The sequence below is a fragment of the Xyrauchen texanus genome, chromosome 50, assembly GCF_025860055.1.
Source record: "Xyrauchen texanus isolate HMW12.3.18 chromosome 50, RBS_HiC_50CHRs, whole genome shotgun sequence".
NCBI classification, from domain to species: domain Eukaryota; kingdom Metazoa; phylum Chordata; class Actinopteri; order Cypriniformes; family Catostomidae; genus Xyrauchen; species Xyrauchen texanus.
In genome coordinates, this window is record NC_068325.1 from 19,406,971 (window position 1) to 19,551,149 (window position 144,179).

At 38.9% G+C, this 144,179-nt stretch overlaps 8 protein-coding genes and 1 pseudogene across 8 annotated transcripts; 8 read left to right on the forward strand and 1 right to left on the reverse strand.

Annotated features, from left to right (window-relative positions):
• The first annotated feature begins 8,894 nt into the window (after positions 1–8,894).
• On the forward strand, positions 8,895–17,822 carry LOC127641091 (ubiquitin carboxyl-terminal hydrolase BAP1-like). The gene is made up of 17 exons (XM_052123860.1): positions 8,895–9,109; positions 9,359–9,388; positions 9,525–9,579; positions 9,944–10,076; positions 10,803–10,922; positions 11,012–11,073; positions 11,204–11,346; positions 11,494–11,572; positions 11,670–11,808; positions 11,922–12,063; positions 12,219–12,406; positions 12,570–12,700; positions 14,095–14,597; positions 14,850–15,070; positions 15,203–15,295; positions 16,422–16,494; positions 16,814–17,822. Exons 1-17 carry the CDS (start codon positions 9,073–9,075, stop codon positions 16,945–16,947), a joined length of 2,283 nt encoding a protein of 760 aa, XP_051979820.1. The 5' UTR covers positions 8,895–9,072; the 3' UTR covers positions 16,948–17,822.
• A 2,102-nt stretch (positions 17,823–19,924) lies between these two features.
• LOC127641102 (protein shisa-5-like) lies at positions 19,925–26,693 on the forward strand. Its single transcript, XM_052123872.1, has 4 exons — positions 19,925–20,124; positions 22,789–22,919; positions 23,027–23,251; positions 25,869–26,693. The coding sequence occupies exons 2-4, from the start codon at positions 22,805–22,807 to the stop codon at positions 26,036–26,038; spliced, it is 510 nt and encodes a 169-aa protein (XP_051979832.1). The 5' UTR covers positions 19,925–20,124; positions 22,789–22,804; the 3' UTR covers positions 26,039–26,693.
• A 5,928-nt stretch (positions 26,694–32,621) lies between these two features.
• On the forward strand, positions 32,622–43,261 carry LOC127641100 (protein shisa-5-like). The gene is made up of 5 exons (XM_052123870.1): positions 32,622–32,942; positions 35,284–35,446; positions 35,928–36,067; positions 38,855–39,064; positions 41,413–43,261. The coding sequence occupies exons 1-5, from the start codon at positions 32,882–32,884 to the stop codon at positions 41,550–41,552; spliced, it is 714 nt and encodes a 237-aa protein (XP_051979830.1). The 5' UTR covers positions 32,622–32,881; the 3' UTR covers positions 41,553–43,261.
• A 159-nt stretch (positions 43,262–43,420) lies between these two features.
• LOC127641009 (ATR-interacting protein-like) lies at positions 43,421–46,099 on the reverse strand (annotated as a pseudogene).
• A 7,689-nt stretch (positions 46,100–53,788) lies between these two features.
• LOC127641103 (protein BTG1-like) lies at positions 53,789–55,185 on the forward strand. Its single transcript, XM_052123873.1, has 3 exons — positions 53,789–53,947; positions 54,116–54,252; positions 54,631–55,185. The coding sequence occupies exons 2-3, from the start codon at positions 54,135–54,137 to the stop codon at positions 54,969–54,971; spliced, it is 459 nt and encodes a 152-aa protein (XP_051979833.1). The 5' UTR covers positions 53,789–53,947; positions 54,116–54,134; the 3' UTR covers positions 54,972–55,185.
• A 1,413-nt stretch (positions 55,186–56,598) lies between these two features.
• Positions 56,599–75,799, forward strand: LOC127641108 (inositol-pentakisphosphate 2-kinase). The gene is made up of 13 exons (XM_052123878.1): positions 56,599–56,754; positions 61,688–61,747; positions 62,392–62,487; positions 62,593–62,659; positions 63,638–63,756; positions 66,409–66,498; positions 68,082–68,140; positions 68,678–68,750; positions 68,966–69,245; positions 69,546–69,681; positions 69,938–70,040; positions 71,684–71,763; positions 71,871–75,799. Exons 1-13 carry the CDS (start codon positions 56,674–56,676, stop codon positions 72,085–72,087), a joined length of 1,461 nt encoding a protein of 486 aa, XP_051979838.1. The 5' UTR covers positions 56,599–56,673; the 3' UTR covers positions 72,088–75,799.
• Positions 75,800–84,229: 8,430 nt separating this feature from the next.
• Positions 84,230–99,131, forward strand: LOC127641092 (extracellular matrix protein 2-like). The gene is made up of 11 exons (XM_052123861.1): positions 84,230–84,429; positions 87,740–87,992; positions 89,552–89,740; positions 89,962–90,362; positions 91,612–91,924; positions 92,346–92,461; positions 95,052–95,187; positions 95,342–95,499; positions 95,814–95,953; positions 97,858–98,184; positions 98,385–99,131. Exons 2-11 carry the CDS (start codon positions 87,749–87,751, stop codon positions 98,551–98,553), a joined length of 2,193 nt encoding a protein of 730 aa, XP_051979821.1. The 5' UTR covers positions 84,230–84,429; positions 87,740–87,748; the 3' UTR covers positions 98,554–99,131.
• A 4,563-nt stretch (positions 99,132–103,694) lies between these two features.
• Positions 103,695–112,981, forward strand: aspn (asporin (LRR class 1)). The gene is made up of 8 exons (XM_052123864.1): positions 103,695–104,108; positions 106,785–107,052; positions 108,422–108,534; positions 109,026–109,239; positions 109,788–109,898; positions 110,058–110,151; positions 111,419–111,557; positions 111,656–112,981. Exons 2-8 carry the CDS (start codon positions 106,827–106,829, stop codon positions 111,851–111,853), a joined length of 1,095 nt encoding a protein of 364 aa, XP_051979824.1. The 5' UTR covers positions 103,695–104,108; positions 106,785–106,826; the 3' UTR covers positions 111,854–112,981.
• Positions 112,982–127,179: 14,198 nt separating this feature from the next.
• Positions 127,180–135,458, forward strand: LOC127641098 (mimecan-like). The gene is made up of 7 exons (XM_052123868.1): positions 127,180–127,259; positions 127,352–127,586; positions 130,629–130,719; positions 130,811–130,975; positions 134,002–134,204; positions 134,978–135,070; positions 135,223–135,458. Exons 1-7 carry the CDS (start codon positions 127,192–127,194, stop codon positions 135,391–135,393), a joined length of 1,026 nt encoding a protein of 341 aa, XP_051979828.1. The 5' UTR covers positions 127,180–127,191; the 3' UTR covers positions 135,394–135,458.
• The last annotated feature ends 8,721 nt before the right edge of the window (positions 135,459–144,179 follow it).

Here is a 144,179-nt window from a genome sequence, read left to right on the forward strand (position 1 = left end):
GTTTCCCACTGTGGATAGTACCTGGTACCTGATACTTTTTTTAGTACCACCTTGGTCGAGGTTCCAAGCGAGCCGAACCGATACTAAATGTGACGTCAAAACCCTGCAGATCACTGATTGGTCGGGGAGAATCGTCACTACTAGCACCACTGGATTTCCAACACACGACATCAACCCGCTAGTTTTAAATTTAGCAACAGCGATAACAGTATAATTTGTTCACGTGACTTTAGAATTGTGAAAAAAGAAATGGCTGTGTGCAAAACCACGCCGTGGTCAATAAACGAGGTGCAGACGGTCCACTCGTTAGCGATGAGCGAAACGATAAAGTCTCACAGGAAGTGTCTCAGCTGTTGGTCCCACAGCTGACCACCGGACCTACCAACAGTGTAGGGAAAAGTTTAAAATCTTAAGTGACTACAGAACCATCAAGGAAAAGTGGAAGTGGTTCAACCAAATGGACGCTATCTAAATCACGAGCAATGGGAGGGAGAGTGCGCTAGACTGGCGTTGATCCACGATGGAGGATGGTACGTTTTGTTACTCTGCTTGAAAGCTTCCTTTTATTTAGTTGACCAGCTACTGGAAAGCTTCTAAAACAACCAGACCAATTTAACTGTTACACTTGTGTAAAATCACCATGCAACAACTGCTTTATGCAGCACAATGAGCTAGCAGCTAACGGTCATGTTACTGTTTTGGTCAGTTTGTGTCGTGTTTATGATGATGTCACGGCAACAGAGGCGGCGCAACTATGACAATCAGTCTATAATCCAACCCACGTTGAGGCGGCACTAAACTGCAGTGGAAATGCAAGCTCAGAAAAGTAAAGCGAGTAGAGTCGAACCGTAACGTGCAGTGGAAATGTGCCATTACACCTGTCTCTCATTATAGTGATGGTGGAGGAAGACCTGAAAAGGCATGCCAGAGCATCAGAGAGAAGAAAGAGACTGACCAGCAAGCAACTACTGCGAACTGAGAGAGTACTTTTCATTTAGTTATACACTAGTTATTTGTTTTGAGGTCGATTGAGTGACGCTGACAATTAAAAACCCTGACCTTGAACCTGCTTCGTAGTCTCCTGACTACTGAGATCATTTACAGCCATAATGCCACATATGAAGTTTCATGTCACTATGCCAAAGCGTTCACAGCCTCAGATCTCTGTTCACATCGTAACAAGGAGCAACCTGGAGTTAAGTGCCTTGCTCAAGGACACAATGGTGGTGGCTGTGGGGATCGAACCAGCAACCTTCTGATTACCAGTTATGTGCTTTAGCCCACTACGCCACCACCACTCCACAACACTCGTCTCAAGATGCTTCTTAAAGTTTTTATTAATTAGAAACAGCATCTAAAAAAACAGCGCTTCTGTACGAGACGCTGAATAAACAAAAACAAAGCGAAACAAAGATGTTCGTCTAGCGCGGGTTTACATAGAAAGCAAATGGATGGTTGCAAATTGTGTTTGATGTGAACAGCCCGTTCAGGTTGGTGGAGGTACATGACCCTTGCGTCTTGCTCTCTTATAAGCGTTTCTCAGATTTAGAAATTAGTTTTTTAAACACTTTGTCAGGAAAGGAGTTAAAGTTGGAAATGTGTGTCTTGAGTGCGTTGGGCTCCGTTCAGTTTGAACAGCCCCTGACCTGTGCTCATAGTCTGAGCTGCTTCACCACCGAGTTCAGCCGAATACCACTGGTATCTGTGAACATTGCTACATTATATATAACTGTACTGAATAAAAAACAATGTGGAATTTCACTGCTAATAGGAAGCTTGTATCTGGGGTAGTTTACAGTGGCATCAGTGCCAGTGAAACACCACGTGGACTGCCTACTGAAGCATTTCCTCCCTCATTTTTCCTCTGACTTAACATTTGAGAATATGGACCAACTAAAACTTTTGATTAATTTATTTAATGCACATCAGTTTCTCTTTATTTAAAAGCCAGGAATGTTCTTAGCAATAATCCAATGGTGATGTATGGTTTATGTATTTAATGCACCCTCCTGTGGACTAACATCAACATCAATTTAAAAATCATCTGATTTTAAAATATGAATATTTTTCGAATTTTGAAAATATTTAAGGTAAAATTTTAAATTTGGTTTTTCTGCCCTAGAGCCTAGATTAAACCTAAAAACAACAGGCCTGATCGCTTAGAAAAGTAATTATCATTATAATAGCTGAATTCACGATGAAGCGATTTATTTTAAAACGGCTTGATTTTCAAGTGTGTAAGATAGCGACTCACTGTGCAGGCAGAAAGAAAGAGAAAGAAAGAGCAAGAGAGTCAGGACTACTTACATAAGCGAGTTATATAAGGGCAGGCAGTGTTTGAGTGAATGTAGGCCACTGACACACTGACACATTCACATGGTACAGCACAGTCTGTTCCACAACATGAACCGTGAGTCACAGACTCATCTGCTCCGCCCTGCACCGTCACACAACACCTGCCTAGAATGCACAAGGATCGCTAATGCACAAACATCCCCGTTTGTTTCTACGTTTTAACAGAAATTGCTAGTGTAATGGACGAAATATCAGTATTTGCGGAAAATTTAAGGAATAGTACACCCCAAAATAAAAATGCTGTCATCATTTACACACCCTAACGTCGTTTCAAACCTCTATACACGTGGAACGCAATATAATAAGCTTAGCAGAATGGTCAAGCTGCTCTTTTCCATATAAAGGAGGCATATAGTGACCAAAAACAAAAAAAGCACAGTTGAAATATGGTAAGCGGGGTGTCATATAGCTTGCGCACCATATTCCATATCTTCTGAAGCCATTCGATAGCTATGTTTAAATACGCACAAGTGTAAATTTGATTTTAGCGCATACAATACCTCTATATACTATTGCACTTCTATTCAAATCTACTCAGGATGTTATGAATCAGCCTTATGGGTTTTTATTTGTTTCCTTACATTTAAGTTTAAACCATCTGATCACTTCAAGACCCGAACACACTGACCCCTGCTCAACATGAGAGTTTGCTTTGCTTAAAAAAACAACCACATGCAAAAACTCACCAATACATCCTAAACAGAGCAGAAAACTCGTAATTCAAGGTTGCGAATGAATGAAATGAATCTGCACAGGTAGATATTCTGCACCTGTGCGTACCACAAACCTGCTCGTTTTAATATTAAACCCAGTTCAACGTCATATTCCATAACACTTACGGATATAGCCATGTATATGTGTGTTATTTATCATTTAAAAGTGTTTTACAGGATTAACTTGTACTTACGTGAATGAGGCACGTTTATATAACTGTACTGTGTGACCAGAAACACCGCTAATACACATAAATATAACCCGCCTTCAAACTCTATTTAGTTTCATAATACGAAGCCGAAATCACATTGAAACATCAGATGCGTGTTTTATAATGCATTAAATGTGTTCTGCATGAAAAGAAACACAATATCTAGATTATTTTCAGCATGAGGGTGATTATATAATTAGGGGTACATTTCAAGTCCTTGGGTTGTATTTATCATTTTCCCTGAATATTCACTTCAAGCAATGATCACTTTTATATTTGGGCACATTTCTCTTTATTTCATGCAGAAAAGTAAACCAGTTCCATAAGTTAATTAGGAGAAAATGCATATGTTGTACTGGAAATTGCCATTTTTGTGCTGTCCAATTTGCTAAAAGTCAAGTTTTGCCTTTCAAATTAACACTGCAATATATATTTTTATATATTATTTTCATCATTATTTGTTAAAAATAATCATTAAAACAAGGCAAATGTATATTAAAAACTAATTCACTCATTTATATCTATTAAATTATTAACTTTGTGTGTGTCCAAGAAATCTTTGTCAACTGTGTTACCCATTGACAAACCCCCTATAAATCAGCAGTGGTTTGTTCCAAAGTCACATGTCCAACATCATGTGATGTCACATCCTTCAGTGGCGGGAATTTTAAATACAGTGTGCTAAGTTTCTACTCCTCCTCTTCAATTTGTAATCATTATTATAGTCTACACATAGAGTAGATGAATTGCTCATCAACCGTGTTATCAACATGGTCTTGTGTACTTACTTTAGATATTATATTTACAAAAATGTAGAGAAAATGTATAAAAACACGAGTTGATCAAGGTAATGTGGGGACATGTTCAAGGTCTACAGTTAGCACAAGATCCTAAAATGGAAGAAATGTCAGTTGTGTTACTTGTCAACTGTGTTACCCATCAAGTGTAACACAGTTGACAGGGATTAACACGGTTGACAATGTTAGCTGGGTTTCTTGTCATAGTTTATGCCTATATTGAGTATTGTTGATAAAAACTATTGTTATTACACAGCTGAGAAGCAGCGCCAGTACAGGGCTCAGCGTGATGCTGATCCTGAGAGAAGGGCTGCGTATTTACAGAAACACAGAAGGACGTGCGTGGCATGGGGACAAAAAGCTAGGAAAGGTGAAGACAGTGAAAGATTTAAGTGAGAGGGAGAAGAGAAGGAAACAAGCATATTGGAGAAAAGCCCAACACCAGTCCAGAGAGAGAAAGCAAGTGATAGATAACCAGGTTACTCTGAGTCCTGAAGTTGATCCACAGCCTCTGATGTCAAGGTAGAGATTTTGTGAACAACATGCAGAAAATAGTTTTAACAATAGATTTGATTATGAAATTATGGTGAAAAGACTAGAGTAATTGCTGGTCATCCTAATTCTGTCCAGTGAGCATAAATGAAAACACATGATCAATGAAGTAATGCTTTGTGTATCATATCAGACAGAGAATTGCTGGAAGGAAGAAAGTCCAGAGAAGGAGTCAAAATTGTACAGGGAGATTCATACTTATAGTCTGTTTTGTGATTGAGACTAATTAAGTATTAACAGAATTTTTAAAGTTGTTTTCTCCATTGTTTCAAGAGAGTTAATTAGATTCCTCTGATAGGAGGGAATTTATTGTAATTGACAGTTTTATTATTATTATTATTATTCTCCTTGAGCCTCAATAGCTCAAAAAGTCACTGGTCAAAAATCTTCTAAATTGGTACATTGATACTACATGCCAACAGGAACCCACAAACCAAGAATGGCCCACATTCACCCTTAGGGGCGCTACAAACCATGCCCAAAATTCCCATTTTCTGGTCAAAAATGTTCTAATTTGGTACATTGATAATACAGGCCAGCAGAAACCCACAAACCAAGAATGGCCCACATTCAGCCCTTTAGAGGCGCTACAGGCATTGCCCAAAATTCCCATTTTCTGGTTAAAAAATTATCATTTTGTACATTGATACTACTAGCCAACAGGAATCCACAAACCAAGAATTGCCCACATTCAGCCCTTTAGGGGCGCTACAGGCCACTTCCAAAAGTCTCATTTTCTGTTCAAAAATGTTCTAAATTGGTACATTGATACTACAGGCCAACAGGAACCCACAAATCAAGAATGGCCCACATACATCTTTAGGGGGCTACAGACCACGCTCAAATGTCCAATTTTCAAACTGATGGCATTTTCACCCAATTTGTCAAATTCGTCGGAAACTTAATGTACATACCTAATTTCTCATTGGAAACAAAAAGCCTCAAGGATCCATTAGGTCCGGTATGATGGATTTTCCTGTACACTGAAAATGTTTAGCTTAGGATTCAGACAGAAATACATGTTTTTGGATTCCTCCATTGGAAGGGTTTAACCCCAACCCTCTACTGATCAATTTTAAATGATTTGCCATTTTGAGGAGGAATCGCATTGCTGCTTGCAGCTATATTTAATTACTTGTTGCTGACACTTGTCAAAATAAAAGGTTTTATTTTAAAGAAAGGTTTCTCTTTTTCTCCTAATGCATCTTGTCAACCGTGTTACTCCTGTCAACTGTGTTACTTTATCTGTCAATTGTGTTACGTGTGATTTTTGTGTCATAAATCTTTAAATGTAGGCTAAAATTTAATAAAAATGATAAAAGGACATCTCTAGAGTGAACAGTATTACATAAAGCATTTAAAGCATTTAATAACTCTAAATTCAGTGTAATGGAGAATTATGTTGAAACTATATCCATCCTTGATGATAGTATACCAAAGAATATCCGTTATTCAGTTTAAAATTAATCTTTTTTAAATCAGTTAGACAGACAACCTCAAAACCCCTGGTGAGTAGACTCAAGAACTTTCAAACAAATGTTTTATCATATGTGTAGTACTTCATTTATGTCTTCTATGACATCACTTTTGTCTGTAACACAGTTGACAAAACAATGAATCGAATATTTATTTTCATTTAAATATTTAAAAAGTAATTCGAGCTTAAGCTTGCCAACTAATGAATTTAGAACAATATGGGGGTATATTATGGAAACAACTAGATTATTTTGCAGAAAATCACAATGATTTTTTCAGTTTTTTGTTGATCTGAAATGTACCCCTAATTATATAATCACCCATAAAGAGCCGCTAGCTGTTAGCGTGTTAGCACGAGCGTGCTGCTCTTTTGTTGACGTGCTGCATGTGTTAAAATATAACTAATACAACACATTACATGAGTGTGTGGGACTCTATAGCGATGTCTTACCTTTTTTCACCCCTGTTAAGATCGCTCAGTTGTGCTGTTCTTCATTAAACTATTAATATTATTTTTTTAAAACTCAGTGATTCTTTTATTTTATCTAACAATTGTGCGCGAGCAGCGACCTCCGACGCCCCCCGAGGCGCAAACACTGAGTTTGATGGTTCCGCGCATCAAACGGTCCGCTGTCATTCAGCGTTGCATAATCACTGTTACACAAAAGGTGTTTTATAAATGCCAAGAATAATCCAGAAGAATCCAGACTTGCAAAAGGGTATTTTAAGATCACAATGACAGTGCATTATTTTAAATAATGTACTGAAATGTACTTTCATTGTTATTTGGTTGTTATAAAATATCGCAAATATTATTATAAAATGTATAAATTGTCAAATATTGTTTGTATTTTTTAAATTTGTATTATTTTATTATATATATACAGGGTTGGGGTGTAACGGAATACATGTAACAGGATTATGTATTTAAAATACAAAATATAAGTAACTGTATTCCACTTAAATAGTTGTAATCAGAATACAGTTACATTCAAAAAGTATTTTTTTGTTATTTGTTTAATTTAATATTTAATCCTTTCAGATGGAAAACATTTATACATATAAATGATGCAATCCAAAGTGCATTTGAACAGCAGTGAAACACTTTCTTATGATGTGTTACATTCATACGTGTTCATACTGTTGTGAGCGAAAAGGTGGATATGATGTCATTGAGGAAGTTTAATAGAGGAGCTACATCACGTTTCTACAGCTTAACAAGAAAACAGTTCGAAAAGCTTTGACAGATGAAACATAAATACACAATTACACGCCTTGCCGATGTTTTTAATGAGGTTAGGGTACTTTTGCAAGAAATGCAAACCAGTGTAGCCTTTAACATCGTATAGAAAGCCACAATCAATATATCTATGACGAAAATGCACTTTGGAGCATAACTTTTTTCTCTAGTAAGACAAGTGCAAAAATATTATTCTTAATGAGAATTTAAATATTGTTTTTCTGTAAAACATATCAATAAATCCTTAAAGCAAGACAAAATTAAGTTAATTTTCTTATTTATTTACTTGTTTATTGTCAAAACAAGTGAAACATTTGCCAGTACTGAAGAAGTAAAGAAAAAAGTAATGTTACAAATGTACAGAAATGTATTCTGTAATCTGTAGTGAAATACTTTTTAAATGTAACCTTCCCAACCCTGCACACACACACACACACACACACACACACATATATATATTTTGTTGCATTATGTTAAATAAAATGGTGTGACATTTATTATGATATATATGCATTGTATATAAATATTACAAATTATATTGATTATGCATATTGATATGTGAGATAAATTACGATTAATTAATCGGCACATTTTAAAAAATGCATAAGATATATTTTGACATTTATTATATATCACAGCTTGCAGTGACAGCACATTCCTTTTTTAAGACTGTATATCTTATATTATACATTTGTTTCAAATGTTCTAAATATTATATAAAACATTATATTCTTGTTATGTTTGTATTATTTTATTATTTATGACAGTAATAATTTCGTGAATTTGTATTTTATTATAATATGTATATAGGTTTGTGTGTTATAGCATTTGAAATGATGCAACAGTAGAATATCATACAACATCATGTAAGTTAAAAACACATGATATATAATTGAATAATAATCACTTTATAATCACATACCATAAAACTGTAACGTTTTACTAAATAATTTGTTTTGTAAATGTTATTACTATTATATAAAACATTGTATTATTTGTATTATTTATAACAGTAAAAATGTAATAAATGTATATTTTATTGTAATATATATAGCCAATCCATATGGATGGATAAACAGACAGACAGATGATAGATAATTTAATGACCGACAGACAGAAAGACAGATAATATAATGACAGACAGACAGACGGATAGACAGATAGATAGATAATTTAATGACACAGACAGATTGACAGATAGACATATATACACTCAACAATACTCACTTTGTGATGATATACAATAAAAAAGTAATTGTTTACAAAAACTGCTGGTTTATTCATGAAACTGCCCACAATTAACTTTTCCTTCGCCATTCAGTATAATTAATCAACAACTGCAAGTTCACTTGTTATTTACATAACTCTACTGAAATGTTCATACAGAGATAATTAAACCAAGTGATTAATCAGACATAATTAAATTGCTAAAAGAAAGAGATATGGGGGAATCACATACAGTCATACAGAAAGACGAAAACAAAGAACAACAAACTTACGAAACAACAACCACATTTTATCGTGCCATAAATGTGACGTAAAACGAACAGCGACACTCAGCTCATGTCGCAGTCGAGTGACGTCAGGAACAATCGACGGCTCTTTATTGTGTTTACTAGCCGTATGCCTCAATTGTGTACAAACAAATGATTTTAATAGTACTTTATAACGTCATGGACAGGTCGATGATTTAGCGAGAAGATTCGGTGACTCTTATATCAGCCATAATGAACAAGGGTTGGCTGGAGTTAGAAAGTGACCCGGGTGAGTCTTAAAATAAACAGACTACACATATAAATTACACTTAATGTTATTGACTATTAATCTAATAACGTAATATGTAAAAACATCGCCGATAAAAATAGTATCGTATTTTCACGTAACATCGAAATTGTACTTCTGTTATTTTTCATTTGCACTGATGTGAATTGAATTCAAACCATTTATGAATACAACACGCGTATATTAATCACATATCAAGTTATTTTGTCATATTTTCTTTTTCTATTAAAGGGTTGTTCACACTTTTGGTGGAGGACTTTGGTGAGTTGATTGTAGTGTCTCTCTATTTAGAAATGCACAATTGGTTTAGTGCTTTTGTGATGTTAATTACAGTCTAAATATGAATTATGATGTCTGAATGTGGTGAAAAGTTGTAATTTGTTATGTTTGGATGCAGGTGTGAAGGGCGTTCAGGTGGAGGAGATCTATGACCTGCAGAGCAAATGTCATAGGTGAACTTACCACACACTAAAGTGTTTATATATATATATATATATATATATATATATATATAATAATAGTATATAACATATTTTACATTGATAACATATAATACATTATATAATTATATTATCATTTTTAAATATTTAGAATCAACTTTTACAAACTAATTATATTACTAAATATTTTAGTATTATATTAAATATTTTGTAAATATATTTTACATTATTATAATTAAATAATTTACAATATACGTTGATTTTATTATATATTTAATTGCATAATATATTATATACGTTTTATATCACACACACAAAATAAATTGCATATTAATCTCATGATATCTGAAGCTGTCTTGTTTATTTTTCTGATCAGCCCTGTATATGGCTTCATCTTTCTCTTTAAATGGATCGAGGAGCGAAGATCTCGGCGAAAAGTCTCCACACTGGTGGATGAGACCTCTGTTATCGATGACGACATTGTTAATGACATGTTTTTTGCACACCAAGTGAGTTTTTGTTGTTGCTGTTTTTAGAGGTGGTGGTGGTGGTGGTGGTCTAAAGCACATAACTGGTAATCTGGTAATCAGAAGGTCACTGGTTCGATCCCCATAGTCACCACCATTGTGTCCTTGAGCAAGGCACTTAACTCCAGGTTGCTCCGGGGGGGGGATTGTCCCTGTAATAAGGGCTCTGTAAGTCACTTTGGATAAAAGCATCTGCCAAATGCATAAATATAAATGTAGAGGTCAACCGATAGTGTATTTTACAGATAACTGATTCATCTTAGTTTTTAAAATCGATTTGTAGAATCTCAAAACATTTTCTTAATCTTTCTTTACTATGACGGACAAAGACAACACGTCCAAATTGAATAAAATCCCAAATGCAGTTTTTTGTTGAACCAAAATCCCAATAATAACCAGAGAATGGTGCATAACAAGAGACTTTTAAGTATAAACAAGCCCGAAACATATAAGGGACTTGAAATGACAAAATGATGAAAAATATCGGTACCTATCGACATAGATTTTTTGCCTTTAACAGATAGTTCCAAAAAGCAACAATCGGTACAGATTTATCGGTAAAACCGATATATCGGTCTACATTTAGTTGTTTTTAAGATTTGACTTTCATGAAAGATGTTTATGATAATATTTTGTGCCGTTAGTTTTAAAGCCTTGGTATGAAGTTATGACAGATGTATATATATATGTTGTTTTTTCCCTCTGCAGTTGATACCAAACTCTTGTGCTACTCACGCCCTCTTAAGTGTACTTTTAAACTGCAGTGACGTTGAATTGGGAACAACTCTAAGTCGCATGAAGACTTTCACTAAGGGCTTCAGTCCTGAGGTCAGTTAAACAGTTATTATTTTATCATTTATCATTAAAATAATAATTAGCTACTGTATTAGCATGTCTTTATTTTCCTGAATTCTCAGAGTAAAGGTTACGCCATTGGAAACGCCCCAGAGCTTGCGAAAGCCCACAACAGCCATGCAAGGTACTTTAATATTACACTGTAAAGCCTCTTCGTAGCTAGCACGCTAGTTTAAATATAAAGTACAGAAATTTTCCATGCTGTGGTCTAGTTTTGTTGTTATATATTTATTTGTTGTCTTCTTTCCATGGAGACCGGAGCCACGGCACTTGCCGGAGAAACAGAACGGCATCAGCGCCGTCCGGACGATGGAGGCGTTTCACTTCGTCAGTTACGTGCCAATCAAAGACCGTCTTTTTGAGCTGGACGGGCTAAAGGCGTACCCAATCGACCATGGTAAGAGCGTTAAGTCAACGTAACATTAATGTAATGTTCAGGGAGTTAAGCTCAATCATTTAAGCAGTTGTTTATTTTGCTCTCACTTACAATGGAAGTGAATGGGGCCAGTACATAACCTCACAGTGATCTTTTTTTCTATCTCAGGGCCATGGGGAGAGGATGAGGAGTGGACCGATAAAGCCAGGCGGGTCATAATGGAGCGAATAGGACTGGCGACTGCAGGGTAAGGGCCAGTGTGACTTTGAATGTACATATCTCCACCTATCAATATGAAGAAATGAACAGTACAAATGTAAAGTGTGATTTGTCTCCTCCTATAGAGAACCCTACCATGACATCCGCTTCAATCTCATGGCGGTGGTTCCAGATCGCAGGGTCAAATACGAGTCCAGGCTTGATGTCCTGAAGCGGAACAGGCAGATCATTCTAGAGGGGCTCCAGCAGGTTAAAGACAAAAAGGTGAGTGCAAACTTTTTATTTCCTTGAATACAATACTCTATGTTGAATTAAATCCTCTTTGTGTGGCTCAAATGACATGTGAATGTCTGTGTTCAACCATGTGTACACTACAGGTGATTCGGGTGTCCCAACAAGAATCAGGTCAAGATCGTAAGCAACAAGACTCCTCCTCCGAGGACACATCCCCTGCTGTGAAAAAGGAGGAGCGGCCAGAGACACCGATAGCTTTGTGTACTGAGCAGGCCCCGGCCACAGGTATCCCAGACAACACAGCACAGCAAGTTTTTTTTGGGTGTAAACCTTTCAAGATTCCTGAACGAATGACTCAGAAACTACAGTGTGTAGTTAAAAACACAAATTGTTGGTAATTAATCAAAGAGAGATGTCCTGTGCCTTGTTTTTTCTCTCAGAATCTCAGGAAGGTGCTGCCACTATATCAAGTTCTGCTGGAAAAGTAAAAGCTATGGCTAAACCATCTGCCCTGCCAACAGGAGGCGCTCCACCACCAGCTCCTCTGCCCGTACCCAGCCCCAACCCCATTGTTCAGCGTTTGCCAGCCTTCCTGGATAACCACAACTACGCCAAGTCCCCCATGCTGGTAAGACAGGGCGAATCTGCTGTGAAACAGGGAGAGCAATATTCGTACAAGGTTTGAATGTGGCTTGCTTGGTGATCCGGATAAGTTTTAGGATAACTTCGCATAAATCTACTAGGATAATTACAAAGTGCTTTCATTCAGTTGTATTCTCGCTGATTGACAGGAAGAGGAAGACCTTGCTGCAGGTGTCGGTCGCACACGTGTACCCGGCCCTCCTCAACCCTCTTATTCTGATGAGGAGGATGACTATGATGACGAAGTGGAAGAGTGCAGCACTACAGGTGCTTCCAGCAGGTATGAGACTATATACGGTTGAAGTCAGAAGTTTACATACACTTAGGTTATTATTATAAGTCATTAAAATTAATTTTTCAAAATTTCATATTAGCAAACTATAGTTTTGGAAAGTCGTTTAGGACATCTACTTTGTGCATGACACGAGTCTTTTTCCAACAATTGTTTACAGACAGATTGTTTCACTTTTAATTGACTATATCACAATTGCAGTGGGTCAGAATTTTACATACACTAAGTTAACTGTGCCTTTAAGCAGCTTGGAAAATTCCAGAAACTTAGGTCAAGCCTTTAGACAATTAGCCAGTTAGCTTCTGATAGGAGGTGTACTGAATTGGAGGTGTACCTGTGGAGGTATTTTAAGGCCTACCTTCAAACTCATTTCCTCTTTGCTTGACATCATGGGAGAATCAAAATAAATCAGCCAAGACCTCAGAAAAAAAAATTGTGGACCTCCACAGGTCTGGTTCATCCTTGGGAGCAATTTCTGAATGCCTGAAGGTACCATGTTCATCTGTACAAACAATAGTATGCAAGTATGTACACCATGGGACCACACAGCCATCTTGCCGCTCAGGAAAGAGACACATTCTCACATCCCAGATGTCCCACAGTTGCTGCTGTGTTTGTTTCCTTAACTTTCCATCATAGCCTGCCTTGGCATTGCGCTGCTATAGTGGGTTTTTCCTCTTTCCTCATACTTTGGGACTTCTCTGACGCACTTGAGCTTATACAGACATTCTTCAAAAACTGACTCCAGCCAGATCTCCTAAGCAACCAAATTGGCCCGGTTGCTAGGGAGGGTAGAGTCACATTGGATTGTGGATTGTCACTTATGAGTGAAAAAAGATTGTCACTTATGAGTTTAGATGAACACTTAAACTGTTTTCCCCTGCAGAAACCTAGATGTGTTAAACCGTTTTCTCTTAATCCCTTCAATGGTGTAAGGAAAGCGGTGTTCGTGTTAAAATGACTGTCAGCAAAAACCCTGGAATAAACCGTTTTCTTAAATGCATGTAAACGAGATCACTTAAGGAGGTAAGAAATTGCAGTACTCAAGGAAGCAATAGTTACCTTATAATATCTTTGCAGATGTGTTATTATTTACTTAGCTAGTTATAAACATGCTGACAGTTTTACCAACTTGCTATGCAAAATCCTCCTCAAAATGACTGTAGGAAGACAGAGAACACTAATGTAAGTCTGCTATAGGACCCCTTGTGGCAATGGTGATAATGCAACATGTGCTTGCTTTGCATTATGAAAAGCATTCTGACACCTTTTGGAACACAATGATGAAACCAAGCTTGCTTGGCTAGAAGCGTCTGAATTCCCGTACTTGTGAAGAGTATGTTTCAGACCATAACTTCAAGGTTTGTGGATGTAATTGGCAGGTTCCGCAGGAAGGCGGGTCCACGTCCACGTGCACGTGCTGTCGGCCGCAGTGGAGTGGCAGGGGTTACGGCTATGGAGGGTCAGCTAGCACTTAGTGTTTTAGCTGAGAAACTCAAGAAAGAGGCTAAGAGGAAGGACACCATAGCAACAGCAGGTTCCGCAGCTCTGAACGTACGCACCGAGGGTCGCACGGGTGGAATCAGCATCACTGCAGCCTGCCAGCCATCACCCACACCCAGTAACGAGAGCACAGATACGGCCTCTGAGATTGGGAGCGCGTTCAACTCACCACTACGCTCACCTGCGCGATCGCAGGCAGCTACGCGTCCCTCCAGCCCTGTGGTGTCCCACTTCACGGGTCGTGTGCTCTTCGGGGAGGAGGAAGGGCTGCTCAGGTTAGACGCCCGACACAATCGTGCTGTCCGGGACTTGGGGGCACTTGTGAGCTCAACGATGCTGCTCCTGCACGGGGATGAAGTCATGTATGCTATGCCACCCACAGGTAAACGTACACAATTTTTGTTTTTGTTAATGCGTTTAAATTGGTGAGATTTTCAAGTCAACATGAAATAATTTTTGTTCCTATTCTTATTGTGCACCATTCATCATGGCAAATGATTGCAAAGATTTAAATTTTTTTTTTATTCTTATTGCTCAACTGAACGAACTGTCCTATTTGGCTGAATTAGGCTACTATCAGTGGAAATGCAACCTTTAGACAATTCTCAAACTTACTCAGCTAACTATTTGACAGAAACATCCAATGAGAAAAAAACGGGCAGGGTGCAGAAAAAGGAGAAAGAAAAGGCGACCAGTCCAGGAGTAGGAGAGAAGGAGGTGAAGGAAGGACCCTCAGTGGAGATCAAACAGGAAGACGTCAAAGATGCAGTGGACGTCAAACCAGACAAAGAGAACCTGCCATCCACACAGTCTGACATAAATGCCAAACCTGCTGGAGAGAAATACACTCCCAAAGTGAGACTGGACCCTTTTTCTTACTGCATTATTCTCTTAATGGTGTTTGCTTAAGATAGCATCACTAGAGATTTGAACAACTAACCGTAAGAATTAAACTTTGACACATGGATATCTCTCTCTGTCATATAGGAGTTACTGGCCCTGCTGAAGTTTGTGGAAGCAGACATCGGCAACTATGAGGTGTATCTTAAAGAAGAAGTGGAGAAAAGGAAGAAGTACAAGGTAAGTGATTGACATCCTTCTTGAAAGTTCCATTTCTTGTGAATAAGAACGTGAGCTCAGATGTCTTTTCCTGGATTAAAGGGATAGTTCACCAAAATCTGAAAATTTTGTACAAACCTATATTACTTTAGAAAAAGTTGCAATGAAAATGAAGGGTGAATCATCCCTTTAAATAGGGCAAATATGGACACAAACAGAAGCAAAGCTGTTTTATTTTTATAGTGTTATACAAATGCTTATAACTTTGTACAAATAGGTGGCGCTGTCAACAAACTTATTAAGTATCTTCAGGACATGGTCCAGATGACACATACCAAATTTCGTAATGATATGCCAATGCATTCGTAATATACAGCAATTTAAGGCAAAATTCAAAATCTCTCTGGCAGGACGCTGAGAGGATGACTGCACCGGCTCGGTCTTCTTGCAGTCGAAGACAGAGCAACTTTCTGCTCTTAAGTTTATTCCGTGCACCGTCAAGTGCTTCATCAGATTTGTCGTGTTGCCAGTCTTGGCAGCAATTATCTTGTCGGAAATATTGCATGGCGTGCTGTTGCATCGAGCCTTGTCAAATGTAGCCACACTTTTGATCTTTTCCACATCTTTCATATGTATGGGGTTTGAGACGCATTCACACTACAGCCTCATGTGTGAGCCGCGTCTCTGGGCATAACCGGCGTAAACTAGTGTTTTTCCTTGATGCCTAAACACAGCAAATCACCTGCAACTTTTAGATGCTACATGCTTATCACTGACGTGGACGAGATTAACCCCTTAGGTATCAAAATTTGGTACAGAATGACAAGACATTTTTCGATACTCGATTGTTTAGAGGCAGTTCGGTCGGTGCCTAAAATTTATCGAACTTGATACCCAGACCTAATGCCAAATTGCACAGGAGATGGCTTACTCAATTTTTTCATTCTACATTTAATTGCAGAGCAAGACGAGTTGCTATTCTCATACATGGACGTAATTCATTTAATCTCTCCAACGTCATCTCTGGTAGAAATGGGAGCTAAATTATAGTTACAGACATTTAATTTTTTTTGTGTGCTTCCCGCCTTCGGTGCTTGGCCTGTAAGTATAGAGATTGATAGTGAAATCCTTGTCCATTTCTCATCAGATCGATGACCAGAGGAGGACTCATAACTATGACGAGTTTATCTGCACCTTCATATCAATGCTGGCACAAGAAGGTAAAAAGCGTTGTTTTTCTCATCACATTTTTTATTTCTTTACCATTTGTTTTTTCCTCTTTTTCCACCAGCGCCAATCTGAACTGATATGTTTACTCATGTCATGTTTTTCTTTGTTTTGACTGATGTTTCCGAGCTGCTCTTAAATTCCTCGTCCACGTATATTGAGATGTGGTTCAGGGTGGATGCGAATGACACCAAATTCCTCAAAGACAAGGGTTGTCCTACGACATGGAACGACATGAGAGTTAATGATGACACAATTGTAACGTTTTAAACGATTCCTTTTATCAAATGTCTCTTCTTTGTGGTCTTGCAGGGATGTTAGCAAGTCTGGTTGAGCAGAACATTTCCGTCCGTCGCCGACAGGGCGTGAGCATCGGCCGCCTCCACAAACAACGCAAACCGGACCGGCGGAAACGTTCGCGACCGTACAAAGCCAGGCGCCAATGAAAACTCCAAAACCAAACAGCTTTGAACAGTATCGACAGATTGCCAACTAGTTCTAGACACTGAACAACAGAATAAGGTGATATAGGACTCAACCTTGTCAAGATGTTGTCCAGGGACGAACAAAGTTACCAAACACCTCATAAACAGTGTTTGTGTTAATACAGATTCATACGGTTTCATTTTGAGATACTAACTCTCATGCTTTGAATCATTTTCATTTCAAACTTTGTACTATATTAAACAAAAAAAACAACATTAGTGCTTTGAGTGCTGGGGCTGGACTGATGCATGCTCAAAAATCCAAAGAATCTTTGTAGCCAGACATCCCAAGCATTTCATCTAGGTAATATGTCAAAGTTTTTGCATTCCTGATTCCCTCAACAATGCAAAGAATGATTTTCTTACTGAGCAAGAGATTTACTTGAGCAGCAGAATGGCATAAGATATTAAGTCTTGTTTTCAGAGAAGCTATAATGGCTATCAATTCTCAAAATTTGTTCATAGGAATAAGGAACAAAAGATTGTGGTCTTGAATGTGGTCTTGTACTGTACGTTTTGGATATTTTAAGGCTTGAGTTGGTTCGTGCGTGTGGTTGATTTTATACAAATGAAACTCTTGTGCAAAATATCAATGTCAGAAAAACAGACTGATCTCAGGAGGTTTGTTTTTGTTGACAAGTCGACCTATGGGTTTTGTCTGAAGACATGGTCTGTCATTCTGTACATATGTTTTTGTGTATCATCTGAAGTACATATAGGGCTTTCAGATTTCTAGACATTGAATAAATGTTTCAGATTACACTGGTGGTCTTTGTTTCATTCTCGTTATTGGTGGGGCATTATGGACTGGAGACCGCAGGGTCATAACCTGTTGGATAAATGGGTCTGGGCTTTTTTTGGGCTGATAGGCTTAAGCTTTGGGAAGCTTCTGTGAATCAGTTTGTTTGGACAATTTGTTTCATTAAACCGATTTTCGGAGTAAATTTGCTAATCACAGTATTTTCACGATCAGGTCATATAGATTACGTCATATGTTGTGCAGCGTTCTAACATTATTGTTAACATTGTTGTATATAAATATTAATAGTGTTAACTAAATAGGTAAAATTTGTCAAGACAAACGTTGACGTTGGCTTGACAAAGGATGGTTTAAAAGTTTAATAGTCATTTATAAAATTACGTTTGAAAGTTACAGATATGGCAAATAAGAAAGAGATAAAAAGCAGATTAAAGGCCTTGTTTACATTACATTTTTAAAAGTTGGATTTTGAATATTCTAGACACACACAGACACTCACACACACACTCACATATACACACACAGACACTCACATATACACACACTCACACACATACATATACACACCAACACACACATATACATATACACACTCGCATATACACACAAACACAAAGAAACACACGGACACTAACACATACATAATCACATATAAACACAAAGACACACACACTCACATATACAGACACTCACACACACATATACACACACAAACTCACATATACACACACTCACATACATACATACGCACTCACACACATACACACTCACATATACACACAAACACACATTCACACACTCCCACATATACACACTCACATATACACACAAGCGCATACACACTCACATATACACAGAAACACAAAGACACTCACGGACTCACACACATATATACACACAAACACATACACAGTGTGTAAACAGTTTCAAGGCTTTCAACTAGTTAAATGACTACATACCCAAGTTCATCAAACTTGCATTTGTTTGTTTAGCTCAGCATAAAAATAGTGTTTGGAAGGACAGTATACACCGATCAGCCACAACATTAAAACCAACTGCCTAAAATCCTGTAGGTCCCCCCCCGTGCCACCAAAAACAGCACCAACCTACATCTTAGAAACGCATTCAGAGATGATATTCTTCTCACCACAATTGTACAGAGTGGTTATCTGAGTTACTGCAGACTTTATCAGTTCAAACCAGTCTCTGTTAATCTCTCATCAACAAGGTGTTTCCATCCACAGAACTGTCGCTCACTGGATGTTTTTTGTTTTTGGCACCATTCGGAAGAAATTCAAGAGACTGTTGTGCGTGAAAATCCCAGAAATACTCAAACCAGCCCGTCTGACACCAACAATCCAAAATCAGAGATCACATTTTTTCCCCATTCTGATGGTTGATGTGAACATTATCTGAAGCCCCTGACCCGCATCTGCATGATTTTATGCACTGCACTTCCACTTATAAGAAATGTTGTTATTTGTAAGCAGTGGTGTAGTAGTGTCTGAAGAGCACGTGCACATCATAAAAATGCAATAAACTGTATTTATAGCATTGTAGCTAATATGAGTGCATGTTAACACGTTATCTTGTATTACCATATATAGCCTACATACAAATGAATGGTTAATAGTTTTATGTGTGTACTATTATGTGTTTTTCTGTGTATAGTGAATTTTCATTCCTATTTAGAAATATAAATCGAAATGATTTGCTAAAAACTAGCACGGGTGCAACAACATGCACAATTCACAAAGTTTAACTGCATGAGTTCAATGAAAACGTATACATGTAATCTTGTTAAAACCATTGCTACAAGGCACTGATCGCTCTTGTTTGAACGAGCCTCGTGATGTTGCAAGCTTGTCTGCTTGTGTCTTTCAGCATGCGTGTTAAGATGAGTTCCCACCCTGCACAAGTATTTCCTAATATAGCCTAATTTCCCTTTGAAGCTTATGATTATTGTTCATTGTAACCAATTAATGATATCCCTAGTTTAAAAAAGATATGGATATTTTAGGATTGATGCGTCCATTTCTGTCTATATTGGTTCCTTTTACAGACTTACACCTTAATGTAAAGTTTCACATTACACCGGTGGTCTTACTTTCGTTTTTGCTCTACCAATAACCTGTAACATTTCCATGAATGGGAGGAGTATTAGATTGAGACAACTCACGAAGTTGCAAACTCACTGTGCACCAGTTGAGCTGATTTCTTCTGCCCACCTGCATAATCCATATTCACAAGCCTTCACCGGTACAGTCTATCAACGCTGTAGACACCATAAGGAGGAGTATTGAAGGGGCTGAGGTTCACTAAAGCCTCCACCGTCCCAACTCGTCTGTTCTTGTCTGACATTGTTTCAGCGGGAGTCGGTAAGTGAGGCAGTCTGTTTTCAAATGATTAAACATAACAGTTTAAGCTTTCACTTTTAAAGTACTTTGCTTTAACAAAACATTTTGTTACATATCTCATCCATATTCACTAATGGGTAATGAGAAATGTCTTGTCACATGTTAAACCTAAACATTGTTCCGAATGCAAAGATGGTTACTAATGTTGCATTAGATTACTTCGTAAACATTTAAAAAGTTGGGGGGGGGGGGTAAAATCGGTCTATGTGATTTGTCACACTATTATATGTTTCTATTCAAATATAATATCAAACTAAATTCTACTGATTTTCAGAAGCATTTAAAAAATGTATATCAATCTGAATCCTGATTTCAGCTTGATTTTGAATGATTTTAACTTAAGACTCCCAGTGGCTTGGATGTTGCTAGTTATTCTCATGATTTTTTGAGGTGTTTTGTCGACTTTTGCCCAACCCACCGTTTCCTTCAAAGAAGTTGTGGTTGTTGTTGAAGCTGCAGTTTGCAAAATGCATCCGCTTGACTGGGTACATGTTACACTTTTAACAGTAACATCCTGTGGGGCTCGGTGGTCCATTGATTTTCTTATATAAAGATGGCACATTAGACTGAAGGCTTGCGTTTGAAGACAACTTTAACATTCAAATTTACGGTGCCTTGAAAAAGTCCTCCGCCCCCAGTGCCGTTTACACAGTTATTTTTGTGACAGATTCCAAATTTAGAAAATATAAAATATTACTTTTCCCCCCAGTTCGTACACCGTTTTGTTTATAATGACAAATACAATTCTAAAAATCCACCACTTCGTACCCTTCGTAATAACTAGGTTAACCTCGCTCAAGTGCAAGATATTGTCTTGTAAACATCCAGTTTTCTGCTCTAGTCACCACTAGTTGTTTTGTGTGGATTTTCTCCCAATTTGGAACGCCCAATTCCCAATGTGCTTTTTAAGTCCTTGTGGTGGCGTAGTGACTCGCCTCAATCTGGGTGGCGGAGGACGAATTCCAGCTGCCTTCGCGTCTGAGACCGTCAACCTGCGCATTTTATCACGTGGCTTGTTGAGCGCGTTGTCACGGAGACATAGCGCATGTGGAGGCTTCACTCCACCCACTGCGGCATCCACACTCAACTCACCACACGCCCCACCGAGAACAAATCACATTATAGCAACCATGAGGAGGTTACCCCATGTGACTTTACCCTCCCTAGCAACCGGGCCAATTTGGTTGCTTAGGAGACCTGGCTGGAGTCACTCAGCACGCCCTGGGATTCGGACTAGCTGAACTAGCAAACTCAATGGGTGGTAGCCAGTGGCTTTACCACTGAGCAACCCAGGCCCCCTTGTCTCGACAAGTGTGAAAATTTGTGGATCCGCTGCTTCCTGAGTAAAAATGCATTCCCTCTCTGTAACAGAGCTCAGTGCAGTCCATCACCCTGAAGTGGATGAAATATTGAAGGACAGTCAGTTATCGTAGTGCACGTGTTGAATGCAGGAGAATTGGCCAGGAGTAAATAAAGACCTGAGCGAATTTGACAAGGGCCAAATTGTTTTGGCCTGACGACTGGGTCAAGGTATCTCTGAAACGGCAAGGCGTGTGGGGTGCTCCCGGTCAGCAGTGGTGAGTGCCTACTGACAGTGGTCCGAGGAGGGACAAACCAGGGGGTTGGGTGTCCAAGGGTCATCGATGCATGAGGGCAACGAAGCCTATCCCATCTGGTCTGAACCAACAGAAGGTCTACTGAGACACAAGTCAATGAAACTTTTAGCGATGGTTACGTGAGGAATGTGTCACAACACACAGTGCTTTGCACCTTGCTGCGTATGGGGCTGTTTAGACTGGTCAGAGAGCCCATGATGTCCCCTGTCCACCATTGGAAATGGTATTCCCTGATGGCATTGGCCTCTTTCAGCAGGATAATGTGCCCTGCCACACTGCACACATTGTTTGGGAATGGTTTGGTGAAGAGTTCAAGGTGTTGCTCTGGCCTCCAAATTTCCCAGGTCTCAATCCGACTGAGCATTTGTGGGATGTGCCGGACCAAAACGTCAGATCCACAGCAGCTCCATCTGGCAACTTACAGGACTTGAAGGATCTGCTGCTAATATCTTGGTGCCAGATACAACAGGACACCTTCAGGGGTCTTGCAGAGTCCATGCCTTGGTGGCACGTTGAGGACCAACAGCATATTAGCCAGGTGGTCATAATGATTTGGCTCATCAGTGTATATACATTTAGTAGACTAGATATATGTCAGTAGGCAATATGTCAGTGAGTTGTCCTTTTTAGTCAGTTTTGTTCAATTAATAAGTCTAAATGATTCAGTCACAAATCAAAATGATATATTGAAAATCTGTGTCCAGTATCTCAAATGCATGGAAATTCATTGGTCAAATAGGGTGGAAACCACGAAGATAGAAGGTCACATGGGTTTGGAGTAAATAAAGACAGAACTATATATTTAATATATTTTTATTTTTACAAGTAGCATGCAAAGTTGATGAATTTCTATATAGAAACAATATGGAGTGCTATATGATTGACACCCGTCCCTCGAACTGCATGTCAAATTTTTCCAAAATAACTCAAGATACGTAGAAAATATGTTCATAGATAATATTGAAGCCTGTTTCTAATGATTGTTTCTTAATATTTCTTTCATAATTAGTCCATAAGCAAAAAACATGTCTGTTGAATTAATGGGCTTCCTCGGATCGGCGGCTGTGATCATCACTGTGATCGTTATCTGCTGCATTTGTCCCTGCTGTTGTCTTTATAAAACATGCAGAAGACCCAGACGTAAGTATTTATATTCTTCTTTTTATCCACCAAAACTGGCATAAAAAAAAAGAAAACTGTTTCCTACTCATTCAATCATAATTTTTAAAATGTGATTGTTCACACAGCTGTTGCAGCAGTGACAGGAACACATATAACTACAGTCGTAAATACACAATCCATTCAGCAGCAGCAGCCTGTCATACAGGGAGTTCCCTACATGGTATATCAGCCTGTGCCAACTCAGCCAGGGTATGGAGTCCAGCCAGCCTATGGAGGGCAACCTATGCCAACGGGACCATATCAGGGACAGCCATATGTATCAGGACCCCCACCCCCATATAATTTGGCTGGTAAGAATTGCAGATGTGGTCACACTCCATTCACTTCCATTCAAATGCATCCAAACGTGAGCGACTGGAAACACATTGAGCTCTGACATTGAATTCTGTTGCGGCGTCTGAAAAAATGTTGCATGCTCAACGTCAAGTGTGACCACCGCTTAAAACAACATCTGATCATTTTGTCCGTATATCTACCCAGATAACTAAGTACTAAGGCAAGCATAATTCCTACTTCAGATTTGGGATTTCCAAATCTAGAAACAACATCTTGTTTTGACTTGGGCATGTATAAGCAAACACTTTTGTCCAAGCAACTGCATAAGAAGCCCTGGCAACCACCACCAACACCCTGGCCTTGGAGTGGCAAGTTAACACATAAAACAATCCCATTACACCTTTAACTCTTAGTTTCGTGAGTCTATTTTTTATTTAGTTTTTTCTCCCCAATTTGAAACGCCCAATTCCCAATGCGCTCTGAGTCCTTGTCGTGGTGTAGTGACTCGCTTCAATCCGGGTGGCGGAGGACAAATCTCAGTTGCATTCAAGTCTGAGACTGCCAATATGCGCATCCTATCACATGGCTTTTTGAACGCGTTACCACGGAGACGTAGCGCGCATGTTTGGCTTCCCTCTATTCTCCGCGGCATCCACGCACAACTCACCACACGCCCCACCGAGAGCGAGAACCACATTATAGTGACCACGAGGAGGTTACCCCATGTGACTCTACCCTCCCTAGCAGCCAGGCCAATTTGGTTGCTTAGGACACCTGACTGGAGTCATTCAGCACTCACTGGATTCGAACTCGCGACTCCAGGGGTGATAGTCAGCGTCAGTGCTCGCTGAGTTACCAAGGCCCCGGTGTCTATTTTAAAATTGTTGCACATTTGATAAAAATGTATTTGATTTGATAAAACAGAAAGTGCAGCAATAAAGCAAAAATGTATCAAAGTTGGCCAATCTCTTCCATGTTAATGTTAACCATGTTAACCAGCCATGACAAGCAACAGGACATTTTATAAATCACATGGTTTCAAACTCTTTATTGGTCCAGTATCTGAGAAGTATATAGCTGCAGTCAGAGCTCCGAAAAAGACTGGGAGCTCCAAACCACCAGTAAAGATATTGGGAGCCCCTAATCCTTTCCCCTAACCGTGTGTGTGGTGATGCCCCCTTTTGGAGTTGGCGCAACCTCCTTTTGGAGTGACCCCACCCTCTTATGGAGAGGTCTCCGGCCTGCAGCTATACCTACTTGCAAAATCTCGATCCTCATACGTGTATTTAAACAGCAAATATGTTCTGACTGACCCCAGCCCCTTTAACGATCAAGTCCCTATGTTGTCCTCAAGGGTAAAATTTACACTATTTTATGTTCAATTTAAAAAGCTTGTACTAAAGACTCTGTTTGCTCTATTTCTATCACAGTATACAGTTCTGAAAGGCAGGGGGAGCTCCAACTCCACCCATAGAGGTCCAAATTCAAAATTTCACACATAACACATAAGTACATACACACAGACACCCACAAACACTCATTGACTCAAGATTATATATATATATATTCACTTGTTCAAAAGTTATTTAACGGTTATGAGTCATGAGTCTTTTTTTACTTGTTTCTCAGCTTCACTGTCCACTGTTTTGTCTCAAAGGTCCAGAAAAAAGTATTATAAACAAATCACCATTTGAATATGTTCCTGAATATTGATGATAAAATGTTATACATCAATGCAAACCTGAGGTTTGACACCAAGATCACATTTGTAGTCCATTCAGAGGCCAAGATATTCCACAAAACATGGGGGAAAGGGCGGGGCTTCCCAAAAATGACTGGATGTCTGTGGGCGGAGTCACAAAACACATTGGTGCACTCCTACTTTTCAGATCTGTATGTTGTGATAGAAAGTGATAGAGAAGGTTTTTGTCCCTAATGTTTGCTGCCCTCTTGTGGAATGATCTAAGACTAAAAGTACAGAGATCGAGCAAACAGAGCATTTATTACAAGCTTTATTTTAACAACATTTTTGAAGCTGCGTTGGGGCGTCCCCTGCCTTTCAGAGCTGTATACTGGAATAGAAGGTAATAGGGAAAAGTACTTTTTTCTAGTCTTAGCTGGCACCTAGATGAACAATTTAAGTCCAAACGTAGAGAGATAGAGCAAAACAGAGCCTGTATTATAAGCTTTTGAAATTAAACATAAAAAGGGTCAGTTTGACCCTTAAGGACAACGTAGGGACATTTTTTGCAGCTTTGTGTATAAAGGCATGAAATAATAATAAAAAGACATTTCCAGGTTCAGATCACCTCTGTGGAGGATGTCATAATCTTAAAGTTAATGTAAATAAGTGTTAAACATTTAAAAGGGTCAAATTGACCCATAAGACCAATGAAGGGTTTAGTTGCTCTCTCTCTCTCTCTCTCTCTCACGGTTTATCTGACTTTATCTATCTAGCTAGCTGACTGTTTGTCTGTATATCCATCAAACTTCAATAAGGCTTTGTCAAGCCATCATCAAAGTTTGTCTTGACAAACTCTAGTTCTTTATTGAAACTGAAGGGACTACTTGACCAGTTAATGAATCAATTGATTAGCCAAATAAAGTAATTCAGAGTCTTTATTTTTCTAGCAAGCCCTGGACATCCCAACAATCCGGCTGCATATGATGGTGGCCAGGCTCCGTACCCAATACAGCCACCAGCTCAGCCGGGTTTTGCGCATCTGCCCCCACCAACAAACAACTTTAATCAGCCAGCCTACAACCCTGCCTATGTGGAACCTCCAAAGGCTGCATACTAAACCACAACTGTCTGTCACTGGATTGTGGTGTGCAACACATTTCCGTGCTGTTGTATGATTAAGCCTTAGATATATCCAATAATTGGTGCAGCTTATGCAAGACTACTGGACGTGCTTCAAACATATAATGTCTGTATTTTGTTTCAAATTATGCACTTTAGTGGTCATCATGGTGAACTTTTCTTTTCATGTCACGCATCTGCTGAAAACTTGCATTGTATTTGTTTAATGTCTAGAGAGTGGGAGACTTGCAACCCTAGCTAAAAGACAAACAACTTTGGCTCAATTTGAGGGAGGTGTTACAAAGTTTGAGAAGTTTCCATTGAGTTCATCCCTTGAGGGTCTAAAAAAACAACAGCATTTGAATATCACCGTGCGAGGCAGAATTTCCACAAAGGTGTCATGAGGCCCACTGACTTCCTTTAATGGCTAGTTTAAATAATGTGAAACGCAAATGCTCGATCATATGCAATGAATGCGTCTAGATGCAAAAGAGGGGGACATTTTTAGCTTTCTTTGTAAACCAAGAGTTTACATGAAACAAAACAAGACCCAAAAAGAGTGGCCCGCCCTTTTTTAGCCAATCGACTGGAGTCTGTATTTTTCTGTCTGCAGTATTGTGGAGCCCCCTTCTAGTGAAAATAAATAAATAAATATATATATATAAAAATGTATCTCATTGTGTTTGTAATGTTATTGGTCTGATATCAATGTAGATCTTATATTATAGATATAGTCAGATATCAATAAGTGCCATCAAGTCGTTTGTTTATTTAAGCAGTTTTAGTGATTTTTGTGTTTGTGTGAGTGTCTCTACATGTGCATTGATCATTGCTTCTAGGAAGATCTACTCTCGATGAACTTGGTCATCATGTGGCATTTCCAAGGTCAAGGTTTCTTTATTAGTACAAGAGGGTAAAATTGTTGTGCAGACAGGAAATTCAGTAATCCATAGTTAAGACAACACAACGATACAATCTCATAAGACATCAAAACATACTTTATAACAAGTAAGACTCCTAAGAAGGTCATGACAAAGTGCTTCTATACTTAAAGTGCCATGCATGGTGAAATGCATCATCTCATACTAGTTTTGTTTAATAGTGCAATGGCTGCGGGTACAAAAGTATTCCTGTATCCTTCTGTTCTCCTCCTAGGGGCCACAAACCGACAGCAGGCGCTAAGGAGCTGGAATTCGCCATGTAAAGAATGGGAACAGTCTTTAAAAATAGAGCTCGCCTTACCCTACAGCTGCGTGGAGTAAAGAACTGATAGGTTGAGTTGAGACTCACCTATAAGCTTACTAGCCCACTTGACAATTTGGTTCAGAGAATTTTCGTTTTTCAGAGACAGGTAACCAAACCATGACACAAGGGAAAAGCACAAGATTGATTCAATAGAAGCCTGATAAAAGAGGGTCATCGTGGTTCTATCAGTGTGAAATCAGGACAGTTTTCCATAATCCCTCACAATTCTTCTCGAAGGTCAATTTGGAGTCTATGACTGTCCCATGATACTTATAGCTTTCTACACAGTCCACAGCTTGTCTTTAATGATCGAAGTATCATAGATTGAAGCATGAGTGCTACAATCTATGAGCATATCCTTTGTTTTGGTTATGTTTAGCTCCAAGAAAGATTCGGTCACACCAAGTGACAAACTCATCAATGACTGGGCCGTGGCTGGACTCATTGTCGTGAAGCAGATTCACAATGACTGTATCATCTGCTAATTTTAATATGGTCCTATTCTCATGCTCACTTTGGCAGATGTTTGTGTACAGAATATAAAGTAATGGTGAGAGAACACACTTCTTCTGTCTGGGTGAGCCAGAAGAAGAACATGATGAATCTGATAAAACGCCATTTACTTTCACTCTTTGTGTTCTGTTTGTCTGAGAATTCAATATCCAACCCACATGATTATGACTCAAACTCAAAATGCTCTGTCATGGCTAAAATGTGGGTTTGGATGGTGTTAAAGGCTGAGGAAAAGTCAATAACAATCTAGCATGAGTTTTATTCCCCTCTTGATGTTTAAACAAAAGGTTAAGTAGAGTGATTGTAGCATCCTCAACTCCTCTGTGTGCCCACTCTGTGTCGAGTGCTCTCGGTTTCCCTTGCAAGCTCTGTCTTCACAAGCTTTTCAAAGGTTTTCATTACAAGAGAAGTGAGGGCAAACTGTCCTGAAGTCATTAAAAGCTTTAGGACTACTGCCTTCAGGAACCGGGGTAATGACAGCCTGCTTCCACATGTTAGGTACCAGGGCCGGTGCTGGTCAAATTGATGGGGTGGTCATGTGATATGAGCGTGAAGCCATCGTCTGTGTTCCGCAACCGCTTTCGGGGCATTGAATCACGTATAATGTGCGAGTAAGGGCAGCTGGTGGACTTTCTGGTGCCCTCCTATGGTAAGATTGTGCCCCCCAAGGGAGTTTGTGCCCTACGCAGACTGCGTAGTATGCGAATAGGGAGTGGCGGTACTGTTAGGTACACATTGTAGGTTTAGATGGCTCTGGGCCAGCCCTCCTTAAATATCCAGACAGAATACACATTGTGTACCAAATGGTATTATCCTTTGAACAATGACAATTTGGGGGTGAATGGGTTCTTGACATCCTGGTGTTAAACCTTCAAGGAGGGGGATTGACCTCCAGTATTACTCAGTATTTGGCAAAGACCTTATAACTTTGTTGTCATTAAGTTTTACAAACCTGGGAATAAGAGCACTATACCAGACGTACTGAGACATTTTAAATGATACCAAATATGTGACACTAGTTACAGTATTTGTATACATCAGATATAGACTTTTGTTAAATACAGATCTTAGGTGATTTTGAGGTGATTCTGAGCTGAAGGGGAATGGATGAGGAGGAGAGAGGAGAGAATGGGACAGATGTGGAAGGGCAACAATGAGGTGTGAATTTGCAATCTTCGCCAAGTGGGGTGTGGTGCCTCAGAAAGAGTTGCTGATTGTGAGATAGTTATATGTTGATTTTCTCAAAGATCATACATTTGCTCTTTGCCTTTGAATGCAAACACATTGGCACCCCGCCTTACAGTTTATTTTCAGCATAGGAAGGAATTCTAGACATCTGTTCTTCATGTTTGTTTCAATAGTGCTGTCAAGCTTTTCTTCTTCAAGAGCAATAGTAAACTGCACCCCGAAATTAACAGCATGCACGGGCAGTTGATTGGCTGTCATCCAAATTGACATCATGGAGTTTGGAATCGGAGGAGGAATGGCGCTGGGTGTGATTACTCTTGAGATAATGAATGTAGGGTTAGTCCAGTGTTTTGAACGCATTGCCTGTTTCAAGTTGGAACAACTTGCTGATTCTAGAAACCTTGAGTAAGATGGGCATGAGAAACTCCAGGTAGTTTGTTCACAGGATCACAGTACATCTGGTCACACAGGATTCAGAGCACTTCTGCATCATAGCATCATTTTGTATCTTGCACAGCTGGAAATGTAACTGAAGCTCCTCCCTCTGCCCTAGTACACGCACACAGCAGTCATGAATGGAGAGTCATCTAGTGTCTGAAAGCTGCACTAGCATCAGTGGCATTTCACCGGCATTGATTAATATGTACATTTTGGCATATACTCTGCGCCTCAATGCACTGTGAGAAAACCAGTTGTGCGAGTGTGATTAAAACCTCGAGATTCCAAGGCAGTGTTTCAACGGCTTTGCTGGCACAAAGTTGAATAACATTTTTCCTTCCAACCTGACACTACAGCCATCGGTTCCAATCCCTACACACTTCTTGAAATCAAGACCGATGCTGTTGAGAAACGGAGTCTATTTTATTCAATGAGACACTGAAGTAACGTACTACTACACACAGCTGCTTTGCCGCAGTGACATCTGTGTTCTCGTCGATTACCAGTGAATACTGAGACTCTCCGATAGCTTTTAGCAAGTCTTTGAACATGCAGGGGGCTATGACATTGTTGATAAGTCCTGTAAATTTTGTACAATGGATTTTCAATCCTTTTCAAAGGTCGAACTTACCAGGTCACCCAAGTGATCGACTGAACTAGCTGCTGTGTGGCAAGCAATATAGCTAGTTAGCTGAAACTCAGCCTTTTGAATTGTGGTTGAATGTTTTGACACAATAAAACTGATGTCTTTTAGATGTGCTGAGGAAAATGGCTTGACATTGCTCTTGTGTTTGTCTGTGCTTGCATGTTGCAGGAGGTCTGCATGGTGAGCGTTAATCTACGCTTTACAGTACCTGCACATAGCTTTACTTTGATCACCGACAACTTAAAAGTCTTTAAGGCCCACTTTGTTGGTGGCATTGTTTGTGGAAATGTGCATATGTCTATGTGACAAGGAACCCCTAATTGGGCTAATCAGCTGAGGAGAGGGATAAATGCGGTGGAACGCGGCCGTTTGGGAGAGAGAGAGCCACATGCAGCTGCCATGTGTGTTTTGTGTATACGTTTAGTCTTTTTTAATCAATTTCTCATTAATCATTATTTTGATGGTTCGTCCCGTTCCCGCCGCTTCCTTTCCCATACTTAACCATTATTACATTGGTGCCGAAGCCCGGGAAGGAGGGATGTGCTGTCGTGGGGTCATCGCCACTGCCATCCACCCAAAGGAACAGCCGTCTCTATCCACCCGGGGACGGAGGAGTTGCTGGCGACCACATGGATGCGGAGGAACGGCCGCCATCCGCGAGGGGAGGAAGGGCTCGCTCACGGCCGCCTGGAGAGATGGAGCTGCTGCCAGGGGATGGAGGAGTTGCTGGCGACCGCCTGGACGCGGAGGAATGGCCGCCATCCGCGAGGGGAGGAGGGGCTCGCTCACGGCCGCCTGGAGAGATGGAGCTGCTGCCAGGGGCGGAGGAGTTCCCTACCATCCGGCAAAACGCGGAGAGGCATTCCATCTGCCAGGGGTCAGAGGACTGGCTCCGGTCCGCCCGGGGAAGAGCAGCTGTCATCCACCAGAGGGTGGAGGAGTGATTGAGGACCAGGCGACGGCTGGGAAACCGGTGGGCACGTTTGTTTTGTTTTTTTAACGGTCAAAATAATAGTTTAATGAAAACTTAAACAAAAAGACACAAAACACACACACAAGGCAACTGCATGTGGCTCTCGCTCTCCCGAACTGCCGCATTTATCCCTCTCCTCGCCCTCCTACTCGTCACAGTCTACCAACCATCATCGCTTGGATACAACGTGATTTTTCTCCAATGAGAGGGAGGAGGAGGTGGGATAGGTCCACGTGGGGATGGGAGTGTTAATCACACTACAGTACAGTACAGTACTGTTTTATTGTGAAGCTGTGAGCAGACAGTGTCAATCAATGCATTGGAAAAAACAGCAACCATAAATGTAAAAAGAACCGTGTCAGATTTTCTTAACAAGCAAACATATTTTTTAAAACAAACCTGACCCGTGATTTTTTTTTAAGCGACTTAAAATAAGCCCAAAGTTGCGTATTATACGTGGACTTGGCAACTTTGATTACAAAACATATTAAAGTGAAAAGCAGAGTTTATTGTTCCAGAAGGCTACTATATCAAGTTTCTATCATTTACTAGTGATTTGTAAAATATATAGGCATCAAAATGACATCCCGTAAAGCCTGAAACATCGTCACCGTATATTTTAATGGTACATTTCTAGCAACAACAGCTACCGTTATTTGACAGTAAATTTAACAGAATTTATTCTAGTGTATGGTTCATCACGAAAACTAAATGATGCGATCCAAAGTGCATTTGAACAGCGGTGAAACACTTTCTTATGATGTGTTACATTCATACGAGCAGACAGAGAAGTACGTTTGAAGTAGAAGAAATAGAAATAAACCTTGTGTAAATTGTTAGCTTTACGCTAAGCTAAAATGCTATTTCTAGCCATTTTACATGCACGTTAACAGACACAATCATGTTTATTTATCAAGAAAATTCACGTTAAATCATCATTTTCTTTTTTTTAAATATTGTTTTCCTGTAAAAATATCTAAAAATCCTAAAAACAAGACCAGTTTGATTGATTGATGTGTATTTTGTCTCACTGTACTGGCAGAGTTTGTATAGTCAAAAACAAGTGAAAAAAATCTACCAGTGCTGAAGAAGTAATCCAAAGTATTTAGATTACATTACTGACCTCGAGTAATCTAACAGAATACATTAAAAATTACATTTTACAGCACGTGTTCTGTAATCTGTAGTGGAAAACATTTAAAAAGTAACCCTGGTAATAAGTAATGCAATTACTTTTCAGACAGAGTAATTAGTACAGTAATCTAACTACACAGTAGAAGATGTAATTAATTACTTTTTTTAGAGTAACTTAACCAACACTGCTCAGAAACATTAAAACAAATATTTTAGCCAAGTATTAAGATTTACGCATTTCAATGTATTAACATTCAGTGTTATTTTTTTTTACGAAATTAAATTATTAAAATTTTAAATATTTAGTTATTTTATTTTATTTTGTTAAACGTTTACTTAGAATTATTATTATTTTTAAATGGAAAATTAGCACATTTATTGAAGGATCCTTGGATAATTATATCGGAAGTTTCGTTTTCGTTTCATCCTAAACGACTCCAGAATGGGAGGAACACTGGATGTATAAAGCTCCGATCCACGTCGTCAAAACACCTCTGTTGTTGTTTGGGCACGGAAACTTTACGCGTAACCTGGACTTCACAGGCCTAGTGTCAAGCTCATTTCCTGAGGATTAAACCTGTAACCGGGAGTGGACTTTGTTCTTGAAACCAAGGCAGGATTTCAGCAGACACGCCAGTGTTGTAGGCGTCTTCTCATATTTCACCCTGCACATTTAATGCGCTATTGAAGGGAACAGTTCCGCAATGGCTTCCACCGCCCCGGTTCTTCTGCTCCTGTTTGCCCTTTTGTTTTCGCCGACAGTCGGTAAGTGCGATCGCCTGGCTAAAGAATCTGTAGTCTGAATATATAAATGGTTTCTTAGCATTTAAATGTGTTTTTTGACGGTTTGGTCGCGTAAACACATGGCTGCCAAATACTAACTGGATCTATCCTGAACACAATAAAAAAACAGCAATGTCATAATGGGCGTTTTTTAATTTTATTTATTTATTTATGTTTCTCTAGCCTAGACAAGTATACAGGCTACAATATTTTGTTTTACAGTATTTCTGTTCATACATGTTTCTTTCTACCATGTGTAATTTTTTTCTTCTTCTCCATATTACATACATTACATCGAGTGTTTTCACACGTTATATTTTAGTTTACTTTTTGGTTTATAATTTAAAGACGCCATGAAATCCATAAAAATTAGCTTTTTTTTTTTTTTTTTGTCTTTTGGTGCATGCGCATTAGCTTTCAGTTAGCTACATTATGGCTGGGAATCGATTCCGCGATTCTGAGGCGTTGGGAATTGAGAATTGATTCAAAACATGGGAATCGACTCCAAAGGTGGAGTCGATTCCTTCCGGGGAAAACGGTTGATGTTTTCGAACCGTGTTTATTTACCTCGACCACTGAACTACTGCACATTTTAGAAGCCTAACAGCACTAATACAATTTACACAATTATTATAAAATTACTGCATCTTATCGATCATCAATCTGACTCGGATTCAAATCCGCTCCGTTTGTTCATCAGTATGAAGCAATAACACAACCCCTTCAACACTTCTGCTTTCCACACCTGGATAGTCTGCTGGTATTCTACTTTGGATTAAACTAATAATCAATTAACTAGCCAAATTTGTGATTGTAAATTGATATACAGTAATTACTTCCCCCATGTTACAACACAATTGTGCAATAAGATGGTGGAGTTGAGTTAGCTTCCCAGTTCACATCAATAAAGTATGTTAAAAGAGCAGCTTTTATGGTTTTTAAACATGCATAATTTTGTTTTAAAGCTCTCATACAGTAGATTTACATGCATCAAAGGTCAAAAAACACTTTCATTTGCTAAAAATTTAAATTGCAGCATTACCTTTTGTTTTCCTCAGTGTCTCAAACGAATCGTTCAATGATCTGTTCTAAAGGATTCATTCTAAACTCCGCCTTTCAGAGAGCATACTCTGCTCTGATTGGTCAGATGTTCCAGGATGTTGTGATTGGTCTACCGTTTAGTGTAGTGTTTGAGGGCGGGTCAAAGCTGTTCGCGAGCAGCCAATGAAGACCAGAGGCGGGTTTTATGTTACCAAATGACATAGGTTAGTACAGGAAGTAAGTCTAGAATTACTAACGACTCGTTTCAGGTGTTTAGAATCGGTTCTTTCTTTTGGGAGTAAAAAAAATTAAAATGTTTTATTGTATAAATGTAATAATAACATTTAATAAAACTGAAATGTATTGTATTATTCTGTGTGCAAATGGTAGTGGACAATTACTGTACATTCTAATATAAACCTCTTTCTAAACAAGAACTCACGGGTGGTAACCGACAATTTCAATGGTGCTTTTAAGATTATGTCTGGAATGGACCTCAAATAGTAAATGTCATTCATGCAAATATAAACGGTGCAAAGAACGCTTTGTTCCAAGTTATTATGAGATTTAACTTAGCCTCTAATTTTTTTCCAAAACCAGGAATCCGAATCTGAGTCGATCCCCAAATGTCTGGAATCTAACAGCCCTAGGCTACATGCTAAAAGTATGGAGTTATATATGTGCCACAATTCTGCATGTGCAAAATTTTGGTTTGAGCACACAAAAATGTTTTGTGTGTGCAAGATGAAATTATGAGTGCATAAAAAGTTATTCTGCACACACAAGATGATATTTTAGGCGCACAATTTTTCTGCACGAGCATGATGAAGCTGAGCGCACAAAAATAAAAAGGCTGTGGCTCAGGTGGTAGAGCGGGTCAGCCACTAATCGCAGTATTGACAGTTTGATTTCCGACCCACACGACACCACATTCCGAAGTGTCCTTGGGCAAGACACTGAACCCCAAGTTGCTCCCAATGTTAGGCTAGTGCCTTGCATGCAGCTCTGCCATCATTGATGTGTGTGTGAATGGGTGAATGAAACGCAGTGTAAAGCGCTTTGAACACCGCTAAGGTTAAAAAGGTGCTATATAAGTGCAGACCATTTACTATTTGTATAAATATTACGCCTGTTGGGCACATCAAATGTCCTGAAAAAAGTGGGAACCCTGAACCTCAAACTATGGGTTTTAAAATCTGCTCACAAGTGTTTATGAATGCATTTATCATGTCATAATTTGACCTTCTAATAAAACGTTTTATTTCTGCTGTTCTTTCTTTAGCTGATGATAATGACTGCAAGGGCTACTTTTCCAGTAGTGGTGTGTACAAGAACTCCATCCATTGCGGTTTTCTTCAGTTTTGCTGTGGGACCTGTGATAACAGATACTGCTGTTCCAATCCGATAATTCAATTAAACGAAGATGCTCAGGATGATTGTTTTTTGTAAGCAATTTTATGTTTCACACTAATACATTAGTTAATTTTGCGTACATTTTATGTTGGCAGTTTTGCCTCTTATTTACAACTGTACAGCATTTTCTTTTGAGAACACTCTCCATAAGCGCATACATTCATTACTTTAGAGCGCTTCAGAACAGGAAATACTATGATTTCCCTCTTTGCTATAGACACAAACTGCTTCAGTCCAGACTTGTGTAATACAGTAACATACAACTCTTACTATTTGTGCACTATATGGTATGTATACCATGCACATTATGTAAACCGTATCCATTTTCATTGGGACAAACGAACCTGAAGTAATTACAGCAGCGATTTTATAGGAGACATTTTCACACAATTTAATCAAAGTTTAGAGCTGAACTTTAAATGTCCGATCTCTCCAAACTAAAAGACCATATTTGAACTGGTAAAGTGTGTTTCTAATGTTTGTTTGTTTATTTATTTTACATTATCTGTCCAGCAACAACAACTACATCAACAATGCAAAGCCTATTGTTATAGGCGTGACGATAACGGGGATTGCTATCTTCGTTATTATCTTCATCGTCTGCTGCGTCTGTCCCTGCTGCTGTATCTACAAAATGTGCAGAAATCCCAGACGTAAGTGTCCAAACATGGAAATGTAAAACGTTTTATTTGTATCTGTTCTTGTGTGCGTTTTCAAATTTGGGACTTTTTCGTTGCCTCATATTTTAGTGGTAATGGTGGCTATTGTGAAATAGTTGATGAACGTGATTAATGTAGGTGATTCTCAAGCAAACTTCTACTTTGTTTCGAACCATTCCCGAGATATAGTCATTTAAATGTTGGCTTAGACTTTATACTTTAGTTATATTTCACCCCAAAATCAAATACAGTGCATAAGATGGCCTGTTTTTATGTCCACTTAAGGGGATAGTTCACCCAAAAATGAAAATTGTATAAATCACTTAAGGCCAAAATATACTTTATGCACGCACAGAAAACAAGTTCCCGTGAAGCTAATTTAATCATCACAGTGCTTAAGGCCCTGATATACTTCCAGAGAAGTTCTTCTTCGTTCAGGGGTTCAATGAAGTTATAAACAGCCGAGAAACAGTATACTGTTAACTCAATACTCAATGATGGTTTTAAGTAATATATATGCTGTACATCATGTTTAATCTGTCTTGTTTACATTGTGAATGAATGACGCTAATGAGCTAACACTATACGTGCCCATATTATGTGCTGATTACACTGTTATTGTCATTTATGATGACTACTTTGTCATTTAGTACTACTACTGCAATGTTGGGCGTATAAGTGTTTATGTTCAGAGTAAAGATAGTAGAGGCGTATCTTACTTTGGGCAGATGTGTGAACTGTTTTCGCTGCTGATGGCACATGAATAAATGGGCACTTGAGAGTATTTGAGTAGAATTGATTCCTTTTGTGGACTAATTATGAGTAGTGGTGGTGATGTAGTGGTCTAAACCACATAACTGGTAAACTGGTAATCAGAAGGTCGCTGGTTCGATCCCCACAGCCACCACCATTGTGTCCTTGAGCAAGGCACTTAACTCCAGGTTGCTCCGGGGGGGATTGTCCCTGTAATAAGTGCACTGTAAGTCACTTTGGATAAAAGCATCTGCCAAATGCATAAATGTAAATGTAATTAAACAAGAACATCTCTATGCGAACGATCATATAGTTGTAGGTACATTAGCACCTTTTTGTTCATTGGTTTTCCGATTTCGTACGAAATATATCAGGGCCTTTACTGTGCAACATAATGCTTAACATCTCCTTTTGTGTTCCACTGAAGAAAGAAAGTCAGTCAGTTGAGTTTGGAACAACACAAGGTTGAATTTTCATTTTTGGGTGAACTATCCCTTTAAGGGTTTTAATTTAAACGTCAGTTAAGCACATCACCCGTTTCTGTGAGAGAAATGATTTTAGAACTTTTGTTTTGAGTTTTAGACTTTCTCTGACCTTGTAACCAATGCTATAAACACTGGAATGCTCATTTGGAACAAATGAATGTTGGAGCATTGTGGAAATCCCCACCCAGTGTGACTCACTCTCAGTGTGTCCACAGCCACTGTGAGCTGGGGGAGGGAGCTTGATACATGCCTGTCTTCAAGGAAGTGGTAAAGCAAGGAAATTGCATAGCCTTTGTGAATGACAGTCACAGGACAGTCACAGGACAGCTGATGATTCACCCTACAAACTTACATTTTTTGGTGAAGATTTGGCTTCCCATTGTTGGGAATGTAGGCCTTTACGTAGACCGTTCAGTCAAAATGCTGCTATTATCCACTCACTCTTATGCTGCTCATTTGATCCAAACCTTTTGATTTTTCTTCTCTTTTCTGTTTAACACAAAATTACTTATTTAGCTGAATGCCTGGGCGGCTCCTTTTCCGTACAATGAAAGTGTACAATGACAACCATGGACAAATAAAGAATTCGACACCATATCCTATATCTTCCGAAGCTATGTTTACAACCTGTTTTACCTCTATAATACAAAGTATTTCAGAGTGAAACAGGATATTCTTTAGACTTTATCCGTCAAATTGATTGGGTGGTAGAAAATGGGCATTATACACCAGAATAAAGCCAGGAGGGGAGGGGTTAAGAAGAGGGCTTGATGAAGTCATTTCAGAGGCGGAGCTAGTTATTATATCTTGAATCAATATTACTAAGACAAATGCGTTGTTTTCTCTCTAACATTCACGATGAATCATACAAAATAAGACCAGGAACATATACTAAAAGTAAATATTGTCAGTTTTGAGTGCATGTTGACTTTAAGCCTTTTAATGGTTCAGATACAACAGTGACCAAGTCAAAAAGGTGCTTTTTTTACTGCATATTTGCATCTAAATGTACACAGTCGACTCTGACGGGAAGGAACTTTACCTGTGGTTGCAGAGGTGTGGCCTTTCACTAACCCATTCTGCAATTTAAGCAATCATCACTACCCAAGATTTTGGGCTGGCCATTTTCATTCGGTTTAAACCCAAAATGTCATTCCAGTGCAGTTTTGTTTGGCTTTGAGGCTAAAACGTTATTACCAGGTTTAAATCAGCTTTACATTTACATTTATGCATTTGGCAGACGCTTTTATCCAAAGCGACTTACAGTGCAGGGTACACCTATTACAGGGACAATCCCCCGGAGCAACCTGGAGTTAAGGGCCTTGCTCAAGGGCCCAACAGTGGCATCTTGGTGGTGCTGGGGCTTGAACCCCCGACCTTCTGGTCAGTAAACCTGAGCCTCAACCACTGAGCCACCACTGCCCCAGCTTTAATTTAAGATTATTCATTTGAGGTGAATCCATCAGAGAATGTTTGCAAGTAGAAAAACCACACTGCTGCTCATTGATTAAAGTGTATGATTATGTACCTTTGATTCACACAGCTGTGATGGGAGCAACAACAACTACAGTCGTAACAACACAATACCCTCAGCAGCCGGTCACCCAGGCAGTTCAGTACCCACCATATCAACCTATGCCCCCTCAGTTTGGTTACGGCGCTCAGCCAGCCTATGGAGGGCAACCCATGCCAACTGGACCATATAAGGGACAGCCATATGTAGCAGGACCTCCACCACCATATCAGGAGGCTGGTAAGAACTGCAAACATAACTGGAATCATTTCATGCATATTTTTACATAAGATGACTTGGAAGAAATTTGTAATATTTATTATATATTTGCGATGTTTTTGCTGGCGATATAAAATTAAACAACATGATTTTACTGCACTTTTTACTGGCCATTAAGTTTCCAAAAACTGTCATTTAGTGCATTTACATGCATGATCTTACCCTGGTTATGCATAATAAACAGACAACGTGCAAGGTCAAATGCATTAACCGTTTAAGCAAAAACGACTGACACATGTAGGTTTTTTCGTGTTGCATGTGCACACCTATAACCTGCATTCTTATCGGCTTATCCAATGTGCGCGAGTGTTGTGCACTTAACCGTTTACGTCGTGACGTCAAAAGCAGGAGGTAACCCGATGATTTCAAGTCTCATGTAAATGTTTTTTTTTGCGTTGTCGAATAAAGTCAGAGGCGCTGATAACTGTCAAAATATATAAATAAATAAAATCTCATACTTGTGTGTGTAAAGACAGATGTTGTAATAAACTTCAGTAGTAAAAATGCCATAAGTTGGTCAGTTTGTCTATTTATGTGTGTGTGTGGTGTTTTTATGTAGTAAAATGCACATGTTTATTTAGTGAAAAACTGTGTTAAACTTGCCATTGAAAACATTATTTTGAACTAGATTTTTATTTCTGACATTAAACATGTTAAATTTTGGCAACATTTTTACAAAAATAAAGGTTAAAGGAGCAATATGTAACATTGACATCAAGCGTTTAAAATGGATACTGCAGTCCAAATTCAAAACACTGGAGAGTCTCGCCTGATTGAGGACACGCAACAGGAACGAGCAAACTGACAATGACAAGCCTTATGCCGCAAGTTGATAAGCTAATGTATATACGTTTGCAATATTTGTATTGTTTGCTAATTATAAACCAGCTCATGTGGATTTTTTATAACTCTGTCAATGTTAGCTAGATTTGCACACTAATTTATTCCAAATCTGGCGACCCAGGGAGTGGAAATGCTATTGGGAAATGTGCAGTGGGTGGGAACACAGGCCAAAACACAAACAGAAAAGTAGAATATACTGGCGGTAGCATTGTTTTTCGGAGAAGTCAGTGAACTTGAATCGAGTTACGCGCTGGTCAGATTGCGTAAATACGCTCCGAATACAGTTTTCTTTCAAAACATGCTACACGTAACATATTAGCCTAAACGGTCGAAATGTCATGGATTAATTGGAGAGTAATTCTTATTGTGCGTTCAGACCAGCGTTGTTGGCAGGGCAGCCAGAGCCAGATTATGTTGCTCTCGCCTCCTCTGGTCTGAACGCACGGTTAAATAGCTAATACTTCTGTATATTCATTATATGCTTTCGTTTCAGAAGCTCAGGTTGTTTAATCGTATGTTGATACATTGATACAACATTTTTAAAAAGTAGTTTATAAATTTGTCTAAATATTTGGTTCAAGTTTAGTCTGTTGTAGTTTGACACGTTTGTGTCATTCTGGAGATTATCATCAACTAGGGCTACATCCATATTAATCCGGATACGTTTGAAAACACTCACCGTGCACACTACCAAGCGTTTTCCACAAGTTGCTAGTCCTTGCTAAAACGTACGGAAACACTTAATTCCCCTTACTGCACATGCAAATAAATCGGCGTTCCAGGTACGAGCTGAAATGCAATTCCCAGTAGACTTTGCGTCGCCAATGATGGAATGCAATGTAAAGTTTATACGAAGTAGGATTTATCTTTAACAACGCTATCAAAGTGAATAGCAGACAAAACAATGACGACACCATCATGCAGCGCCATCTTGATTATTTTGGGTTGAATGCATCACATGACTGCGTCACATGACAACAAATACCTCCGTTTTCAGATATCTCCGTCTTCCCCCATCCACACTACAACGTAAAGACAACGTTTTTCAAATGTATCCACTTGGAGGAGCGTTTTCGTATAGCAAAAAAAACCCGCCGTCTCATTCTGGACGAAAGGCCAAAACGTCGAGACAAAGATGCGTTTGCAGATAAATACGTGTTGCTGTAGATGTGCCCTAAGTTTGTTTTTGTTGACCAAAATAATATGCCATTTTAGTCAAGAGTACTATTTACTAAAATGAATGAATATGACAATGAAATATTGATTAACTTTAAAGGACGTTTTCGGCAAAAGACAAAAGTTATGACTAAAATAGAAAAACGGACAAATGTCAAGACCCTACGGAGGGTTACATTTACTTCTTAGTCGAAATTTTCCTGCAGTGTCTAAAATCTTCAACTATAAGCTTCAAATAACATTGGATAAACAATTTGAATTGACTAATTTCATTGGCTTTTTTATCCAAGGTGGCCCAGGATATCCTGCTCCCTACAGTCAGGCTGCATATGATGGTGGCCAGGCAGGGTACCCCATACAACCCCCAGCTCAGCCACCTCAACCAACAGACTACAGCTCGAAACAGCCAGCCTACAACCCCAACTATTAGTCTCATTAGTCACCGTGGATTGTTGATGGCTACGTAATTCCATGACCAGGTTCAGAGAATAGCGCTATTGTGGATTTTACAGCTGCCGTGAACGCATCCAATCATGTTGGAAATAAAATTATTGTTCATATTATTATTATTATTATTGGTGTTTTTAAAGGGATAGTAAAGTCGTTCCAAACTCGTATGACTTTCTTCTTTCATTGAATACAGAAGTTATGCTGAATGTTAGGGGCTGACAGCCTCAGTCACCATTCGCTTTCATTGTATAGAAAATAAACGCAAATGGAATTGAATGGTGACTGAGGATAACGTTTTGCCTTGCTCAAATCAAAAAACAAAAAAAAGAAAGTCATAGTGTCTTTGGTGGGTTTGTAGAGTAACTGATGACTCTTAATTTAAGCACCAAAGTCATTTCTTTTACACGTCATAAATCTATTTTTATCCACTCCAACCATTACTCGTGACTCCAAGCCATCTTTTGAGTTCAGTTCCTTCTCGTTTTTGTTTATCTCCAGTGAACAAAAGGGAAATGCTTTTTCTAATTATATATAGAGAGAGAGAGAGAGAGAAAGCGATATCTAAATATCCTTAAAAATATAAATATATTTACTTGAAGCAATACTGCATATGATTTTAAGGCTTGTTTTCAGAGAATATCCAGCATCTTGAAATTCTTTGTTCTTGTTTTCAGAATTAACCTCTCTAAATTTTGTTAGATTAATGCTAAAAAAAAATGCAAAAAAAACAATATTTGATTTTGAATAATTCAAGATATATTGCCTGATTTTGTTTTAATATACATTAAACAAGTTTGCTCATTATATTTAGATTAATTTACTGGAAAACAACAAAAATACGGATTAAGACTTTTTTCAGTGCAGTACTCTTTTCCATCTTTAAATGTCGTTAATTGCCTTAATTATGAGGCTCATTAGCTTCATTTTTGTCCTGAGAACTTGCACACATGTTTTTGTCGCTTTATGAAGTTATGTGGTTGGTGAACATCATGGTTATCGTAATTCCAGCTTGCTGTTTAGATGTTTGCGTTTCACCATTTTCATTTTATTCAGGTTTATGCATCTGTGAATGTTCCTGCACATCTGAAGTGTATCGATGTCTCCATGTAAAAAGATCCAGAATATGCCTTATTTAAAAGCAGCTTATGCAGCAAATTACATGTTAATGGGACAGTTCAACATTTACTCGCTTTCATTTCCTTCCAAACCCAAAAGGTGTTCATTGTTACAGGTTTGTATTAAGCTCTAATGTCAAGATTTTCCATCGTGTGTTTGTGAGAATTAAAAAAACAAACAGATGTTATTTTGGTTTGGTTACACTGACGCACTGTTTTGCAGCGATCATGGTGAATGTAAAATGTTCTGCGTCACATAATTGCCCAAGATCAGAGCATTTATCTTTCTCAGCCGTGATTATTTGAAAGTTAAAGTGAACACATTCTCGCTTTTACAGATGAAAGTCTTTCAAGGTGAGAAAGAGGGTGAAATATTTCAAATGTCGCTCGACTGACCCGTTTTGGCTTCTTTAAAGACTTATGACACTTTTGGGCTTCCATATTTTGTTTTTATTTGGTGTATTGTCAGATAATGTTTTTTTATAAACTGTAAATGTTAAACTGATGTTCAAAAGTTTATATTACATTCATCTCTATGTTTGCAACAGTAAATAAAAGTGTTAGAACCATTCATTTGTACATACGAACATCATTTCTCACTTTTGTCAGAGATTCTGGATTTGTCCACAACCTTGACTTACACAGAGGTGTACAGGAAGTGAGGTTATAGAGGTGTTACCAAATGTTGAAATCCAATTGTATAATTATGTTACACACTTAAAATATAATCTTTGCTGTTGATGGGAAAGTGCATACTTTTTAGTATGTATCAGGACAAACGACTACATCAAACGGTGTCTTAATACCTGCTAAGTATCAGCTTAATGTTTTTACATTTAAAAACTGCTGTGGCAGCTTCATCCTTGCATTCATTGCCATTTTTTTTAAACTCCATTTTTTTCCCGGCACAATGGGTAATGATTTTGTGGAATCCCAAGAGTGATACAGATTGAATTGTCTTTAATTCAGGATATTAGTGCTCAAGTCTTGGCAAAATCTGCAGACATGAAAAACACAAGACAATGTTCATTGCCAAACCTCTGACTTCATTACATTTGGTCATTCTGACCCGGTTTCAGAGTCCATGTCTTCAACATATTCAGTTTCAGATCGGCAGATCTCTTCTAGAGCCATTTCTGCAAACCAACAACAATGCAAAACAGATTTTCAAGAATTTTAGTGGCTCCACAACATTTCTTAACAATATATATATCCTCGGTTAAATGGATTGGTTAATCTAAAATGTAATTAGCTGTCAATGTTAAGGGGAAAAACACTGGCTATGTTCAGAATAGAATAGGTTAATGAATACCGCACAGTTTGTACCATTTACTGCGTACTATTCTTTTAAAATCTTATGTGAAATAGAATGAATAATGTGACAATACAGTCAAACAAAAGTATGCTATATTGTTGTCACATTACCTCAATACATGCATGTTTAATTCAGAGTAATGTCATCTATTTCAGAAATAAATGACTATTTAACATTTTCATTGGCATTATATATATATATATATACTGCAGAAACGGGATGAGTTGTATACTTTGATTGCATACTGCAGAAACGGTATGAGTTGTATACGTTGAATGCATACTGCAGAAACGGTATGTGTAGTATACGTTGAATGCATACTGCAGAAACAGTATGAGGAGTATACATTTTTCAAACGTCTTAATCTGATTACAGAGGACATATATACTTTACCTCAGCAGCTGGTTCTCTGGTAAATTCTCAGCCAGCTGACACAGAGTCCTCAGACTAGTGCTCACTACCACTTCCAGCACTGGTAACAAATGCTAGATCTGCCAACCGCAGAAGCATGCTCAGTAGAGGCAGCTGGGTGTGGGACCTGTGTGGGCTCTATGCAGTTCAAAGAGATTCTTTGAACACTGTGGCCGGTTCACATCAGATTGCTCTGAAATACCTCACCGGGTGGCATAACACCACCTCCAAAGCTTCACTGCTGTAGCACACTACATGATTAAGAGCTTTCATGGCAGCCAACGCAAACCCTTCTTGACTGCTGAGCGATTCTTCAAGCCTCGAGGCTAAGCTGGAGTCGGAGGAACCCGACAGCGAGCTTTTATGAAGCGACGTCTTTCCAGAACTCCTGACAGATTCCAGCAACTGGCAGTATGTGCTGATGCGGAAGGCCAGTAAAGGGAGGAAGTGGACCACAGCGGGGCAGCTTCATCGGTTAGTCGCCGTTACGCAATGTATGCGTAGGGTGTCGGAGAGCTAGTGCGGTCAGTGCAGACATAGCAAGATCCTGCAGTTGGTGAAATTGAGCTTGAGGGCGATAAAATGCTCGGAGTTCTGTAGAGGATGAGCTGGAAGTCGGCAACGATCCCCTAAAATGAAGAAAACGAATTGGTGAGAAAATGCACCAATATTTAACCTTGTCATGTGGATGTTCCAATACGCAATAAAATGATTGTCTTCGAACATGCTATTAAAACATAGAAATATCGTTGATGTAAAAAACATCTTCAAAGTGTGTAGCTCAACCGGTAGAGCAATGGCAATTGTAACAATTTTGATGGATTTAAAAAGTTACACATTTCTGGAATAAATAGAAAAGTTTTATTCTGAATAGTGTGGTTTATGGACCAAAATGATGTAACGTATGTTACTTCGTGCATCTTAGAAAATGGAGCATTGTTAAACATTTCCAATGTTGACTGTTCAAAATCGGAAAGTAAACATTCCATTGGAAAATACCAATGTTTACAATGTTAACAGTGTCTGTAACTTACAGGCTGACGTAGCCGTGCTGTGATAGGATGTTTGGCAGAGCATCAGGACTGATTGAAAGTAGGTGACAGAGACCCAGAGAACTCGGATCTAATGGTTGCTGCAGGAGGAGGTTTAGTAAAGGAACTGTAAACAAATTAAAACTACAGTTAAAGGACTGTGTAACACAGAATAAGATGTAATGCATAAAGTCTCAGTCAAGTAAATTGTGACTGAGGCTAACATTCTACAAATAATGGAAGTCATATGGGATGGAAAAGGGTGAGAAATGATGCCAACATTTTTATTTTTCGTGAACTACACCTTTAAACGGAAAGGACTGTGTCAGCAACTACCTTCCTGATGGGGGTCTGATCTGAGGTTTCTTTCTGAATATGGCTCTTCTACTGATGAACTTTTGGACTGTGCTGGTTTCTCATCTGCAAGTTTGAAAGTTTGATATTGAAATGACTGTAATAGTGAATTAAATGTGCTATATGTAAGATTGACAACAAGCATTCGAAATGGGTGCTGCAGTCCACATTCAAAACATTGGAGAGTTGTCTGCCCCGCCACAGACTCTAAGCTCATGCGGGTTTACATGATAATTAGCCAACTCCGCATCCGTTTTAAAGGATTTCTGGGCTTTAAGCTGTCACCATTTTCTAAAGGCATCTCCAATATTTATCCTTGTTTTACTACATCTCTGGTCATGGTGGTTTTTAGACGGATGGCGAGGCTTTTTATTTCGGGTGAAATCTGTTATCTCTGATCCAGTTTGTTTGCAGGCTTCCATGGCTGCAGCACGCAGAGTTGTTTGTCTGCAACCTTGTTCAAATCTGGCAACCCAGCTTTGTCGAAATACTATTGGTGAGTGGGCAGTGGGCCGGACCACACAGGCCAAAACATAAACAGAAAATTCCGACCCGCAGGAGCGTGGACGCGGTGTTATATGACAACACACATTTTCTTATTAAAAGCACAAATGTTGTCAGAGCCGTAGCCTAGCTCATGACATGTGGTGCTGATGCATCGCTGGTGACCTGAGTTCGAGTCCTGGCTCGGGAGGTCCTCTCCCGATCCCATTCCCACTCTTCTCCCACTCATTTCCTGTCACCCCTATACTTTCCCTATCCCGGGAATCACAGCCAGTTTTCCACAGATTGCAACAGTCTCAAACATCTACTGATCAGGAACCACATCGATCTCAAACCTTCGCCACTCAAGAACAACCATAACAACAACAGCAGTAAGACATGGCATCTGCTTATATTATGTCTTCCTGCATTGCATGCCACATGTTTACTATAGCTTCTTCCGTCAGCAGTGAGGGATTCACATGTGATAAATGTAAGGAATTAATAAGGCTGACGGAGAAGGTTAATGAGTTAGAGACACGTATCCAAACACTAGTGGAGGTCAGTGAAAAAGAGAAGCCGGTAGATACAGTTTCGGGTACGGGTAGTACAGCGGGCCACACACACACACTTTGGTTCCGGCTCTAGAGCCCCCGCAGCAGGTCGTTTGGGTCTGACATCAGATAAAATTTACATGTGCTGGCTAATGCTAAAAATAGATTTTCTATAATTGCTATTCAAGTAGCCACTAATGATGTCCGGCTTCACCAGTCAGAGATCATTAGAGATAATGTTAAAGAGGTTTGTGAACCTGAAAAAACAAGTCAGTCACTATAATATACTCTGGTCCCCTCCCTCCCCTGTGACGAAGTTTATAGAAGATTAGTGTCACTGAACGGCTGGATGTCTGAGTGGTGTCCAGAGAATAATACATAGTCCCATCCTTCCAGGAAAGGTGCTGCTCTCCTCTCTAGTAATTTGGCTCATAGTCTTAATAGTGATAGTATTTGACTAACTGGTTAAGTAGCAGACAACCTGGTTAATCCAAACGTCTGCTTGCTGTCTTGAGACATCGCAAAGGTCACATAAACAACAACACATAGAGACTGTATCGCCTATATATCATACAGAGATGGTGTCTGTACCCAGAACTACCAAACACAAACCCCTCAAAAAATCATTTAGAAAAAATTTGATTATGGTCAAAACATTTTTTTAAGATAAACATCATATAAATCACAGTACAGAGACTGCACTTATCAGGAGTTACAAATGACTTGCTCTTATCATCTGATCGCAGCTGCATTTCCCTTCTAGTGCTGCAAAGGACATGATAATCACAACATTCTCTGGAATAGGCTGGAGAATTATATTGGCATTTATGGAGTTGCATTAGCATGGTTTAGGTCCTATTTATCAGACCGCTACTACTTTGTACGTGTAAACGAGGAATTGTCAAATCAAACAAAAGTATGGAGTGCCACAGGGCTCAGTTTTAGGGCCTCTGCCTTTCTCCTTATACATGCTTCCCCTGGGAGATATTATCAGGAATCATGGAATAAGTTTAGCTAGCCAGCATGATGCAACCAAAATACAATTAATCAAAAAAGTTGACAAGTTTTCTTGTCATGGCCAGTCAGGCCAAAACCTCCAACTAAACGAAAGAGTTGCGATTTAATAACATTATTGGACTGGTAAAGTGACCAGACAAAAACAGTTTCTATTTGTATAAAAAAAGTTGTTTACATATTTCAGGTGTGCCGGTTAGCTTTCCTCGACATTCTTGATTTTCCCTTTCATTTCATTAATCTCGTCTTTTTTAAAGTGCAACTCTGACTGCAGCGACTGGACCTGAAAGAAATCAACCGTTTTGAGTTACACATAATCTGTCAATACATTTAAATGTGTAATTAATCGAATCTCATCCTACTCTGCAAGATCATCAGGCAGCCCGTGTATGGGCGAGATGAGACGCACCTCCTTGGAGAGCTCCTTCTCTTTCTCTAGAGCGAGCTGGCTCTGTCTCCGCTATTCTTTCTCTTGATTGCCCAGTCTCAGAGAGTCTCGCAATACCCGGATCTCACCGTTCTTCAACAGGATCTCCTCCTCTACCTCCTTCAGCTGAGTGTGAACACAGATGAAGATGATTAATGAGATTTAAAGGGCCTTGTCTTGCTCTTTTGAAATGAATGTACAGTAGTAGAAACAGCTTATTTAATTCTAAGGGTCAGAAAATGGTCACGTGAATCAAAGTTTTGACATTTTTGGTGCAAGAAACCTTGACCTTTACATTATAAGAGGACTTTGGGGGTGGATGAATCATTTGCTGTATTTCATGGAGGACACCACAAACCTTTTGTTCAGTTCTGCTTGTTGTTCCTCTAATTGTTTGTAGTACAGATCTTCTTTGTCTTTACCAGAATGCACATCACCTGTGAGGAACAAATCATTTTGGTACCATATTGGTTTGCTTCAAAACCAGTTTCTAGAACCAATCTAGCGACAATCCCACATGCAAAAGTTCTCAAATGACTGTTCATATTTGACATCAATGCATCTATGAACATCATTTACTAGTGAAATATATTTCTAACCAAACACATCGTTCCTTTGTGGTTCTTTGTCATTATATAAAGTGCTACTACTGCACCCGTCTCCGAGGGTCAATGCTTTTCGACTGGATCTCACAGGACGTTTGCTCTGCTCATCAAGAGTGAACACAGAACCGAATGTTCTCTTCGACCCGCTGTTCTGACCGTCTTTAGTTATGGCCTGCAAACGGGTCGGGTCCAGCTGACAACTGTTGGCCCTTCAGTTGCTTACTCGCAGGGATATCCATGACAATGACTCAACGGGAGCTTTGGGGAAATCAATGAAGCGTTATACATATGATTATGTTGTTACATATGATTATGTTGTTTATTAATTTTTCCTCCAAACATAATGATGGTCATTATGGCCAAACGGTTACATTTTTTTTCATCAGACCAGAGGACCTTTCTCCAACCAGTAAGATCTTTGTCCCCATGTGCACTTGCAAACTGTAGTCGGGCTTTTTTATGGTGGTTTTGGAGCAGTGGCTTCTTCCTGGCAGAGCAGCCTTACAGGTTATGTTGTTATAGGACTCGTTTTACTGTGGATATAGATACTCGTCTACCGGTTTCCTCTAGCATATTCACAAGGTCCTTTGCTGTTGTTCTGGGATTGATTTGCACTTTTTGCACCAAACTACGTTCATCTCTAGGAGACAGAATGCGTCTCCTTCCTGAGCGGTATGATGGCTGTGTGGTCCCATGGCGTTTATACTTGTGTACTATTGTTTGTACAGATGAACGTGAGACCTTCAGGCATTTGGAAATTGCTCCCAAGGATGATCCAGTCTTGTGGAGGTCCACAATTTTTTTCTGAGGTCTTGGCTGATTTATTTTAATTTTCCCATGATGTCAAGCAAAGAGGCACAGATATATACAGGTCCTTCTCAAAAAATTTGCACATTGTGATAGTTAATTCTTTTCCATAATGTAATGATAAAAATTAAACTTTCATATATTTTAGATTCATTGCACACCAACTGAAATATTTCAGGTCTTTTATTGTTTTAATACAGATGATTTTGGCATACAGCTCATGAAAACCCAAAATTCCTATCTCAAAAAATTAGCATATCATGAAAAGGGTCTCTAAACGAGCTATTAACCTAATCATCTGAATCAACTAATTAACTCTAAACACCTGCAAAAGATTCCTGAGGCTTTTAAAAACTCCCAGCCTGTTTCATTACTCAAAACCGCAATCATGGGTAAGACTGCCGACCTGACTGCTGTCCAGAAGGCCATCATTGACACCCTCAAGCAAGAGGGTAAGACACAGAAAGACATTTCTGAACAAATAGGCTGTTCCCAGAGTGCTGTATCAAGGCACCTCAGTGGGAAGTCTATGGGAAGGAAAAAGTGTGGCAAAAAACGCTGCACAACGAGAAGAGGTGACCGGACCCTGAGGAAGATTGTGGAGAAGGACCGATTCCAGACCTTGGGGACCTCGCGGAAGCAGTGGACTGAGTCTGGAGTAGAAACATCCAGAGCCACCGTGCACAGGCACCAGAAACAGCGGCAGAAGCGCCTGACCTGGGCTACAGAGAAGCAGCACTGGACTGTTGCTCAGTGGTCCAAAGTACTTTTTTCGGATGGATGCAAATTTTGCATGTCATTCGGAAATCAAGGTGCCAGAGTCTGGAGGAAGACTGGGGAGAAGGAAATGCCAAAATGCCTGAAGTCCAGTGTCAAGTACCCACAGTCAGTGATGGTCTGGGGTGCCATGTCAGCTGCTGGTGTTGGTCCACTGTGTTTTATCAAGGGCAGGGTCAATGCAGCTAGCTATCAGGAGATTTTGGAGCACTTCATGCTTCCATCTGCTGAAAAGCTTTATGGAGATGAAGATTTCATTTTTCAGCACGACCTGGCACCTGCTCACATTGCCAAAACCACTGGTAAATGGTTTACTGACCATGGTATTACTGTGCTCAATTGGCCTGCCAACTCTCCTGACCTGAACCCCATAGAGAATCTGTGGGATATTGTGAAGAGAAAGTTGAGAGACGTAAGACCCAACACTCTGGATGAGCTTAAGGCCGCTATCGAAGCATCCTGGGCCTCCATAACACCTCAGCAGTGCCACAGGCTGATTGCCTCCATGCCACGCCGCATTGAAGCAGTCATTTCTGCAAAAGGATTCCCGACCAAGTATTGAGTGCATAACTGAACATAATTATTTGAAGGTTGACTTTTTTGTATTAAAAACACTTCTTTTATTGGTCGGATGAAATATGCGAATTTTTTGAGATAGGAATTTTGGGTTTTCATGAGCTGTATGCCAAAATCATCAGTATTAAAACAATAAAAGACCTGAAATATTTCAGTTGGTGTGCAATGAATCTAAAATATATGAAAGTTTAATTTTTATCATTACATTATGGAAAAGAATGAACTTTATCACAATATGCAAATTTTTTGAGAAGGACCAGTGTGTGTGTGTGTGTGTGTATGTATATATATATATATATATATATATATACACACACACAAAGTATCTCACAAAAGTGAGTACACCCTGCACATTTTTGTAAATATTTGATTATATCTTTTCATGTGACAACACTGAAGAAATGACACTTTGCTACAATGTAAAGTAGTGAGTGTACAGCTTGAATAACTCAACACACAACATGTCCATTTTAACCAAAAACAAACTGGATTTAACCACTAGTCTTATGGATTACTTGTATGCTGTCTTTATGTGCTTTGTGGAGCTTCAAAGGTCTGGTCACCATTCACTTGCATTTATGGACCTACAGAGCTGAACATTTTATTCTAAATATCTTCATTTGTGTGCAGCAGCAGCAGAAGAAAGTAAGTTTTTCACATCTGGGATGGCATGAAGGTGAGAATTGAATTTTTTGAGTCCCAGAGAAAATAACAAAACGACATTGAACTCCGTTATTGACAACTTTGACTTTTCACCGAGTTCTTAAGAGAATCCCAAGGCAGTTATTCGCTCGCCAGAGACTACAAATAACACCTACTTACACAATGTCTATCACATATTCGCATATTAATTGCAAAATGTGCATGTTAATTACCTGCAGCTTCAGTGTCCGCTCTCAAACATCCTATTAAACACTACAGTTCATCAAAACAGCATGTTGGACAAACATTTAAACATACAAACCTACATGGTTTTGAGCTATTAATATAAACAATAAATGACTAAATAAATAAATAAATAACCGAAGACTTTTCAATTTAACCGCATTTTGTGAACTTGGGAGGACCATCCGGCCAGACGGAAGCGCACGTGGTAGTACAGCCTCATCTGATTGGCTAATGCGCAGGTTCCGTTGTGTCACAGTGCAATTTGATTGGCCAGTTCACCAGCGCTCGTACTACGGAGATTCTCGTGAGACAAAGGTCAAACACACACGCGTTTTGATTCATTTTGTTTTCGTTTAGACACACCACACACAAAAATGAATTTGACGCATCTGAATGAGGCGTTTTGATTTTTTTTTATTACCTGATTCTGCATATGAAATGCAGAATAAAAGAAGTTTAATTTGATAAAAGTTGTATTTTACTACACATGTCGCTACATATACAGTTGAAGTCAGAAGTTTACATACGCTTAGGTTGAAGTCATTCAAACACATTTTTTAACCACTGCACATATTTAATATAATCAAACAATAGTTTAACAAGTCGTGCAGGACATCTACTTTGTGCATGACACAAGTAATGTTTCCAACAATGGTTCACAGACAGATTGTTTCACTTTTAATTGACTATATCACAATTCCAGTGGGTCAGAAGTTTACATACACTAAGCTATCTGCCGCAGATTGGAAAATTCCAGAAACTTAGGTCAAGCATTTAGACAATTAGCCAGTTAGCTTCTGATAGGAAGTGTACTGAATTGGAGGTGTACCTGTGGCTGTATTTTAAGGCCTACCTTCAAACTCTGTGCCTCTTTGCTTGACATCATGAGAAAATCAAAATAAATCAGCCAAGACCTCAGAAAAAAAATTGTGGACCTCCACAAGTCTGATTCATCCTTGGGAGCAATTTCCAAATACCTGAAGGTGCCACGTTCATCTGTACAAACAATAGTACGCAAATATAAACACCATGTGACCACACAGCCGTCATACCACTCAGGAAGGAGACGCAGTCTGTCTCCAAGAGATGAACGTAGTTTGGTGCAAAAAGTGCAAATCAATCCCAGAACAACAGCAAAGGACCTTGTGAAGATGCTGGAGGAAACAGGTAGACAGGTATCTATATCCACAGGTATCACCATCCCAACTGTGAAGCATGGGGGTGCAGCATCATGTTGTGAGGGTGATTTGCTGCAGGAGGGACTGGTGCACTTCACAAAATAGATGGCATCATGAGGAAGGAAATATATGTGGATATATTGAAGCAACATCTCAAGACATCAGCCAGGAAGTTAAAACTTGGTCGCAAATGGGTCTTCCAAATGGACAATGACCCCAAGCATACCTCCAAAGTTGTGGCAAAATGACTTAAGGACAACAAAGTCAAGACATTGGAGTGGCCATCACTTTGTGGGTAGAACTGAAAAGGTGTGTGCAAGGAGGCCTACAAACCTGACTCAGTTACACCAGTTCTGCCTGGAGGAAATAAAAGCTAAAATAAATCATTCACTCTACTATTATTCTGACATTTCACATTCTTTTATTTTTATTTTGTATAAATAAACAAGGCATTGTTATAAAACATGTGAATGATATATTTATAATAATAATAATAATAATAATAATAATAAGAATGAATTGGCTCAGGAAAGACCCCATTATTATAATTTAGTCTAATCTTTTGATGCGAGTTCCACGGTCTGTTTATGGAAATAACCTATTCATGACGTCACCGCGAACTCGCTCTCTGATTGGCGGAGCCGTGTTCCTGCAGAGTGTTGTTTACCATCTGATCGCAGAACTGCAGCTGCACGTAGAGTTCGATCCACCGCAGCAGGAGGAAGGTTGTGGCCGAAAATAGCTTTTTTTTAATACACCAATTTTCTCGACTACGTGTGTCAAGTCGCTCTTAACTGTTGTAGAAACTCTCTATGCACTTACTCCGATTCATTGGAACAGGTCAGTCATGTTTAAGGGTCTTTTTTCCTGGTGTTTTGAACAAAGGAATCTGCCAAAGCCTAGTTGAGTTCAGCTGTACTTGAACCAATTGATACCAAAAACTCACTTATACTATTATTTCACCGTGTGTCACTGTTTAAACAGTTTTGTTTGGTGCATTTCTTTCAGCTCATGCTAAAATATCAATATGAAAACTGAAGTCTCGACTGCTGCTAACTTTGTCACTCGTCTGTTGAGAGGAACAAGATTGCTTTCAGAAGAACAGCTGCAACAATTCAGATTCTCTTTGGAAGAAGCTTTGGGGGGTAAGATGGGATCAAACACCATTTACAGCGTTCAGAAGTGAATTTAAGTATATGTATTGCATAATGAAAATGTGTCCACATTTGTTATTTTGAACAAAGCCAATGAAGATTACATTCAGGCAGTTTATTGCAGCACCAAAGTCCATTCTCGAAAATGTGATCATATTCCTCCATGAAGGAAAACAAATGAAGGGCACAAACCTTTAGCAAGGAAAGCTACATGCCATGTTTGGCTGTAAAAAATGTCATTTTAATGGGAAAATAAAATGTGTCCATGCATTGACACCAAACCAATGTTTTATTTTTCACAGGTTTTTACCATAAATGAATGCATTTTATTTGCAGTGTTGTCTGATGTTCTTTCTTCGTTCATTGCAGATCATTATCAGCATCACTGGTTCCCAAATGCACCTTGCAAAGGTTCTGGTTACAGGTGCATCCGGATCAACCACAAGATGGACCCTTTGATAGGCAAAGCCGCCTGTACAATTGGAATCACAAAGGAACGGCTCTTCAAACTACTGCCAAGTGAGCTCACCATGTGGGTAGACCCCTACGAAGTGTCCTACCGGATAGGCGAGGACGGATCCATTTGTGTCCTCTATGAGTCCGCACCTCCGGACAAGAATCAGACACCAGCAGACAGCTGCAAAGAGGAACTGCGAATCGGACAGCCGAGTCCGTCCAAACCGTTTGGCATGATGACTTGTTCTAGCTGAAGAATCAGTGATTCATTCGCTGCTTGTGGGCACAGTCAATAAACACATTGCTCACATTTGATTTGCTTTTTTTTTTATCAGTGGTGACGTTTTCATTTGATCAAACTCATGGGGAAAACAGATTTATTTTTTATTAAATGTGTGTTTCTAAGCTCCATGTACAGTCATGTTGAATATGTTTTTAAAATTTCTATTAAAAGGTTTTCTATGAATTTCTAGAAAAATTAAGTATTTTGTGGTTATTCCATTCCATCCAAATATATTAGTTACATGGCTAGTCAAAACATAAGCTATCCAAAGTGCTCTATGTATGGCTTATGTTTTGATAAGCCGTCTCATAGTTTTAATGCTTTATTAGGAAGCAAACATACAAAAGGGGATTAGTTAAATAAACTGCACATAAGAGTTACACAAAGTTAAAGCTTCTAGCTGAATTTCAGGTTTGAAAATTAAAAAATAAATTACTATTTCTAGACTTTGATTTATAAAGTCTAGAATTTGCCACCAATTAATACAAAAATATTCATTGTATTGATGCATATAATTATAGAAGCTAAATAATACCTCTTCCAAGGAAATTTCGACATTTAATAATTACAGTGATTATCTATATCTACATATATCTATGGATGATCTGCATGGTATTTTTTCTCTTTCGTTTAGTAAAATATTTTTGGGGTACATTCCAAGTAATTTTTTTCATAAAAGACTATTAACGAGTATTGCAATAAACAATTAGTTCAGAGTTTTCTAATTCTTTGCTAATACTCAAAATTTGTATTTACAAAATATATATTTTTAGTTTTGTAAATTTTTTAAAAGTTTATATATATATATCTCTTTTTATTTTCTCTAGTGTTTTCTTTTTCTCCGAACAAATCATGCGCAATATATATATACAGGATGTATATATATAATATATATATTTATTTTTTTATTATTTGTGTATATTAATAATGAAAAATAGTTTATATATATACATCTTTGAGCAACACAGCCTTTTATTTTCTCTAATTTCTATTTTTTCTCCAAAGAAATCATGTGCAAACCCTCCAAAATAAAAATAATATTGCAACAAACAATTAGTTCAAGGTCAATACACAATCAAAAACGGCATTCAATGTATATTTATATATCTATATTTTAAAGTGCGTATATTAATGAAAAATATTATATAAATTAAAATCGATATAAAATTGTAATAATGTAATTATATATATATATATATATATATATATATATATATATATATATATATATATATATATATATATTGTGTTTACATTATTTGTATAATTATGCATAAACCCCACTGATACGTCTTTGAGCAACACAGCCTTTTAATTTCTCTAGTTTTTCCTTTTTCTCCAAGCAAACCACTCACAAAAAAGAGAAGAAAAGCAGTAATCGTGCGTTCGTGACATTGTTTTATAGATATTTTCAGCTGAAATCAAGGTGGCGACTATTTGATTGCCACCTTCAACATCCAATCAATAGGCGCATTTTTCAACAACTCACACAGCCAATTAAAACGGATCCCACGCGTCTGGCCAATGAGAGTGCAGAGGAGGCGTGTCTTGGAGAAAGCGGTAGTAGCGCTACACCCGTCGGTGTGTCAGAAGTTTTGCGCCTGACCCCGGGCATCTCGCGACGGAGGACAAAATCTGCGCGGAACCCCGTTAGTTTACGCTTCTTCTGGGTAATGGAACTGGATAAAATGGACGAGAATGACTGGAAATATCACGGGGAAGGCAACAAGAGTTTGGTTGTGTCTCATTCGCAGGTGAGTGGTGAATAGTTACTAGCTCTTAGCTTAGCCAGAATTCATATGAACTCATTCAAATCCGATTAATACGAAATTCAGTCAAACTTTTGGAAAGGAATTGGTGTGGGTCTAAAATTGATATATAGCGTCTAGACTTCGTCCAACCCTCTATTTGCCTTAAAAGTGAGCTGACAGGGGTTTAAAGCTAACAGCCACCTAGCTGGGGCTAAACCATCATTAATAAAGTGAATGTTTTACATGTTTCTTTCCTCTGCCACACCCATTGTATGGACTTTAAACTTCCTTTTCTCCTCAGGATTGCAGTGTCATTAGGTATATATTGTTCAATTTGTGCTGTGCTCATTGTATGAAGCCATATAAGTTGATTATTTGAATGAATGGTCAATAGTGATGTATAAGTCTGTGGGTGGTTCTCATTTGGGTTTCCATAGGAAACCAGAAAACCAGGGCCGGCCCGTCCTGTAAGCGGAACAGGCGGCTGCCTAGGGCCCGACCTGCCGGGGGGTGGGCCCCACCAGGCGCGATCATGTACAAACTTTATAAACAAGTCATACGATTAATTAACTTCAATGACTTTTATTTTGAAATGTTCCACAGTCCAATGGTTTCTGTCCCACAGACATTCAGGAGAGCGTGGAACACGTGTGCACCTAATCATTTAACATACAAATGACAGTGAAAACTAAAATAAGCACTGAATAATCACAAAAAGACAAATAACAGACATTTTCATCAAATAAAATAACAGTATTATATCTAAAATCGGCAAGAAGTAAAGCTAAGCGGTAAACACTAATCTGCATAATTTATTCATTATGCAAATCATCACTTGGAATGGGGGCGTGGCATCTTTTCACAGTATTATTAGACACAGATCGCAAACCTTGCTGAATAATGTGCACGCCTGCTAAAAAACACAGGAAATAAGTTATGAAAAATATAGCTTTGTGAGGCTTATTTTGCGTAAAGGATAGCAGAAATGGCGCTTGTCAAATCATTTGTTTTTTCAAGAATAATCTGCAGGGGAAGGAATTAAAACACTGCCGATATAAAGGCACAAAAGAGTGAAAATATGAGCAATAAATCTGGAAAATAACCAAACTATCCAATCTGCAGAGATCTCCGCTCTCTAAGAGGTATGTGTTTATTCTTTACATTCGTTTACAAATATATAATATATAAATATATTTCGAGGTGTTGTGTTTACAGGCCCTTTTTAAAATATGTAATTGTATTAATACATAACTTCCCATTTCACATTGTTGACCTTTTAACTTCACTTTTAAACACATTCTGGCCAACTTTCTTTTTTATTGATTTTTTTTGCTCTAAATAAACATTTACACAGTTTTGTGGGTAGTTAAAATGGAATTTCAAACATTTTCTTATACAATTAAAACTATTTTAAACAGCATTTTCTTATTTTGTGTTACTTTAATGGATAACACTTACGGTTGTATTTGTTAACATTAGTTAACTTCATTAGTTAACATGACCTAACAATAAACAATACATAATAATCTTGGTTAATGTTCATTTCGACATATACTAGTCCATTTGTAACATTAACAATTGTATAAGTGAACACCATATGAACTAACATGAACAAACAATAAACAATTGTATTTTTATACATTGACATTAGCCAAGATTAATAAATGCTGGGAAATTGTATTATACATTGGTAATGATACCTAATGCAAACCTTGCTGTAAAATGTTACCCAGTACTTCTCTTAATTGCAGTTCCCATGACCTCATGTTAACAGAGACACTGGTTTATTTGTACTTCGAGAAAAAAAGGCGATTAAAAATAAGCCGATAAAATGGTGACTTCTCACAGCACCTAAAATAAACATATTCCCTTATGCATGTACATTTTAACCTAAGATAACAAAAAAAGCTATTGGACAAGATATTTGTCATCTACAGAGCTATACAGAATAGTGCTTATTTTTTTTACTGCTTTCAATCTAAAAAAAATCCACTCATCAGGTTTAAAGTTGTGACAATTTTCACCAGGGGGCCCATTTTCATGATTTAACCTATGACCCCCACAAACCCACTGGCCGGCCCTGTTGGGAACCATGTGATATAAGCTAATATACACTCGAGGTCAGGTTGGAAACCTTTAATGCCGCAGATTATGATTCTTGTATTTAGGCTTGTTTTACACCTTGATGATGATTGGTATGAAAATACAGGGTGCTGGTAACTTGTCTAGTGGTGCGTTCACATACAACGCGAAAAAAATGTAGCCTCTCATTGCTCGCGTGAGTTTGTAAACTGCTGGATAAATGTGTGTTTAAACTCGCGTTCGTGCGAGTATTCCCACTTCTCTTCCGGAAAAGGACAGGAGGAAGGGCTTCTACGACAATGTATCTTTCCGGCATCAACTATGGCCGATATCACAACGATTGCTTCGGTGTATCTGTTGTGGAAGTCCCAGATACGTTGACGTTGTGTCATACAATTCGGGGTGCCCACACACACCGCTACAACCATTTTCTCGTCCATTTTTCCTGATTTCTTCTGCTACTACATCGGTGACATCCAGACAATCTCAATGCTGATTGGCTTTTACGACAACGCGTCATACGAATTTCTGGCTCGAGTTGAAAAAATGTCAACTCACGCGAATGAAGCTATTTCACGTTATCACTTTGCGCCATTCGCTTCATTCGCGCCGCCCTCTGTGAATTTGTCTATTTTTTTTGTCTTTGCATTGACTTTGTATGTAATCGTGCCGCGCAAAACTCTCGATTCGTGTTGTATGTGAACGCACCATAACACGAATCGGTTTAAATAATTTATTAGCGAATACTAAATCGCTAATACTTGTAATGCATAACACTTTAGCGATGTATTATTGAATAATAAATGAGCAGTTTTCCTAGTGAATAATAAATTGCCGATTTATTAACAAAAAATAAATTAGTGGTTTTCTTAGCCACTAATAAATTAGCATTTTTTAAATATGTTATCATAAATAAGTATATTAGCATCTTAATCTAAATTATTTAAATATATATATACCCTGTATATATATATCCAGTAACCACAAACGACTGGAAAGGTCATGCAAATTAATTGGTCAGAATGTATTGGACCCCTGTATATATTAAAGTTATTTTTATATATATGTTATTGTTTTCAGGGATACATTTTTATTTTTTATTTTGCTAACGTAATGGCATTAATCATTATATTTATTTTAAGATATTTAAAAAGACCATTACAAGAAAACTATTAGGCTTGAAATTAAAACCTCAAAAACGTGTTTATGTTGTATCATTTAAGTCTTCAAATAAAATGAATATAATTCAATCATATAACTTTTTGTTATCAGAATAGAAATAAATAAAGAGGAAGAGCGTCACCTCCAGCTCATTTGTGATTGTACCAGCAGCAGGACACAATGTACATAATAATCAGATGGAGAACAAATTCTCATGGTCATAAACGGACTGGATTTGTATCACAGATTACGACACTGTGTTTATCAACCACAAGAAGCTTTCTGAGACATCAACATTGACCAATATGTTGATGTAATCATGTCAAACTGGGTGTGGAAAATAAGTGAAGCTTTCATGCTGTTTTCCAACCAGTTCAGGAGTCTGCAAGGGCTCTGTTTCCAGTGTTAGGTTTCAAATTATACCCCATAATAAACAACAAGAAGAACTAGAAAGAAATGTTATTTAGCAAAAAAATATAAAAATGTTATATATAAAAAATAAAGAAATATAATTATAGGACCAGTAGCTGGTTTACCATCGAAATGTTTAGCATTTATTAAACACATTTCTAAAAATAATATAGTTATGTTGATATATTAGTGTTTTCAATTAATTAAAAATATTATTATTTTAATTAAAATAATTGTTCTTCATTACATAATTTTTTTTAAATTAACTATATATAGTTCAATAAAGTTTTAAAGAAAGTAATGAAGAAATATTAAAGTTGTTAATTTTAAAGTGTTTTTAATTAAAAATATGTTTTTTTAAGAAAAATAAATGTACTTCATTTAATTGTTACTTTATATATTTTTTATACATTTTTAAAGTAATGAAGATAAAATCTTAAATTTTTTCTATTCAAGTATATTTACATTTTTAATGTTTTTAATGTATTAAAATATTATAATTTGTTTTAAAGATTTTCTTTAATTTTAATATTTTACTTAACTTTATATATTAAAGTACATTTTAAAGAAAGTAATGAAGATTATTTTAATATAGTTATTATCTTAGTTTTTAAAGTGTTTTTAATTCATTAGAAATATTCTTTATTTTTTATTATATTATTGTCTGGACAGGATTATTGTAATTATTGTAGGACAATTATTGCCGTTAAAATAAACGCACATTAATTGTCATGAAAATAATGTTGTAATAAAACATTCTAATGGCCCTAAAATGCTTCATTTCCTTCATGCAAATATAATTTCTTATCTTTTGAATTTTGTGGTGAAATATGACCTAGACGTTTGTGTCATCCACCCTTTTAGTCAGTTTGAAGTAGGATTAGCATGCTAAGCGAGTATGTTTTGTGTTGAGCTATTTTGCGTTTAAAAGCCCATTAGTTCTCTGTCAATAAAACAAACCACCAGTAGTAGTTTATCATCATTACAATGAGGTCACTCTCACCTTTGTGAACCTTTTCATGTCAAACCGCGCTCTTGCATAAACCTTCTTTCAGTTTCTTCAGTTCACATTTGAGTGTTTGTTGTCCACACAAAGTGCCCAGTTCAGTCATCAGCAAAACTGTTTGAGGAATCCCCTTTTGGCGAAACAGTAAGTGGGTCACGATTACGGTCAAGATGATCTTGATCACTACTGGTGCACACAAGATCTCTACAAAGGTCCAAATAAACCTGTGTGAAATGAGTTTTAGTTTCTTTACAAACATGTAATCTCCCGTTACAGCATTGCCGAGTTCTGCGTCTGTTGAAGTTTCCTTCTGAAGATTCCGCGCATACACGACAGGTACAACTTCCCAAAATCTACACCACTTCACAGTATTGCTTCCCAAACTCCTCAGATATGCAGTACACAATGATACTGTTGTCTTTTCTTTTAGTGGATAATTAAAACTAATTTGTTTGTAAATTGTTGCGTTCAGTTCAATGCAACATTGAGCCAGAACAAATTTGGTGTAAATGCTACATAAAACAATGCTAACGTAAATAGTTGCATTCAGTTCACTCAACAAAATCATTTTAAGATTTACGCTTTTTGGTAAATAACAAAATTTCCTTATATTAAATTAAATTAAATTGAGGAATCTTACACAAAATAAAATACAAAAATATTTATTATATAAATATACTAATATATGAAATATATTATTAAAGTTTTATTAATGTAAGTATTTTTCCAAAAATACAATTAAAATTTTGTTATGAAATTAAAATGCGTAAATCTTAAATTAGGCTTCACTGGAACAATTTACATACAAATGTATTTATGAATGATTTAGAAAAGTTTGTTTACTTATTTTCAACGAATGAGGCCTAATGTGTAACTTAACGTAACGTTTGCGCAATTTTGTTTTGCACTGTTTGTTATGAATATTTGCATTGTCACATTGTGTAGTATAAGCTAATTTAATCCTACCTCTGTTTTTCCAGACTGCAGAACAAGCTTTTCGGCACATCCTCAACATTGTGGATTATAGCAAATATGTCATGAAGCCTTTGCTTGGGGAGAAATACGTTCACAGTGGAGTAAGAACAAGTTTAACGTCTTTGTTCAAATGTTTGTATACGTTGTTGCATCATAAAGGTGTGACCCAGTGAATATGGTGAAACTAATGGCTCGAATGTTCACAGGAGGTCGTCAAGCTACCATTGGATTTTGTGAGACAGCTGTCACTGAAAGTCCAGCAAGAACGACCTGGTACGAATGGCCAAATGTTGCATGTTTTGTATTATATTAGGCCTTTTAAAACTTGGGTTAATCTCACAAAGCCCGTTAAGAACATGTAATGGTCATATAAATCCCATAAGTACTATTAACAATTTGTGTGTTGTTATATTGAAAATGTTTGCGCATATCCCAATTGGGCTGGGCGATATGATCACATATATTGTTGCAATGAGATTTTGCTATATTGTGTATATCTATGTGTGTGTATCTTCAAGTGGGCGGGGCTTCACGTGAGACCGAGGGAATTTAAGAAACATGGTTTTTCCAGCATTGATTCAAGCAAATTCAATGACACTCATCTCGCCAACAATCATGCCACGTTCCAAATCACTGAGATCACATTTTTCCCCATTCTGATGGTTGATGTGAATATTAACTGAAGCTCCTGACCCGTATCTGCATGATTTTATGCACTGCTGCCACATGATTGGCTGATTAGATAGTCGCATGGATGATTGTTGGTGCCAGATGGGCTGGTTTGAGTATTTCTGGGATTTTCATGCACAACAGTCTCTAGAATTTACTTCGAATGGTGCCAAAAACAAAAAAACATCCAGTGAGCGACAGTTCTGTGGACAGAAATGTCTTGATGATGAGAGAGGCCAATGGGGAATGGCCAGACTGGTATGAACTGAAAGTCTACAGTAACTCAGATAACCGCTTTGTACAATTGTGGTGAGAAGAAGATCATCTCAAAATGCTGTTCTGAGATGCGGGTTTGCGCTGTTTTGGTGGCAAGAGGGGGACCAACACAATATTAGACAGTCGGTTTTAATCTTGTGGCTGATCGATGCGTACATATATGTGTGTTTATTCTCTTTTGATTTTGGAGTGAAATGTGTCTTGGACGTTTTGTGAGATTCACTCTCTTTGAGGTTCAGTATGCGGTCACTTCCTTAGACAGGTTTAGACGTGGCATAACATTGTTGTGATCTTTCTCTCTTGCAGAACTGCGCTGTGACAAGGTCATGGACACATTCAGTGGGTATGGCTTATGTCTTCCCAACCTCACCCAGCTCCACCACCACCTCACTGACCACAGACCGCCTATTTGCGTCGAGATTAAGGTGAACTTTGCTTCTAACCCAAACTACTCCCTGTTCAGTTCCACACAGGTGTTATTCTATCCATCAAAACAACAGTACTGAGTGAGATGTTGACTTTTAGTGTCTCATGTCTGAGCACGTCAGTCATTGAACTTACTGACGTTGTTGATGGTTTATTCTTCATGCAGTTAGGGTGTTGTCTTTTTATGTTGGTTTAACGGCGGTTGTTAAACTGGAACCTTTGAAGTTCCCATATCTTCAATTTTAAGAACTCAACTTGGGCTATTTTAAAACAAATAGTTAAAACGACCACTGTAGGGGAACTAAACCACCATTGCTGGATGACTCATTGCCTCTGTTTCTGGAATTCAATCACATGATGGTGTAAATCCGAGCTGAAAGACTTGTTTGTGTGTGCTAATAAACACAACTAAACTTTTTTCACATATAGCATGCATATTTCAGCTCAATATTTAACTGAAAAGGCAATAAAAAATCAACACTGACCCAATTTACTTTCTTAATACACATTTCTGTTCTTATCGTGTAGGATTCATAGGGTTTGTTTTTGTTAGCTTTTATCGACATGTAAAAACTTGCTCTGCCCCTGAAATGACTTTCCTTTTCGGTTGATGTCTTTGAGGCCTTGTGGGATATTTGATAATGTTCACCAATCGCTAAAAAGCTATTTAAGCATTATTTTAGCAGACCCCCATTCAGATCTGGTTTTAATCTGGGATTGAGTTATTGAACAGAAGCCTATCATTGGCCTACAGTTCACAGCGATACGTTTTGCAATGCCTGAAATGTATTATAAGGGCTTGTCTAACGCCAGGTTCACACATCCTCCGTGAGCAGGGCAGTCGCGTTGGATGTTGGGTCTCTTCTGCGAGAAACAGCAGCGCCTCTGCGCAGAAAATAAAGATATCTATGGGGTCCTACACCAAATGTTTTCTTCAATAAGTTCATAAAAATCTGTGTTTATTGCTGCTTCAATGACAACAGCTGGCAGTCACGTGGACTTCATCTTTATATACTGTCTTTTCAATAATCTCCTGATCATTTTGGTGTTGTACTGCACCCAGAGCCGCTGAGCTCAGTGTGAGTTGCGTGGCCAAAATAGGCTCAACACCGAAACGCATCCGCTTCTGGGACGCGTCTCCTCGCGACTCATGCTTGCGGTGGGAACAATGTAATCTGTTAATATGGACGCCGAAATGAAAACGCGCCGCTCACGGAGGATGAGTGACCCCGGCGTAAGTGTGGTTTGTTCTCTTTCTGAGGTGTGCTTTTTTTTATACAGCGAGTTTCACTTACTGCCCCCTGGAGAAAACAGCTGGTACTCCATGCTTGAATTGCTTATATGGAAGGAATATTCCTTATTAAGGACCGGGGACACGATTAATTGCGTTAAAACACTTTATTTTTTATATGATTAATTGCACTGAATTAACGCATTAAATCGACTGCCCTACTATAAATATTCAGATTATAAATTTACGCCTTCCTATTTTCAAAATAAGAACAAGCCACTGGCTAGTACATGTTCAGATTACACTATCAGTGATTGAGTTGTATAGTGGAGAAGTTATTTGCGCAGAGGTCCTTTCGCTGCGTGTTGAGAGTAAAAATTTGGTTTAAATAGTTCTGTGTCCAAAGAAGAGATCCACGGGCCCATCTATCATTGAATAATGTCTCTTTTAATACCCATTCTGTTCTTGACAGACAGTTGTTGATTAAAAACAACAAAGAAACATTTAATTCTAATCACACATGGACGCGCTAAAGAAGCAAATCTTCTCTCGCTATTTGTGCTTACTGGCTGATGCCGCTAGTCTTAAAGAGACAGTACTGACAGCACTGTTCTACATATCAATGTCAATACTTGTAAATAGTACAAATAAAGCAAGTAAACTATAAAAATATAACAAAAATGTAAATGCAAAATAATCTATGCAATTTCAAGACATTAATTGATGGAATAGACTGAATTTGAAACATTTTGACAAGCTAAAAACTAATGCTAAAATATATTGTAACTGAAATTAACCCATATGAATGGATGTCTAATTGGAATTGAATCGGGAAGTCCGTATCAATACCCAGGCCTTACGATGGCCAATGTTAATTTCTAAATATACTAATGCATTTTAACATTAAAAGTTGTATTTGTTAACATTAGTTAATGCATTATGAGCTAACAATAATATTTATAAATGAACATTGGGTCAATAATAACTAATATACAGTTCTATACTACATCGGGCCACGCCAGAGATATCTGGAAGCTCTGCGATTGGCCAAAATGCTCATTTTGATGACTTTTATTTTTTCCTGTGTAACATGGTTCATTTCAAATCTGAATTTATGAGACTTGTATTGAGAAATTTAGTATTTGGAGTTTTAATTTCCTCTTATTCTGAAAGTTTTGAACCAGTAATTTCATAATTGGAATATTTATTGCTAATCCCACCGCTAAAACATCTGTTTAATAATAGAAATGTATCAAATATGCCACAAAAGTCTCCAGTTTTGTGTCTAGAATTCAAATGAACAAAATGTAGTTTAGTCATTGTTTAAGCTCCATAACATTACGGAAGCAAATTTGGTTGTGAATGCTGTTTCATGTTGATTTAAGCTGCAATTAAATTATTCCTTCTTTTTACTTTCCAGCCAAAATGTGGATTTCTACCCTGTTCAAGACACATTACTAAGGAATGCAAGAGCAAAGTATGCAGATTCTGCTTGTATCAGCATTTCAAGGCAAGTACTAATTGTTCAGAAATCATCTATTTTTCACTTGGTTCAAATTTATTTTGGGTGAAGTAACTGATGATTTGCCAACGATAAGCCACAACTGCATTTCGAAATACAATCTTTTGCTTGTATAATTAGCAAAACATAATTAGAAGAGAAAAGTGGATGATGCGTAGTTGTGTAAACATCCTGAGTTCTGTTTGTACTGTACGCTTAAATGACTATCATTATCTGCCCTTTGGGGGTTTGACCGCAGAAGATGAGCTGGAGTTTGGTGGGTCAGTGCTGGGGTGAGCAGAGCCGACAACATGTTGATAGACCAATTCTTAAAGGAATAGTTCACCTGAAAATGAAAATTTTCCAAAATCTTCTTTTTCTTGTCAAAGACATATTAGGGGAAGTATTTAAATTAGGGATGCACCGATATGAAAATTTTTGACCGATGCCGATTTTAACCCCCAAAAAAACCTATTGCCCGATGCCGATATTTTGCCACTTTCCTTATATGGTCATCAGATCACTATTTTTAAAACATAATTCCTGAGCAAAACAAAGAGGTACAAAAAAAAAATACTGAAAAATAACAAAATAGAAATTGATGTAGAAAAAAGGGTTATTTTGCACTTCTGGTTTTGCAGTTCAAAACAACAGAACACACATTTGAAAGTTTTTTACTGTATATAACATCACAAATTCATATTATGCATATATTGGGCAATTCCACAGGAGTGTCGACCACATCAGGGAAAAATAAACGTTTTAACCAAAGGAACAAAACTGCCTTTTAAGTGCTATTGTGGTATAATGGATAATGCCACACACACCGCTAGAGGGCGCCGCTTGCTTACACAATGCTGACTGAAGAACTGATTGTAGTCTATTTTTAAGCTTTCAAGGTTTCGTAATCGCGCAAGACCATATTGTGATTTTCAATCTTAACTCAATCAATCGTGCAGCCTTAATGGATACCATACCAATGTCTCAGAAGTCAAAGTTTGCTGGTTTCAAAGCATTGGTGGCTTTACCTCATCATGTATAGTTAAGTGCCGCTTTCACAAGTGACTAATAACGACAGGTTTTTCTCATTAAAGTCATAACGAGCGAATACAAATGAAATGTTGCATGTTCTTAGGAGTGCCAACCCTTTGACATATTGTGGCTATCATTGTTTCTGGATTGTGTTTTTGAATTCACAGAGTTTTACAAAGTGTTGTGATAATTATAAACGTTTTTTTCTATCGGCGTTTTCATGCTTAAAACCGATTTGTCTGTGGTTTCAATTTGGTCAATAATTGCCCTATAAATTTCGGCAGCTGATACATCAGTGCATCCCTAATTTAAAGTACTATAAACTCATTTATAAAAAATTATGTTAGTCGAAACGAATTGCTCCGAATTGGCAAAAATCGTCCTTGAATCTAATTAAAACAAAATAGTAGAATTGTGAATTGAAGAGATCACACCACTAAATTCTGGTCGGGACATTTTGTGTCTGTTAACATCAAGGTAAAGGTAAATCTTTGATACCAGGCCAAACAACCCATTGATTTGTAAAGTGTACATCTAACAGCTTAAGTTGTCCTTTGCAGTTAGCTAATGGAAAATGGAAGCGACTCAGCAGATATTGCCCCCTGGATCTCTTTTCAGGGTGAGTCATCAGTTCAGTTTCTGAAAACTGATTTTTATCTTTTGCTGATGTTACGACCTTTAGCCAACATTGTTGGGGCGGCTGTGGCTCAGGTGATAGAGCGGGTCGGCTGCCAATCGCAGGGTTGGTGGTTCGATTCCCGGCCCACATGACTCCACATGCCGAAGTGTCTTTGGGCAAGACACTGAACCCCAAGTTGCTCCCAGTGGCAGGCTAGTCATTGGTGTGTGTGTGTGTGTGAGTGAGTGTGTGTGTGAATGGGTGATTGGGCTTTGTATAGAAACTCTGGCATTAACTTGCAATCTTGAAGTAGCATGCCGGCATTTTTGGAGAAGGCAGCTGAACTCGAGGCGAATGTTCTTTATGATATAGACATATGATGTATACAAGCTGTATAAGCAATATTTTGAGAAACAAATATGTACATTTATTGTTTTGGCCCTAACGTGTTGGAAAAGCGGAATAAACAAATTCCGAGGTATCTTTCATTCATTAAATAACATGGGTTAAAATAATTTGGTATAATTTGTATTCCAGGAGCAAACAGCGAATGTATGTTGCAATGAAGAACTTGTTAGAGGAACCTCAAAACAACTTGAAAATCTTTAAGGTAAACATAAATGTCTTTTTGCATGACTGAATTGATGGTTGATGGATTGTAAAGGGACCGTGAGCTTGTGGAATTTGATCATTAAAAGTAAAGCTTGAAAATGGGTTTCAAATTGGTTTTGAACCAAACCAGTAAAACAGTTGGGTTTGGTTCATTGGCAGTGCAGGATAGACAGGAAAATGTAGCTTGAATTTGTTGTCGCTCGTCTTTTTCAGGGTGGAGAGTTGATATATAGCTGTAAAGACGACGCCAAGCAGCAGCCCGACTTGAACGATCTCATTCAGCACCTTCGGCCTTATTTCCCTCACAGTAACAGCCACTATAACAGCCACCAGCCTGGCAAAGCTGTCCTCAACGAGTTCATCCAGGTCATCTGCTCCGCCCTGCTGAGCGGCGGGGACTCGAATAGATCGGGAGAACCGAGAAAGATGCACCTGTCCGAGAGCAGACCGCACTGCGAGGCCAGTCCATTCCCTCGAGATCTGCTCCGCAACGGTGAGGCTTTTATCAGGGACCGCTAAATATCTTCTCAAGGTAAAGCATTTTGCATTGTTGTCAGGTATGTGCTCTATCCAGGTATTATAGGCGTCTTTGGTATCTGGATACTTTCGGCCATGTTGCATCAATTGCCCTCCTTTGTTGTAACGTAACACTTAATAGCACTTGCGAATGGCTGGAAGTCGCCATGGTGTAGAACAGGACAATAGTGTAGTATTGACTGAATTTCACCTGACATGTTAGGATAGTCATAAATCTGTTGTGTAAGACTGGAGATCTCATATTTGCATTTCACAGGTAACCACGGTCTCCCTAAAGACAGTGTTCTTGCAAAAATCCTCCATGTTCAGATGTTGGATAACCTGGATATTGAAGGAGTCTACCCAATGTACAAACGAGTGGAACAATATCTGGAAGAGTTCCCTAAAGAGAGGTGAAATATTAGTGATTTCTGTGTAACAGTGGCTCTGTGATTGAATCTTGGAGCCTTTGATAATGGAACAAGCACTAGGTGGTGCAAAACACTAATTCAGAGTATGGATGTTACTTCAGTCATGCCATCGGGCATGGCGTCCACAAGGTGTCTCTGTATATTCGGTCATAAGTGGATTTAAGGCAAAGCTGCTCCATCTTCATAAGGATGCTTAAAAGCACTTTAAAGTGTAATTAACACTTATATGTTTCTCCAGGAACAGACTTCAGATAGACGGCCCTTATAATGAGAGTTTCATGGACAAAGTGAAAAACTGTCCCACTGAGGATGACGGCTCTGTAGAATATGCAGCTGGGAAGGTAAGACTGTGATGGAGATTTTTGGGTAAATTATTTCAGCACATTTTACCCCAAAATCAAAACAATCAAATATTTTTTAATGACATTTCAATCCCCTAAATTCTTACTAATGTAATGCAAAAAAATATATATATTTATATATATATATATATATATATATACTGTATTAATATTCCCAGTGTGTGTGTGTGTGTGTGTGTATATGTGTGTTAATTAATAAACTATAAATATTAATAAATTACATTTTAAAGTACAATGTAAAGTATACGTCGTGGTATTATTAGTTACTACTAAATTAATTTATTCTGATATTTATATATATATATATATATATATATATATATATATATATATATATATATATAAATATATATATATAAATATATACACTATACATGTTAATTAATACATTATAAATATTAATTAAACTGTAAAATAATATTACATCATGGTAATGTTAGTTACTAATAAATTCATTTAATTTATTCTGATATTTTAAAAAAAAATGTTGCTACTGTATTATTAAAACAAATGAACTTTTATAATTATAATATATATATATGTTAATTAAATTATAAATGTTAATTAGTTCAATTGTAAATGACTGTACTATGTATATGTTAATTAATAAATTATATACATGAATAAATACAATTGCAAAATACAATTTTAAGTATACATTTTGATGGTATCAGTTACTAAATTAATTAATTCTGATATTTAAAAAAAAAACAATGCTTTTATTACTGCATTATGATAAAACAAATGAACTTTTATAATTTAGAGAGTGTGTGTGTGTGTGTTAATACATTTTAATCATTTCAATAGTAAAGTAATATTAAGTCTTACGTCATGGTAATGTTAGTTACTACTAAATAATTTTTTTTTTAAATGTTGCTATGTATTATGTTAAAACAAATTAACTTTTATAATTTTAATATGTATATGTTAATTAATAAATTATAAATATTAATACATACAATTTTAAAGTACAATGTAAAGTATTATTAGTTACTACAAAATTAATTAAATATATTCTGATATTTTAAACAATGCTTTTTGTAACTGCATTATGTTAAACCAAATAAACTTCTGCTGCTTCACAGTAACGAGTTAATGCATAAAGGTGCACTCAGTTTTTATTTATTAATTATTTTGCTAATGGCTAAACTTGTAAACTTAAAGGAATATTAATAGTTGAATAATATAAAAAAAATATGTACACTCACATAAGATGAAGACTTTAATCGTATCAGTCTTAAAGAAAAAGCTGCTTTATTCTACATATAGTGCTGGAAACACATTCATGAGCGCCACCATGTCACATGATCGGCCGAATATTACTCGCTTCATCACAATAATCCATTGTGATTGGATACGAAATAATTAACCATAGTCGACGGCATATAGTGCCGTTTTTCATCTGAAAATGTCTGGTTTTATGTGATGCTGCGTCTTCACCGCTAGGAGTCGTGAAAATAGTCACAATGCAAGAAAATTATAATGATCTTAAAAGTCTTTATTTTCTTAATGTAAACAATTTTTTATTGACTTTTGGGTAAAAGCTTTCCCTCACATTTATTTGTGAGATTCATTCTTAGAAATACGATTGATTTTCATTCGCTGCTTTTGTCACTTTCTAGGTTCATCAGTATAGAGTCGCAATGACCGCCAAAGACTGCTCCATCATGATCACGTTTGCACCTTGTGGGGAAAACGAGGAGTGAGTTCGCTTTCGCTCTTTAAATTCAAAGATTTTGTCAATTACCGAAATCCGGCATTTTAACGTTTGCCATCGGTTTTTACCGTCCCTTTGCTTTGTGTTTACAGAAACCAGCCGAATCTGGACATCCAACCGGCGAAGCCTCGTTTTACGTATTCGGTCTCCATCTTGGATCTGGACCCCAAGCCATACGAAGGCATTCCTCACCAGTACAAGCTGGACACCAAAATCGTCAACTACTATTTGCGGAGCACACAGGCTCCACCCTCCCCCAGCCTGTATAAAGAGAGGAAGGAGTGCACGCTGCTTTTCCACGCTGTATGATACACCTCCGAGATTGCTGCTTTTCATCCAAGCGTCGGAAATGTGAAAAGTGAAGTTTAGGTTGAAAAAGAGATACTGTTTTGGTTGTATTAGTTGTTTGCCCTCCCTTCGTTTACGGCTCCTGCTTTGTTGTACTGTGACGTTGGCGGCGACAACGGCGTTCATGGCTGTTGCCGGGGTGACCTGATGTTTTTCATTTTGTAGGGGATGTTCCCACTGGGGCTGGTCTCCTAAAGCACAAAACACCTGAAAGAGCCGGTCATTGACTGTAATAGGTAGGACAGCGTGTGTTTGTGCAGTGCTGTTGGTGTTTCTTGCACATACGGCAGCACTACTGTGGTATCCAAGTGACAAAAGTGGCTTACAACAATTTTTCCTTAATTCATTTTTTACAGTGCATCCGCTTGGCCGTGTCGTCAGCCACTGTACAGGGAGTTTGGAAACCGAACAGTTCACCCAGAAATCAATATTCTGTCATCATTTACTCCATCTTCATGTCATTCCAAATCCATTTGGCTTTTTCTTCTTTTGGCGCATTCTTGAATGAATCGTATAAAATGGCCAAAATGATTCGTTCACAAATAAGGTTAATCGGTTTAACTTACTGACTCCATTATCTGGTTGGAACGGTTAATAGCCCACAAGAAATTTCAGTGAGTTCCTTGCCTAAAATTATCGGATGACTCCAACAGATTTGGAATATAAAGGACGAGACATTTGGACCACTTTAATGATACATAATGGTGCTATTTTTGTCATTTTGTAGCTTGATAGCCTCGGTCGCCATTTACTTTCAGTTGCCAAAATTGTACCTTTTGTGCTGTGAGTAAATAATCAATTGATTTACTTATTTTTTTGGGTGAACTATCCATTTAAATTAGGCCACGTCCAAACTAACGTCATCGTTTTCAAACGATGCGTTTATGGCGTGCATTTTTGGTGAAGGAAAACTTCCCGAGTGGTTGACGAGAGGCGCTAACGTAGCGAATTTGATGCGTTTTCAAACTAAAACGAAATAGTTGGAAGTGGTCTTCCACTTCTGCTCTGTTACAAGCCTAAAGCTTTGAAACGACTGTCCTGGGCGAGTTACACTGATAAGCACAGACCTGTTGCATGTTAGTGAACGTGGTTATGCTAACACTCACTACCCATAAGATTAGATTTTATACCTTCGGTTATAAAGCTGTCTAACAATGTTATTAGCTAATGGGGTATTACTGTAACGTGCGCTTGGCTGGCATAGGTGTTTCCGCCAAATACAAATCGAAGTGTCTTATTGAAGCCAGTCCATCATTACAACAGCTGAGTTTTATCCCATGTGATGGTTCACAAAGACATTTTTGATTTGTTACATTTCAGATTTGTTATCCAGCACATTTTCAATAGTGAAAACTGCCTTTTCAGTGCAGCACTATATTGCGATGGCACTGCTGATTTAACTTAACTTTAACTGTTTTGCATGACACAGATTCCATCGCCAGCGTCCAAGTTTGGCACCTTCGACCGAAACGCAACCACAGCGGGACGGTTCACACCTATTTTAATGTGCAACTTTAACACTAAAGATGGCACCTCGCGGTCGCCATTCACCGTCATGGGGAATATTACTGTTACAAAATACTGTGGTGTAAGCTCCATTCAATTGAATCCGAGTCTGCCGATTGGATGGTCTCATGCTTCCGTTGACCTCTTTTAAGGGAATAGTTCATGTAAAAACGATGATTTTCTCATTAGTTACTCATCCTCATGTCAGATGTTTTGAAGAATGATCATTTTAGCTTACAAGTCCTATGAACTGCTTAACTTTTTTAAATCTGCTGAAAATATAACAGCACATTGCTTAGTAGCAACATGAAGGGGGATAATATTGAGGCGATTTTCATTTTTAGTTGAGCTATTCCTTTAAATTGTTGCCGACAGCATTGGCGCGCTCAACTAAGAAACGTCAATGCGGTTACCATCAGGCGAATAGTGTTTTACATGTATGAATATTCAATATTGCCAAACTGTGTTCACACTTCCCATTTGTCTTAATGTGATTTCGAACTGGTGTCAAGGAAAGAACTGTTCGCCTATTCTCGAGCGTAAACGCTTTCGTTGTTTCAACGAATGCGTTTATCTGACCGTCGCTCAGTTTTGAAGTGTTACCCTGCTGTATTATGAAAGCGCACAACAAAATGTAATCATCTTAATCAGTATTTGTGTCTTGTATGCCTGTAGAAATATCAAAACGTTGATAAAACGATGAATTTACTCAAGAAGCAAAATTTCATTCGTTTTCGTCAATTTGCCAATGTGGTTAAAAGAGTTCAATTTAAGATTTATTATCTAACAATTTTGCTTCTTAGATAAATGTATCTTGTTTTAAAGGACGTTCAGATATTTTAACCCCCCCCTCCCCATCAAAATACAGGTTAAGAAGTTAGTTTTGGCCATGTGCATTTTCTCCACACCAACGTTTTCAACTTAAGAAAATAAGCAACTCTGGCTACATATTTTTGACTTGACCTTTGTTTTAAAACGTCTTTCCCTCTTATGTACCGATACGACACCAGATAAGTTATTAATCTGAGGGGGCGACATTGTGTTACTCTGACTAACTAAAGATCTATAATCACGATCTTGTTAGAAACGGACATTAATTCTCTTATTAAACAAGGAAAATCTAATGTTAACTATTTGAAAATGCAAAGTGCATTTTGCTGTCAGACATTTTGTATTTTAAATTATTTATTTTTTTAGCTCTTGTCTAATGATGTATATTTCCACAACGTGTGGGCAAATGATTGACATGTGCAGGTGGCAAAAATATGTAGTTCTTAACAGGTGATTGAACAGGTGTTTATATGAAATAAAATGATTAGATATGAAACTTGTGTGGCGTTGATTTGGGTTTTATGACTTCTTACAGACACACAGTTCTTATCAAGCCTTCGAATGACGCCGATAGCCGTTTTCCCTCACTTTATTTGTGTCCATCTCTCGAGCTGTTCAAATGTAATCAATGTATATATTTGAGTTAAGCGACTGTTTTACTACTATCAGTCTTCCAGAATGTTGTCATTGAGATCCTAATAAACATACAGTCATTTGACTTGATTTACATTTCATTCCTGCTAATAATACTGTCATTATCATTGCCGTTTATTTAACTTTTGCTCTGAGCTGATGCTACCTACCCAGGAAGTTTAGGACTTTTAGGATCATGAGTTCCGACCTACTTCCCTCTGGAAGGCTCGCCTCGTCTGGACACTTCTCCTGCCAAACAAACCCCTCGTATTAAAAGGATTGACGTTCATTACATCTTGACCAGCAACAACATGCTTCCAATACAAGGGATGATCGTGAAACAAACCAGCTGCCGTATGAGCATCATGGGTTTAGATTTCAGGGATGATGTAATTGTTAGTGGAATTACATAACAATGGCAATATTACCTTGAGTCATAGTCTAAGACTTCCTGAAATTATGTATTTGTTTAAAAGAGGGTCTTCCCTGTGCACTGTGTATGCCGGATGAAATGTTGCAGTCTTAATATTCCAGTCTTTAGGGCTTTGAACCGCAGAAGAGAAACGGATTAAACAGATCCATTTAATTATAAGAGGGGTAAAAACTTGACGTCTTTTGTAGAAACCACTAAGTAATACAGTTAGAGTTTTAGTGTTAGACTGCAATAATACTTGATATACAACATCCAATATACAGAGGCAAGAAAAGTTATGTGAGCCTTTTGTAATGACCTGCATTTCTGAATAAATGTGTCTTAAGATCTGGTTGTATCTTCATCTTGGTTACAATAATGAACAATCTGTTTTAACTGATAACATAAATGATTATATTGTTATTGAATGCATCATTCAAGCATTCACAGTGAAGGTTGGAAAAAGTATGTGAACCCCTAGGCCAATGTCGTCCACCAAAGCGGAGTCAGGAGTTGGCAAACCTGGCATCCAATTAATGAAACGAGATTGTAGGTGTGGGTTAGAGATACTTTGACTTATAAAAAGCAGTCATACAATTTGACAAGAAGCATCTGCTGATGTGGACCATGCCTCGCAAACGAGATTTCAGAAGAATTGTTGCTTTGCATGAAGCTGGAAAGGGTTACTTTAAAAACAAAAACTATTCATTTTTCATGATATCCACATACGTGCATTTTGGGACATTATTCCCTCAAAAGTTGAAAAAGCATGTTTGTTAATTTGAACAACATTTTGCTTAATTTTAATATACATTTTGTCATTTTATTTTGTTATCACCGTAGCATACGGTTCTTTTCATCCAAATGAACTGATTAAAATAAATTACTCCCTTGTATTTAGCGTTAGGAGCTATGTAATGCTAATGCTAATGCTAAATAACACATTTATTTGTTTAACAAATTTAATTTAGTGAGTCGGTACACACAAATACTTCACATAAATGTTTCACTTAAACCTCATGCAGCCTTAAAGCAAATTTACCTTGTTTTTAAAGCAAAATATTTAGTAAAATGTGGCTTTTTATCACTATATTTTGTTTCAGTTATCAAAACTAGGGTGTTTTCTAGTTTATTGGTGTATATTAAGCACAAGTTTATGTTCAATTTAATGTTGTCACCCTATATGTTTAAACCTTATGAAAATGCTACAGTAATGCTGTTGGAGACATGTTTACTATGGTTTTACTATAATAATATTGCAGTATTCATGACCGTAGTAACCATGGTTAATTTTGTGGGTACTATGGTTAATTTTCATAAGGGAATGTCACCCTAATTATATATAACTCTCTAGGGATATTATTGAATTTTGCAATCTGATTGTTTTGGGGTTTTCTTTTGTCTAAAAAGAAAATCTATTCTTATATAATATTCATTAGTATTTCAAAGTAGCTTCTTTTTATAAGAGACTATTTGACTTTTAACATACACTTAATGTCTACAAGTGATTTTAGAGTAAAATATGATGTCTTGACAGATTATTATAGCAATTTACAAGACTTTAATTCATTAAACATATTCTTAAACTCCACAGCTCAGACAAGCCGGCAATCCATATTATAAAAATAAACTGGAACAATAACTTGAAACAATTTCTGTCTACTTGTTAACATAAACCGTTCTGCAATTATTTAAAAGGCACCACTGTTTGTGGTAAATGTACACTTTGGTAGTAATAGTTATGAAAGGCTTCGAGGCTTCCTTGATCTAAGCCATTAATTTGGCATCGTTTGCACAACCGACTATTATTTCTACTGTATACCTCTATTGTCTGATCCTGGAACGACCTGTTACACTCCCCATGGATCCCCGTCAACAGTTATTACAACACCAGACAGAACCGCCAGAGTCTCTGGGCTTGTTTGGAGGTCTGAATGTTGGATTCGTGTGCCCCTGAGATGTTTAAAATCTTTACAGTGGAGAAATCTGAGAATCAGCAATTCTGGGATCTCGCCTCATTGTGAGATTCCTTGCGAGTCCGTTTCAGCATGTATGGTTTCAAAAACACTGGACTCAAATTTTCTCTGATAACATCTCTTCCTTACAGCAGATGATTTAGCCAAAGTTTACACTACTAGACAGATGGTTGTTGGCCTGCGCACATTTAAAGACTTGTTGTTTGCCGTGTCACGTTTGTGCATGCGTTACTTAACTAATCAGGTCCGGAGCGTCAATAACAAGAGTTCCCAACTGTAACTATGATCCATGTAAGCGCAACATAGTTCTAGCAGGAAGACTAGCAGCTGTACATCATCGCGCCGTTAGCTAGTGTGCTAACACGGCAACCTCCACCACCCCACCACCACCAGTTGAGTCCCGTCCTGCACGGGGTTAGTCTCCTCACCCCTGCCTCCTATCTCCGGCAGGATATGATGATTCGGTGTACAACTTCTTCGAACCACCAGACGGGGCCAAAACATTACGCCAAAGAGAGACATTATATTTCAGTTTTATATTCATCAAATAAACTTTACTCAAGTCTGCGTAGTCTTCCTGATAGAAATACATTTATTGTTGTACAAACTTGCAGACATTGCAACAAAAGAGTGGATTCTTGACATGTCAACAAACAGCATGGCCGAAAGAGTCGTTTTTTGCACAGAAAGTTAAATAAAGGGTAAAATATATTGATGAACAGTTGAAAACTGATATTTTGTTGTTGTCGTTGTACTTTGCAATGCTTCGTCCTAGTCTGGCGCTATTTCCGCTATTTTTTTTGGGGGGGGCTGTTGCTCGTTCCTGTTTTCGTTAGTCTGGACAGACTATTCAGCCAGATTTAAAATGCGTTTTTGTCGTTAGCGTCTACGACTAGTGCGCAGACTAGAAGAGCGTCAGTGATGGGCAGTGCTTGTTAAGTTACTCCAAAAAGAAAAGATGTTCACAACAAATGACTAATTATGACTCTAAAATAGTAATCAGAATACTGACTTAACAGATTACGATATTAAAAAATACTTGTTACTTTCTAAAAATCGTTTCACAGAAAAGCTTTTGTTTTTCAAAATAAAAAATATTGAATAACAATTAAAAAAAAGTCTATATTTCTCTCGATCATTGACTCGTTAGGGTGCGAACTCCATTTAGCCATCACAGAAACACAAACAAATATACAAATTAATGTGATTTATGCTTTAAATGTATTCTACATATATATATATATATATATATATTGTTATGTGTATGTGTAATAAAAGTAATTAGAAGTATAAACTTAATTGAAAGTAACTGTAATCTGATTACCAGATTTCAACCGTAATGCACTGCACTATGTTTTGTACTACAATTAGTTTGATATCACGAATTAATGACTTTGTAATTAGATTACACCCGACATTGGTGATGGGTACAAGCTGCAAATTGGCTATAATCTGCGGCTTTTTGTTGTCAAACTAAAACATAGCGACGAGCCTCGTGGTCTTGTAGCGTGCACTTTAACTCAATTAGTGCATCTCAGATTCAAAGTTTAAGTAGGCACCTTCAATAACCATCTTGTGTTGCAAGCTTCTCAAAACTGACCTAAGACACTGAACGTCTTTAATTCGTAGCATGTTTTGTTGAAAGTGAATTAGCTGAAGTTGTATTGCTACTTCCAAGTTCTTTGCGAGTGCCTCATAGCTTTTGAGGTACCCTGCTGAAGGGAAAGAAACACAAATCCGCTGACTACACACATGCCACTGTTGAGTACTTGAGCTCTCTCTGGCAACAGAAAATCTTCCATTATGTTAAAAGTTCCATAAGGGAATATGGCGAACCAGATGCTGAAGGAAACCGACATTACCGCAGTGGAAAAAGCCGTCTGAACGCAACGGAGACTAAAAAAATACCGTCGAACCTTCTGACAGACACTATCATGGTGCTAGCCATGCTTGTGAAAGCTATGAAGAGGCTCAAAGTACATTTCAAACAGTCTGTGACATTATTATTACATATTGACCGATGGAATAAGCCTGTGGAAAGAGTGAATTCTTTAAAGACAGCCAATTGAAATTCAACATCCTCTGGTTGTACTTGAAGTAAAGGGAACTGCCAGCCATATTGGTTGATTTGACAATTGACATCCAAACATCCAAAGAAGAGTGTTCAACCCTCATAGCCTAACAAGATGAGAACAGGAAGTGCGGCAATGTTCAAGAACTTCTTAAGTCAACATGAAATGGCGTGACATATTCTGAGTGCAACAGAATAATGAGAAACATTTCAGGCGTGCTTGATTTGATCCTTTTAGGAAATGATTGGGCGATCCATACCAGGATGGAGACTGGTGTTTGGATGGAAGAGGCTTAAAAAATGATAGGGCTTAAGGAATGTCGTTTTTAGAGACAAAGGAAGTTATTTCATTCTGAAGAATATTAAGAAGACTTTCTCTTTGGAATAACGTGAAACGATGAATTGTGCATAATAAGACCAGAAATGCCATTTTTGATTTCATGTCGACTTTAAAGAGTCAAAAAACCTCTTCACAGCAGTTACGGACAGTTGAGTTGCAGCTGTTCATTCCAGTTGGTTGAGTCACAGAGCTCCAGCCATTCCCTGATGGCAAGTCAAAACATCCTATACCGTTTATGTCACACTGCAGATGAAACGTACTCTTTTGATCTATGACTTGTAAAACTCATCCACCTACAGACATTAACAACTGACGAGAAATGTGTCAATCCCTCTGCTTCGACTCAGGGTGTTACTTATCAAATACGTTATTAAATGGACATATAGTTTTTATTTTATGTCCAAATCGATGAATGTTTTTTAGTGTTTTAATATTTTTTAATTGATCCCCTTTTCTCCCTAATTTGGAAAGCCCAATTCCCACTACTTAGTAGGTCCTTGTGTTGGCACGGTTACTCAATCCGGGTTGTGGAGGACGAGTCTCAGTTGCCGCTTCTGAGACCGCCAATCGGCGCATCTTATCACGTGACTTGTTGTGCATGACACCGCGGAGACTCACAGCATGTGGAGGCTCATGCTACTCTCCACGATCCACACACAACTCACCACACGCCCCATTGAGAGCGAGAACCACTAATCACCACCACGAGGAGGTTACCCCATGTGACTTTACCCTCCCTAGCAACCGGGCCAATTTGGTTGCTTAGGAGACCTGACTGGAGTCGCTCAGCACGCCCTGGATTCGACTGGATGGCGACTCCAGGTGTGATGGTTAGCGTCAATATTAGCTGCGCTACCCAGGCTCTCGATTAATGTTTTTTAACTAATCAGTTTTCTGTGATTAATCGCGATTAAACAAGCATTAAAATATTATAATCAAATATATTTTCTTTATACTTTGTCTCAAAGAACTTGGCTAGTCATCATTTATTTTGATTATTTATACATTACAGTATATGCATACATGCTATAAAATCAGTTGACATGCTGTAATTCATATTTTGGGGTTTCCGTTGCACTTTCTGAATAATAGGATCAGATTTGATTTAGATCAAGCTTTTATTTAGCAAGATGCACTTAAGTTTACATTGCCAATGCATTATAAGACAATATACATACAGATATGAAACAAATTTATGCTTATGTTTAAAATATCAAAACTATTATTTTCTGCTCTATCGCATCTCTATTTTGATTCGTTCAGAAGTGGATGACACAATCTTCTGGTCACCTGATTAGCCGATACGATCACGATCTTCTGGTCACCTGATTAGCCGATACGATCACGATCTTCTGGTCACCTGATTAGCCGATACGATCATGATCTTCTTGTCACCTGATTAGCCGATACGATCACGATCTTCTGGTCACCTGATTAGCCGATACGATCATGATCTTCTTGTCACCTGATTAGCCGATACGATCACGATCTTCTTGTCACCTGATTAGCCGATACGATCACGATCTTCTTGTCACCTGATTAGCCGATAGGATCACGATCTTCTGGTCACCTGATTAGCCGATACGATCACGATCTTCTTGTCACCTGATTAGCCGATACGATCAAGATCTTCTTGTCACCTGATTAGCCGATACGATCACGATCTTCTTGTCACCTGATTAGCCGATACGATCACGATCTTCTTGTCACCTGATTAGCCGATACGATCACGATCTTCTTGTCACCTGATTAGCCGATAGGATCACGATCTTCTGGTCACCTGATTAGCCGATACGATCACGATCTTCTTGTCACCTGATTAGCCGATACGATCACGATCTTCTTGTCACCTGATTAGCCGATACGATCACGATTTTCTTGTCACCTGATTAGCCGATACGATCACGATCTTCTTGTCACCTGATTAGCCGATACGATCACGATCTTCTTGTCACCTGATTAGCCGATACGATCATGATCTTCTTGTCACCTGATTAGCCGATACGATCACGATCTTCTTGTCACCTGATTAGCCGATAGGATCACGATCTTCTGGTCACCTGATTAGCCGATACGATCACGATCTTCTTGTCACCTGATTAGCCGATACGATCACGATCTTCTTGTCACCTGATTAGCCGATACGATCACGATCTTCTTGTCACCTGATTAGCCGATACGATCACGATCTTCTTGTCACCTGATTAGCCAATACGATCACGATCTTCTTGTCACCTGATTAGCTGATACGATCACGATCTTCTGGTCACCTGATTAGCCGATACCGATCATTTCACCATTTATCAAGATCGCTGTCATAATTGCCTATATGTAGGCCAAATTACCATTCAATGATCGAGTCATAGGACGTGAATATCGGCGATAGCGATCAGTGGCCAATCGATCAGAGCATCCCTAGCTTCTGTGCTAACAGGTGCAGTCGAGCTGAGCATGTACCTTGTGGAAATTTAGATGCCAATTTTAGCCACAGGATATGCAGAAAAACAGTGACGTTTCAGGAAGTGAAATCTTTATTTACTGCATAAATTTTGTAAAAAGCGTTAAACGGTTAACTGCTAATCAACGTGCTAAATTTTCCAGCCCTACTTCAAATGATTTTGGTATGTAAGAAGAGGGCACAGAATGATACAAGAAACTTTAAACTTGGCCTGGGACACAACGGTCAATTATACATATATATAGCAGCCATTATACAAAAATACAAATGGACCCTTTTCACGAACTGTTGACCTGTTTCTGCCTTCATTTGGGAAGTTGTAGGAACGTAATAGTTTTTTTCTTTTGATGTTGGTGCAAATGGGTAAGCAAAATATGGTCGTCTCCTATTCACTGCTATTGAAGATTACCCCGCAATCGATTCACTGTTTTATTAATTTATTTCGTTTTTTTTTTTTTTTTTTAGAGGACTCAAGTCTGAACACCCTTTCTAGAACAGTATTTCCGACTGGCAGTAAAGCATGGGCAAAACATGGTTTAATTTTGGTTAAAAGGAATCGCACATGTTTTTAGTTTTATGCTTATATAAATTTTTGGTCCAATTCGATTGCCCTAATGTATAAGTAGTTTAAGGGTGAAGACGACTCGATTACGTCATTCACAGTGCATCATGGGAGCGCGAAGCACATTTGCGGATTTTGTTGTCTGAGGTTCTTTGATTGGTGGGTCTTTCTCTGCTGTATTATGGGTAATGTAGTTGTTTACCATGAATTTGGCTATCAATTACGAGTTTTAAAGAATGAAGTTGAAATAACGCAGATGGATGGCTTCAACGGAAGTATATACCATAGTTGAACAACCTCGTAGCTCACGGTAGGTCTGTCTTTAAATTTGACAAGTTATCGTTGAAAATCAATTGATCTATGGGATAAATCAATGGGATTTTTACTTCCGAAACCAGACTGTTGCGCTCCGCACTGTATAAGAGTTCAGCGTTTGACTAAAAACGTCCACCCAGTATTCGGGGTTCAACTTAATCGACAACATTTGTGGCATAATGTTGATTACCATAAAATGTAATTTCGTGAAAGTGAATGGGGCCCATTTTGGAGGCTTTAAAGATGGAAATGTGAATAGCACTTACATTTAATCGTCTGTTAAAACCTCTATCATTTGAGCTGTAAACTTGTTAAAATCATAGTTTTTATGGTCGTTTTAGGGTTTATGGCGTTACGTTTATGGATTGGCCCATTCACGTCCACTGTAAGTGCCTCACTGTAATCTCAATTTCTGCTTTTCTTGTAGAAATGGAGGGATGAGTCGTTCAAATGCTGTCGATTGAGCTTAACTTGTATTCCTTTATATACCAATAATATAAGCTTCCTTAAAGTTTGGAGTCATACTGATCATAAAATAATGAAATCCTGATTATTTGCAAGATATCACACAACTGGATTTGACAACCAGAGAAACACTTGTTGACTACACATGACCCTTCTGTATGCAAAACAGCTGAGATCCCTCTTTTCGGCTCAAATGTGCCCACCCTCTGAAACAAGAGAAGGGGCCGTCTCATTGGGCCGTAGGGGTCGACCAATGCAGCTTGAAAACCAGCTGAGAACAGCCTGAAAACCAGTCTAAAAACCCTGTGATCTGCTTGTTCAAGTCTCAGGGCTAGGAAAAATGCTCAAACGTGTGCACTTACACCTCATTTTCCGCACTTACATTATGTTTTTACACAAAAGCTAATGACAAGCCAGATGCCAGCTCTTTTGTTGAGTACAGTATTCTTACTAGCCTAGTAATTAGGACATGCATAACCGACCAGATCGTTCTTCTGAGGGAAGGCAGTATCTTGTCACAACCCTCATTTTGCTGAAACTTTCAGACACAAAACTGGAGAAGTTTTGCCCGAGCGAGCCCTGACTAAACTCTAGAGCAGCCCCTGTCTGTTTTTGACATTTATCAGCATTCTTGTGGAGCAGACGCACACACACTTCTTGCGCTGCTGGCAAATCCCGTAGCACTTGGAAAAGAGCGGAAATATTTGGCCTCACAAAACCGCCTGAAACCAGTGGTAACGTACAAACGACTCTTTCCTCTCGCACTCACTCTTAGCAATGTCGTAAAACACTTTTGTACAACGCTAATTGCTTATTTTTTCCATCTGTGGGGTGCATGTCACATTTTTAAGACTGTAGTGCTTAACAGTTTTCTCTGCGTGCAGTTTGATGATATGCACTTCTCCGTCATGACTTATTTGGGGCATCTTCAGACTAGCGTCTGCCGTGACAACAAACTTCTTCGGAAATATGTCTGCATCATCGTCGACTACAGCTGCAGTCTTTTGCAGGACTGTAAAAATGCTTATTGCTTTGCTGTACCTGGTTTTCATTATCACATACAGAGAGGGGGACCTCATATCATGCACGCCCCTCTTGGGTGTTTTTATTCATGGCAGTGTATTTTTAGCCCTCTCTCTTTCTATAAGCCCTCGTCTTATAGATTCTTTCCATCTGAGCCTGGTCATCCTAAAGAGGTTGTTAATTAAAACTTGTTTCCACCTCTTTCCCTCCTCTTCTACACTTTTCAGGGTTTTTTCCCCCCTTTCTCACCGCAGCTCTGATTTAATGCTAACCGTATGACTTTCCCTGAGGGTCAGATTGACGTTCGTCGACACACATACATATGTTTCATAGCTATTTCTTCAGTTCTTGTTCACTGTAGTTTTGTAATCCGTGTTGTCCTTTTTCCTGTCCTGGACTGGCTTTCAGACAACTTGAACAGTTTTATATTTGTACTAAAAATATATAATTACATTCTTATTAGGGATGGATGGCTAGTCGACCGTCGTGACCTAACACCTGACTTGTCGACTGGTGAAGTCAATTAGTTTGAGATTTCTTTCTTAATTTGCTGATGTTTAACTACTATATTTATGTCTCTTACATTTTAGTTTTGATGTTTTTGATCAGCGGCGCTTTAATTAGCATGCTTGCTAGTTGTATTTTTAAATATCATCTCCTCATAAGTACCTTCACTATAGTCGTACACATGCATACAGAGTTTTTGGACGTTGCGACGCATCTTGTGCTGTTTTTTGAGCGTCTCACGCCATGAGTTTTGATGCCGTGTCAAGTTAAATATAGTTCGCTCTTTGTTATTTTTTTATTTATCCCCTTACAAGTTGGGGTGGTTCATGGTTCACAATTCGATATAATGTTGATTAGATATATAATAAAGTTCTCTAATACCTAATACTCAAATATTAATAATTACATTTTTATTCAAATTAATATACAATATTTCCTCAATATGTTTCGCCATTTATTTTGGCTTGCGATATTTCAAAATTCAATAAATTGTCCCATCACTACATACAAGTACCATCACTACAGCCATACACATGCATTTAGCCATTTGTGTCTTTGTGTCGCAACTCGCGCTGTTTTTTGAGCGTCTCACGCCATGAGTATTGCATTATTTAAGAAGGCAAGTCAAGATGTCAAGTTAAAAATAGTGCCATTTTTAGTTGTGTTTTTCCATTTTTCTCCTTAAATGCACCAGTACTACAAACATACACACATGCATGCAGACGTTTCTGGCAGTTGCGTCGCAACTCGCACTGTTTTTGAGCGTCTCACTCCAAGAGTGTTGCATTATTTAAGACGCAGTTGTAAGTTAAAAATAGTTCCACTTTTAGTTGTGTTTTTAAATTCATCCCCTTAACTCTTTCCCCGCCAGCGTTTTTAAAAAAAGTTGCCAGCCACCGCCAGGGTTTTTGACGATTTTCGCTAAACTTTAATGGCCCGCAGAATATTTTCTTCCATGAATATATGAAGATGCTATATATCAAAATAAAGATCTGAGCCTCTGCTTTTAGGCAAAAAATCACTTCATTTGTTCTTTTTTTATTGCCACTTGAACAGAGGTAGGTTTTGTCAAAAACAACATTTCGGACAAAAAGCTGAGAAAAAGGCATTTTTATCAAACAAGTGCTTTAGTATTAGTATGGTGTTCCACTTCACGTTTGAGATGATCGCAGTCTGTTTCTTTGATCAAAGAGTTGCGTACTCTTTCAAAACATGCGTGCGGGTCTTCCTTACCGTATACCACCTAAAACACGGATACCGGGAAAATTCCGTGTTTGGCGGGGAAGCGTTTTTTCATAAAACCTGGAAAATTCCGTGTTTGGCGGGGAAAGAGTTAAATGCACCAATATTCATGCATGCAGATGCACTACAGACATACACATGCATGCAGACGTTTCTGGCTGTTGCGTCGCAACTTGCGCTGTTTTTTGAGCGTCTAACGCCATTAGTGTTGCATTATTTAAAATGCTGTTTTAAATTAAAAATAGTTCCAATTTTAGATGCGTTTTCAATTCATTCCCTTACATGCACCACTACTACAGACATACACATGCATGCACACGTTTCTGGCTGTTGCGTCGCAACTCCCGCTGTTTTTTGAGCGTCTCCATGAGTGTTGCATTATTTAAGATGCAGTTGTAAGTTAAAAATAGTTCCACTTTTAGTTGTGTTTTTAAATTCATCCCCTTCCATGCACCACTACTACATCCATATTTATGCATGCACACGTTTCTGGCAGTTGCGTCACAACTCGTGCTGTTTTTTGAGCATCTCACGCCATGAGTGTTGCAATATTTAAGATGGCGTGTCAAATTAAAAATAGTTCCACTTTTAGTTGTGTTTTTAAATGCATCCCCTTAAATGCACTAATTCTACATCCATACTAATGCATTCACAAGTTTCACTATGCAACCATGAGGACTTTAAAAATCACATTGGGAATTGGATATTCCGAATTGGGAGAAAAAGGGGAGAAAATACAAAGAGACCCCTTTGTTCAGTTTCTTTTCTGTCCATTTCGTTGCGCTCCATTGCGCTGTTTTCAATGGAGGATCACTCATTATACAGGATTTCCTTAACAGGAGGCATGTAATCTAAAAACTTTCACATCCCCAAAAAAGTACAAATATTTTGATAAAATCCACATCTTAAATTATGACGAAAACCATTTACGCTGTTTATAACGGTGCACTTTGTCCGACACTGGGATTATCAGTGTCAATCCAGGCCAACAGTCGATTCTCAGTCATGCTATGATTGTTAAATTCAACCTAATATTTAGAGTCTCCTGCAGTCCCCTAAACACCACCCATCACACACCTAAATAACAGTTTTACAGTTGTACAGTAAAGGTGTTACAGACAACTATTCCCTCAGAGCTGTCTGGCTTTTCAAGGTCAAGCTGTTAGAGGCCGGATCACCTGCAATGCCGTAACTTATCATTATGGAAATGTATACGCAGAAAGTATACATTAGCAGCGTTATATGAGGATCCCTCCATCTTATATTTCACAGGTTTCAGCCATGAGACTAAACCTCATTCTGGTACTGTCACTCTGCATCTGTCTGACCTTCAGTCTCGCAGAAGATCAGAGACGTCCCTTGACACGAGGTAGAAGGCGAGGACCGAAACGAGCAAGGAAACAGACTAATAATGCCATCTTGCAGCAGGGCAAAACGCCAGAAGGCAATGGACAGGATGGATCCATTTTCCTTGAATCTTACAAGAACACCAAGGAGCCAAAGCCAAACTATGATGTGACTCCAGGTTAGTACGTATCTCAAAGGTGCTTGGGTTTTCCATGTAGGAAAAGATAATGTTTGTCCAAAACAATTCTTAGGATCAATTTATGGATTTAAGTTTAAGATGTGGTCAAGAATGTGCATTAAATTAATTGAGAATGAATAGCAAGCAAATGAAAGTAACCAGGTGTCCATGTTTTTAGAAAAGGGGTTATTTAGTAAGGAAGACACTAAGGGAAGAAATTATTTTCTGTCAACAAAATTTGTAATTTGTATTGACCATGGAATAATACAAATGATCTATTAATATAAAATTATCTCTGACAGAGCTTCCCTATCAGTGATAAAATGATGGCGAAAGGCGCTCTTAACACCTATTTAATGTACAAAACAAGCCTAGATGTGAGTGGTGGTGGCGTAGTGGGCTAAAGCACTGAACTGGTAAGCAGAAGGTTGCTGGTTCGATCCCCACTGCCACCACCATTGTGTCCTTGAGCAAGGCACTTAACTCCAGGTTGCTCCGGGGGGATTGTCCCTGTAATAAGTGCACTGTAAGTCGCTTTGGATAAAATCGTCTGCCAGATGCATATATGTAAATGTAGATAGAAATGAAGTATTTTTCAGCCTATGTAAGCCACGTTTTACATTTTTTTACATTTTACATTTTTATGCATTTGGCAGACGCTTTTATCCAAAGCGACTTACAGTGCACTTATTACAGGGACAATCCCCCCGGAGCAACCTGGAGTTAAGTGCCTTGCTCAAGGACACAATGGTGGTGGCTGGGGGGATCGAACTTACAACCTTCTGATTAACAGTTATGATTACCAGTTAAGTGCTTTAGCCCACTACGCCACCACCACTCCACACCACTTTGGTTTTAATAACCAAAGAAGCACATCAACTCTGAACTAACACCAAAACCAAGAACAAGACGTTTTTGTATGCAAGCGCTTTTCAAGTGGAGTTGGCGCTCTGATGCGAATTATGAACTCAGCTTCACGATTGCTGTAAACAAAGTAGACCAAGGTTAAGAGGTTTAATGTCCATTGCAATGAATATGCAACCTATGTGGGGACTAGTTCTGTCAATTAGTCAAACTCCCACTTAGACGTTGGGAAATGTTAAATGTTACTTGAATAGGTGATATTTGAGTGCATTGTTGATGGGCTTTGTTTGGAAAATGTTAATAAAGCATTATATTGTAAGGTACTGTAAGGGGCCGTTCACCGAACGCATTTACATTGGTTTTCTACGTAAACATGCACAGGACATACATTTTTGTTGCACCGTATCTTGCTGTTTATTCAGCATCTTGTGCAGGAATGTCTTGTTCTCTAGACGCCTAGTCAATTTAAAAAATGTGTGCTGAGACATCTCTGTTTGTTATGTTCGTTGAAAGGCATCTAGCTTTTTTAGCGCAAGAACAACTTCCGTTTTAACGGCCCTTAAAGGAATATTCTGGGTTTAATACAAGTTAAGCTCAAAATATTGGTATTTCCTAGGCATGCGGCTGGTAATCTTGGCTTGTTTCTTAAAGGTTGTGTATTAAACTAATTGTTCCTCTTATTGTTATCATTTCAGGGAAGACTGAGCACTGTGTGTTTCGGGGCATCACTATGTTTGATACAACGGTGTGGTCACCAAAGCCATGTGTGACCTGCCTGTGCTCCAGTGGTGAGGTGGTCTGTGACCAAATAAAGTGTCCTGTCCTACGGTGCCATCTTAAATTTCAACCAATCGGAGAGTGCTGCCCAATTTGCATTGACTCAGGTTTGGAAAAATACAACAAAGTTATAATGATGTACACCATTTGCACCTGCAGAAAATTGTCATTCAGTTGATAATGTAAGGTCAATGCTAATGCTGTTAAACCTATAAAAACACATCACATACAGGTGTGTACACGATACAATGGGAGAAAAGTAGAATATACCCTTTAATTGTGATGTTTATTTCTCTGTCTTATAAATGTATGACTGCCACTGTCTCAGTCCTCGATGTCCCTGAGTATTCTGGTGACTCCCCTGTTGTCAACGATCCTATCGAGCTTGATACCGAAATATCTCAAAGCCAGACAGAAAGGAAAGAAAGACAGAAAAAAGAAGGAGAGGAACGGATTCGCAAAAACGATGCCGAACGCAGGCTGAGAAAGAAGCAGAAGAAAGAGGAAGCCAAGAGAAAGAGGAAGTTAAAAGAGGAGAAGGCTGCCAGGGAAAAAGAGGACGAGCGAAGGAGGCTACGAGAGGAGGAAGAGGAGAGAGTAGCAGCGGAGGAGAGGAGAAGGAGGATGGAGGAACAGCAGAGGGCCGAGGTGGAGAGAGCTCATCGACTCGAGATGGAGCAGAGGGAGATGCTGAGAGCTCTGGAGGAAGCATCCGAACGTGCACAGGAAGTAGGTGTGGGAATCAGCAGGGACTTGTTTCATGATTTGTTTTGTTTAGTTTATTGATGGTGCTTTGCGCAACAAGTGCTGAACTAAAAAGTAATCCATGCGACTCTCTCACTCTCTCCTTGGGTGAGGGAATAGACTTACCGTATGTAGCGTACATTGGTTTCCACTGTATTTTTCATTACACGAAAACCCGTCCAGTCTAGACATATGGTGGATCCTTACAAATTAAACTAATCCAGGTTCACATTGTTCAGTTTTGGACAGGATTTCACTTTCAGGCTCAGATTTATTTTCATAGGTCAATATTTTCAGCCTTCGACAAAATTGCCTTTGCAATGAATGTTCAGTACAAGTTAAGCTCTTTTGAAACTGTACGTATATTAACATTTGCGTATTGGCCCGATTCTCTTCCATTGTAAGTGCCTCACTGTAACCCAAATTTGTGCTTTTCTTAAAGAAAAGGAGGGACGGGGCCTGGGCAGCTCAGCGAGTATTGACGCTGACTACCACCCCTGGAGTCGCAAGTTCCCGAGTGACTCCAGTCAGGTCTCCTAAGCAACCAAATTGGCCCGCTTGCTAGGGAGGGTAGAGTCACATGGGGTAACCTCCTCGTGGTCGCGATTAGTGGTTCTTGCTCTCGATGGGGCGTGTGGTGACAATTACAATGCAAGTCTTGTTTACGCTGTGCATTGTACAGTATGAAAAGCAGCAATCACAAAGCACAGTAAAAATCTTACAGTGAGCGCCAAGATGGGGCGTCTGTGGCTCAGGTGGTAGAGCGGGTCGGCTGCTAATCGCAGGGTTGGCGGTTCGATTCCCGGCCCACATGACTCCACATGCCGAAGTGTCCTTGGCAAGACACTGAACACCAAGTTGCTCCCAATGGCAGGCTAGTGCCTTACATGCAGCTCTGCCGCCATTGGTGTATGAATGTGTGTGTGAATGGGTGATTGGGACACAGTGTAAAGCGCTTTGGTAACCGCTAAGGTTAAAAAAAAGCACTATATAAGTGCAGACCAGACCAAGATTAATATTCTCTCATTCTTTTATAGTTTGCTTAATGGTCGAATAGAAATAAGCAGGTGTGCGCCATTTCATCTTTTCACAAACTTGCTCCAAGTGGTGGTCAATGCCTTTTTTCCCCCAAAAATTGAAGTGAAAAATTGTACAAATAACATATTTTCTTCTTGTTTTGCAAATATCATTATATATATATATATATATAATTTTTTTTCCCCACCTCCACCAGGAAAGGCTCCGTGGAGACGAAGCCACTGAAGAAGAGGAAGATGTCTGGTTGAGGGGGGACGTTTTCCAAATGCCGCCAGCGCAGCCAACAAACGCCCCAGGTCCTCCTCCTCTGCCACCTCTCCAGAAGCCAAGTGAACCGGGTGAGGAGGAACCCGAACTGGGCGAGGAGGAACCTGAACACACTGAAATGGTTACCACCATGCTACCTCCAGGTTGTTCGATCTCTGACGTCATCATCACCTGTGAGAATGCGAAACTGACAAATATACCTCCACTGTCCATCCCTGAGCTCAAATCACTCAGCCTACAGGGTGAGGAATCAGCACGGATGATACAACATTGTTTTATTATCTAGGTCGTGCAATTATTCGTGTTTAGTGTATTGCAATATACTGCAGTCTTTTACTCATTCAGCATCGTTAACTTTTGGCGTAGAGCCACATAAAGAACATAAATAACGTAGAGCATAAGGCAAGTCAGTATAACAAAATGACATGAGGGAATGGCTATTTTCCCCATCTCTAGTGAGGAATGGAGCATACCTGCATAACCCCAATCATAGACCGTAAGAGACACCGACAGTGCAGTGGAACCTAGACATTACTTACCTGAGAAACATGCAAGAAATCAAGTCTAAATGGAATTGACATGCCAATGGTTTAAAGCCAGCGTTTATGTTTACAGAGCTGACTGAGGCTGATTTTGATGTCTTGTCGTATTATGAAATTACAGGCAATGAAATCAAAACGATTCCTGCTGGAGCTTTCAATGGCATTCCTAACCTAGAATGGATAGATTTGGGAAAAAACAAGATCTTGTCATCTGGGATCGATCCACAAGCATTTAAAGTAAGTGAAAAGTACAAGTTTCTCGCTACATTGAGCACATAAACTCTATATGTTGGCATACAATATCGGTACATCTCTTTTGCAGAGAAGAGAATCCAAGATGAAACTAAACAATATTGAGCACTTTATTAGGAACACTATGGTTCTAATAAAGTGCCCGACGTGGTCTTCTGCTGTTGTAGCCCATCCGCCTCAAGGTTCGATGAGATTCTGAGACGCTCACTACAATTGTACAGAGTGGTTATCCGAGTTACCACAGCCTTTCATTCAGCTCAAACCAGTCTGGCCATTCTCCATTGACCTCTCTCATCAACAAGGCGTTTCCATCCACAGAACTGCCGCTCACTGGATGGTTTTTGTTTTTGGCACCATTTAGAGTAAATTCTAGAGACTGTTGTGTTTTAAAATCCCAGAAATACTCAAACCAGCCCGTCTGACACCAACAATCATGCCACGCTCCAAATCACTGAGATCACATTTGTTCCCCATTCTGATGGTTGATGTGAACATTAAGCTCCTGACCCATATCTGCATGATTTTATGCATTGTACTGCTGCCACACGATTGGCTGGTAATCGCATGAACATGTACGTGTACAGGTGTTCCTAATAAAGTGCTCATTGAGTGTATCTCTTAGGATTCTCAGCGAATCTTTAAAAACTCGTTTTCAGTTTTCTAACGTCATCGTTTTCCAGAGTGTGCGGTAATGTAGAGCATTTTCGAATTTTCAGTTGACAATAACGATGTTCTAGTGTGGATGAGAGGCTTAGATGTGGCAAAATGAATACGTTTTCAACCAAAAATTTATTAGAGCGGACGTGGCCTGAAATTTCAAACTGCAATAATCCATCCACCAATTTGGCATGGGACTGGATAGCTCGAAAAATGGTGCAATTATTATATATATAGATTATTTCATTTGCATCGAACATTCTGTGAGTCTTCGCGGTGTCATGCACAACGAGTCACGTGATAAGATACACGGATTGACGGTCTCAGAAGCGGCAACTGAGACTTGTCCTCTGCCACCCGGATTGAGGTGAGTAACTGCGCCACGCGCGAAGTGGGAATTGGGCATTGGGCATTCCAAATTGGGGAGAAAAGGGGATAAAAAATAAATCATGAATCGATTTGCTTTCAACCCAAAGATTCACAACACTACTGAATGTTAACAATTTGGTCTTGAATCTTAAAACTTAAGGTATTTCTCTGCAAAGAAATAGGTAAATCTTGCATAATATGTTCGCGGTGACATACAGTTTAAATAATCTGACTGTCATCATGAGATGCCCCCATTCAGAGTGTGACACTAAAGTTTTTGTACATTACAGCATGTCTTGTTAGATCTCTTATTAGGATCAAACATCATTTTGGCAAATGAGAGAATGTCACTTTCCATGGCGGCCTTTAGTTCCACTGTTCGGAAATTCCCAATTACGTCCATGTGAAATTTAGTTGATTTAGACATGCAAAACAATACTATCTGCAAACCTGACAGTGCTGAACTACCTTTTTTTTCTTCAATGATTTGCCCTTTACTTAACACCATATCACACTTACAGACGTTTAACGAGACATTTCTACCTTAATTCAAACTATGCCCTCTTGTACCTGAAACTGGTTACCATGTTTTTCTGCACTGCCTTTGAAACCAAAACAAAATTCCCTGGCATATGGTCAAGAGAAACAACAGAGGGTTCGCCATGCAAGACTTTCCTATAGTCACTCAGCTGTAAACGGCAGAAATATGCTCATCATCTGAAAGTAATAGTGAGGTTTTCGAAAAACGTCTTTGTTATGACATAACAGTACAGTATATACACCGATCAGCCACAACATTAAAACCACCTGCCTAATATTGTGTTGGTACCCCTCAAGATGGGCTGGTTTGAGTATTTCTGGGATTTTTACACACAACAGTCTCTAGAATTTACTCTGAATGGTGCCAAAAACAAAAACCATCCAGTGAGCGACAGTTCTGTGGATGGAAACACCTTGTTGATGAGAGAGGTCAACAGAGAATGGTCAGACTGGTTTGAACTGATAAAGTCTACGGTAACTCAAGATAACCGCTCTGTACAATTGTGGTGAGAAGAATATCATCTCTGAATGCTGTTCTGAGATGCGGGTTGGCGCTGTTTGGTGTAAACAAGGGGACCTATACAATATTAGGCAGGTGGTTCTAATGTTGTGGCTGATCGGTGTATATATATCTAGCCCTTCAGAAAATAAAAAACAGCTCAAACTAGCCTAGCTGGTTGGCTGGTCTTAGCTAGTCAATTGGTTTGGGGAACGTTTAGCTGGCCAGGCTGAAAGACCATCTTAAATCGGTTATGTCCAGCCAGCTGTTGTTTTCAACAGGGATGGTCTCTACGTCATTTCATCAGCAAGCTCGGGAGTGATGATTGCAAAAAGATACGCCATAGGGAAACCAATGCTTGTTGACAAATTATAGAGTTGGCTTAGGCAATGCAAACCATCAAGATACATTTATTTAACATTTCAGTACAAACTAATATGTACTGAAAGCACTGGCAGAAATCCTTTCAAAGCAGAATACTGAATGCTAATGACTTGGCTTTTTATGAAGGGCCTTAAATTCCTGTCTCGTTTGTACTTGGATGGAAACCTTCTGGAACAAATTCCCTCCGAGCTCCCATCAACACTCCAAGAGCTGAAGATAAATGAGAACAATCTAAAGGAAATTGAGGAAAACAGCTTTGAAGGTAAAAACAAATTGTGCAAAATTGAGTATTTAAACATGCTTGTCACAATGACATTTGACATTTAACTTACTAACATTAGGACAAAATGTTACTTCTCAAATGTTTCGCTATGATAAACAAATCTTTTTGTGAATGGTTTCATAATTGATGGCAGGTCTTAGCAATCTGGTTACCTTGGAAATGGAGGGAAACTTGCTCAGTGAAGGTAATATGAATCCACAGGCCTTTAAACCTCTGAAAGAGCTGACTTATCTTCGACTGAGCAGAAACTATTTCCGTACCATTCCTCAGGGCCTACCTGCATCTTTACAGGTGAGTTTTGAAATGGGGAACTACTTTTAGTCTTGGCAAACGTCAAGAAATGGATGAAATCATGACATCCTCAAACCATCTTACTCTGAAGTGGAATTTAATTGCATATGTTTATACGCAATACACTAGCATTGGTTGTACCTGTGGAAACCAGTGGCACTAAAACAGCAATTACGGTTAACCAACACCATGACTTCACCACAGTAGTTTGAGGCACCACAAATTGTATTGGTTCGCCAAGCAACAAGTGTTTCCTGTATATTTATTCCACAAAACAATCTGTTCAATTACTTTGTAATCTCTTTGACATATAGGAGTTGTACCTCGAAAATAACCGAATTGAAGAAATCTCTGAAACGGCATTTAACGACACAACAAACATCAACGTTGTTGTGCTGCAACATAACAGACTAGATGAATCAAGGATTGCGCCATTAGCCTGGATCAATCAAAGGTGTGTAACAATGAAGCCAATGCAAAGAAAGGAAAAAATAGAAAATTAGTGGGAACAACAGGGGGTGAATTTACTAAACAGTTATGCTACAGTTGCAAGAGAAAGTATGTGAACCCTTTAGAATTAGCTGGGGTTCTGCATGGTTAAGATCTCATCTTTATCAAAGTCACAAGTATAGACAAACACAATGTGCTTAAGCTAACAGCACAGACTATTATAATATTTAATGTCTTTATTGAACACATCCCATTAGACATTCACAGTGCTGTGGAAAAAGTAAGTGAACCCTTGGATTTAACAACTGGTCGATCCTCCTTTGGAAGCAATAACCTCAACCAAACGTTTCCAGTAGCTGCAGATTAAACCTGCACAACGTTCAGAAGAAATTCTGGATCATTCTTCCTTACAGAACTGCTTCAGCCATATTCTTAGGATGTCTGGTGTGAACGGCTCTCTTGAGGTCATTCCACAGCATTTCTATTGGGTTAAGGTCTGGGCTCTGACTGGGACACTCCAAAACATTTATTTTCTTTTTTTGAAGTCATTCTGTAGTGGATTAACTTCGATGTTTACCGTCATTGTCTTGCTGCATCACCCAACTTCTACTGAGCTTCAGTTGGCGCACAGCCACCCTGACATTATCCTGTAGGATATCTTCATTTTGGTATGTGGTGCGCTTTTTACGCCATACATAACATGTGCTGCATGTTCTTCCCAAACAATTCGACTTTAGTTTCATCAGTCCACAAAACACTTTCCCAGTAGCGTTTTGGAGTGTCAAGGTGGTCTTTTGCAATCTTCAAGCATGCATCAATGTTTTTGTTGGAAAGCAGCGGCTTCCTTCGTGATGTCCTGCCATGGACAGCATACCGGTTCAATGATTTCTGTATATTAAACTCATGAACAGAGATGTTAACCAGTTCCAATGATTCCATGAATTCCTTTGCTGTCACCTAGGTTTCCTTTTTTTACCTCTTTGAGCATTCTGAGGTGTTCATCTTTGCTGTACAGCCACTTCTAGTGAGAGTACCTATAGTATTAAATCATCTCCATTTATAGACAGTTTGTCTAACTGTGGACAGATGAATATATTTGCTCTTAGAGATAACTTTGTAACCCTTTCCAGCTTTATGCAAAGCAACCATTCTTGATCGTAGGTCTTCTGAGAACTCTTTTTTTGCTAGGCATGGACCACGTCAGCAGATGCTTTTTGTGAATAGAGAACTGTTTGAGTGCTTTTTATTAGTCAAAGTAGCTCTAACCCACACCTCCAATCTTGTTACATTAATTTGCCAACTCCTGACTAAACTCAACTTTTGTTGACGTCATTAGCCTAGGGGTTCACATACATATTCAATATGTACAAGAACAATACACTAATTTGTTATTATTTAAAACGGAATGTTTAATATCCATAGATGAAGATCAAATCAGGATTTTAAGGCAAATTCATACATAAATGCAGGTATTCCAAAGAGTTCACATACTTTTTCTTGCCTCTGTACTTTTTGGCGCAAACACGCCTCCTTTTTGTGAATTACGCTTAATATAGTAAAATTGCATTATAAATTAAAATCGCTATTTTACGGCATCAAAAATAAGGCGATAAATGCAATTATATTAAAACATAATTTTGTGTACATTTTGAATTTATGACAGCAGTTATTCATAAAATTATGATGATTTTTTTTTTTGGGGCATGTTTGCACTGCAACCTGTTTGCATAAATCTTAAATTGCTAAATTGGTTGCTTAAACAGACCGTTTTGGGCAAATTAACAAGCTGCAAATCAATCTTAGTGAATTTTCCCCTGGAAGTTTTTGGAAAAAGTATGTCTGAATTATGCTAATGGTATTAATGTTTTCAAACAAATTAACTTTCAATTTTCTCAATGTTTCTAAAAGGAACCTCGAATCTATTGATCTCTCACACAACAACTTCTATCTGGTTCCATCCTTCCTCCCAAAGTCATTGGTACACCTGGTGTTGGCCGGAAATCAGATTGAACGCATTCCAGGATACGTGTTTGCTCACATGGAGCCTGGCCTGGAGTACCTCTACCTCTCTTACAACAAACTGGATGGTGAAGGCATTGAGCCAGAGTCCTTCTTTGGCACCTTAAGCACTATGACCGAACTCTGTCTGGACCACAACGAGCTCACAGCTGTTCCCATAGGAGTTAATGAGATGACAGCGTTACACTTCCTCCGACTTAACAGCAACAAAATAAGGTACATCTAGCATCATGCAAATTACAGCTGTCGGTCCGATGTGCTGTGGGGGATTTAGGCATGGGTGACATGGCCAGTTGCCCAGGGCAGTACCCAAAAGAACAGGTGTAAACGGGGCCAAAATGAAACATTAGCCTCAGATATATGAAATGCCATGGAGAACTTTGACGTTCCTAAATGTGTTTATTTTTGTCCAACAGGCATATAAACGAAGATGCCATCTGTGACCCCTTGAATGACAACGACTCCCATCTAGTCGCACTTCGCCTTGAGAACAATTTAATTGATTCACGGAAAATACCACCCACTGCTTTCTCCTGTGTCCGATCCTACTCTAGTGTCGTTTTAAAACCCCAGAGGATCAAGTAACCATCCTTCATATTTCACAAAACATTAGTGAAATAAGTTACTATATTGTTAATGCCAAACAACTGCTACGAGAGACACAATTTCAGCTTAAAATCTCTGTTTGGCATGTTTGTTATTGCAGCATGTTTTATTGTCTTTTATAAGCGTCGATGTATAAGTCAGATAAGATTGGACATGACCACTGCTTGGAGGATTGAGAAAGCATTCAGTTGTTGTTAGCACCTGTCTAGACGTGTCTTTGAAGGTGTCTTAAGGGGATGCATGGATCAACAGTACATTAATTCACGAAAAAAGTAACTAAAACTTTGTAATCTATGTTGAGGTGTATCTATTTCTTTTGTAACAGTATTACGTTTGAGATGTCTACCATAGTGAAATTACTAAGAAAAATGATGCATGTTTTGCAGCTTTTATGAACTGTTTCTAAATGCAAGCAGCCAGTTTATGTACCTGTTTACATAATGCATATTTCAAGTAAGGCAGGGCCATGAACATGTTACTACTGAGAAAATAATTGATATTTACAGTTCGAAAATGTATTTTTATTATTATTATTATTAAAAAGTTGTTTGAGTGCATGTTAGACAACCATTTTTACAATTTGTCTAGTTTAGAATTTGGTGAAAAATCAATGTAGCAAACCTGAAAATTTAAATTCAGTTTTTTTTTAATCTCATTTTTTTCCCAATTTGGAATGCCCAATTCCCACTTCTTAGTAGGTGGCACGGTTACTCACCTCAATCCGGGTGGCAGAGAACATATCTCATTTGCCTTCACTTCTGAGACCATCAATGTAAAACAGCTCAAGGATGGGGCAAGGAGGAGGCGAGAACCGGCTTTTCAACATAAATAATATTTTAATGAAAAACTTAACAGTACACATAAACAAACACACATGGCGGACATGTCCGCTAACGATCTCTCTCTCTCGCACAGCCCTCTGCTGTCGGCCTTTAAACCTCAGGGACAGATAATTAGCCTAATACGGGACCGGGCGCGCAGGATCACGACCCGGCCCCGCCCTCCACCCTGCCACAATCAATCAACTCATCTTGTCACGTGACTCGTTGTGCATGACACCGCGGAGACTCACAGCATGTGGAGGCTCATGCTACTCTCCACGATCCACACACAACTCACCACACGACCCATTGAGAGAACCACTAATCACCACCACGAGGAGGTTACCCCATGTGACTCTATCCTCCCTAGCAACCAGGCCAATTTGGTTGCTTAGGAGACCTGGCTGGAGTCACTCAGCACACCCTAGATTCAAACTCGCGACTCCAGGGGTGATAGTCAGCGTCAATACTCGCTGAGATACCCAGGCCCCTAAAATTCGTTTTTTTACATTTCAAACAATTACGTAAAAGTCAACCTAAGTCACCATTCACTTTCACTGACACTGTTTTTGGTCTAAAATGTCCTTTTGTGTTCCACTGTAGATTGAATGTAATATGGGTTTGGATCAAACACTCTTTTACTATTCTCTATTGTAGTGCGTTCAAATGTGTGGGTTTAATTGAGCAATTACATATTCGAATTTCCTAATAGTTCTTCTCCTTTAATTGTATTTCTTTCTAAAACATCTCAGGATAACACATCTGCAAGGACTAGCTATAAACCTTCAACAGAAGTGCTGCACTAATGGAGTCACAGCAGACTGAAGCACATTAATGACCGCTGTAAATGATCTGACTATGACATCATAGTCTTTTGCTTCTACTAACATTCTTTTTCGAGTTCTTACTCGATAATGCCAGGAGAGATTACTGAAAAATACCTCAAGTTTGAATTGAGGTTTCACTGAATACAGACTACGACTCTGGGACAAGCTTTCGGAAAAGGAAAAAGAAAAATGCAATGATTTAGAAAAACCATGACTTATAAATCAAACACAAGTGACATGTCTTTCAATTTTTATTTGGGAAAAATCAACATCTAAAGCCCAGTCTAAGCAATGTCAGTACAGTTAAATCTTCCTCTGCGGAACAATTTAACAACGCAAGATAAACAAATCTGTGGAACAATTAGCAACTTATCTCAAGAATGCTCTGTGTTTGCACAAGCTCGACACTTATTCCATCAGCAACTAAACATTTCCAGCACAACCCCACACATCATAACGTTACAACATTTATCATGATGTTTATACAGCGCACAACAAAAAATATTTTCTCAGGCTAAGTCTTCACATTGTCAGGTTTTCTGTTTCTTAATGTCATCGTATTCCAGAGAATGCGGTACTAGAGGGCATTTTTGAAAGTTTTCGTTTTTCCAGTGTGAATGAGAAGCACAAACATAGTAAAATCTATACGTTTTTTAATTTTTTTTTATTTTATTAAAAGGGACAATACATATTAATGAACATTTTCACAAATGTAAATATGTCAGATTATAGCCTTAGGCTAATTTCCATCTGCAGACCCTCTGGCAGGTTGATGTAACACACAGAAATTAATAAATACATATCAATACACTATACACAGACTATATACAGAAATACAAGGACAAGAGCAGTGATCACAACATGTTAGAACAGACAGTAACAACAAGAGTGGACAACAAAAGACATATAGAAAATTGGAAAGCATCGACTATATTGCACAAACCACAATTTTGCACATATCCTAACTTTTCAACCGGAAATTTGGGTTCAAAATGCCTAAACTTTCTTAAAACAGGCAAAAAAATATTTTTTTTATTTGCTTTATATAGAGATATACCAATATGAAAAGTTTTGGCCAATACGATAACATTTTAACTAAAAAACGTTGGCCAGTACTGACATTTTGCCACTTATTTTGTCATCAGATCACTGATTTGCTCAGGAATGTAAAAAGTGATACAAAAACTTTTTATTGTTCTAATAAAAAAATAAATGCATCTATAATAAAAAATAAAAAGCGAACTAAATACCAACGCATGATGATTGATATGAAAAAATATCATTTTGTACTTTTAAAACATTTCTAAATCACAAATTTATATTATGCATATGTTGGGCAATTCCACAGGAGTGTCGACCACATCAGGGAAAAATTAAAGTTTTAAACAAAGGAACAAAACTGCTTTTTAAGTGCTATTGTGGTATAATGGATAATGCCACACACACCGCTAGAGGGCGCCGCTTGCTTACACAATGCTGACTGAAGAACTGATTGCAGTCTATTTTTAAGCTTTCAAGGTTTCGTAATTGCGCAAGACCATATTGTGATTTCAATCTTAACTCAATCAATCGTGCAGCCTTAATGGATACCATACCAATGTCTCAGAAGTCAAAGTTTGCTGGTTTCAAAGCGTTTTGGATGTTTTACCTCGTGCTTTCACAACAGTCACTTCTGTAACAGTGTTTTTTCCGCAATGTGAGAATTATTAAAAATTATATATTACATGTTCTTAGGAGTGCAACCTTTCAACATATTGTGGCTATCAATATTTCTGGATTGTGCAAAGAGTTTTTACAAAGTGTGGTGAGAATTATAAATGAACCACCATTTTTTCATGTCAGCGTTTTCATAGTTAAAACCGATTTTCCGTTTGCCTGATAAACATCTGCGGCTGATATATTGTTTCATCCCTAGATACAGCAAATATTAAGTCTGGTTTTCAGAGAATATACATTGAATTAAGTTTGTTTTTCTCACTCCATTGACATTGTTTATTTCCTTGTTCACAAAATTTAGAGGTTTATGCTTAAAACAAAGAAGGAAAAACAGGAATCAAAAACAACAAAAGTACATTTATTTCACTTTAAAGATGTTTAGATATTTTTACTGGAAAATCAGACAAAAAACTGAGTATTGCAATGTTTAATCATAGGGTTTTCTTTTTATGGGAGAAATTCGGGATCTAAAAGAGAAAGACAATAAGAAAGATTGGAAAGAGCGAGGGGAAACTACTGGTTTCAAAGGCGACCCTTAGTCTACTCCATCTGCAACTAAACATAACCGACACGATCACACATCATAACTTTGACATTTATCATGACGTTTATCCAGTGCACTGCAAAAATTATTTTCTCGAGGCATGTCCACATTAAAAAGTGTTTGGTTGCTAAATGTTGAAATATGTTTTCCATTTCCTAACGTCATCATTTTCCGAAGTATGTGGTACAAGAGAGCGTTTTCGAAAGTCTCCGTTTTCAGTAGAAAATGTTGCTCCAGTCGAAATGGGAGGCATAAACATGGCAAAATCAATGCGTTTTCAACCAAAAAACATATTTGTGTGGACGTGGCCTTTATCGGTATATTCGACTTGCTTTCCAGTATGATGTTACGTTTGTAAAAGAGAAAGAAAGATTGAGAAAGAAAAGAAAGGTAACCACCGGTTTCCGATCACTCTTTCTGGAACATGTAAGCAAATCTACATATTTCCAACTTTACTGGTTCACCCTCACATTTAGCAACTGTAATAATGTCTACACCAACTCAACACACCACAAACATTTACTGGCTTGAGGCTGGTTATCATATCGGAAAGAATGCTGGTCAATGAGACTCGGGAGAATGAACAGAGAAACCATGAGACACAGGAACTTCCATCATCTCCAGAGTCCCAGCCAAACTCAGGCATATGTGGCGCCACCAGTACTGCGCTGAGAACGGAGAGGGGTCACGTTTTGTGCTGCTGTAAGTAAACGGCCACATAAAGCCTGGAAAAGCTATTTTGACTTTGGAAATACCATTTTTTGTTAGCATACATTCAGTCAAAGAATCTGCTGTGATGGTCCAAAACGTGCACTCCTCTAACCAAATTGTAAATGATGTCAATTAACACTACAAGATCACTTTACAAGCAAAACATTTGACAAAAGTTTGGCAGAGCGTTTAAAATGAAGACACTTTCTTTTTTGCAAGGACACCTGTTTGAACTTGAGGGGAACTCCGTTCATACATCCACCAAAAATCACATTGACACCAGTTGGTTTAAAGTCATTGCAAAATGGGCTAAGCTATGTGACGTTAAGTCTGAGCATTTGTCTGAAGGTGCCACTTGCGTCGATATTTTGGTGTCTATGCAAGGGATTTTATACATGTGCCTACCAAAGAACATCTGAGGGCAATTTGAGTGTTATCAAACCATTTCCTTGTTTTCAATTTTAAATTTTAATCCAAAAATTCATCAGTGTTTGATCTATAAACAGAAGCCCAAGAAATTACACTCAAATTTCTGATAAGTAGAGACCCACCACTGGCAATGTAAAGCACGATGAAGACGTATGAGAGCATCCCAGACTGCCCAGTGAAAATGTACGCGTACAAAATTGGCAAAGTTTCAAGTGCTAATGGAAAACATACGGTCGGTAACAATGAGTGTTCAGTGCTAGTTAAACATCCAGCAGAGCTGCGTGCCGTTCCAACCCCTTATTCAAAAACTGCTCCTTCGACCAGCAGCATCCTTGTGCTCTCATGCTTTGGCGAGCGTGATCTCCATCTTTCGGCTTTCATGCGTGCTGCATTTTAGGTCCAGATCTTCAATAAATCCTGATGTCGTTGTTGAACTCATTCCTGGAGGCTAACTTGAGTTAAACCAGGATTGCACAGATTCATCAGGTATGTCATCTTCACCAGAATCTACACCTGAGAGGGAAGTGATTTCAAAACAGTGGCACAGCTTAAAATTGAATGATTGAGTTTGTTTTTTAAGTACCCTTGGGGATCTTCTTGGGAAAGATTATGTGATGCTGTACAAACTACCTCTCTTGTGTATATGACGTGTTTTATAGAAATATTACCAATTGAATTCATCTGAGAGGAACTTTGAGGATTACTCGGGATAGAACAAATCTATTTATTAAGTGTTTTGCTGCTGAAAATCTCTTTTCCAATCATGATGTTGAGCAACAGCGAAGCATCCAACAATGCAGCTACTTTATAGAGTTCAGGTGTTTTGAAAGGCTGATACTGGCACTCAAATTTGCCTGTAAACCATCTCCAAGTTTTAAAGTGATAGACCTGTAATCATTTAATTCACTTTTATGTCATTTCAAACCTGTATGAATTCTTCAGTGGAACACAAAAGATAGGCAGCATGTGAGTCGCCATTCACTTTAATTACAAAGACAACATTTCAACGCATGGTCGTATTGTTTTTATTATTATTTCTACTCTTCATTTGGGTTTCAAATGACACATGGGTGGATAAATGATGACAGTTTCTCAAACTTTCATATTTGGGACTAGCGTTGAACTAGCGCTTTAAGTTTGAAGGAAAATAAATTCCTATTTGTACTGCAGCAAACTCAGGTAAAAAGGAAATCCCATAAAAATGAGCAGCATTCTTTGGGTTGGGCTGGGGGGGTGGCGGCAATGAACAATGTGTACTGAGAGCACCTTCCTACATATCCCAGCAAGCAACCAAAAAACATGAGCAACTATGAGTGTAACCATGGTGATATTTCACGAGCATCTGCATAATGGTTGATAAGAGCGTCATTCAATGAGATTATGTAACAAGTCTCTTTAACCTCATTTGCACTGACAATGATGCGATTACGATGCATCGTAAAATCTGGAATTTGGTCACCCTTCGATTTGATTCGATTATTTAAGAATGATTCATAGTTCTTTTCGAGGTTTGGCTTATGTGTGGCTGCATATAAACTCACTTTATGAGGTAGACCTGCACACCCACCTTTTCATATGTGTGGCTGCAGTGCAGTGCATAAAATCATGCAGATACGGGTCAGGAGCTTCAGCTAATTTCACATCAACCATCAGAATGGGGAAACAATGTGATCTCAGTGATTTGGACAGTGGCATGATTGTTGGTGTCAGATGGGCTGGTTTGAGTATTTCTGGGATTTTCACGCACAACAGTCACTAGAATTTACTCTGAATGGTGCCAAAAACAAGAAACATCCAGTGAGCGGCAGTTCTGTGGACAGAAACGCCTTGTTGATGAGAGAGGTCGATGGAGAATGGCCAGACTGGTTTGAGCTGACCGAAAAGCTGTGGTAACTCGGATAACCGCTCTGTACAATTGTAGTGAGCATCTCAGAATCTCGTCGAACCTTGAGGCGAATGGGCTACAACGGCAGAAGACCACGTCGGGCACTTTATTAGAACCATAGTGTTCCTAATAAAGTGCTCAGTGAGTGTACAAATTGAAAAATAATACTAATGTTACATGCATTCTCTATCTGATATGAATAAAGGATAACATCATGCAACATAATGAACACACACGCATTGACAGAATTAAAAATAATCTATTTGTAGCGTATAAAGTTGGTATTGTTATCCATTTATCGATGGGAGTGGCGGTACAATGGAGGTGGCTCCGCTTGAAAAGCACGTTCACGAGAATGTTTATCTTTTCACGGCTGCCATGTGTCAATGTATACTTCATTTGAACTTCGAGTGAGAGATTTCGCTCATTAATATTTATTTAGGCCGTGTTCTATTCGTCGTTAAACTATTTTATGGAGAAATAACACATTTCCTGGAGATATAGAGCAATATTAACATAGTATATTGTTTTTGGAGAAGACAGCAACAATGATTAACATACTTTGGTCAAATAGATGCAAACATTTATGTATAATGACACAGAAAGACAAACTTGGTAGCATCCATTCATCCATTTACATGCTTATCCCATGTAGGGTCCCAAGGAGTGAACTTTCTTAATTTAAAGTGTGCTTTTCCCCTTCAATCTCGTATGCTCCCCGTCTGTTGAAAGAAGGTTTGTAATCTGAGAGGGTATCTGTATCGCATTGATGATAATCGACTTAATCGGTTCTTAAATTCATTAATCAATGCAGCGAAATCTCTGTCAGATGCATCAATGCATTTTTACACTCCTTGTTGATACTAACTAATAAACCAATCAGGATTGTCTTTATTACCAGTCATGAATTTAAGTAATTAATGTGGTCAAAATACATTTTAGGATTATGGCCCTGAAATTTAAGTTGTTAGCTACTGCAAATCTTGGCTTGCTGCAGTCTCCATTTACTTTAATTGCATGGAAAAGAGCAGCTTGGACATTCAGCTATAAATAACTCCTTTTTGTATACAACTGGGAGAAAGTCACAGGGTTGGAAAGACAAGTAGGTGAGTAAATGATGACAGAATTTTCATTTATGGGTGAACTATCCCTTTAAACATTTCTCTTTCATTCTGTGAAACATAATTCCAAATGTTATAACAACAGTAAAGGCATTGTTACCGTTGGTGTGCAACAGGGTTTCATTTTACAAACATGATTTGCGTTCATGCTCACAGGGCTAACTGGACTTGACTGAAGATCTAAATAAAAACGGCACCATGAAGGCACTTCTACTGCTCACCCTACTGGCATTGTGCCATGCAAAACCATACAAGCCAATCAATGTCATGGATTTCATGAAGAATAATGACATCATGCAACAAGATGCGGGTGATGATGATGATGACGATAATGACGATTACGATGATTATGACGATAACTTTGATTCGAACTGTCCCGAATGGTGCCGGTGCTCAAAGAGAGTTCTGCAGTGCTCAGATCAGGGTAAGCATTTCTTTTAGTTTATTAATATATTTACATTTACATTTATGCATTTGGCAGATGCTTTTATCCAAAGCGACTTACAGTGCACTTATTACAGGGACAATCCCCTCGGAGCAACCTGGATTTAAGTGCCTTACTCAAGGGCACAATGGTGGTGGCTGTGGGGACCGAACCAGCAACCTTCTGATTACCAGTTATGTGCTTTAGCCCACAACGCCACCACCACTCCCGCTTGCCGTTACGTCTAGCGCATGGTCGAGCGCTCTAGCTTTTCAAAATACACTCTTTTGAACATGAAACTGTACTACGACTGCTTTCTACTGTCATTGGTAGACATATGCGTGGATGACACACATCTATTGGTTGACAAGCAGATAGTCCCGCCTCACACCATTGATTGAGCTAATGTTGATGGGTTTGTCTGGTTGGGCGCTCAAACATAGATGAATGTTTCGATAGAACAACAGAGACAAAGTGTTTACAATTTATTTCCAGGAAATCAACTAACAAATGGCTAACTTCGAGTTGTTTCTGCATATTAAGTTTGGATGGGAGAATGTATTCTAACATCGAAAGAATTACAGCTTATACAACTTTATTGTAAAGTGTTATCAGGGTTTTCAAAATTCAACTAAAGTATATAAAGGGGCGGCTGTGGCTCAGGCGGTAGAGCGGGTCGGCCACTAATCGCAGGGTTGGCGGTTCGATTCCCGGTCCACATGCCGAAGTGTCCTTGGGAAAAACACTGAACACCAAGTTGCTCCCAATGGCAGGCTAGTGCCTTGCATGGCAACTCTGCTGTCATTGGAGTGTGTGAGTGTGGGTGTGGGAGCGGTAGTGTAGCGGTTAGCGCGCTGCGCTACGAACCTGGCGACCCGAGTTCGATTCCTGCTCATGGCCAACACCAGTGACGATTATCTGAACCGGTCCCGGGGCTCCCCTAGGTCGACTCAGCCTAAAATGAGTATCTGGTGCGGTGTGTAAAAACATCGCCACTGGGGAGACAAAGGCGGTTGGGCGTGGTGCTGGCCACCCCCCCCCCCCTTACCATTCCGGCCTTCATAGGTGCTCGCTAACAGCACTTGCCCCTACAGTCTGTTAAGGCTAAATGGGGGATCTTTGTCTTTTGAGAGTGTGTGTGAGTGTGTGTGTGTGTGTGTGTGTGTGTTTGTGTGTGTATATGGGTGAATGAATCACAGTGTAAACCGTTAAGGTTAAAAAAGCGCTATTTAAGTGCAGACCATTTACCATTTATTTTCAAAAATTGATACAGCTGGGCTTGATTGTGTTGCTTGTCAATTATATAATTGGTTTTGCATTGGTTTTAATGTGGATGATGTCATTAAATGCACGATTGTTGTCTTGACAGGTCTCACCAAAGTGCCAAAGGACATTCCAGCAAACACAGTGCTCATCGATCTCCAAAACAATGACATCACCGAAATCAAAGAAGATGATTTCAAGGGCTTGAATAATCTCTATGTGAGCAACAAACATCCCATTAAATGCTGCTTTCAAGGCATTTTTAGAGTCACATTATATTGGGGTTTAACAAGAACATCTGGAGACATGCAGAATTGCTGGGAAGTGGATATGTGGTAGCGGAATTATGTGGAATTCTGGACTCTGGGTGTTATTGATATTTGCATCTACTGTGGACTGTCTCATAGTTGTGGTAAATATTTGCTCGTGATTGGTGGTCAAATGGTTACATTTTCTTGCTGAGTAGATGGAACGCAGACAAAGACGCACAAAAAACAGAGTATAAGAAAATTTAAATAGTCTACATTTTGCAAACAACAAGACTCCAATTTCCAGCATCTTCCTGATCAATCAGAATTGATTACCCAATTATTCCTATGTCATAATATATGCTGCTTTGTAAGATCATCAGACAGAATGTTAATGACTTTCTTCAGTCAAATGGGGGCTTTACCATTTTAATATTCTCAGTTCTTTGTCTCTTTTTGCAGGCCCTGTTTCTGCTCAATAACCAAATATCTAAGGTTCACCCAAAGGCCTTTCGCAATATGGACAAACTCAAGATTCTTCACCTGTCATACAACGAGCTGACGCAAATACCCGAGAACCTTCCCAAGGGCATCCAATCGATGAGACTGCATGACAACAAGATCAGCCGAATCCCAAAAGGAGCATTTAAAGGAATGCAAGACCTAAATGTTTTAGGTAGGTCTCCAAAGAATCTAAAATGAACATGGTCGGAGCCAAGGCTGATTGTCCAGTTGAATGTGGATTATTAAATAGTCTCAGTTTTCTCTGAATATGAGCAAAGTTGAGCCAAATCCATCTGTCACAGGACAGATCGTAGTCTGAGAGACAAGATTTCGGTCTGATTTGACTACATGTGTAGTTCCTGCATTTTGCAGGACAGTATTCTTGTCTAACTAGCTCACTTCACCTAACAGAGCTACATGCTAGTGGGAAATTTACAGATTAAGACATTCTGCCACCTAGTGTCTACATGAAGGTCTCCATTTACTAACTGTCTAAACCCAATACAGTTGGATGAAACACTGAGAATAGCGGTTGTGTGGATAAAGGTTACATTAAAGCTAATGTAAACAAAACATTACTGATTCAATCCACACAAGGAGTGATCCATAAGCAGTGTGTTCTTGAGCAATGGGGGATTGTTCCTAAGAGTACTCTAGATAGCTTTGGACAAAGGTATCATCTAAATGATTAGTTATTGGAATAATTTTTGCTGTCTCTAGAGCTGAGTGCGAATCCAATTGCAAACAGCGGGATTGAACCAGGTGCTTTTGATGATATGGCAACTCTCTACTTGAGAATAGCGGAATCAAAGCTTACAGCTGTGCCTAGTGGTAAGTGTTAACATGACACCAACAGACATTCCCACATCTGGAAGAATTTGTAAGTTCTTACAAATTTGTTGATGTACTGAAGGATCCATTAGCATGACTGAGCAACGATCGAGTATAGCAAGTGGTTTGAAAGTCATCACATTTATTTGTATCCCACAGATCTCCCGTCTTCCCTCAACGAACTTCACTTGGACTATAACAAGATTGGCAAACTAGAGGCAGAGGATTTCTTGCGATTAAAAAGTCTACAAAGGTAAAGACGTGACATCGTGCATCATGGAATGGCCTTCCCCTGTAGGATTCTATGTTAAAAATATTTTCCCGTATCCCAGAATAATGTGAGACTAAACTATAAGTAAGCCATTCGTAGGTTGACTTCCTTGAAATTGTAAATGGAGTGTCTTGAAAGATCCCTCCCTACTAAAAAGACCAGCTTAACCATAATGTAATTCCCATGCTAGTCTAGGCTGGTTTATGCTGGGTAGTGTTGGTTTGGTGCTAAGCATGGTCTTTCTGATAAAGCTGCTTAAGCTAGTTTAAAAGCCTGGTGGGGACACCAGCATACCTGCATCCCATGAAATGTTTTTTGTCTTGAAAATCATATTTTGCAGTGGACCAGCACCCCAAAACACAACTTAAGCTGGTTTCTAGCAATGCTGGTCTTTTCAGCAAGATTGGCTGAACCAATAGCATGCATTTGGGACAGGACAACCTGCTGTCTGACCAATGGGACAGCCATTAGGCACCACATTTACTGTTGCTCTGACCTTCGTTTAGGTCCTTCATTGACCTTCGTCAATTCTTCTTCTTCTGCCAAAACTTTGGCACGTAACTTGTCCCGCACCGTTTGTCATGCACCCATGAATGAGGTGTCAAATAAACCTGCTTAACGAGGAGAGGTGTGCTGTGACCTTTATAAGCAATCAGGGCTATGATGTTTACCCTGCAGGCCACTTCACACTGCAAATCAGTGGGATCATATCTATTGAACAAAGTCGTAGAGACATGGGGGTGGCCTCTTTTCACTTGGGGCAGTACGGCAACCCCCAAAACACCATATCTTGGGACCAGAACATCATAGAGACATGGACTTGGGCTAGTGTACTGAGGCTCTTGAGGGCACCAGTACTATATGGTGGGAGGGGCTCTTTTGACTTTGGGAAGTGTACTCTGGTGTACTGGTGGGACATTTTGGCAGCAAGTTTTTTTGTGCTATGACGTATTGAAACGTAGAGGGATAATATCTATGGAAAAGTAAGCTGTAGAGACTTGAGGGTGGCCTCTTTTCACTTGGGGCAGTACGGCAACCCCCCAAAACATCATATCTTGGGACCAGAACATCATATAGACATGGATTTGGGCCAGTGTACTGAGGCTCTTGAGGGCACCAGTATATGGTGGGAGGGCTCTTTTGACTTTGGGAAGTGTACTCTGGTGTACTGGTGGGACATTTTGGCACCAAGTTTTTTGTAGTGCAGAAATGACATAAGATGTTTTAACTAAAGATGTGTCTTTTACAGGTTGTGGCTCGATTTCAATCAAATAAATTATGTGGAGAACGGAACTTTCGCCGGCATTCCCAAAATCAGAGAAATACATTTGGACAACAATAAACTGAAAAAAGTTCCTCCTGGCTTGAACACCCTGAAATATTTGCAGGTAAAGAAAACTTCAGCTATCTAACCCATGTACGCATGTAACAGAACACATACTAGCCATGTGTAAGGACATCTGATCAACTCCATTTCCTCCATTAGGTAATGTATCTACATGCCAACAGGATCAGCTATGTTGGAGTAAATGACTTCTGCCCTTTGAGAGCCAGAGTAAAAAAGACCCTTTACACTAGGATCAGTTTATTTGCCAATCCAGTGAAATACTGGGAGATTCAACCGCCCACTTTCCGGTGCATATCAAGTCACAATGCGGTGCAACTGGGCAACCACAGAAAGTGAGCTGAGTGCTTCTTGCCAACATAAACCATCTTTCCACTGGAGGAGAGCACTTGTAATCAATCTTAAGATAGTCATAAAATTCATCCTAATGCAATACAGTATTCTTTCATGCCATCACAGTGATGTACAGAACCTAAGTTAACCCTTAATCGAGAGCATCATATCTGCAGTGGCTTAAGACTCAAAACTTGAATTTGGTTAGGATTTTAATGGCATGACAGTATGCCTAGTGGGATACTCTGCCGGGATGTCAAGTACGAATGAATTGGGATTGTTTTATGTATGCAACAGATAAATAGGCTTTCATAGGTACCGTTTACTTTGAATTCCTTTTAACTGGGTGGAAAGTCTAGTCACATATTTTTAGATCAAATGGCGAATTGTAATTTCCACAGTGTTATTTGCTTCAAGAAACAACCGTCAAGAATGAAAGAACAAGAAGCAAAATGTACCAGTTTGGCCAGTTTGTTCATTGTTTTTAAGGATCTACGAATTGAATACTTTTGTATTTTAGAAAATGGGCATTACTCATCGGTACTTTTGAACTGTTTAGCGATATTTCTATGAACAGCAAATGTCATACAGCTAAATTTTAAAATCTATTTCTGATTTTGCATGCAAATTTTTGTGTAACTTTTTATTTATGGTATTATTCCCTCTCGAATATTATATGGACAATTTTGAACTTTGTATGGACCACCTGGTTGGTTGTAGTTTACAAAAGAGTTTCCCTGATTCTCAGAACTTACTGTAATTGCAACAAGTGTTTGTTTAACCAGCAGTGTTGTGTCACCTGTATCCAATTCAGATGTTGTTTCTTTAGAAAAATAAATACAAATCAAGTTTTGTGGTCAGTAAATCTTTTTCACCTCAGAAAGTTCAAGAATGTGCACATTGGTCCAGCAGTAAGACAAAACACCAGCAGATGGAGACTTCAGTGTAGGATTTGACTTGTTTTTCAGGACCGGACAACTCAATGAAAACAAACCTCTGAACTTCCAGAAAGACAGTAGCTCCATGGAGAGCGTTGGGTTTAATACAGCCAGACGATAGGGATGTTTTGTTGAAATCAGGTTAACTGTATATTCATTATGTTATGTTATTGTATGCTATTGGAATAAATGTGAATTTACAGTCCAAATAACTGTTTATAATTCATATTGTTTCACAATTGAAGACACTCTAAAGTAAATTCCTCAAATGAATATTTCATATTTCTCAGATCATCACAAATTTTGATAGTTAAAGCTGAAGTGTGTAATTTTCTTCAATGTTACAATAATTTCTGTTAAATTACAGTGGCAACTACAAGTAATCCATTTGTAGGTTGATTTGATCGAAAAGTGTAAAAACTGTTGCTTCATGGATCCATCAAAACATTTGTTCGAGCATCCTGACCAGTGTTTAGTAAGTTACTTAAAAATAGTAATCCACTACAAGTGACTAATATATATATATATATATATACATATATAATTGTAATCAAATTACTTTACTGATTATTTTATTGAAAAAGTAGTCACATTACTAATTACATTACTTTTAAGTTGCTTACAAAACAAGTCACTTTTCCGCTCAACAAATTCAAAATAATGTCTATATTTCTTTCTGGTTCATTGTTACACATAATTTATACACTCAGCCAGGGGTGGACAGGAAAGAGAATTCGACCCGAGATTTTACATAGAAACTGGCCCAAACGTTGTTGAGCGGGGGGGGGTATTTTGTGGCACATTCTGCTTAACAACGTGGCTCATTTAAGCTTATCGCAGCCCATTTTGTGGCCGGCACGTCCGGTTCTCCCGATGGCCATTCCGCCCCTGATCGGCACCAAAGTGCATCGCAGTGCAACCGGGAAATGCCCGGTATGTCAGATTACCAATCCAGCCCTGCACTCAGCATCTCACATTTCTCGTTACAAGAATAAGTGACGACGGATTGTTGAATTATTGAAAATAATGCACACCCCGATGGTGTAATGTGCTCAAGATGCGCTGTGGAGTGAGCGGAACTACTTTCTTCCACCAAGGATTCAGCGTCTTCTTTTGATACAGCCACATCCTTCATTGCTAGTTCAAAAACGTCACTTTATAACTAGCTACGTACGATTACGATGCTTGCGCTGCTTTACTGGAGCATCTTGTCAGTCTCGTTGCATCAGTAATAACATCGCTTCAAATTGACAAGATGTAAGTTTAAGTGTACTTCTCAGCAGTATACAGAATTCTTGTATAAGAATCTTCCGTTGCTAAACAACGGTTTTCAACCATGCACTTACTTTGCTCCCGAGTGTGTGTGTGTGTGTGTGTGTGTGTGTGTGTGTGTGTGTGTGTGTGTGTGTCTGATTTGGGCGAAATATATTTAAACACTTGCACATTTTAAAAGTTATCACGGATGATATAGAGACGGTTGTATTGGTCAAGTCGTGGGGTGCTGCTCTGTTTGTTGGTCACGACTCGTCTCTAAATGTGTGAGTGTGAGTGTGGCTGAGGGCGAGAGAGAGAGGGAGCGCAAGGGCGCTTTTTAAATAAATGTAGGATATAATAGACACTGTTTGTCATTCTTATCAGATGTACTAAACCAGTGTCTTTACTTATTTGCTTATTTACTGTGATAGCCTGTACAGCTCTTTGAAATAATTTTGTGAAGTGATCTGGAACCGTTATGCGGTCAAGACCTGGAACTACTTCATAGTGATGCGTTTACTGGAAAATAACTGCACACCTCAGAACGTCTAAAAACCAATCAGAATCAAGCAACAACAGACCCGTGGTACAAACATAAATAATATGTTCAAAATAACCATAACCCTATAATGTACTTAAAAGCAATTAAATTAATCAAAAGGCAGTTACTGTAATCTGATTACAAGAATTGCACTACTTTTGACTAAAATGTAATTATATTACAGTAACTAATTACTTTGTAATTGGATTACACCCAAAACTGATCCCAACACAGTATCATTGACAATGATAGGGCAGGACTATCCATTTGGCTTACTAATGGGGAACGGGGGATTGTTCTGGAAACCTGTTTGACATCAATCTTCATTTGCTAATGGTGCAGAAATTACACATCTCAGCTTTAAGTTTGGGGAAAAGAGGGGTGGAGGAGAGAGCGAGAGAGACAGAGCCTCTCGACTACGCACAGGAAACATATGGAACAAATCTTCAGGTTGGCTTGATCTGCTGCTGCCACGTCTCGCATACCGGTGTCTCCAAAAAAACTCACAACAGGTTTGGATCATTTAGGGCTTCTGAGCCCCAGAAAACACCTGGGGGAGATGGAAACATGGATCTCTGTACTGCTTCACAGCCACTAAAAGAGCTAAACTAATTCAGTTCCTCCACACATTAAGAGAAAACCACTCTGAACCACTTGTGTGATGAATCGATCATTATTAAAGGTACTGTCCAACCAAAAATCTTTTAAAAGGTGTTTTTGTGTCCATTTTGAAGGCTGAGAGCTCCAAAAAAGTAACTTTTACATTCAAGAAAGAAAATCATACAAAGCTTGACTGACAATCTCTCTTAAATCTACAAAAGATGGACAAGACTTGAAGAATTTGAGCCATTGTTGTGGTCTGTAAGAGCTTGAGACAAATTTGAGAGCATCGTTGTGTGTCTAGTTCAGTTCTAGTTTTCCGCCAAAGCAAAGACCTTTTAACTAAGACAGAAAAACAACCACCCAGCTTGTTTTTATCAGCCCGTTTCAAGAGAGCCACCAGACCACGTCCCCCCCTCCAGAACATTTTCCATAAAGTCTCTAAAAAAACTTACTGTACTTCTGTGGATTCATTTGTTTGTTTTTTTAAATTCCAATGGTCCATCCAATGCTCCCAAACACACACAAAGCTCAACACTCTTGGCACTTGCATGCAGTGAAACTATGAAAAATGGTGTAACTTTAAACAAAGATTTATTTTGTCAGTCACCAGTTATTTTTCTATTTTAATAAAAGCCATTCTCACAATAATAGGAAAGAAACAAGTCACTTATCCAAGTGCATGCCTAGTACCCAAAGTAAAATAGCAATTAGGGATGCACCGATTTATCAGCCAATTATTGACCAAATTAATACCATTGGTTAAAAGCATTAAAACTGCAATAGGAAAAACCGATGGTTGATTAATAATTAATTTGTAACACACTTTGTAAAAACTTTGCAAATCTAAATGCACAATACAGAAATAATAATAGCCACAATATGTAGAAGGATTGGCTTAAACCGCCATAAACACATTAGACAGTTGTGAAAAAGGCACTTGCTAACAGTATAGGCTGAATGAGGGAAACCATCCAAAATGCTTTGAAACCAGCAGACTTTGACTTCTGAGACAATCATGCAGCATGATTGATGAATTCAGATTGTATTAGTAATATGGCATTGTGCGATTATTACTTAAAAGGCTACGTTTCTCCATTCAGCGCTTCAGTCAGCACTTTGTAAGCAAGCAAGCGGCGCCCTCTAGCGGTCTGGCCACATTATCCATTGTCCATTATACTACTATAATATGATATTGTGCAATTACTACTTAAAAGGCAACATTTCTCCATTCAGCACTTCATTCAGCACTGTGTGAGCATGTGGCGCCCTCTAGCGGTCTGGACGTCATTCTCTATTGTCCATTATACCACTATAATATAGCCTTGAGCAATTACTACTTAAAAGGCTTAGTTTCTCCAGTCAGCGCTGTGTGAGCATGTGGCGCCCTCTAGCAATCTGAACGCCATTATCTGTTGTCCATTATACCACTATAATATAGCCTTGTGCAATTACTACTTAAAAGGCTACATTTCTCCATTCAGCACTTCAGTCAATACTTTGTAAGTAAGCAATCGGTGCCCTCTAGTGGTCTGGCCACATTATCCATTGTCCATTATACTACTATAATATGGCATTGCACAATTACAACATAAAAAGCTGTTTCTCCATTCAGCACATCAGTCAGCACTTTTTAAGCAAGTAAGCGGCGCCCCCTTGTGGTCTGGATGTCATTATCCATTATAATACTACAATATATGAAGCCGCCAGTGTCCCGATATGGCGCTGACATCTTGGGACTTGAGTCTGCGAGATTTCGGGACCAGACCAGCGCAGTAGTGAGCAGGAAGTAAAGCCGCGAAATCAAGGCCCCGCCCTCACTCTCGCTGAATCAATCGCAAGCACACGCCCCTGCACTTTTGACTTTTGACTTATGACGGTGTGAAATAATTAATTATAGAAATTTAGATATTAAATTTAAAGCTCCAATCTCCTCAGTCCTCCGAAGATCCCGAAAAAAAGTCAGTTGGTGCTTCAGTGACTACTTCGCTCAGAGAACCTGTCAATCACAGCTGTCAATCATGATGTCACAGCAGCGTTTTTATAGCATCAAATAACTAAAAACAAACTTATTTTGAAAACAAACACTTGAAATGACATCAACGTGATAGAAACGACAGTAAATGACAGAAACTATCTTTGGAAAAAGATATGTGAAGTGTAATTTAATTGTTTAGTTGGTCTCACATCCCGTTGAATAACATGGGGAGGCGGGGCTTATGACCTATACTAGGACCAGTCACCGGGGGTCGATCGAGACATTTTGGCTTCACTTTTGAGGGCTTGTTTCACAGAGTTTTTTCACACTTGGTTCAAACCCCACAAAGAGAGCACCAGGGTGATTGACCCAATAATAAGTCTACTGTAAAAGGTGCCTACACACTAGAGTTTAGACTGATTCAATTTGTCTTGTTTTCCTGTAAAAATATTTAAACATTCTTAAAACAAGACAAATTTACTCGAAAAGCGAAATGAAAGAAGATATTTTGATTTGTTTTCAGAGAAATCTAACAAAATTGAGTTTGCCAAAAAAACACTAGGTAGTTTGCTCTGGGGTTTCTACAGAGATTGTGTGAGAAAAACACAGACTCGTCAGATTCAGATGGGATTAAAATCACAAAGTACATCTGTGAAACAAGAATTTCCCTAACCTCCTCAGGGGAAACTAGTCTCGTCCAAATACGGCTAGTAAGAATGTGATTTTTTGCAGTGGGTGAATTCGTAGACTCAATAGGGATAATGTGTCGCAACCTTAACTTGAGAAAATCTTTGCGAGCTTTGTCGAATCAGTTGACCAATGGGAATATCAAAGAGGTGTGTCCAGTTATGAATTCAGAAATCCAATTCACTATATTCCCGCTTGATATCACACCTTCAAAGCACATCCTATGCATGCATAAATGTCAAACGCTCCATCATATTTGTCACTGCGTAGGCGCCGTGGGTCTATTTGAATAAAAGTATTTGCTAAATGACAACTTGATGTCCCAGAAGTCATGACTGATGTTGAAAACATTCTTGGGCCCATTTCAGATGAAGAGTTAGATCCCAAAGGGTGCAGCGCTTTGACTGTAATAACTTGACGAAATGGAGAGGACAAATAGAAATGAATCTCTTGACAAATGTACTACAATAAGCAGGAACAGACTATTTTTCAGCATTGCTTTTGAAGGAAAATGTGCGAAATTTGGCAGAATTTAAACAGTCCCATCTATTAGAAGGGACTGAGAGTCATAGGCCATTATTGGTAGCTGAAAGCATCATGAAACTGACCATCATGTTTAATAAACAAACATGCAAGCGGTGGGGAATGTGTAGATCTTTATGTATGACAGATGTCGCAATTTTGCAGATATTTGCAGACTATTGTGCACGCATATTCCATCTAGGTCTGTCGTTAACTCTAAATGATCCCAGTCTGAAGATTTGCAAAGACAGAGATTTGTTGTATGGCTGCCCGACACAATAAAGCTTTTGTTTTGTTCAGTTTCACCCCCTTCCTCACAAAAATGCTGCAAAAGTAGCTCTGGGGATCGCAATCCCGACAGTTCGGGTTTTTTTTTCAAGCCGCAGTAGTGTTCATGCTGCAAAGACTTCTCGGAGTCTGCCATATGTGCAGCAGCAAAAACAAATCTTCCAGCTGACAGAATGAGTGCTGAAGGGTCTGTCTAGGCCAACTATGAAAAAAAAAAATGAAAGTCTGTAGACGAGTCCTTCTGCGGTTTAACTCTGATACAGTGCAAGCACTGGAAAAAGTGGTCATGTTGCAGAAAGCCTCTATAAAGTGTGCTAGAAACGTCGAAACCAATTAAATTGAACCCACTTTTATCCGTAATGAGTTGTAGCTCAGTTTTGCCAAATGTCTTATTCTCATTGTTCATCGACCATTAGCTATTTGCATAAACATCAGCTAAAAAGCATATCATAATCTTTCATATCATAAACTGTGTATTTGCTCCTAAAGTTTGAATATGAAACTTTAAATGTTCTTGCATCACACTGGCGCCATTGGATTGTGCAGTTGCTGATGTAAACTACACCAGAAATGGCCCAAGTAGTGCAACACCTGTTGTGAGTCTGGCCTTAATTTTGCGGGTCAGATTTTACTGTCCACATGCAGTAATAACGACTGGATACTCGGCAGCTCTTTCCAGCGCTCGGTTTGGAAACTTCAGCCTCACCTCGACTCAACAAAAGAAGAAAAGGAGAATCCGATGAGACCACAAGACTTGACTTGAGGTGACCGAACACATGCGACCAAATCACAATCATTTCCACGGCATAGAGGCAGATCTCAATCTCCCCCAAAACCGCCAAGGCTGATGTGGGCTTCATCGTAAACGCTCATCCCAGGAGAAAAACCATTCCCTGCTTTACATCAACCTCATTCAAGCTGAAGGGTCTCCTGCTGCTACGGAGGCTGGGTTGTATCTTGGGTGCTTGGCCTCCAACCCACAGGTATGATATCATGATTTTTAAGATATCACGACATGTACGACTCAGCAAGGAAATACAGTGTAATTCAGTTATCAATTTAGTCAAATGAAGTGCTTGATTTGGCTTGTGAGTATGAAGATAAAATGGGTGCATGCATGATGTATCTCTTAAATGAAAGTGCTCGAGATTCGTTCTCGAAGACTGTAAACAACGTGTCTCTGTGGTGCTAGTGCCACAATAACACTCACAAAAGCATGTTATAAATTAGCTTCATATTTCTGGCTTCAACCGTTTAAGCTCGGATGGGCCCACGGGAAAAAATATAATCGTCAAAATGTTAAAATGTATTAATATATTATTGCAATAGTGAAAACATCAAACTGATCCAATATCCATGAGTCATACAGTATGTTGTCGGAAAGCTCTCAAAGGGTAGAATACAACCAGCGAATTTGTCTGATAATTATGTGTTGCTTATATACCTCGTTTTTACTTAAAACTTCACGAAAAATAAACAGAACATAAATGATCACATACCATTATTTAGGAGAGGCGATTACCTTTCAAACGAGCCCACACACATGTAATCGAACGCATAGATCTTTAGATAATCCACATGAAGCACATGTCATATGGCAGACTCAATGCGATTAAGGCAATACTACGATTAAACTGTAGCTCATGTAAACAGCATATTGCGATTATGCTAATAATCAGAGTACTGATAATCGCAGTAAGATATGAGGAGTGCTCCTATTTTAAGTGTGCCTGTGCTGCAGACGATCATGTTCCACTCAAGCACAGGTTCAAAAACATCACGAAAAAGAAGCAGCTGCACTTATTATATATAGTTTCTTGCACTGTTTTGAATGTCCGTTTGCAGTCTTAATTGAATGTTGGTGAGAATAAAAGGCCGTAAAATAATGGGAAGGAAACACGTCTTTGAAATGAGTTTGTGCTCGTGGGAGAAACACAACAAATCCATCGCGTGTATTCTGATTCACATACAAATGACTCTTATGAACCGATTCTTTTTTGTGAATCAAAACAGACAGAACAATCAGTGTAGTCTGACAAACACATGACTCTTACGAACCGATTCTTTTTTGTGAATCAAAACAGAGAACAACCAGTGTAGTCCGACAAACAAATGACTCTTACGAACAGGTTCTTTTTAGTGAATCAAAACAGACAAAACAACCAGTGTAGTCTGACAAACACATGACTCTTAAGAACCGATTCTTTTTTGTGAATCAAAACAGACAGAACAACCAGTGTAGTCCGACAAACACATGACTCTTAAGAACCGATTATTTTTTGTGAATCAAAACAGACAGAACAAACATTGTAGTCCGACAAACACATGACTCTTATGAACCGATTCTTTTTTGTGAATCAAAACAGACAGAACAATCAGTGTAGTCTGACAAACACATGACTCTTACGAACCGATTCTTTATGGTGAATCAAAACAGAGAACAACCAGTGTAGTCCGACAAACAAATGACTCTTACGAACAGGTTCTTTTTAGTGAATCAAAACAGACAAAACAACCAGTGTAGTCTGACAAACACATGACTCTTAAGAACCGATTATTTTTTGTGAATCAAAACAGACAGAACAAACAGTGTAGTCCGACAAACACATGACTCTTAAGAACCGATTATTTTTTGTGAATCAAAACAGACAGAACAAACAGTGTAGTCCGACAAACACATGACTCTTAAGAACCGATTCTTTTTTGTGAATCAAAACAGACAGAACAACCAGTGTAGTCTGACAAACACATGACTCTTAAGAACCGATTCTTTTTTGTGAATCAAAACAGATAGAACAACCCGTGTAGTCCGACAAACAAATGACTCTTACGAACAGGTTCTTTTTAGTGAATCAAAACAGACAGAACAACCAGTATAGTCCGACAAACAAATGACTCTTACGAACAGGTTCTTTTTAGTGAATCAAAACAGACAGAACAACCAGTGTAGTCCGACAAACAAATGACTCTTACGAACAGGTTCTTTTTAGTGAATCAAAACAGACAAAACAACCAGTGTAGTCTGACAAACACATGACTCTTAAGAACCGATTCTTTTTTGTGAATCAAAACAGACAGAACAACCAGTGTAGTCCAACAAAAAAATGACTCTTATGAACCGATTCTTTTTAGTGAATCAAAACAGACAGAACAACCAGTGTAGTCTGACAAACACATGACTCTTAAGAACCGATTCTTCTTTTTTGTGAATCAAAACAGATCAGTGGGGATTTCTTTAAGACTGCAAGGGAAGCTCAGCTTCCCCTATAATGTCAAAAAAATAATGGTCAAATATGTACTATTGTGTAAACAATTTATTGACTAAAAATGCGTTAGAACACGTTCATCTCGAAGACGAGTTCGTTCAGAATCAGCTACATTACATATAGCAGGTCGGCTGACTCGGTTTACTTCTCATACATTCCCGTAGCGTCAGTGCATTTCCCTGTTGAAGCCGAGCGTCCATTGACTTCAATGGGGCTGCTCTGAACAGTTTTTTTCAGTGCTCCGAAAATAGACGGTCATTGGATAAATGCTGCGATTATGTCCCGCCCACGGACGCTCAGCGTCTCTGGGGGTGAATGAGGAGTGGGCTGGCCCGGACTCCGGGCTTCAGCGTGATGATTGGAGGATCTGTCGAAAGACTGCATCTCCTTTTGATTGACAGCGAATCTGTACTATAAGAAGTCACTGAAGCTATTTCGCGCTCAGTCCCATCGCGGATTTCTCAAGTGTAGTCGAAAGACAAACTGCTGCAACCTATTTCTTTATATTTGTTTGGCTGAAATTGCTAGTCAATTTGCATAATACATTTCACACAATTATACACCACATTCCTTGTTTCAGTTTTACCAAGTTTAATATATTTTGTTTTAGAGCGTTCGTTCGTTCATTCGTTCGTTCGTTCGTTCGTTCGTTCATTCATTCATTCATACAGTAGGCTAGGCTAGCGTCGTACGGGTGAAACTGCGCACGATGGCAGACGGTGCTAATATTGTCGACCTGATTTTGGCGAAGCCATTTGAAAGTCTTCCTTACGAGGAAAAAATTTGAATTAAACAGCTCAACACCTAAGATTGATTTAGTGCAAAAAATAGGGTAAATGAGTTTATAATGTAGGCCGAAAATGAGCTTCCCCTCTTTGAAAGACCAGCAGCCGCCACTGAAACAGACAGAACAACCAGTGTAGTCCGACAAACACATGACTCTCATGAATCGATTTTTTTTAGTGAATCAAATGAGATAGCACCTCCAGTGTAGTCGGAAACGACTCATACGAACCGATTTGTTTTAGTGAATCAAAACATGCAAAACAACCAGTGTAGTATGACAAACAAATGACTCTTATGAACCGATTCTTTTAAGTGAATCAAAACATGCAGAACAACCAGTGTAGTCCGACAAACAAATTACTCTCATGAACCGATTCTTTTTAGTGAATCATATGAGACAGAACATCCAGTGTAGTCAGAAATGACTCGTATGAACCGATTCTTTTTAGTGAATCAAAACAGACAAAACATCCAGTGAATCATTTTGCAACAAGGTGTTTTTTGTAATATTATTTAATAATAAAGCAATAATCAGAGTAATGACATGTAGCATGTAAACATCTAAATCGAATGATTCCTTATCCTCTGATTAGTGCAATAGTCAGAGTACTGGTGTACATATCAACATTGCCATTGAGTCCAAAGGCACGCTTTCTGTGAAATCCCATGACTAAAATCATGTCTGCTTGCTTTGCAAGCCTTTAGTCATGGTTGTGTTTGCATGTGTAATTTGTTCTTATGTACAATTATTATGTTTTATTTGTTTGGAGAAGCTTCAGGACACTACAGCCACGTTTACATGCAACCAAATAAACCACTTATATTCCAACTGATGGGACAATCGAACAGAATAATGGTCAGATTGAGCTGGATGAAATTGGTCGATTGAAATGGGTGTTGTAGATCTAAAATAATCAGCTTAATAAAACAATATTAGCCATGGAAATGTTTGAATCTCTCTTCTTCTTCAATCAGATATGGTGTGTATGTATGTTTATACATGATACACGTTGCAGGTACCAAATTTATACAAAACAATGACAACAAGCATTATTTATTTATTTATACAGTATATGTTTGTTGGATTCAAGTGTGCCGCACAAGCCCTCAAAAGTGAAGCCAAAATGTCTCGATCGACCCCGGTGGCTGGTCCTAGTATAGGTCATAAACCCCGCCTCCCCATGTTATTCAACGGGACGTGAGACCAACTAAACAATTAAATTACACTTCACATATCTTTTTTCCAAAGATAGTTTCTGTCATTTACTGTCGTTTCTATCACGTTGATGTCATTTCAAGTGTTTGTTTTCAAAATAAGTTTGTTTTTAGTTATTTGATGCTATAAAAACGCTGCTGTGACATCATGATTGACAGCTGTGATTGACAGGTTCTCTGAGCGAAGTAGTCACTGAAGCACCAACTGACTTTTTTTCGGGATCTTCGGAGGACTGAGGAGATTGGAGGTTTAAATGTAATACATACATTTCTATAATTAATTATTTCACACCGTCATAAGTCAAAAGTGTAGGGGCGTGTGCTTGTGATTGATTCAGCGAGAGTGAGGGCGGGGCCTTGATTTCGCGGCTTCCTGCTCACTACTGCGCAGGTCTGGTCCCGAAATCGCAACTGCGCAGACTCAAGTCCCAAGATGTCAGCGCCATATCGGGACACTGGCGGCTTCAGTTCTCACCAATGGAAAAGAGCGAAGGGGCGTCGTCCATCTTTTTGTACAGTCTATGGTTGGATTTCTCCCCTTCTCTCCCCAATTTGGAACGCCCAATTCCCAATGCGCTCTAAGTCCTCGTGGTGACGTGGGATGAATCTCAGTTGCCCCCGCGTCTGAGACCGTCAATGCGCGCATCTTATCACGTGGCTTGTTGAATGCGTTACCATGGAGACATAGCGCATGTGGAGGCTTTACCCTATTCTTCACAGCATCCACGCACATGCGCCATGCACCCTGCCGAGAGCGAGAACCCCATTATAGCGACCACGAGGAGGTTACCCCATGTGACTCTACCCTCCCTAGCAACCGGGCCAATTTGGTTGCTTAGGAGACCTGGCTGGAGTCACTCAGCACGCCCTGGATTCGAACTCGTGACTCCAGGGGTCATTACTCGCTGAGCTACCCAGCCCACTTTTGTTTCTTTTTAATCGTTCTTTTCAGTTGCTTTGCCAATATTTGTTTTTATGTGATACCAACGATTGTGCCAGAGAATGTTCTTGCCCCCCATCCAATCAGCGAAAAAGAGAAAAAAACCTTAAGCACAATAATCTGGAAGAAGACCCATTTCCTTTGTTGGAAACTCTACATAGAATTTATTTGGGCTTCAAAAATATGTCAAATATATCTGCTGATGCTACACAAGTCTCAGAAAACCTACAGTGATGGATTTGTGTAGCAACAGACTAACAGACGCAGGCATTAAAGGAAAGATCCTATCTGGCACGAGGAGCCTCACGGAAATCAACATGTGCAGTAATAAGTTCCAGTCCGTGCCAGCAGACCTTCCGGAATCGATCCAGCAGATAATGCTGGAAAACAACTCAATCTTCTCCATACTTGAGGGCTACTTTAAGAAGACTCCAAATCTCCAGTCCATTCGAATGTCAAACTATAAACTCAAATCAGTTGTATTCAATGTCTTTAACCTGTCAAGACAGATGGAGCTCCATTTAGGCCATAACAAACTCTCTAAATAGTTTTTTGTTCCCAGGAACATCTGTTACTCAATCAAAAATGACTTTAAGAGTTGGTTCATGCCTGCTGCAATCAAAATGAACAGAGCCATTTGTAGTCCTAGGATGATGTATTTAGAGGGGTGGGTTCCTCCTGGTATTTCTAGAGGGTAATTCACACTTTGGGGTAAGGCTGTGGTAAAAATATTGATTTAGCAATTTCCATTTGAACAGTTGATACTTAACCTCAAACTTTAGGAGGTTCAGAAGAATCTAAGGGTTGAACTTTCGATGTACGGAGTCAAAACAACATGGCGCTGACCACAGCGCAGTTTGTCTTTGGGAGAAACGCCAACAAAACTACATTTGGTAAGAATCCTAATGACATTTTTACACTGAATCTTGTTTGAGTCAAAAGATTAGAGCCTCTAGTTTCATCCGTTATGCCATTTTTTAAAATGGGAGCGATTTATTGTAAAACGGCACACTGATAAACGCACCTTTTCCTTAGAAATCCTAGATTTACTGTGTATTATCACAATTATATAGACATTTTCACACGGTTCTGAGACCAGTGCAGACAGACAACACACTTGAAGTTAGGGCTTTCACAATTATGAAACCCGACTGACGATTAATCGTCAAAATTACTTAATTGTCCTATAAATTGTCATGTTTATTAAGGTGCATGTGTGCTTCATACACGTCATTTTTACATAAGCGTGTCTCGTCCTTTGTCGCTGCGTTAGCCATTACACAATGGTTTAACGTGAAACTGGAGCGCTTTGCGTTCACTATTAATGTTTATCTTTGTTCGTTTATATCTGCCGTGAGCTTCCGCTGACAGCTTGCGCATCTCAATGGACAAGAGCTGATCTTATTGACGTCCACGGTGCGGCTCGGTGACGCTCGGAGTTCAAATGAATGACACACAAAAGTCCCGTTCATGGCATGTTTTCATTTAAAATGGCATATATTAATATTTGCATTATAATAATATTATTTGTTTGTCCACACGCAATGTGGCACGATAATAACAATAACAAGTGTGACGATTAAAACACAATAGTTATGCCTCAATGAACAAATTGACATGAGCCCTGACAGGAGAACAAGGGGAAGTTGTGTCGAGGCGTTCACTTTAAATATTTTAAATTCTGCAAATCAAGTCATAGGGTCCAAAAACCACCGTGATGGAGGAATGTACTACAGAGGATCAGGATCACTGAACAAACATTTCTTAGTATTTGGCGTCTTTCCCTGTATAGTAAATTTTTTACAGATTGACATAATTGCTAACACACCTGTAATGCTTATTTCCATCTCATGCATGTTTATATCGGGGGGCCGGGGGCCATTTCGTCTTGTCTGAAGGTGCAAGAAGGGAACTGAAACAGTCACATGTTTCCTGTTAAACATGTTTCCCCTCCACCTTAATCTTCACATGTCTGTTTCTCTTTATAATCCATTTTATTTACGTTTTTAGCTAAACGTTTCAATGCAAACCTATAAAACACACGGCGCAGTTACTAGAAAAACAAACCGTTGAGACTACCTGAAAACGATGAATCAAAAACTGACAAAGATGCATGACTGTAACATTTTTGAATGAATGTTTTGAATGTTTGAAACCATTTGAAATTTAAAGGTGAAGCACGTCAAAAAATAACAATAGAACTGTTCACTTGCACCAATATTTCCTTTTATATCAATGTACATAAAATTCAGAGTTAAAGCTCCAAATGCACAACTTCTGCTCTTTCGATTACTTTAAAAATGCATTTTTGTCCCAGCAGACCAAAAACATGGCAAACCGCACGCAGCAGGCGACACAGTGTTCTGATCCGACTAGATGGGAATGCAAAGGGTTAAGGTCTGTTCCATAAACTCCCACTTAAGGATCTCCTCTGGCAGCCTGCGGTGGGGCTTAAAATCCTGATTTGACAGATCACATTTTACTTACAGGCAACAAGAAAATAGCCAGCCGCTGCCTGCACTGCACGTCTGCTCTTCAACACGGCAGAAACCGAACGACTCTTCAAATACAATGGGGACCAAGCTGAGAACGCTTCTTTCAGCAGTTATATTAGCATCATGGGTGCCCTCAGCATCTGGTGCACACTATCACACTCACACTTATCACAGGCAGAAGGATGTAGGACTCACTGAAGAAATCAATGCAGTAGCAGAGAGGAATAAGGTAAATTTCATATTTATATATTGTGTTTGTAATATCTGAGATAACAGTTTTGTGGATCGCTTAAGACATTTCATCAATTTACAAAGTCATTTCTTTTCTGTACACTTAAAGGAATGCTTAGCTTATATTATTATTATAATATATAAATAATTGTCCATTGCTTCTTTAACAAGAGACATGAATCATTAAATATGAATATTTAATATAACAGAAATATTACATTTTCAGTACAGTACTAATATGTGTCTGTCTATATATATATATATATATATATATATATATATACACACACACACACACACACACCAATGAGCCAAAACATTATGACCACTCACAGGTGAAGCGAATAACGTTTATCATCTCCTAACAAGGCCACATGTCACGTCTGGGTGGGCTAGATGGTCAGTGAACAATCAGTTCTTGGTCGTGCACATGTTGAATGCAGGAGTAAAGACCTGAGTGACTTTGACAAGGGCTAAATTGTTTTGGCCGGACGACTGGGTCAGAGCATCTCTGAAATGGCTTGTGGAGTGCTCCCGGTCAACATGGGTGAGTACCTGCCCACAGTGGTCTGAGGAGGGACAAACCACAAACCGGCGACAGGGTGTTGGGCGCCCAAGGCTCATTAGTGCATGAGGGCAACAAAGGCAATCCGTCTGGTCTGAACTGACAGAAGGTCTACTGTGGCACAACACACAGTGCATCACACCCTGCTGCCTATGGGGCTGCGTAGACCCATGATGACCCTTGTCCACCATCGAAAGGGCACACGAGTGTCAGAACTGGACCTTGGAGCAGGGGAAGAAGGTCACCTGGTCTGATGAGTCCCATCACATGGATGGCCACGTGTGCCATTTCCTTGGGGACTTGATGGCACCAGGATGCACTGTGGGCAGACGAAAAGCAGGTGGAGGGAGAGTGATGCTCTGGGCAATGTTCTGCTGGGGAAAAACCCTGGGTCTGGCCATTCACGTGGACCTCAATTTGACACGTCCCACCTACCTAAACATAGTTGCAAACCAGGTACACCCCTTCATGGCAACGGTATTCCTGCCTCTTTCAGCAGGATAATGCGCCCTGTTACACTGCACACATTGTTCAGGAATGGTTTGAGGAACATGATGAAGAGTTCAAGGTGTTGCTCTGGCCTCCAAATTCCCCAGATCTCAATCCGATTGAGCATTTGTGGGATGTGCTGGACCAACAAGTCCGATCCACTGCAGCTCCACCTACAACAGGACACCTTCAGGGGACTTGTAGAGTCAATACCTCGGTGGGTCGGTGCTGTTTTGGTGGCACGCGGAGGACCAACAGCATATTAGGCAGGTGGTTTTAATGTTGTGGCTCATCAGTGTATATACAGTATATTTATATATATATCCTAAAATGTTTTCGTTAAAGATACAGTTAAATCACAGTACATATTCACAGGTTTTCATACATCTGCTAAATTTCCTCCATAGAATCTGATTACCTCCGTATAGATTACTTCTGGCAGTTTTAAAACCAGATAGATTTGTTCAAATAAACACTATAAGTTAATAGTCCATTCGAATCACTTCCCAGCTCTGTATGGATGCTCCGATTACTCAGCAAGCTCTTGGAGACAAGTTCCCTCAGGCTCAAATTCTTCCACCCACAGCTTTACGCTAATTTGTGGGGTCAACCGCTGACACAGTGGTTTAACAGACGCCCGGAGACAGACAATCATATTCAGGCATACCATCTGAACAAGCCAAAGAGATACAACTTTTTTGTTTCGGGCTGTGAAGTACCTAAAAACAATTATTAGCTAATGCTTATACCAATATCTAGAGAGCAGGGGGTGGCCCATAATAATAATAAATAATACAATTAATGATGTTACTATTAATCATGGATAATACAAATCCATTTGTGGAATAAGACTGCACACAAAGTTGTTTAATTGAATTTAATTGACTAATTTTACAGACAACATTCACTAAAAAGTCACTAACAATTATTTGAAAACAGAAAATGTTCACTATTTCTTGAAATGAATTGACACCATGCGGTCGGTTAATTGTCCAGTTGGCCACAGTTTTCCCCATGTTGATAAATTTCCATTTTCCAAATATCAGTCAATTAATCGGCCGATATTCATGACTTCGATTTTGTTAACGGTTCTTGAACATGCATTCAGATTCCCGAACGAATGACTTTCTAAATCAACAGAACAAACATACAGTGCGACCAGTGTAGTCTGATTCCCAAACAAATGACTCGAGTCTGTTATTCTGAACATTAGTGTAAAACATACAGTCTGACCAGTGTAGTCTGATTCCCAAACAAATGACTTGAGTCTGTTATTCTGAACCTTAGTGTAAAACATACAGTGCGACCAGTGTAGTCTGATTCCCAAACAAATGACTCGAGTCTGTTATTCTGAACCTTAGTGTAAAACATACAGTGCGACCAGTGTAGTCTGATTCCCAAACAAATGACTCGAGTCTGTTATTCTGAACCTTAGTGTAAAACATACAGTGCGACCAGTGTAGTCTGATTCCCAAACAAATGACTTGAGTCTGTTATTCTGAACCTTAGTGTAAAACATACAGTGCGACCAGTGTAGTCTGACTCCCGAACAAATTACTTTTATCAGCCCATTCTTTTTAGTGAATCAAAAATAGTGCTAAATTAATTTTGTTATGTCCTATTTGAAATAAACCAAGAATTAAGAGTAATTACTGGGTGGCTGTTGATATGACAACGTGTTGTTAAAGAAACAAATGAGTTTTGTTGCAATTAGTGGTATTTAAAAAAGTCTGTTAACACCTTTTACAAGAATCTGTTCTGTTAAAATATGAAATCATCCCATCATTTGGTCACAGGCCATTGTGGGCGGTAAATCCAATAAAATGTCTTATTTCCAATTATTTCTTTTGTTAATGGAACCAGAATCGCTAAGAGGAATCACAACATGATGATGATTCCCATCTCCATCTGTCACTAAATTAAACTGATGATGTTTACCCTGAATGTGAAATTCAAGTCAAACAACCAACGGGGCTATTTTTACAGAGAGATGCTGACTATGACATCAACAATGCCCTCCTGCCTGCCGATACCCCAGATGACTCCGGCCCACTCCAGCCCACGGGGGATCCTTCAGGTGAAACCTCCTGATGTCTGGTCAACTCTTAATCAGGTTTAAATGAATTGAGAATGTGCCTGTTTTGAATTAAGACTTGTGCGTCTTGCAGACCTTCCAACCTGTCTACTGTGTGTGTGTCTGACTGGATCTGTGTACTGTGAGGAGGTCGACCCAGATATGACATCAGTGCCTGCTCTGCCCAAGGAGACAAATTACCTCTATGCTCGGTACAACAAGATCAAAAAGATAACAGCAAAAGATTTCGGAAATATCGGTGAGTTCTTCCCTGGCTTAACTTGCTCTGGTTTTCTCATTGACTGCAAGAAAATTCTTCAACAATTTCTGGACAGGATAAGAGATTACCTTCAAGGAGAGATTGAGACAAACAGATGCTTTATTACAGAAACAGACAAGCCTTTCCAAATGTCAGGGACACGATACTTGAATTGCATCGTGATCACAAGGGATTGCAACTGCTTTCCTCGTATAAAGACATTGATTATATTCCTGAATCACAATGTTAAAAAAAGCATGTGTTGAGAGAAACTTTAACATGTGTTAACTCTACTGCAGCAGTGCATCATGAGAGCAAAGAGTTCGAGGGAGCGGTCGAGGTTGGTGGCCTCATACATAACAGGCGTCTTTTAAAGCATGATAAGAATTACAGACCACCTTGGCTAACAAAGTCCTCCTTTGCCAAAGTTTATCCTCAAGTTGATCTGTTACATATGTAATGGTCACTACTGACCATTAAAAGTATTGTGATATTTTACTGTATCGATAATGTCAGATCAAGAATGCATATTTGTGGTTAAATTAAGATAAATATTTTGGTCAAAAGACATTCAGAGTGTAACCGGTCCTGCTTGACCTGTTCCGAGCGGGATTTGAACCGGCATGGGAGGCAGGCGTGCTAATGAGGACGCTGAAGCTGCGTACACACTGCCAGCGACTTTGTCGCTGCAGGTCGCCAGTGGCTGGCGGTGAAGTCACTAGTGGGCGTTCCCACTACTGGTTGCTTAGTAACGTTTACAAATGACATTCACGGATGTCATTCCAGTGCTCTTGACAGCAAATCGCTTTTCTTGGCGCTAAAAGCAAACATTTTGGAGGGAAAAGCAAACAAGGCGTGCTCTTTGCCATAGCGGCTGTTTATCTGCGGAGAAAACGCAAACGCCGGTCTGTCTGGGTCCACAAAACCATTCAATCTCGGAGTCAGCACCTCGAGTACCACTGGCTGGTGCAAGAGCTGCGGCTGGATATACCATATCCATATCATAGAGCACTGGAAAATTGCTAACAGCAAGAATTAGCCTTTCATCCATCTTTCCGTTACTGCAGGAGCTGAGAGAGAGAGAGAGAGAGAGAGAGAGAGAGAGAGAGAGAGAGAGAGAAGGATCACGTGAGCTCTCCCGTCTTCTCTCCTATTGGCTGTCGCTTCCGTTAGTCGTTCTTCATTTTAATAAAGTTGAACTTGTATCAACATTGTCCCGTCGCTGGACACGCCCACATCTAGTCGTCAATGGTCGCGACAGCTCGTGTCGCCGGAAGTCGCTGTGCTCTCATTGAAAATGAATGGGATGGAGTCGCTGTCGCGCGCGATGTCGCTGGCAGTGTGTACGCAGCTTAAAGGTTACAGCCTCTTGCCAGTCACTAGTGGGCCTCTTGAGGCCAGGGGTGTGAGGTTTACACACTGCAGAGCTACCTCCCAGCTGGCTCCCGTTACAAGAGCAAATCTGAGAAGGCCGTAGCATTAAGGCTTGGGTATAGTTAGTTTTTCCATGTGCCATTCCCTTTTGATAAGATAATTCCCATTCCCATAAGATAATTGGCAACACGCACTCAATTATTTAAATTCTGCCAAAATCAAAACACAGAACAAGCAAATATCGCAATATATACATTTTAATGACTTTGCACTAAACATAAAGAATCCCAATATTATCGTGTCATTTTATTGTATTTCCAAGTCCCGGCAGATTCCCAAACCCATATTAAAGGGTCAGAACACCCCACTGTTTCAGCACAGTTGAGCTCTCACCACATTTTTAAAAGATGCACTCAAAGTGGGCGTGATCATCAGCAGAGTGAGGGGAGAAGGGGGAGTGAACCCAACAAATATCTGATCCAGTCACTCAGCTTTACTTTAATAATGAAGTTAACAGCATCAAAGATTCTCACAATTGCCCGTAACAGAATGCATAAATAAATTATACACTGTTTTGTAAGCTCACAATATTACTCACACTGGTCATTTGTATCTGTAATTTAATACGCAAATAAATGCCAAGCCATGTAGTCTGTATCGAAATTCCAAGACGATGATTTACAAATATATAGTGCTTAGAGCGCTTGGTTAACACTTACATTAGTGAGGATGGATGGATTGGATGGATGATGGATGGGATGGGATGGATGGATTGGATGGATGGATGGATGATGGATGGATTGGATGGATGATGGATGGATTGGATGGATTGGATGGATGGATGATGGATGGATTGGATGGATGATGGATGGATGGACGGGATGGAATGGATTGGAGGGATGGATGGATGGGATGGGAAGGGATGGGATGGATGGATGGATGGATGGAATGGATTGGAGGGATGGGATGGGATGGATTGGAGGGATGGATTGGATGGATGGAATGGATGGGATGGATTGGATGGATGGATGGATGGATGGATTGAATGGATGGGATGGAATGTATTGGATGGATGGAAGGATGGAATGAAATGGATTGGAGGGATGGATTGGATGGGATTGATGGATGGATTCAAACGCTTGAGAGTTTGAAACGCTGGTCAGGTGCACGGAAATAACTTGCTTGTAAAAGCGTAAAGGCCACGCCTTCTCACGAATAATATCTAGAACACCCGTGACGTAGAGGTGCTGAAATTCAATGGAAAGGTAAACCCTGTACATCATGACTTAAGACGTTGGCTCAATGTTCATTTCAAACCAGGAAGACAAAAAGAGCCTTAAAAATCCCCAAATTAACCCTTTTCCTCTTGTTCACATTCTCTTCCCTTGTGTGCAAGACATATATACCTGTTAACATCTCAAAAAATATGTTTTATTGTTTTATGAACCTTTCAAAATAAAAAACTGAAAGTATGCCACACCAAAATATTTATAAATACAAAAAACCCACTTGGATGGCAAAATGCTAGTAGCATGTCATTTCAGAGCCTGATTAGCATGGGAATTAAAGATGTCTGGAATATGATGCGTAACATTTCAGCTCTATTTCTTCATTAAAAAAATTGCCTGTCTGTTTCCATTAATCTACCCTAGTGACTTTGAAGAGAATCGACTTCACTGGAAACATCATTTCTGAGATTGAGGATGGTGCCTTTGCCAAGCTCACCATGCTTGAGGAGCTCTCGCTAGCCGAAAACCAGCTGGTCAAGTTGCCAATCCTGCCGGCAAAACTAATGTCCTTCAATGCCAATCACAACAAACTGAAGACCAAAGGCATCAAGGCGAATGCTTTCAAGGTAAAGTGCCATGAATGACATAATGCCCAACATCATTTTACACCACCGTCTGGGAACCTGTTTGAAAACATTACCAGCCAACAGACAACCTTGTTTTTGTGTTCACTGCTTTTCTAGATGTAATGAGGTGGGTTATTTAAAGAGTGACCTAACCAGACGTGATGCAGTAAAGTGACAACCAGTCTTCTCAATGATTTAATGAGCTACGACCTGGACAGGACATTTAGTCAGTCACTTGGTTTCTATATCTGATGTGTCACACTGAGTAGCCCCACCTCATTGGTCTAAAATCCAACTGCATATACACTCACTGGGCACATGTACATCTTTCATGCATTTATCTAATCAGCCAATCGTGTGGCAGCAGTGCAATCCACAAAATCAGGCAGATACATGAAGGAGCTTCAGTTAATGTTCACATCGACCATCAGAATGGGGAAAAACATTTGATCTTAGTTATTTGGACCGTGGCATGATTTATGGTGCCAGACGGGCTGGTTTGAGTATTTGTGGGATTTTCACACACAACAGTCTCTAGAATTTACTCCGAATGATGCCAAAAACAAAAAACATCCAGTGAGCGTCAGATCTGTGGATGGAAACGCTGGAAATGTGTTGCAAAGTGCCTGGTTAGGACAGTATAAACAAAATACCCTAGTGAGTTGAATTTTTAGCCAGACAACAACATGAAAACAGCCTTGTGTTTCCTGTTTGATTTATCTCTTTTGAGCTTGCACACTTACAATCCTGACCAAGAAAGTCTTTCTTTACAGAAACTGAACAGACTGATAAATCTGTATCTTGCTCACAATGAACTGGAAGCTGTTCCTGTGATTCCAGAAAGTGTCCGTATGCTTCACCTTCAGGTAACTGGAAGTATTGTGCATGCTTTATGCTGTCCTTTGGACACATACAAATGGAGACTCACATTTGAAAATGGAACCATTCCAATACTTCCTAAAGTAGAGAAGGAAGCATCATGAAAGAGCTCTAGACCCTTCTGTTTCTTTGTTTATAGAATAATAACATTTCGACGGTGAGTGTGGACACCTTCTGCAAAAGTAACAACACCTACTACATCCGCCCCAATATGAACGAGATCCGTATGGACGGAAACCCAGTCATCCTCGCCCAGTATCCCAACAGTTTCACATGCCTGCAGTCTCTGCCAATTGGGCGATACCAGTGAAAAAGAATCAAAGATGGGAAGGCAACGCGAAATCTGTGGATATCCAATGATGATAACTAAAACCCGGGGTCATTCTGTCTGCTAGAGCCTGTGCAGGAATGATTGCACAGCAGGGTAATGCCATGAGATTTTGTTCTATATATATAATTATGTAACAGCTGCCCTTGAATTTCCTCTTGATATTGACTTTGTAGATGAAGCTGAAACGCAAGTCAACAAAGATTAGAAAGAATGTCAAGAAAAAATAACTTCATACCTTTTGTAAATAGTGAAATCTGAGTGCATGAATAGTTGCAGTCAAGCTTCAAGCATTCCTCAGAACTTTGTGAATTTCTGTCACTTGTACTGTTAAAACGTCTTATTTTAGCTGATTTCTACGAAGCCTGTTAAATTCATCAGAAGGTGAGGATCCACGACATCTGGTCTTTACTGAATTACCTTCTCTGATATGTTTGAATATTATTTATATACTACATTTGTAATTATTACCTATGTGTGAAACATGAATAGACTGTACAGTAAAACTTTGTATGAAAAATCTTTTTAAATATACTTTCTAAAAAAAAAACTTGTGACTCGTTTGCCTTTATCTTTTATAACAGTTTTGCTAGACCACAGTTAGAGAAAAATAATGTGGCCAAATTAAAAAAAACAAATAATAGACTAAACAGTCTGCAAATTGCAAACCCATCAAAGCTGAAGATTGTGCATGCAAAACGTTCTGGAAAAAGTGGGGTAATATTGTTCCATTTCACTGGCCAAATTGGCAGCCGTTACAGCACAATGGTCCAAAGAAATATTAGAATGTTTTCCATACTGCCTCAGAGGCTTCATTCCAAAAATGTCAGTGCCATCAAGTCATGGAATTTGCTCCCAATATGACATTCAGCAATCTTCCTTATCCTTATGAAAGTCTTGTGAAATACAGAAACACAGAATGAGTACCTCACAAGAAGAGAAATAATAGTGGAGAACTTTCTTATTCTTTGTAGAATTTAACTTATTTCACAAAAGATCTTTAGGCCCTGATATACTTCCTAGGAAATCAAAAACGAACAGGTGTGGGCCCGGGTAGCGCAGCGAGTATTGATGCTGAATACCACCCCTGGAGTCACAAGTTTGAATCCAGTGCGTGCTGGAGTGACTCCAGCCAGGTCTCCTAACCGTACGTTCACACCAGAAGCGGCGAGAGCGTCAAAATTCGCTCTGGCTGCCCTGCCTTCAACGCTCGGACGCTCGTGGACGCTCTGACGTAGTTGAAATAGGTGGCGACGTTTGTTCAGAATGCTTTGTTTTGTGAACTATATTTAAAGGGGCCGCAATTTAAACATCCAGACATGTCGACCATTTACTTTTTGCCGACCTATCACAAGTAGCGTATATCCTCATGTACTCTTTAAAATGTGAAAATAAGAAATCGATCGATGGCAGAAAGTAATTAATATTTTAGTTGTTTGATATCAAAATAAAATACATTTGTAATAATAACTGGTCTTGGTTGTTTTATATCCCTGTAAGCAAACCGGGACAGATCATATATTACTGGGAAACCCGCCACGGCAATAATCCGTTTCTCCTCCATTTTATCTTCGGAACGAACGTTTGGTGGGAACCAAAGTTTACACGGTTGTGCTCTCTAGACTTCGCTAGAGCGGAGCACTTCTATACTCCAATAGGTTGCCGCCAAACCGCATCACAGCTCATTACCATAATGTTGCCCGCACTTGAACTTTCATCTGACGCCCACACCGCCCAAGACTCGCCGCGCCGCTTCTCGCCCCTGAGAGATGCTGGCTATCATTGAAAATCAATGACTTCCGGTCGATTTGACGCTCTCGCCGCCTCTGGTGTGAACGCACGGTAAGCAAGCAAATTGGCCCGGTTGCTAGGGAGGGTAGAGTCACATGGGGTAACCTCCTCGTGGTCATGATTAGTGGTCTCGCTCTCAATGGGGCGTGTGGTGAGTTGTGTGTGGATCGTGGAGAGTAGCATGAGCCTCCACATGCTGTGAGTCTCCGCGGTGTCATGCACAACGAGTCACGTGATAAGATGTGCGGATTGACGGTCTCAGAAGTGGAGACATCAGTTGGAACAAAATTTGACCAAAAGTTTGAGTTTGTTTCAGTGGTTCGTTACAGCTCACCTGGACGAACTTTTAGGAGAACTTTTGACACCTTCTTACTGCCATTGGTACACGTCATCGGCAGTTGTGACCTGAAGCTCCACCTCCTTTAAGGCTGATAGCTAATAATGTTTACGTTGTTCAGTCAGTCAAGATCAGCCAACATGAACGCACTGGCGTGTAGAGTTATTAGTGAGCGGGTGCCAACTTTACCTACATCTGTACGATTGTTTGCGTAAAGACATTTTCCAAGACCATATCATGAGATATATATGTATGTCTACAAAAGGAATCAAATCTACTCAAATACTCTCAAGTGCCCATTCACTCATGTGCCTTAGCGATTCACACATCTCCCCAAAGTAAAATATCCCCATTAACACTCTTTTATACACCCATATTTGCAGTAGTAGCAGTGTCATCATAAATCACATGGTGTAATCAGCACACATTATGGCTAGCGAATAGTGTGTTAGCTCAATAGTTCTATTAATTCAGAATGTAAACAAGACAAATGAAGCATTATCTAGCTATACAAAAGGGACGGTACTTTGGTACCAGTTCGGTACTGAAATAAAAAAGATGTCACGCTTGATTTCACTTTCTAGTGCTTGATGCCTAGATGGTGCTATAGGAGCTTGAAATCCTGATAGACTGCTAATGTCAATATTTATAGTCCAAAAAGGAGTTATATTTTGGTCTATTCTCACCTAAAACCAATTGGATCTGTTCAGAAACATTGGTTGAAACCACTTGAGTCTTATGGATTACTCATATGCTGCATTTACATGCTTTTTTGAGCTTCAAAGTTTTGGCCACAATTCGCTAACATTGAACTGACCAACATAACAGCGATATTCTTCTGAAAATCTTTTTTAAGTTTGTGTTCGGCAGAAACAAAATGAAAGTCGTACACATCTTGGATCGAATGAGGGTAAGAAAATGAAATGAACTGTCCCTTTAATGGTGCATTTAAGTCAAATCAGAATGATAATAGTCATGGGATGAGCATAAATTAACACTACAGACCATAAAAACTGGGACACTGAAGGGGAGTTGAGTCATATTAGTGACCAGAACAGAGACTTTCATTTGGGCCAATAAGCAACAACCCAGAACACCCTGGCAACTGCATACCAATGTGCTGAAACACAGTTAAAACAACTTAACAGCAGCATAGCAACAACCTGACAACCACCTAGAACACCCTGTAAACTGCAGAGCAACTTGCAAAAAACACAGAAAACAACCTGGCAACCACATACTGTAGCAATGCGCTAAACACACAGCAGAGATCACCTTGACAACGGCATAGCATGCCCTAGCAACCATCCAGAAAACCCTAGTAAGCACATACTGCAGCATAAATGTGCACCAAAGCAAATATCACACTTGTACAAATATGGCAAAACCATTCACATCTTCATAAAATACCAAAATAAATATTTATGGACATATTCATGAGAAAATATCAAAATAAATATTGTTGGACATTTTCAACGAGCGCTGGTAATTATTCATACACTTCATAGGGCCTACCTTGTTTAAATTTAAACGCATGTGATTGGCTTTTATATGGACAGGTCTCCTGAAAAGGCGGGAGACTTGAGCGTACAACTTCCTTATTTCACAGCTTTCATAATGTTTAAGCCTAAACGTGTCAGATTAATTAGTCAAAAAAATTGTTTTAACTTACATCTTGTCTTCCCCAGAGGAGACAGAAGACAGGACACGCAATCTGGCGCGCGTGATTTTGATTTAGATTCGTGATTCGCTAAACGAATCATTCAGTCCGCTTTTTGAATCTTTAATGTTCCGTTAAAAGGAATCAAATTTAAAACATTCGACTCTTTTGATTCTTTTGACGAATCACACATCACTATCGCCGATCAGCATGCATTTAACACGTTCAGTTGCTTTTATTTATTTATTTTTTGCTTATTATCTGGAGAAATTTATCCATTTTCTCTTCAAAATGTAGTAAAGTGAAAGTAAAAGTCCAAAGAAATATTTATACTCAATAAAGTAGAACATTTTAAAAACTGTACTTTAGTACAGTAATTAAGTATTTGTACTTCCTTACTATACGCCTCTGCACATTACTGTTTTTAAATGCTCAACCGCTTATTTGGGCATGTGCTCTGCTACTTCTTATACACTGAAATGGACAATTAATCCAATTCAAATCATGATACGTCCTGTGTGATTATGAAACCGTGAGAGGCTGCAATCTTAGTCTGCATAAAGACTATACATTCATTTAATTACATTTACATGTATCATTTGGCAGATGCTTTTATCTAAAGCGACTTACAACAGAGGAAAACATAAACAAATCATCTTAAGGAGACAGTGGTAAGAAAAAGTGCCATATTACAAAGTTTCACTAGTCGGGAAAGTGTTTGGTGCCTCTTTATGTTGGTACAACAAGGCGATGTTCCTTAGGCTTCTGACCGCAGGCTTCTGGTGGGTGTGCAGCTCTGCAGAAATTATTTTAGGGACGCTGGAGCAGACCCATTGACAGTTCTGTATGCCAGCATCAGAGCCTTGAATTTGATACGCGCATCAACCGGCAGCCAGTGGAGAGAGACAAGGAGTGGTGTAACATGCGCTCTCTTTGGTTCATTAAAGACCAGACGTGCTGCTGCATTCTGGATGATTTGGAGGGGTCTAATTGCACATGCGGGACGGCCTGCAATGAGAGTGTTACAGTAGCCAGTCTAGTTATGACAAGTAACTGAACAAGCAGTTGTGTGGCATGTTCAGAGAGGAAGTATTTTTATATACAAAGTATATGTTTTAGAGTATAAATCTACATGATTTTGCAGTCTTTGAGATGTGGTCTGTGAAATTTAGTTTGTTACCAGCTGCACGGTGATGTTGTGTTCAACAGCAGGGTTGACTGGAAAGACGGTGTTCGGTCTTGGCTGGGTTGAGTTGCAGGTGCTGTTCCTTCATCCAGGCTGAGATGTCTGCCAGACAGGTCGAGATTCGAGCAGTCACTGTGTTGTCGTTGGGATGGAAAGACAAGTAGAGTTGCATGTTGTCAGCATAGCATTGGTAAGAGTAACCATGTGCCTGAATGATGGGTCCCAGTGATGTTGTGTATATAGAGAAGAGAAGTGGCCCAAGCACTGAGCCCTGAGGTATCCCAGAAAGTAGTAAGTAGCTAAATCACAGCATTTGGACCTTGAGTTTAGTGTCAGAAAAGCACTATATAAATGTAACGTCCATTCATTCATTCATTCATTCATTAGTTTAGATTTAAATGTAGTTTCCTCATATTTAAATGTGCTTCTAAACGCCTCCCACAGTGATGAGGCAGGTGCCTGAATTTTAGCAAACAGTACACCATTGCTTCAATAAAGCTGTCAAGAGCCTGATGCACATGTTGCACATTCAGCGGACGAACACCACATGTCTCTCAGAAAACATCTTCAAAGTCCTGAAGAAGAGGAGATCTTTTGTGTCCTCCACTCTGAAAAGAAATAAGCATACATCACAGATGATTAAAGGCCAAATTGAGCTTTTCTGTTAAATTCTGATGTACTTTCCACAGATTTAAGCTGGGGCCCAGAAACTGTAGCACACGACACAGCTTTCCATGAATCTCGAGACGTCAGTCTGTGAAAGGACGATGTTGTAACGAGTGATGGAAAAATGGCAAGTCTCTCAAAACGAAATGGACCCACTCCAAAACAGTAAAAGACAGCATTTTAATGGCAAGAGCTGGAGCAAAGCGTCTATAAGAATATCTAAACACCAGACAATAAATGTACGTCTTTCCATCATAGATCTTAATTTTTTTTGGGGATCCAGGTGAGTTGAAAGTTTACACACATTAATCAGGCAACTGGCTTGACTGAAGAATAATGCTGTTCAAACGAAATCACAGATAAATTACCCTCATTTGGCGGATTTTATTTTGTACTTCGGGGCAATTTACACTGTGTGTGATTTCAGATTTGTTGATTGGGGGACCTTGAATTTGAAAAAGTCATTTTAAACTAAGCATTCCCAATACTAACCTACATTTTTAATAGACTAAACATATTCAAATGCCAGGATCATTTTACGGACCAATCAATGGCGCTTCTATATTTGGCTTCTTTCATGACAAATTTGCTAATGTCGTCCCTTTTTCTCATGTCCCAGATTATGCTGCCAAGGATCTGAAGAAATACGCCATATAGGCATAATCACACATTAATTTATGCTGTGTAATGTCCCAGCTACTATTTTGTAATATAGCTGGAAATAAGTAAGCACAAATGTATTGCTAATGTCCATCCTTGTGTTTGCATCTATAGGGATAGCTTACCCAAAAATGGAAAGTTGGATTACTGTTGGTTTCAGGTAATAGAATAAAATGTTCACACACAATACAGAATACAGGAAAATGACAGATCTAAAGGTTGTAGCACTTTAAAAGTGTCCACATATCATTTTCCACAAGAGTGCTCAAAAATTCCCAAGTTTACATGGAACATAATGGTTATAAAATGCATGGACATCTCAGACTTGTGTAAGAATCATTATCTCCAGTATTTTTCTGACTCTCTTGTGCCAGAACAGACTCTCAGACCAGACAATATGATCCAGATGTCCATTTAACAACCAGGAAGTACTTCAGAAAAGAGCCCAAACACTTTCACGCCAAAACAGCAGCAAAGGAGAGGAACACTTCAGGCTGTAATTTGTATTTTTAGCCCAAAATTCCTGTGACTTAAGTTGAACTATATAAGATACCCAATGGTTATGTCTTAAGAAAAACAACAACTTCAAAATGGAAGCAAATTCATGGTTAAACGGCCATTGGATTAGTGGTTCGAATCTATCATGTGCATTTATGCATTTATATTCAATCTATTATGTTCAGTCTTCACTCTTAATCAAAGATCAGAATCAGAAGATTCAGATCTCAGAGTGGGACAAAAAGGAATCAGAACCAAGTACCATAATGCTGTAGATATCCAAATGCATGGATAAGCAGGTGAAACATAATCTACCTAATCTCTAAAAAATTCTTGACCTTGGACTCTCCAAGTCCTGACTTGGAAACTTTGATGTTGCATGTTCAAGCGCCAGCTCGCCTTGAAGTGTTAGAACAACACGTAATCTAAATAACCGAACCTTCTAATCATCTCAAAAACACTATGTTCTCAGTGGATGTCTGGGGATGTCGACATCTTAAAGGTGTTTCTTTAATAGAAGGTGTTTTGCTGTACTTATCCAAGTAATAAAAGTTCACAGAACTGAAATTCAAACCACAGGAATGTGCAACAGATAAACCAGTTGTCTTGTAGACTGTCCTGCTTCATGAAGTTTCACACATTCCAGAATAATAATAATTACTTACATTTATATAACGCTTTTCTAGTCACTCAAAGCGCTTTACATAGTATAGGAGAAATCTCCTCAACCACCGACGGCAGCCATAGTGTGCCAGAACACACACCAGCTATTGGTGGAGAGGAGAAGGTAGAGTTATAGAGCAATTAATAAATGGGGATTATACTGGGACCGTCACTATACTGGGGCATTAAGACCTTCACAGACCACAGGGTAGGTACCCCCTGCTGGCCTCCCTAATACCTCTTCCAGCAGCAAACTTCCAGCAGCGTTTCCCCAGGAGGTCTCGCATCCAGGTACTGGCCAGGCTCAACCCTGCTTAGCTATAGTGGGCAACCAGGCAAGAGCTGCAGGGTGATATGGCTGCTAATGACCTTCAGGTGGTCCAGATGTTCACTTTTTACAGAGTACACACTGTGGGGTGCTGATGGCCGTCAATGACTCGCTGGTTCCGTTTGTTGACAGTTTAAAGAGCAGGACATGTTACGGATCGTCAACACAGCACTTTTTAACACTAAATCCACACATCATTATGTTTGGCACTGTGTTCTTCTGGACTCAAATGACTAAACCTCATTACAGTACCAGCAGAGGAACCGTCTATAGTTTAGAAAAAAGGTTTACCAATTTAACAAGAAAATTCCTGTGTTGAAGCCACCTTGTAGGAGTTGTACCACAAAAATAAAACAGAATAAAGTAGCATAGAATATAATAGAACAGAATTCGATACAACAGAATAAATACAATAGAATAGAATGGAACTGAACAGAATAAAATACAATACAACATCACAGATTACAGTAGAAAAGAATGGAACAAAACAGAACAGAATAGAACAAAACAGAGAACAAGAGAATAGTAAATAACAGTAAAACAGAACAGCACAAAATATCATAGAAGGGAACAGAACATAATGAAATAGAGCAGGAGAAAATAGAATAAAACAGAGTGGAATCGAATAGATAAAAAAGAACAGAAAACAATAGAAAAGAATGGAACACAGCAGGCCACAACGGAACAAAATAGAATAGAGTAGAACAGAACCAAGCAAAGTGGAACAGAACAGAGCAAAGCAGAGTGCAACAGAACAGAATAGAATAAAATAGAACACAATATATTAGAACAGAACAAAGTGGAATGGAACAGAACAAAATTGAACAGAACAGAATGGAACATAAAGAAACAGAACCAAAGTTGAGCAGGAGAGAATAGAGTAGAATACAACAGTACAGAATAGAATCCAAAATAACTGATCATAATGGAAGAGAACAGAATATGTTTTAGAACAGAATGGAGTAGAGTGGAATGAGGT

What these genes read in the sequence shown, in the direction of transcription:
- LOC127641091 (XM_052123860.1), top strand. Translation starts at nt 9,073, where the DNA reads ATGAACAAGGGTTGGCTGGAGTTAGAAAGTGACCCGG. An exon ending in ACTTTTGGTGGAGGACTTTG is followed by an intron (nt 9,389 to 9,524) that starts GTGAGTTGATTG and finishes GTTTGGATGCAG; the next exon opens with GTGTGAAGGGCGTTCAGGTG. An exon ending in AGCAGGTTAAAGACAAAAAG is followed by an intron (nt 11,809 to 11,921) that starts GTGAGTGCAAAC and finishes TGTACACTACAG; the next exon opens with GTGATTCGGGTGTCCCAACA.
- LOC127641102 (XM_052123872.1), top strand. Translation starts at nt 22,805, where the DNA reads ATGTCTGTTGAATTAATGGGCTTCCTCGGATCGGCGGCTGTGATCATC. An exon ending in AACATGCAGAAGACCCAGAC is followed by an intron (nt 22,920 to 23,026) that starts GTAAGTATTTAT and finishes TTGTTCACACAG; the next exon opens with CTGTTGCAGCAGTGACAGGA. An exon ending in ACCCCCATATAATTTGGCTG is followed by an intron (nt 23,252 to 25,868) that starts GTAAGAATTGCA and finishes TTATTTTTCTAG; the next exon opens with CAAGCCCTGGACATCCCAAC.
- LOC127641100 (XM_052123870.1), top strand. Translation starts at nt 32,882, where the DNA reads ATGGCTTCCACCGCCCCGGTTCTTCTGCTCCTGTTTGCCCTTTTGTTT. An exon ending in AATGTGCAGAAATCCCAGAC is followed by an intron (nt 36,068 to 38,854) that starts GTAAGTGTCCAA and finishes TGATTCACACAG; the next exon opens with CTGTGATGGGAGCAACAACA. An exon ending in ACCACCATATCAGGAGGCTG is followed by an intron (nt 39,065 to 41,412) that starts GTAAGAACTGCA and finishes TTTTTATCCAAG; the next exon opens with GTGGCCCAGGATATCCTGCT.
- LOC127641103 (XM_052123873.1), top strand. Translation starts at nt 54,135, where the DNA reads ATGAAAACTGAAGTCTCGACTGCTGCTAACTTTGTCACTCGTCTGTTG. An exon ending in TTTGGAAGAAGCTTTGGGGG is followed by an intron (nt 54,253 to 54,630) that starts GTAAGATGGGAT and finishes CGTTCATTGCAG; the next exon opens with ATCATTATCAGCATCACTGG.
- LOC127641108 (XM_052123878.1), top strand. Translation starts at nt 56,674, where the DNA reads ATGGAACTGGATAAAATGGACGAGAATGACTGGAAATATCACGGGGAA. An exon ending in AGTCCAGCAAGAACGACCTG is followed by an intron (nt 62,660 to 63,637) that starts GTACGAATGGCC and finishes TCTCTCTTGCAG; the next exon opens with AACTGCGCTGTGACAAGGTC. An exon ending in CCCCTGGATCTCTTTTCAGG is followed by an intron (nt 68,141 to 68,677) that starts GTGAGTCATCAG and finishes TTTGTATTCCAG; the next exon opens with GAGCAAACAGCGAATGTATG.
- LOC127641092 (XM_052123861.1), top strand. Translation starts at nt 87,749, where the DNA reads ATGAGACTAAACCTCATTCTGGTACTGTCACTCTGCATCTGTCTGACC. An exon ending in CAAATCACTCAGCCTACAGG is followed by an intron (nt 91,925 to 92,345) that starts GTGAGGAATCAG and finishes ATGAAATTACAG; the next exon opens with GCAATGAAATCAAAACGATT. An exon ending in TGAGGAAAACAGCTTTGAAG is followed by an intron (nt 95,188 to 95,341) that starts GTAAAAACAAAT and finishes AATTGATGGCAG; the next exon opens with GTCTTAGCAATCTGGTTACC.
- aspn (XM_052123864.1), top strand. Translation starts at nt 106,827, where the DNA reads ATGAAGGCACTTCTACTGCTCACCCTACTGGCATTGTGCCATGCAAAA. An exon ending in GCAAGACCTAAATGTTTTAG is followed by an intron (nt 109,240 to 109,787) that starts GTAGGTCTCCAA and finishes TGCTGTCTCTAG; the next exon opens with AGCTGAGTGCGAATCCAATT. An exon ending in CGATTAAAAAGTCTACAAAG is followed by an intron (nt 110,152 to 111,418) that starts GTAAAGACGTGA and finishes TGTCTTTTACAG; the next exon opens with GTTGTGGCTCGATTTCAATC.
- LOC127641098 (XM_052123868.1), top strand. Translation starts at nt 127,192, where the DNA reads ATGGCAAACCGCACGCAGCAGGCGACACAGTGTTCTGATCCGACTAGA. An exon ending in GCCCACGGGGGATCCTTCAG is followed by an intron (nt 130,720 to 130,810) that starts GTGAAACCTCCT and finishes TGCGTCTTGCAG; the next exon opens with ACCTTCCAACCTGTCTACTG. An exon ending in AAAAGATTTCGGAAATATCG is followed by an intron (nt 130,976 to 134,001) that starts GTGAGTTCTTCC and finishes AATCTACCCTAG; the next exon opens with TGACTTTGAAGAGAATCGAC.